Below are 144,179 nucleotides of genomic sequence, written 5' to 3' on the forward strand. Positions count from 1 at the left end.
CTCCGCAGAAGCAGTCAACTACCATGCGGAGAGACTCGTCACCAACAACTTAAAGGAGGCATCCATACATTTTTAGTAATACTACAAGAGGACTACACTTATACCGGGAAGACTGAATTCAACCATGAATTTCCCAGTTCAGTGGACTACAGATTATACAGTTATCCACCACACTTTGTGAAGGAACCAGGTGGAATTTCCTTCCACATCGTTTGCAGTTGGGGCAAAACATTTTTTCCCCATCTCCCAAGTTCTACGGGTAATTTTTTACACCTTTTACATTGCCCCAAACTAAGTTAAGAAGACAAGTAATACAAAAGAAGAAGAGAAGCATAGAGAACAGATATCCTACAAGCAGCAGTTTTGGTTACAACAATAATTACAGAGTTGTTGTTTAAATTGTGTTTCAGTGTTTCCCCACACATGCACATGCAAGCTTATACCATGTGTATTTATGTGGATGTTTCCCATGTATCGTGGAAAAGAATATTTTTCCATAGCACTTTTTCAAATGTTCAGTTCCGTACCATGCCTGCTAGCCAGTTTTAACATGCATTATATTTTACATCATAATACAAGGAGGCGACAAGCACCAGTTGTGCCAATTAACCAGCGCTAGCAACAACTAGTGTACATTTTTATTTTTTTATATAAGAAGACATTTTCATAACGAATAGCCAAACGAAAATGCAAATAATAGCAAATGTTTTATGCATATGTTCATTACAAGCAGTTATTTTTTGTTTCATCAAGATGGAACATAGGAAGCGACACATTTTTAGACAGGAAATTTCATTTCTGATGTTTACAATCAGAGCAGACAGTTTTTGACACTTGCAAGATTTTTCTTTGTGCAGTTATATATGAGTATTTACAAGGCTATACTACAGTGTACATAATAACATAGTCAAGGGAATCGAATGTTATTTTGATTATCTGGGTTTTTTGCCTGCAACAGTTTTATTATTCAGTGTAAATAATTATGTGCATCGAATACTTCCTACTCATACATAGGAATAAGCGAAATAGCCACTGACAGTTTATGTATTTGAAGAGGCTTATTTGGCTTGCAACGAAGGGAAAATTTGATATAAACAGTGCATAACAACATTTTTTCCTTTCGTTTGGTAATAAGTGAAGTGGCTATAAATGAAGCAAAACGTATTCCATTTTGTTGTACCCAGGCTTTTCTACATGCAGAAATAATGGTATGTGTATTTGTGACAAGTTTAGTGCAAACACTTGTCTACCAAGATTCAATGCAACATACTACGTCTATTTTTTATATATGTTCTACATGCTTATTTACGATTTTACTTACATATGTGAGAATCCACGCATTCGTGTACTTACTTAAAAACTTTTTTTTGTTTTCTAAACTTATTTGAAGGGTCCACATCCGGCTCAATTCTATAGAAACATTGTGAACTATGGATTTCCTTGCGAAAACACGTCGGCCATTTGCAGGCTTTGTTAACATTTGCTGGAAGTCAAGCTTTGCCATGGCGCTGGCGATGGACAAAAGACCCGTAGGAATGAGCAATCCTTCATCAAAAGGCTTACGTACGCACAATCGTGTTTCGTCGCAAGTTATATCATATAATGACATGAACTTTTGTAAATACCAATCATGTAATGATACATAATATTATTTTATATCATATCGACATGCATACTTATTATTATCGATTGTAAGGTTTTAGGTAACGGAATATTTTTTTGGGTTAGGAAAACAAGAGAAAGCTATGTTATGTAATTAATTTTATTTTTGTTGTTTTTATATTTTGTATGTTTGTTTTTTCTAAGAGAATATATGAAATTGGCGAATCTGGGTCATGTCAAGCTTTGCGATTTGACTTTTTTAAATTTTCAACATTGAAAATTTTCCCCACGGCGGTAGAACGTATCAATCCCTAAGATTATACGTTTATTTTATGAAGCCTCTCTGAATGTTTCACGTTGACCAGGGCATTTACTTGTTTTTCTCAGTTGTTTCAGCCTCTGAGGCATGTAAACAATGCACAGTGTTGTGCTATGCAAACCTCCTGAGCTATTCAGGAAACAGGTAGTTTATTCTGCCTATGGAGTCAGCGGTTTGCATAGTGGCAATTAAAAACGCGATTCGGAATGGAGGAAGAGCTCCATGGCCTAGGGATATAGAGAGGAGACAAGCTGAGAGGTGACTGACTTTGGATTGGAATTGAGAAGGGAGAAGAGGTTAGCAGAGCAGTGGCACAGAAGTGAGATGACGCTCTGGTCAACCGATAGAGAAGCCAACAGAGGACTTCGTATATTTTATTCATCGTAATTATTTCCATACATCAGATAGACAGGTAACTATCCTAACACCAAGCCATGAATCAGGTTCAAAGGTTCAGAAAACCCAACGAGTGACCATTGTCTTTTCTAGTTGATTAGTTCCTAAATCTTATTTGTACCTTTCGTATTGCCAAGAGTTAATTCGTCATGCCAATGACGAATGCTCTCATCAGAGGATGAATGATGAATAGCTTACATCACCCAGCAATTAATTGCAAAGTGACTGGTTCTGATCCCATCATTCTATAGAATGATACGATATATTGTAGACATGTGAATGAATTACTTGATCTGTAAGTATGATTGGCATCCTTCAAATCCCAAAGGAAGATTGTGGGGAAGATAAAAGCAGACATTTTTTTTTCTTTTCTAAAGTTTGCCACAAGAACTACACCGAGTTATAACAAGTCAAGAAAGTTAAAAAAAAGTAAATAAATCAACATGTAGGTCAAGAAAGTCAAGAAATTACACTTGTAGTCAAACATTTTTGCTATTTTTTTCGGTATAGTGAATTTAAGAGGGCAAGTCAAAAAAGAGCGAGAATGAATTTTTATATATATATATCACAGTGAACATGCTGCGGTGAAACAAATTTGCGCGAGAAGAACGTGTCTCGTGGAATCGGCAGAAAAAATTACAAGCGCATATGCGCAAGCATCTGGCAACACTGCGCAAACAAAACACGAATGGTCAGGAGTCGCATATGGAAAATGGAGTCGTTTCCTGAGGAGCAGTACGTGGTGTCCACCTGCGGAAATCCGCCACGAAAGCATACGAAATGTTGCAGCAGTCATACGGAAGATGTCCTACCACAATCAACCGCATTTCAGTGTTCCAAACAGTTTAAGGAGGGCCATGTTTCGACCACAAAGTAGTCCGGGCGCTCCGGCTACCGCAGTGAACGCATGGATAACACAGCTGCCGTCATTGTTCGGGAAGATCGCCGAATATGAACTGGTGGACGTGTTACACATTTCCCATGGTAGAGCGTTCATCATTCTGCACGATCGCTTGCACATGAGATGCGTATGTGCAAGATGGGTGCGGAGATTGCGAACACCTGAACAGAAATAGGTGAGAGTGGATGTGTCGGGAGCTTCAGCGTCTCGTAGCGGAGCATGGCGAGGGTTACTTGAACTCCATCATAACTGGTGACGAGAGTTGGTTTCACCACTACGATCCCGAAAGCAAACAGGCGAACACAGTCTTCAAATCATACAGTTCTCAGACACCAAACAAAGCCAAAGCTGTTCCGTCGGGAATAACGTAATGGTGATTTCCTTCTTTGGCTACCGTGGAATGGTCTACCAGCATGAAGTGCCCCTGCATAACACGGTTACTGGGCAGCATTACGTGACAGTTTTGAAGACTCTGGCTGAAGACATCCGTCGAAAACACCCTTAGCTGCATCCATCTGGTTGGCGTCTACACCAGGATACTAATGATGTATTGTCACAGGGTGGAATGAAAGCACAGATATAGCTATATAGAAATAATATATCTACCTTTCTTTCTGTCTTCTGGCGGTTAGTTATGTTTATTACTTCTGGTTTCATTTTTATGTTTTATAAATATTAAAGTCTCAAGAAAGCTAGAAGGTTAGAAAGTTAGAAAAAAATGAAAATTTTAAATATTTGGCAATTGAGGCTAACCTATTGTACTTGCAGTATCAGTTGTTCATAATGTCTTAATTTGGAACAAGCTAAATTATTCGACATGGTTTAGCAGTCAAGAGACAGATTTTGGCTGTTGCTTCATTTACGAATTTGTTTTTGCCATACGTTCATATGTATGTGTGTATACCAGGTGAATTAAGGTGTAACAGGTTTAATTCTCAATGGAGACATATTGCACAGTGGTTGATGTTCCATTTTAAAACTTTGAGTCCTTCTGAATTTAAAATGAACTTAAAACAAACTTTCACGTGTTTGTGCTTCTTATGTATGTGTATGTACAATATAATTTGCTTACAAAGAACAGACATGCTAGGCCAGGATTCCAAACTCTGTAGACCTAGGGTTGTAGTGAACCGTGCCAACCACTCCGGGACAGAGTTCAGTGTGCCAAATTTATAGCTTCCTGTGATAAAATTGGAAACTAATGTTAATATCAACTGGTTAAGGGATTTTTGGAAATTAAAAACTTTACTACTCTTACTTGTGCACCTTTTACATTAGAATGCATATGCACACTCCATTTAATAATGAAAGAAGGTATAAGATTTAATGCAGCACAAGATTTGGAAAATTTTAACTGACTAGGAGAAGGGGATGTTTAGTTGGGCCTCGGAGTCAGCTGGGGAATGCTTTGCAAGAATTTCTGCTACCTGGGGGATACCCCCCACGACTACTAGAAGGAAAGGCTGGGGCCAGACACGCCTCTTTTCGCGACCGCCGCGGGTGTGACGTCATGGGCGGACAAAACCCAGCTGAGTCTTTACCCCATACGGAAAGAAACGTGGAAAGGCTCTTTTGTTCTTTTCGCTCCTTTTTTCTTCTATTTCTGGATTGTTGGGTTCAGGGTGGGAAATCCTGGAGGGGACGAGGGGGATTTCCCCCATCAACAATCTTCGCCTCAAAAATCCCCCACCAAAAATTTCCCGGGGGAAAGAGTTTTTGTTATAATAAAGAAAAGATAAGCATTTACTTTTAATTTCAAATATAATTTACTGAGAATAATATCGAAAACACACAAATTAGTGTCGCTGTGAGTGTTGAATGCTTTCTGTTTCAAGAGATCATTAACAAATCTACATCATTACGCACAATAAAAGTAAAACAAGAATGGAAAACAATAATAACTATGAAATCTAATTGATTTATATTAACATAAACTCAAACTAAACAGAAACTTACTTACACATGATAAAACCACTTCAACTATGCCATAATTTATTAACATCTTTAACCGGTTAGTAAAGGAATTAGTACACTATCTGATAAATATGAAAGTAATAAATTGATTTCTAATTAATAATCATAATAATTATTTAAATTAAGTAATTTATTTTTACTTTTAATATTCTAATTCACACCTGCTTGTGGGGAGAGGGTTGTAGGTTAAGAGCTTTCTTCCCCTCATCAGTTTTCAATGATTTCGCACCCTGGTGGGTTGTGAGGTGTTGCAGTTTACAATGCCTTCAGTGAGGTGTTGTGACGTGTCGTGATATCCGATGAAAAAATAAAAACAGCGGGTGACAACATACGAGGGGGTATCCAAAAATTTTAATTATAGTTATAGAGATATTTACGTGAAACTTTTTGTGCATAATCAGTGTCATTGCCATGCATACTTGTGCAAATATCAAATCTTTGTCTAACGTAGTTTTCTTTCCAAAGGCTGTAGAAGACATCAACCTGCATGATAAACAAAATTGAAGCCCGAAGTGTCATAAAGTTCCTCCATTTGAAGGGCAACAACGCACGCCAAATCCACGACGAAATGAAAGCTGTGTATGGGGATGAAAGCCCATCATATGACACGGTTGTGAGGTGGAAGAGGAACTTTCAAAGTGGTCACATATCCCTGACAGACGAGCCACGAGCGGGTAGACACTCAATCAAGGATGATCTTGCCATGGTGAAGAAAGTGGAGGCCGTTATCCTCGACGACAGAAGATCGACCATGGAAAGAGTGATGGCGGAGATTGGACTAAGTTACGGAAGTGCGTGGAGGATTAAACATGAAGAACTGCACATGAATAAGGATCTTCACGCTGGGTACCTCGCTTGTTGACATCTCTTCAGAAGCAAACTCGCTACGACTTTTCCCAGCAGAATTTGACTCTGTTGGAGCGGAATGAAGACGATTGTTTTGCTTGTCTCGTCACTATGAACGAGTGCTGGGTATACCTCTACGATCCGGAGAACAAAGAAATGAGCAAGGAGTGGAAACATCCATCCTCCCCCCTCCCAAGAAGGCGAAGGTCCAGAAATTTGCCGGGAAGGTGATGCTGTCCGTTTTTTTTGGGATAGCCGCGGGGTAATCTTAACAGATTACCTTCCGAAGGGCGAGACCCTCAACAGCGATTACTACTGCAACCTTCTGGAGAAACTGCGTGATGCATTGAAACAAAAACGTCGTGGCATGATCAGCAAAGGCATCCGTCTCCTGGTCGACAATGCACCCGTCCATACGGCCCAAGCATCCGTTGTCGCCGCCCACCGGTTAGGCTATGAACTTTTGCAGCATCCACCTTATTCGCCTGATCTTGCGCCAAGCGACTTCTTCCTCTTTCCCGAGATGAAGAAACTACTTCGTGATCGGCGATTTGACGACAGAGAGGATGTCATTTTCGAAGTGGAACAGTGGTTTTCGAGAAAGCGGAGGACTTCTACAAAGAGGGCTTGAAACAGGTGAAGAAACGCTGGCAAAAATGTGTGACTCTGCAGGGAGACTACGTGGAGAAGAACTAACTTGACCACTGCAAGTGACTATTGTATGTTTTTTATTTCATGGTGATAATTAAAACATTTGGATACCCCCTCGTATAACTGAACACATCGCATCTAACGAGACTTGTTAGTGATTGCGATACCAGTAGTCTCAATACACAACATCAGGCTACCATACACTTTAATTGGGTTACAATTATTAGAAAAAATAATAATATTGTAATTTTTTAATAAAGGCTCTCAGGAGCATAGTAAGATAAAAACTGCAAGCATACCCCCCAATTTAATATCCAGTCCTCCACCAAATTTCCTATGTCAATTTTAGTTTCACTGTTGATATTGAAATACCAAATATCAATGTTCTTCCAAATAACTTAATTCTCAATCACCATAGCAAAATTCCCACAAAACAGTCTAAACGCAACAGTAATTAATACTCAAGACGTGGCTATCTCCCAGCCTAGTGCTCAATTTCCGTACTATAGAGTTGGAAACTTCCCCAACCAAGGGTAATTCCACATCCGAATTCACGATAAAAATTTAAGGTTTGATATGTAATAGCTGGATATTGTGCACCTCAGTGTGCGAGACAGTGTTGCCGAGAGATGACACTGGTATGTCTCATCGCGTGAAAATTCCATCTCTTCTCGTGTCTAGTCTCGTTAACAACACTAATAGTACATAGTAACTGTTATAATTCCCTTGGAAATACACAATTTGCTGTTCATATACGAGTGATGCTTAAATTACAACGTAGTTCAACTTCCGTCCTCCATTGTTCTATTATTTATTCAGTCAAATTTTCATCACAATCGTCCCCCAAAGTTAAGTGGACGCAACCAGCTTTCACATACCCGCCTGTGGCGACATATAAACTACCGACAAAACGTGTGCGTAAATGGCTGTGTAATCCAACTGTAAGGACATACGTTATGTCGGATCCGAAGTAAGTCTGTGTATTCAATCCCAATTAGCTTCTGGGCATAATTGCGGCTCTTTTATGTTCATAATTACTGCTTTGATTCGGCTGCGAAACCGGAGCGTAAAGCGATCAGTCCGCCCGTGACGTCACGCCTGACGTCAAGGACCACGTGATCAGATATGGTCCCAGCATTCTCCTTCTAATAGTCTTGGATCCCCCACATCTCTCTCTCACTTCAAAACTCTTTTAATGCGACCTGTTGAGACCAGAAATACTTGCATTTGCGAGTAATGTTTTTGGAAAAAGACCAGCATATTGATGAAAGTTATGTGAAGGAATGGTCCTCCCTGATGACAAAGCAATGCCTTGTGAATCCTTGTAATCAAGGTGTTCCAGATTCAATCCCCAATAAAGGCACAGTGTGGGTTCAGTTCCAGTCTTCATGTCTGGGCATAAACTGTAATTACACAATTTTTTTTTCTGAGAGAAGGCCAATTATGGACACGTTTCGAAATTTACACGAGCTTAACACGTTAAACGAGTTACGGTAACTGACTGTCCCATAAGTGTCATTATGCTGTCTCAAAAGTCGCATTTCGTGCACGAACGAGATTCACCAAGCGCAGGGGCCAGGAGGCTGGTTTGTTTAGTGAGAATCGTCTGCTGCTTGCGGACAACGTGCATGCTGATGGATTCAAAGTGCACTAGTTGGGAAAATGTATTATAATTTTAACAAATAGCGATATGAAGCCACATACACAAGATGAGTATGCCTTAACTGTTCTTGGAATGCGATTAAAATTAGTAACATTGTCCAAAATAGAGTTTATTTTTGCCATAGGGACATTCCTTCTGCTGGACGCCATGTGGAAACTTTCTCTAAAAAGTGTCCTATAAGTCTGTAAAATAACTGGTTTCACCAGATTGACGAGCCCAGTTATTATAGTTGAATGCATTAGTTTCGTTAAGACATTCGGAACACACCTAATGTTTTATAGACCACTGTGCACTAGACCAGTACTCTTAATTGCTGGGCTGTGGCTGGATACTAGGCCCTAACATAAATCATACCAGGTAATAAGAGGTCCAGTGGTTACCAATTAATTTAATTCCAATTTTACATTTGTCAACAACCCTAGACAGAACAAGCTTTTATTATTTATATTTATGCCGTTACTTATTAATATTTAAAAATCTATGGTGCAAATGAATGTATAAAGTTTAAAATATAGAAAGGGCAGGATTTCAACTTTTATAAGAAGAGGCTGTTGTCTTTCAAAGATTGAGAACCATTGCACTAGGTGGTGAAGATACATCACCACTTGCTTGGAATACTTTGAGTCACTGTGGTTCAGCCTGACAAGGAGGGAAAGTGAAGTTTCTATTTTTTTAGGGGGTTGGGGGACAAATATTAATAGTTTTGAACTTTCACAATCCACAATGCAAATTGAAGTTGGTCATAAGTGTTTGGAAGTGTGTACTAGAATTTGCAACATTATTACATATAATTTTGTAAACGGAACAACCAACCAGCAAACTATTTTTTTTATGTTTTTCTGGAAACATTCAAAGGCTGAGGGCCAAGAAGAATCTATGCCTTCTTTAAATCAAGTGATACTCTGACTGCAATTATTTTGAAGTGTCTTTATCATCAATAATGTACAAGCAACTTTTATATGTAATCATTTTTTAATAAGAGCTGTACAATAAATTTGTAATAAATTTGTCAGTGTTAATGTATGTCTTATGTTTGGAAGAAAGAATTCCTTGTGTATAGCATTTAGTTTACATTATTTTTGACAATTCTAGCCATATCATATAAAATTAACGTAAACCTCCCTCTCTTCATATATAATTTTGTGTACTTGTGCATTCGAGTAGTATAATGTAGCGTGAAAATCCATATTGGAAACTTCATGCCATTAAAGGAAGATTCGTAATGTTTTTCCATTAACTTTTCTTTCTCTGCAACGGTCATTGCATATTACGCTGCATGTTAAAAATACTATTGTAGTACATGCATGTACTATATATAGTATAGTATAGTATAGTATATAGTATGTAAATTCATAGCATTTCCAACATTGGTGGTGTCCTTTATATTCCTCTTGTCCTTGTGTTCCAAAGTCTTGGGCCTCCCCGATGGCACAGTGGTATTGTCCTCGTCTTGTAATCAAGGGGTCCCGGGTTGGATACCCTGTAGAGGCACATACTGGTTCGGATCCCACTTTAAACTGTAGGTCCAGTCCCGGTTAGCCTTGCTGTGCAAAACAACAATTCAATCAATCAATCGAAGTGTTGGACCTGGTTCAGGAACAGAATCAGTTGGCTTTGATATTCAATGCTGCTGCTGCAAACCCCATACATTCTTGATTGTGGTATATAAACTGAATATTACAATAATATATAAAATAAAACATAGAATATCAACAAGTGTAAGTTCAGGCACAAATAACCAAAACCAAACCAAACCACCCATTTTCCTGCCATTTAATAACTTCTGAACCACATGATAACTATCAGCATTCTGTCTGTGCAACAAAAGGTTGACCTGCATTTTATCTTTGCATAAGAGGACTGTGGTAAGTAATTAAATTTATTTTCCTAATTAAGATTTAGTTTAATATACTATAGCTATCGACAGTAGAGCTAATTCCCCTCCTCTATTGAAGGGTTTAATAATACTTCAAGATATTATTATTATTTATAATATCATAGTGAAGAAGTGGAGTACATCACATAGTTGTATCTATGGTGAAATATACTTCTATAAAGGTAATGCAAAAATGGGTAGTGAGATTGCGATATGTGTCTGCAACATACGAGGTGCATTCAAGTTCTAAGATCTTCTATTTTTTCTTCATTACTAGAAGCAGTTATAGACGTGAGTGTTGTTTGAGAAGAAACATCCATTCATAAATGTTGATGAGGCCAGATGACAGCACGAAACGGCCCATAGGTTGCTAGTGGCGCTATCTAACGACGGACATGTTTTTGATACTGGAAATGACATCACTTATATCGAAAGAACAGCGTGTTATCCATTTTCTTCACCTGCGTGAAGTAACACCCATCGATATTCATCTTAAATTGACTGAGATGGTGTCATGGACGTGAACAATGTGCATTAGTGGATCTGATAGTTCAAGGAATGACGAACGTCGTATGAAAACAAACCAAAGGAGCCTCGCCCACGAACCAGACGCCAGTTACTCCATTGCTGAGAAAAGGGATGTTTTGAGACTGCGAAGGCGTTATACTCACGCAATGCTATCCTAAGGGTACTACAATGATGAGTACAAGCTATGAAACTGATTTGAGGACCAAGTTGCTTCCAGCATTGCGAAAGAAACTGCCGGAAATGGCTGAAGCTGTGTTCTTTCATCAGGACAACGCATCTCCTCATTGGGAGACCATTGTTCAGCCGCTCTTCATGGAAAACAAATTTGAAGTGAATCACATGCTCCGTCCATACTCGCCTGACCTTGCACCTAGTGATTTGTCGCTTTTCCCAACGCTGAAGAACTTTCTCCTGGGCCGCACATTTTCCTCTCGTGTTGCTATTGCATCGGCAATTTTCCAGTGGGGAAGCAGACCCCTAAAGAAGCGTTCGCGGCGGCCATGCAATCATGGCGTCGACGTTGCGAAAAATGTGTACTTCTAGAGGGAGATTATGTTGAGAAGTGAATGAAGTTTTACCTTTGTTGTGTAAGTTGTTTATGAAAGAAAATATAGGAGACCTTAGAACTTGAATGCACCTCGTACACGAGACAGTGCCTCCAAATAAAGTTTCGCTTTTTGAGCTAAGTGCATAGCATTAAGTGTGGATTTTCTACATCATGGTAACAGAAAAAACCATGATGGTCAAGTCAATAGGACGTCTAACTACTATACAGGATACCTGGCTTTCATTATTAGAATATGTAATCTCGGGAGGGAATTTTCAATCTGTCCTAGTACAACAAGTAGCTGTGCCACTCCTCCAGCCAAAAATGAGTGGAGGTCTGGGGGAGAAAGGAGGCTATAGCATCCCTCTGATGACATGTCCACTTTGTAAAATGGAAAAAAAATATATTGGGTCACCTTTGTACTGTAATTAACAGGAAATTGCTGTACTCCAGGATGCGAAATCATTGAAGACTGGTGAGGGAGGAGGAAGAACTCCATTTACATGAATGTGTGTGAATTATTATGATATGTATATTATACGTATTCATATATATCCCTGTATATATTAGAAAGTAGTGTGTGAAATCCTGGAAGACAGGGGAGTATTTTCCCTCGCCAACAATTCTGTCCTACAATCCTTCTAAGATTCAGATGGTAAAGGAATTAGTTTGCTACTTTATATACTTTATAATATATATATATGTATATATATATATATATATATATATATATATATATAGTTATAGTGTGTGTAATATAAAATGAATGTATGTATATACATAGACATTAGCACTGTATATTATATATAAATATATAACAACATATACAATATTAAATATGTGTGTATCTATTTATAAATGAATTAATTCATTCTGTATTTTATATACACTATAAAGTAACAAACTCATTCCTTTATGAACCGGATTTTTGTAGGATAAAATTCTTGGGGGGGTTAAATTCTCCCCTGTCCCCCAGGATTCCATGCTTTTTAATATTTTTAATAATAATAATTCCAACAAAAGATCCTTTACTGCCAACAAATTGATTTGTTTGATTGTACCAATTATCTTGTTCAGAGAAGAGAACTACACCCAATTCGATACTCCATACAAGAGATTTGGTTGGATCAACAAAATTAAGTCAATCAAATAACTTTGTACAGGGAACCTCAACTTTTGCTCGCGTATAAAAAACAAGGGATTTGGTTGCTGTAACTAGGATTTGTTGCAGCCAACCAGACTTTTCTCTCAGTATATCCTGTAATTTATATCGTTATTCGTACTCCCAAACATGAAAAGAATATTGCACGCAAACCCCTTGAAAAGATACGAACTTCGCAGTATCAAATGGTATTTCCATACAAAATCTTCACAGGAAATCCACGCTGCAATTTTGTTTATCTCTTTTTATTTCCCGGAAACGCCATATAATGTTTCTAACCTTGCAATTTACCAACAACATATCCAAAATTAGATATCTGAATCGTCTCCATATTATTATTGAATGTCCATCATGTGCATGACAAGTGATAAAAACTTTGCCAAAATATCACATTTGAATTAGGGAAGATCTCTCGTGACAGCAATTGAAAGGACAACTGTAGGGGGGTAACGTCATGACGACATGCAACAGAGTTAATTTACGACAGTTGAGGCACAGATCTGACAGTAGAGATTTATTTGCAATGTCAGGTGTATCTGAAACATCTCCACATTGAATATAATTTGGATATCTTTGCTTACAAGGCGTAACAATCAATCGTACTATCAAGGAGGCCACGTCCGGTGTGCAAGCTATTTACTACCGATTCGCCGAATTGTCCAGAGACAAATACCTCACCTAAGCAAAAGTTTCGGCAAAATAGGTTTTCCGTTTCGCTGAACGGAAATATCCTGAAAGTGAAGTGAAATATAATTTAGTAGAAGTCAGAAACTCGATGTACACTTCTGTTCACATAAAGTGGTACACACGTTTGAGTTGATGTCAAGCTTCAGAGTGGATCTAATGTGACGATACATCCGAAGCCAATGTACGAAAAACTGGCAGCTTGCTGCTTACTATGGGTATTGTCTGTTCTGACGACGGGCGGTTCTCATGCTGGAAAGTGGGAGCGGGTTATACGTAGCAGACCAACCAGACAAAAGCGGTGGTGCCGAGAGGAAGGAAGTACTACGCGTAATTCATTCAACAGGCTCCTGTGCTTCTTATTGCGCTGGATTGGTCGCTTCCCTGCTCCCCACTTTCCTTCTCAGCATGTAGAGCGCCCGCCGTAAGACTAGACAATAGTAAAAAAATCACAACTTGTAGGGAGTGTTCTGACTTGATAAGACAATGGAAACGGTTACAGGAAAGCTTTGTGTTAACATTTGTCTGGTTCACATTTACTTTCATCCGTAATGCTCACGTGGGCATTTAAGTAAATTTTATATTTTTTCTTCTTCTTCCTCCTATTATTAATTCTCCTTATTCTCGAGACAGTGTGTTACTAATTCCTAAGCAGATATTGAATAATGTAGGTGAATAATGTCGTACTCCCTTCTCAATATCACTTCCCTCTGTCATTTATTCTCCTACTCTCTGTTTAACTCATTGTTTCATACCGTATACAAAGTGCTTATGAGTTGTCACACTTTCTCATCTGAGACAATCTTTTTACATTACCTCTGTAAGTTCCAATTCACTCTCTCAAATGCTTTCTCCAGATTCACATGTACTATGAATAGTAAGCCTACTTCCTTTCTATAGGTATATTTCGCCATATAACATTCTAATAAATTTTATGCTCGTTTACAAAAATGACAGAGGTACACTTTGGCCTCGAATAGGAATTCCCCTTTCGCCGAAAATTTTACTTAGGAAATCTGATACAATGCGTCTCTTGGCCATTCGGCGAAACGGGAAGACAAGGCGTAAGCATACAGATTGCCACTTGAGGAGTCAATCACGTTTCTACTTAAATTTTCTCTCGTAGTATTTTTCGTTCATATTTCACATGGTTAATCAAAATCATTGCCATGGTTTTGTGGATAGGTTATGAAAGATGTTATGTTTATAAGTACGACATTTGATGGAGAAACTATCATAATTTCTTTACTTACAGACGGTATGCGACAGTCATTTCATTTGTCCGCTGGAGACAGGTTTTGTAGGATGGAGACAAACGACAAGGAGGGAGTTTTCTTACTTGATAAGGAAAAGACGTTCTGTGTGCTCCAATTTCATGAAAATTGGCTAGTTTTCATTGTCCATTGACACTTCCGCACATAATTGAAAAATGATGCACATTCTGACAATCCCGTTCGCAGGTGATATGAACCTGTTTAGGAAAAATCAGTGGCAGTCGTAAGAAATCAACCTCCCTCACTCTCACCCTCACGACTCGCCTTTCACCCTCACCCTCTCACACCCTCATTCTCAAGGGTTGACTTCGCCTCACCCTCACGGATTCACCCTCCAGCCTCACAAGTCTTCAGAGGGTGAGGGTGAGGTCTACTCTCATGAGGATTGCCCTCCGAATCAGACTGATTATTGACACCTGGTTTACCACTGGTATGTCAGTTTTTTGAATGAATTTGACTATTGTGTAGATATCTATAGATTGACGAACGGTGCGCATATAGAGAATCCGGTAGCTTCAATAATATAACAAATATATTAAAATCTGCAGGTTAAAACCCGTATTTTCATTACTGGTTTTCTTCACTGGGACACTTTTTCACAAATTTTTAACAACTTTAATACAAGCAAGAATTGCAACTGTATTCACGCTTTGAAGAAAGTGCCACTAAAACCCACAAATAAGCCCACGTCATTATTGTCACATGATTGAAATGTATCCATCAGTACATAAATACATTACCTGTGAACATCATTACGGTTAAGCTATTAGCTTGTTTTCATCATAGAGAGTAGGTGAAAAATGATAAGTTTTAGGTAGAATAAGTACCTGTAATCTGAGTAATGTTCCCATTAGGTAAAAAGTAAGATCATGTAGCACATTACGCTTCGTTGGAGCGATATTTACGCAGGGCTATGTACGTCAGCAGATTTTTTTTCAGGGACAGGAAAGCAAGTTAATTTTCCCAGATGGATGGGGTGGGGTGGGAGCGGAAGTCTATTTTACACTATAATAATGCTGCCCTCTCAAAAAAACATAACTTTAGTTTGAAGTTATTATGTTCCTCCAACGCCCTTATAATATTTAACATAAGTTGTTGAGGCTTGGATATCGCTATATGTATTTTAGAATCCTGCAGGACTTTAAAAAACACTGCACATTCTTTTAAGTTAACATTTACTATCCAGAGGAGAGGACGTCCCTTGTCCTCCTTCCGGACGTCAATGCCACAGCGAGTTCCGAAACCACAGGAGAAAGTTAGTATCTTGGATGAGGAGTTCGAATTCTCAGTAATGCATGTCTTAGTTTGTTTTCCATTTCCCTCTTCTATTATACAAAATTCGTTTAATCATGACAATAACTGTGAGCCACAGTGATGAAATGGTTAGCACAAGCGCTAAGATGACAGGGTCCCAGGGTTCGAATCGCACCCTGGGTATGGAGGTTCTTTGTTATTGTCCCCCATCATTTTCATCGCTCATCCCATCGTCGCGATTAACCAAAAGTATCAGAAAAGTGATGTTTCATATAAATATATAAACATGACAGTAACTAGTTTAAATATTGGAATGTAACGGGAAGAAATCCAATTATTTTATTCATGTTACGGTTTTCACATATTCAAAGAGCTACAGTAATCAATTGAAAATTAAGCAACTAATTAATTGTTTAAAGCTAAACTGTTGAACAATCAACTTTCTTAAATTGCGAAGAAATGCAGCAAAAAAATATCGTGTTAACTCTGGATATTGCAACTAATTTCCGATAAGTACACAGTTTGAGAATGCTTTCTATGCAAGTATACGGTTAGGTCAACTTCCCACAGAACTACACATAACGGAAAAATTTGGCTGCGCTTTTCACCGATAACATTTCTTCAATTTTTTAAATCATTTTCGTATTAAATAGTGAATTAGTTCTTCTTTTTCAATTGTTTCTGTATCTTTGTGACCATTAGGATTGTCTTCTACATTTTGGTACTTTACTGGATCAAACAGTCAATTTGTTTTCAATTTATTAATGTTTTTGCTCTGTGAAAATGGGTAAACCTAAGTGGGAATGAAATAATTTGAGGTGTGCGAGCATGTGGTTTGAGCGCCTGAAGTTCTGATGTGAATGAAGAATATGATGAAACTAATCGCAGCTCTTTTTTCAAAGTATATGTTTATTACGTATCTGCATCGATAAAAAATACCCCGGAAATTGCTTCAACGGAAAGTGTTGGACTATTCCCCTGGAAATCAACAAGAAAAACGGGATGTGCTTTCGACTGCATTATACAAGCATGAACTGAATGAAAACTGACAAGAACACAATGAAAGATATTAGAATGATGTCAGTATGTATTTTCGAGAATGCTGTCATTGATATGGAACATAATTGCAATTCGGCTTTCATATTCGATCACGATGGGAGATCGATAACTCTTTCGAAAACCTTGAAATACCCTGCTCTCTCTTTTTTATATGTGCTTTGTAATATAGAAAAGCTACTCGGATAAGAAAACAAATACTACATACGCATTTATCTCCAATTGGTATTCATGAAGTGTAAACATTTCGAAACTAGCATCTATCTATAGCTCTTGTTTGGTCTTGCGGCGGCCAGCCTACATGCTGGCAAGGGAAGTGGGGCGAGGGAAAGTGACCAATGCAGAGCGATGAGAAGCACAGCAGCTTGGAGAACGAGGTGCGTGCTGCACCTCCTCCCGCGACGTCGTAACTCTCGGTTTCACCGTTGTTGTCTGGTTGATCTGCGGCGTATTCCTTGTTCCCCACTACCATTGCCAGCATGCAGGCAGTATGCAATAAGACCAGACAAGAGTTAAATTTGCATACGAACTAATTTTTTATATTGTTTTGTGCAGTCATTTAAGGTGGGTATTTTATCTTTAATGAAGAAAGAATATCTTTATCGACAAACGTTCTCTCTTTAATGAAGACAGAAGAACAATAGCCTGCCTTTAATGAAGATCGAAGAACATAATTCTATTTTTAATGAAGACCAAAGACAATTCCCTTTCTTTGACGAAAACCGAAGAGAAAATCTTCAATAAATACCGAAGGACAATACATATCTTTAACGAAGTACGATGAAAGAAAACTCTATCTTTAACGAAGACCGAAGAACAATCCCATACAGCACACCAAGTTTCAGACATATTTCAGAAATATTACAATGTTTCATTTACGTTTCTAACATTCTGGTTTTGCGTTGACGTTACAGAAAGCATCACATGAAGTCCCAGTTTTGTATCTGAAACATTGCAATGTTATAGTTTCATTGTCTTGTTTCTGCAACGTCTCATTTTCCTTACATCTCTGAGAAATGTGTCAGAGACATTTCCGCAACGTTGGATTCAGTCATCATGCATGCGTGGCGGCCATCCAGGACATTTTCTGCGGCGGCCATGTTGTTACCTTCAACGCTGACCGGGAGTCGTGCACATCTTATGAAGAATAATGTTGTTTATTGAGCGGTAAGTTGAATATTATTAATGCCAAAGTGTGTTTAATTGTGTTATACTTATACACGCTATATATATATATGTATTTAATCTGTGTTTTGTAACGTGTGTGAAAAAGTGAGTGGAAACAAAGCAGTTCAAGCCAGTGTTTAAAGAAGTATTTTGTTTTGTTTGTTTAATTAAAATATGTGGACGTAAAGAAGCACTGAACTTCTCCAACTCATGAAACTATAATCGCGAGAAATAAGTTGCCTGCGTTGTGTGTAGTGAAAAAGTGAATGGTCGAGACGCAAAGTATTTCCCTGCATGTTTTTATTGTTAAAAATAGCTATATAGTTTTCGCTTAGTCATTTGTACCGAAACGTGTGTGAATTCATCACTTAACAGTTCTGAACTTTTTGATGACCGGTACAATGTATTCAGATCCGATCGTAAATCGTTGCAAACTAAGAAAAACCTGGGAGGGGGTGTAATGATTGGAATCAAAAGGGAACTTATTGCGATTCAAGTAGAATGTTTAATAGATGACCCAAATATTGATATTATAATAGTTAAAGTTCAAACATTTCCTGGTAGTTATATATACAGGGTTAGTCAAAAGTATCGGGACAGGCCAGTAATAACGAGATGCGTGGATGGAGCAAAATCACATGTTGCAAGTGGGTATTGGTGCGGAAACTGCATTGAATAGGGGTGTGGCCATCATGGCAGCCATCTTGGATTCCGCCATATTGGATATCACACAATATTTTCAAATGGAAAGGGGTATGTATGACACATCAATTTAGGCTATAATTGTCCCACAAACGACAATCCGAACTCGTTTTTGACCTATCGCCATTCCTGGAAGAGACAGGGTGTGCTACGTTTGACTGCAAAAAATTAGATTTGTCTGAGAGAGACGTTTGGACGAAATCGTGTAGCAACGAGGCAGTTTCTTTAGATGTGTTACAATCTTTTGTGGAAAATCCGCATACATCGACAACCAGCGTTACCAACAAGCTGAACATTTCCCAGAGTTCAGTGCAACGAATTTTAGTGCGCAGTAAGTTTAAACCCTACAAAGTGAGTTTAGTGCACGAACTGACGGAAGATGATTTTGATCGCCGTATTGAATTTTGCGAAGTAATGATGCCAAATGTAGATAACGATAGTATTCACCGCAATGACATTGTATTCTCTGATGAAGCGACATTTATGTTAAACGGGCAGGTGAACCGACATAACTGTCACTATTGGATCGATGAAAACCCTCATTGGATGATGGAACATCATACGCAGTATCCACAGAAACTGAATGTTTGGGTAGGAATGATGGGAGGCATCATTCTTGGCCCTTTCTTCATTGACGGCAATCTGACAGGTGAGAAGTATTTGACAATGCTTCTTGAACAGATTGTCCCTGCCATCCAAGTGTCCATACAGGACTTTAATCGTGTTTGGTTCCAACAGGACGGAGCGCCGCCACACTATGGACGGGATGTTCGACAATACTTACATGAAACCTTTCCACAACAATGGATTGGAAGACGAGGTATGATCGAATGGCCTGCAAGATCTCCCGATCTATCACCCCTGGATTACTTTCTATGGGGGCACACGAAGGACAAAGTGTATCGCACCAAACCACACTCCCTGAATGATCTACGGAATCGCATTGTGGACGAAACAAGAGGACTTTCTCGGGATATGCTGCAACGTGCACTTTGCAGCTTTTACGATCGGTTGGCATATTGTCAGACAGTCGACGGGAAGCAGTTTGAGCCCTTGCTTTGATGCATTCTGTAACTCAATGTCATGTTTTCTTGTTCATGCTCTCTGTAACTTCCAGTGTACAGTTACCCACAGGAATACATTAAACAATAATTTCAGACCAATCTCATTTTTTTGCAGTCAAACGTATCACAACATCCCTATCTCTTCCACGAATGGCGATAGGTCCAAACTGAGTTTGGATTGTCGTTTGTGGGACGATTCTATCCTAAATTGATGTGTCATACATACCCCTTTCCATTTGAAAATATTGTGTGATATCCAATATGGCGGAATCCAAGAAGGCTGCCATGATGACCACACCCCCCATTCATTGCAGTTTCCACACCAATATTAATTTGCAACATGTGATTGTCCTCCGTCCAAACGTCTCTCTCAGACAAATCTAATTTCTTGCAGTCAAACGTAGCACACCCTGTCTCTTCCAGGAATGGCGATAAGTCAAAAATGAGTTCGGATTGTCGTTTGTGGGATAATTCTAGCCTAAATTGATGTCATACATACCCCTTTCCATTTGAAAATATTGTGTGATATCCAATATGGCGGAATCCAAGATGGCTGCCATGATGGCCACACCCCTATTCAATGCAGTTTCCGCACCAATACCCACTTGCAACATGTGATTTTGCTCCGTCCACGCATCTCGTTATTACTGGCCTGTCCCGATACTTTTGACTAACCCTGTATATATATATATATATATATATATATTTATATATATATATATTTGTGTGTGTGTGTGTGTGTGCGCGCAATTTATATACCTCCTAATTCTGATAGTGTCCTGTATGATGCTCTTTTCAACTGTATAATTATACATTGCCCGCCGGGGAGTCCGATTCTGATAATTGGTGATTTTAACATTCCGGAAATTCGCGATACAGATTGCAAAGAATTAAACAACAATAAAACCTGTCAATCATTATGTAATTTTCTCCAACTAACTGGTCTACAAAACAAAAATAATATTAGGAATGATTATGGGAAAATGCTTGACCTAGTACTAACAAATCTGAACCACATAAAACTGTCCAGAGAAGAACCTCTGTCCGTTTTTGAGGATAAGCATCACCCTACTTTATATTTGAAAGTAAGTCATGTACGTTGTAAAACAAGAAATCCGGAACCAAACGAGAAACGCTATAATTTTAGGAAAGCTGATTTTAACAGAATGTATAAAAAAATTTACTTAAATAGATTGGGAAGAATTCAAATTGTGCTCAGACGTTAATATTGCCGTTGAAAAATTTTATGAGATCGTCACGTCCGTGTTCGATGATTGCATTCCTCTTTCAACCCCCTCTTCCCGCCACTACCCTTGTTGATTCACGCGACAGATTATAAGGGATCTGGCATCCAAAGCAGAACATCATCGTAATATGAAGCATAACGTAGGAAATACTCAAATGCATGCAGCAAAATTCAAAAATATACGAACCAGACTAAAAAAGAATATTCAGGATGCGTACTCAAACTACTTGAAAAGCATTGAAGCTAGTGTTAAAACAGGGAACATGAAGCAATTCTGGTGCTTCATGAGAAATAAAAAAGGACCATCATACGCACAACTTATCTGTAATGAAAATCAAGAACTCGACAGCAAGAACTCAATTGCCGAATCATTTGCGAAACACTTTCACTCTGTTTACGTACAGGAACCATCTTGTTATGAACCACCAACCCCTCTGTCTGAAACCGACACCCTTTTATCTGCTCTAAATTTTCAAATTATATCAATCGCTGAAGTAGAAGAACCAATAAAGAACCTTAAAATTAAAAAAACGGCAGGGCCTGATCTTATCCCCCCCTATGTAATCAAGGTGTGTGCTGAAAGTCTAAAATATCCGCTACATATACTCTTCAACCTTGTAATACAAACATCGAGATTTCCAGATTAATCGAAATTGTCCCAAATTTCTCCCATACAGTAAACATCACATAAATCTCAAATTTCAAACTGCAGACCAATTGCGATACTCTCTGCGCCAGCTGAACTATTAGAACAGATTCTTCATAAACACTTTTTTTGCTCACGTAAAACCAATTCTCTCCTCTCACCAGCACGGATTCGTACCAAAGCTTTTCTGTCGTGACGAACCTCGTAGAAATTACAAACTTTATTTCCACTGAACTTGACAACAGAGGTCAGGTAGACGTTATATACACAGATTTCTGCAAAGCGTTGAACACTTTAAACCTATATATTCTCTTGAAGAAATTAGCATTTTATAACTTCTCTTCCCTCATGGATTTAATGTGCTCGTATCTCAAAAACAGAAAACAATACGTAAATTATCAAGGTTACTGCTCCGATGAATTTGTAGCTGGCTCAGGTGTACCTCAAGGTTCTAATCTTGGTCGCTTGTTGTATTTAATATTAATTAACGACCTACCAAAACAGCTTAGAAATTCCGAGAAATTCTTATTCGCTGACGATTTAAAATTCTATAGGAGCATTCACAATTAAGATGATTCCATTAAATTACAGGAGGATATCGAAAATCTCAACGCATGGTGTAAAGCAAATCAAGTTAATCTAAAGCAAAAGAAATGCAGGGCCGTAACATTTACCCGATTGAAATCCCCAATATACTATAACTACGAAATAGCACACAGACACATAGACAGAGCAAACTCAATAACAGATCTTGGTGTAGTGTTCGATGATAAATTATCGTTTCAGTTACATATCACAAAGACTGTTAATGACGCACATAGAAAATTGGTGTTCATTGTGAGAACTGCAAAGGAATTCAATGAAAATAAAGCGTTGTTATCATTATTAACCTATACGTTAGGCCCAAATTAGAGTACGCATCTTTAGTGTGGAGTCCACAAACCAGTAAACAAATAGATCTTATTGAAAAAGTTCAAAATAAATTCACTCGCTATATAGTTTTTAGGATAGATGGTGCATATCCAAAGATGACACCTTATAACGAATTACTAATTAAATTACACATTACCTCCCTTGCAAAGAGAAGAACCATACATCAGCTCCTGTTTTTTCGAACTTCTTAACGACAAATTGGATTCTTCCTCTCTGCTTTCAAAAATAGCTTTCTATGTCCCCCATCCAAAGTTACGTTCAAGAATCAACTCTTCGCAATTTCCCGCACCCGTACAAAATCCGCAGAAATGGCTTCCCTGCGAATAATGTGTAGCTTACATAATGAATGGTTACAGAGGGGCGTACACTTGGACATAGTTGCTAAATTTTCTGAGTATAAAGACTATTTAATGGACTACATTCTTAATTATTATTTTTTATTTTTTTATTATTATTATTATCATTATTTTACCTTCTTTATTTGTATATATATACACCCATACATATAGGAATGCAATTGTGTAAGATTTGATTCATTTTTTATCCGTGGTAATGTATAAGGGTGATATATATAACCTCTATATGTATTTTTTTTATATTGTATAAATAGGGGCCTCCCTGGTGGCGCAGTGGTAGCTTCGTCGGCTTGTAATCAAGGGGTCCCGGGTTCGATACCCGGTGGAGGCACATAGTGGTTCGGATCCAACTTTAAACTGTAGGTCTAGTCCCGATTAGCCTTACAGTGCATAAAGTGGACTTAAAACACCAACTCAAACCAATATTGTATAAATATTATTTTTATGTGTATAAATACTCAAATGTAAGACCTTTACTGTGAACTGTAAAAGGGCAGATGCCTGTTGTGCGCAGGATAATAAATAAATATAATATATGAATCCCCCTCCTAAATTTTGCACAAAATTTGTCCTCTTCTTTTTAAAAAATGTTGTTTCTCACTTCCCTGTGCGTAGTGAAGAGGCGTAGAATACCACGTAAGTTGTTACGTTCAGAGCCTCTATTTAATCCAAATTACGAATCAACTAATTTGTTCCGTGACATCTTTATGAAATATAAGTCTACGGCAGCACCACAGCCACGGTCATCTTGTTAGATCAGCTCTCTATTGGTTGCACAAGCTATCAAGAATAAAATTATCCTATGAAAAAAACTTTAATAATAGCTCAAATGAACATAGCAGTCATAATCAAAATTCTGTTTACAATGAAGTGCAATTATAAACAAAACAAACATGATACTGGCTTTAAAAAGAACACAGCCCTCTGAAAGTGACAGTATGCCATGACTACTAGTAGTGTCACAGTTACATGACTAGACAGTGTATATTATAAAAAAATGACTAGCTCTACCAGGCTATCAAGCTAGTGTTTATATGAGTATTTTAACCTGTCTCATTATCCACTATAATGAGAGAAATTCTTGTTATGAAATACATGGAAAATCAGAAGAGATTTTGTTGTATACTTTCATTTTTTTATGCTGTTATCAGGTTATGTAGATAATGTGCAAAGCTAGCTTTTCCTATATTTCCAGTCATCAATCACCACATGGGTAAATACTTCATTTTTTTCATTCTGCTTATCAGGTTAGGTAGATAATGTAAAAAGCTAGCTTTTCCAATATTTCCAGCCATCAATCACCACATGGGTATTTTTTTGTGTGACAAAACTTAATTGCTAATACTATATGTCTCTCGTAATCACTTGTTAGGTTACTCACTTATGTTAATCATCTCTCTCACCCTCTCATGTAGTCTTGTATAGTTTTGTTTCTAATGAGGCTTGTGATGCCCTCCATATACTATATTCATATTTTTTTCGTAATTAGGTAGGTAGATTGATATGTTGTTGTTGTTTTAAGTCCACTTTATGCACGAGTAAGGCTAATCGGGATTAGGTAAGTAGAATTATAGATTATTGACAAAAATAAAATAAAAGGTGAAAATGTAATTATGATGCTGCACGATTGCACAAGTTGCAGATTTTTTTATTTAACTACTAGACTATACTGTTTATGACTCAAACAGTTAGTTTTTATGCAGATTTAGAAGTAATTGAGTATTTTATGGCTGATTAAAGATTAGTTTCTTTCGTAAGAATGATCATTTTTGAACAAAATATGGATTTCAAGTTACAATAATTCAAAACTACGAAACAAAATAAGTTTCATATACTAGATTTAGGTCATTTGTGGTTCAATTGTTATTATTAAGTTTCAAGAGGTAAAAAATTGGTAATATTTAGTTGTTTTTATGCTAAAAATCCATTCAATCATCATTTCTTCGTAGTTAGGTAGGTAGAATTATGGATTATTGACAAGAATAAAATAAAAGGTTAAAATCAAATTATGATACTGCACGATTGCAGAAGTTGCAGATGTTGTATTTAACTTGGCATGTTAAAAGAAAGATGAAACATGAATTTTTTTCTGCGGAATGCCGAGGCATTTTCTAAAAAAGTAGATGGAAACACTGATATTAACGATTTGGATGTTACATAACATATTGAGCATTCACTAAAAATCTTTTTGCTAGTTCTGAGCAAATAATATGAAGTAAAAACAATCTTTTTGGCCAAAATTCAATCGGTTTTACGCCATTCTCCAAGGTTACTTTTATAAAAAAAAAACCGAATGGTGCTGACATGAACAATGTAAATTCTTGATGTTGCTTTGCAATTATCTTCAAGGGCAAGATGTTTATTTTACTTGTGCAAAATATTGTTTTTTGAAATGAAAATTCTCACCAAAATTGATATTATATGACATTATTTCCTTTCAGGAAAAAATAATGTTACTGCACTCAAACAAGAGGTTATAGCGTAGAACTTGCAATGAAATACTTTTTAGCAGAACAGAAGCAATTGTATTTTGACAAATTTAGACAAATAAACAATATATTTTATGAAAAAATATTACTTTTATAATAATTTTTCTTTGAAGTGATGCGTCCAAATTTTAGAGTTCAATGGTGACTGGATAGCGTCTCATCACTCGCTGATGTAAAAAAATGTATCAACGTATGCTTATTTATATTTATTTGGTTCTTTGAATTGATGTTTATGTCCTCTTTATGCACAAATAGGCTAATCCGGACTGGACCTACAATTCAAATTGGGATCCGTATCACTGCAATGTGCCTCTACCAGAGTTACGAACCAGAAATCCCTTGATTACAAGGAGCATAATTAAATCTCTCAGTGTATTCTGAAACTGACCAACCCATCCTAACCACCATAACAACGTTGAAAGTCAAACATGGGTGAAATAATAATGATTAAAAAATAATAGAAATGAGAACATATAATTATATCTTTGAAGTAATAATTCAATGGAAATTGCTCACAAGTAACATTAACAGAATTAATTTTTATAACTAGTAACCACAACCTCTGATACACACTGCACATTTAATATTATAGAGAATGTCAAAACTTTTCATTGATTTATAATTTTTTAGTTATTATTCTATTATATTATTCGTATTGTTACTGCCTAAAAATTACTAAAGTTTAGCTTGTCTCCAATTTGCACTTGTGAATTGATATTTATTTCCCAGTTCTGGTTACAGGTTCATTTACTGAATTTATTTTGTGGTCAAAGTGTATCTACATTTCTCCAATTATGTAAGTATATAGGATACTCTTAGCAAAATAATTCCAATTTGGGTTACAAGGCCGTCTGATTGATCTCCAAAAAGTTGCAAGTAAGATGTTTACAGAATAATATATTATATTTCAGAATTAATATTATTAGTGTCTAAAATGTAAAGAATTTCCAGTAGCTATGTACAAGGTTTTGCTAAATTACAAGCATTCAAGTTTGCTATTTAATTATTACATTCATTTTGAATTTTTATTTGAGATACGTAAAAGGTGAGAATGTCACATAGTAAATTTTAGTATCCGAAAGTTATATTTGAAGACATGTGCTCAATTTGTGATGTTTGAAATTAATTTGGAATATTGCTGTGTAATTCTGAAAGTTCGAACATCATATAGGTTGAAAACCATACATGTGGAACATGTATTCTGTCCAGGAAAAATGTTTTCATTCACATTAGAGTAGTATGACAGTGACTCATAGAATCATGAATGAATTTCATACAACACTAAAATGCTTCCAGCCTCTGATCTATTAGTAAAGGCGACGGGAGCATTATGTTGATCACATCACTCAAATCTCACCTTCTTTGTGACAGGGTGCAACAAACCACGGAGAGCTTATTATTGCACGTAAAACTTTACACACATTTTAAGGTAGTTTAGGATTTGGTGTCGAATACGAATATTTTTCTTTTTTTAGTTGTAACTGTTGTCTGGTGTGAATGAATGTGTATTTCGTATTTTTATGCACTTCCACCCCCTCGAGAATAATTGTAGCAATTGAGATATGTGGTCATTTGAGGAGAGGTAAAATAAATATAATTAAATATCCTTCCTAATTAGGTTTCAAACATTGTGAACTTCATTTTCAGGAAATGATTTACAAATAAATATTGAAATAAAGGGGCTTAACCCCAATAAACCCCCTTAAATATGGCACTCGTGAATACAGTACTGATTCCATTCAATTTAACCGTAATTTAAAATTATATCACTGTAACGTAGCTGAAATATCACAAAACCTTATGGAAATGTATCTGTAATGTTACCCTGACATGTTTCTGCAATGTTACATTGACACGTTTCTGTAATGTTGCTCTGACATGTTTCTGTAACATTACGAATGTTGTTAGATTCGCGCACATTTTTACATTGCTGAAACATACCTGAAACATCACAGTAATGTTTCGCAATGTTGCTGCAATGTTACAATGTTTCACGAGTTACGTATCATATCTGAAGCCATGTTGTGCTGTATGGGATACTCCATATAAAGCAACCAATACGAAAAACCTGAATTTAGCGAAGATTCGTGAAATAATGTCCAATCTATAATGAAGATCACACAAAGTTCTTCTTTCCACACACTCTACATTTTGTTAAAATCTAAAATGAATGATGCACAGGGTGATTCAAAAGTACTTTAACCATTTATGAAATATAAAGGGCTTAGGCTGGGTACAAACGGTCATGATAGAAACAGGTTAGGCCTAGGGGGAACTATATTGGTGTGTTCCAAGCAGAAGTCTGCCATATTGGTGGCCGCCATATTGAATACAGCTAAAAAAATGAAAAAGGGTGATGTGATATATCAAATTCAGGCTACAGTTTCAGGAGAAATGCAATGGTGAAGGTTTTTTCAAAGTACCTGTAATCAGGAAGAAGTTATGACCATATCTAACACTTACAAAACCTGCCCACTCACGAATAACATTCCACAACGTAGCAGGTGATAGAATTTCAAACAGAAACTATGTGTTCCCGCAGATGGTCAATATCACGGATTTACACTGCATGTACCATTGCGCTCACATGTCTCCACAGGCAAAAGTCTGATGGCGTTAGGTAGGGGAAACGTGGAGGCCATTCAACACGTACCCGATGCAATCCATCGTCAGAGAAATTGAGCATAAACAAACTCTCTGGGAATGTTTCTATAATGTGGTGGTGTTCCGTCCTGTTGAAAAATCTCCAGAAATGTACCATCCTCCGTAAGTAAGGATCCGGAACATACTTACTGAGATGATGTTGATGCTGAAGTTCATAGTGGTGCCATTTGTGCGCTTGCAAGATCGGAAAGATTGATGGTTGACTAACACCACATTCTTATGATAATCTGCGTCTGCAACGGTGTGGGTACTTTGCAAGTGAAGTTAGAACTGCAGTGGCTGTTTTTCACTCTGTAGAGTGATCAATAATTTGCGCGAGACCATTGTTAATATTCGTTGGACACTCAAGTAGTTAGTTTTGAGTAACCAATCCGCATATATACAGGGTGTACATAAAGTCTGGTAACACTTTCAAAAGTTCATCGTAAAGAAACTATTAGCATTACTAAATGACACAGAACATTAGTTGAACGAATAAAGACGTAGGCCTAAGCTTTTTTTGTATTGCAGGTGTTTCTTGCAGTTTCACTTATACTTAGCACTGGAAATATTTTTTTACATGTAATACAAATCTTCGTAGGACGCATTTTTTTGGGGGGGGGGTGTTTATTTATATATGTAGATATGATGATGTATGATTTTTTTTAGATGTCGAATCCACACGTATTGTTGTACAATTAGGTACAAAATGTTGTACAATTAGGTATAAAGTGCAGTACAATTAGGTGCTGAATGTTGCACAAATAGATACCCCAAAAAAAGCACTACAAGAAAAAATAACTACTCTTCAATCAGTTTCACAAAAACTCAACTACACTGCACTGTGTATACAATTTTTAAAAATCAAACAGAAAATATCACCATGTAAGGCAAATCTACGAGGAACACTGCGACATGTAACGCTATTCCTCGCTCGCAAAGGAACATAAATTAGATTGTGTGCAATTCGATATTCATTTGTTTCCCTTGTTCGAAGAATTAATACGTCACCAATCATGTGACTATGGAAAGGGAGGGCTCTCGCGTGGCTTGCGGAGTTCTCTCTCTCTCTCTTACTCTGGCAGCGGTAAGAGTTACCTGTCGTAGCTCTACCTTGGACTGGTGGAATCGGTTAGCTGAGATTGTCATCTGTGTAATGGTGGTATAATTAATATATATTTAAGTTTATTTTAAGAATTATAATACTTCATTTAGTTAATTAGTTTCATTTGTGCACTATTTAGTTATTCCATGTTTAATACTATCATTACGCAGATGATCATTTCAGATTGGCCGATACTTACTAGTCTTGTTCATTTGGTATCCAATTAGATCTACGATCTCTCCATCCAAAATTGCTGACTAATATATATTATATACGGAATAATAATATCGAATATTGAACACAATCTAAGTCCGGTACATCTATTTGGCCTTGTATGAAATGGGTTGGTTGGATTTGTAATTTAAATTAATGTAAATCGGATATGTATATATTATACTAAATTGGTTATTGGAAGATTTCTATTGTTGACGTTACTGCTGTTACATATGACCAATTTCTAATAGTTATTTCATCAATAAATTGTTAAATTTACCTTTTTAATTTTTGTACTTCTCACAAAGGCCTCTGAGCTGGGCGAATAGTTCAATAAGCAAGGTAGTCAAATTGTCAGCCATTAGTATATATAATTGTAGAGGGCTAAAGACATAATCCCAAATCTAAATTATATGTGAAAATACTAGGGTGGTGACAGAGAAGAGCATGGTATTGTTCAATGTGGGAAGTACGTAACATTTTGCTTCTGTTCCGGATGGATTTTGTGGAGTTATGAACGAGCTTTCGCAGGATTTTGAAGAAAAACTAGGTGAGCTTAAAAATCAATTTTCTGACGTTATTAGTGATTCTATTGGACACATTAAAGGTTTTGAATACCGTATTCAATTAACGGACAATATTCCAGTGAGAATGATGCCATATAATTTGGGTCCAAAGAAAGAAAAGGAAATGGAAGAAATTATTGATAATTTGTTAAAGCAAGGTGTTATTGAACCTACTAATGGAGCATATGCTTCTCCAGCATTTATTGTGTATGGAAAAAATGGATCTAAAAGAATGGTCATTGATTATAATAAGGTAAATGATCATATTTTATGGGATGGTTTTCCTCCAAATAACTTAGAAGACACCTTAAGTTTTTTGAGCAAAGGAAAAATTTATTCTGTTGTTGATATTAAATCTAGTTATCACCATATCTTACTTGCAGAAGAATCTCGAGACGTAACTAGTTTTGTAACAAAAACAGGCCATTTTAGGTATAAATTCCTGCCATTTGGTTTACGTGTAGGAAGTGCATGTCTAGCAAGAGCTATGGACATGGTCTTAGGAGATTTAAGAGGTACATTTCTTTCTTACTATTGTGATGATATTTTAATTGTATCAGATGATGAAGAATCTCATATAAATCATCTGAAGATAGTGTTTGAAAGATTCAGAAATTATGGAATAACAATATCACCTCAAAAAATGCAATTGGGCCAGACAAAAATAAAATTCTTAGGGTTTGAAGTGAGTAATGGAAATCTATGTATGGATCCTTCGCGGATCGAAGCAATTAGAAATTTGCCAGCTCCCAAATCCTTGAGAGGATTAAATAAATTGTTAGGGTTTATAAATTATTTTTCAAGATTTATTCCTGACTTTCAGAAAATAATTTCACCATTAAATGATGTAAAATCTGTGAAACAAAAATTTTATTGGGGTTCTTTACAGCAAAATGCGCTCGATACAGTTAAGTTAGCATTTGAAGAAAATGTAATATTGAAATTACCAGATATGGACAAGCCATTCATAGTTCAGGCAGATGGGTCTTTATCAGGCTATGGTTCTATTTTATTGCAGGAAGATGAGGATAGGAATTTAAGACCTGTCTTCTTCTATTCTAAGCGAATGAAAGAAGCTGATAAAAATAAAACCATATATCAGGTAGAATTGGAGTCTTTAATGTTAGCTTTAGATAGATTTGATCCTTATTTGAGATGCCAACCATTTCTATTGCAAATAGACAATAGGAGTGTTGCATGGATGATAAAAAGAGCATCCAAATACCCAAAATATGCTAGATATTTGGAAAAGCTATCCATGTATAAGTTTCAAATAGAGCATATACCGACCACAAGTAATAAGTTAGCAGATACCTTATCTAGAATGTTTGATGGTAAGGAGTTTAATACTGAAGAACTAGATGTAAGTGAATTAGATGGTATTAACTTGAGCATGTGGGCTCATCCCTTATTGTCAGTATCCATATCTGATGAACAACTAAAAGATAAAAAGCTAAAAGAAATCATTGATAAATTTAAAGCGAAAGAAGTAGTACAGCATTACAAATTAGTAAAGAATGTCTTGTTCTATAGAACTAAATCAAATACTATGCCATATAGAATTGTTGTTCCTGAACACTTGCGTAGATCTGTAATTACTTACTTTCATAGTAATGTTATACAAGGTGCTCACATGGGTTGGTTGAAGACACTAAAGAAAATACAAAAACATCTAACTTGGGTAAGGATGGCTAAAGATGTTAAAGATATGGTACAAGCCTGTGATGTTTGTCAACAAAGTAGAACTAGAAATGTTGCAGTGGTAAATACATTGTCATCTGAAATTATTTCTGCTCCATGCCAAAAATATCATATTGATTGTGTCGGTCCACTGGTGCCATCAAAAGGATTTAAATTTATATTAGTTGTAGTCTGTGCATTTTCAAAATTTGTTATCTACGAACCATTAAAGATGTTGTCATCAAAGGTCATTGTACAGAAATTACATAATATATTTTTAACATATGGATTTCCGAGTGAGATCACTTCCTATAATGCCTCATATTTTGTTTCGCAATTCTTTGAATCATTCTTGTTTAATTTGGGCATTAAACATACAACGATAAGTCCTTACAATAGTCAGGCAAATATGGCTGAAAAATATATATCTCACTTAAAATATAGCTTGAGAGCATTGTTTGCTAAAGATCAAACCAAATGGGTAAATGCATTAAAAGAAATACAATATTCACATAATTCCTGCATCAGTTATGCTACAAAATTTACACCTGCCCAGCTTTTTCTTGGTAGAGATTTAAGCGATATGTTATGCATTAGATGGCAACTAAAAGATGAAAATGAAGTTATTTCTGACGATGAACAAAAAGAGAGGTTGTACCAGGCATTTCAAAACTTAAAGAAAGCTTGGAAAAAGAGGGAGGAACTCTATAAGAGGAAATTTAGTCCTGTAAATTTTGCTGTAGGTGACAAAGTAATGGTGCAAAACCAAGTTATATCAAAAAAAGTTGAGAATATAACACGTAAATTATCTTATAAATATACAGGGCCATATGAAATTGTGAAATTTTTAACATGTGTGTCCGTCTTAGTAAAACATTGCTCAGATCAAAATAAGTTTAAGAGAGTGCATGTCTCGAAGATAAAGAAGTTTTACGAAATGCCTGTTACTCTTCCATCCAGTAATAATATCATAGCAATTCATTACCAGAGTAAGAGACCTAGAAAAATCAATTTGATTTTTTTTGTTTGTTTTCATGCCTGTTACAATGGGTACCCTGTGTTGTTTTTGTTACGTATATAAAAAAAAATATATATTCTAATGTTATTGAAGTTGGAATTTTAAATGTTATGTACGTACGTATGAAGGTATTGTTTCTTGGTATTTTTGTATATTACAGGTTTCGCTTGGAATGAAAAAGATCGATCAAATGTCAACTATTAATTAATAAATGAACCTGAGGACCGAAAGTACCAGGACACAAATGATTTGTGGATTTGAATGTATGGTGTTTTGTAAGTACCATGTGTTTCTTTGCGGGCGATGAAATGCTTCTTATTTATATTTAAAGGGGGAGAGGGAATTTTGTAACGCTATTCCTCGCTCGCAAAGGAACATAAATTAGATTGTGTGCAATTCGATATTCATTTGTTTCCCTTGTTCGAAGAATTAATACGTCACCAATCATGTGACTATGGAAAGGGAGGGCTCTCGCGTGGCTTGCGGAGTTCTCTCTCTCTCTCTTACTCTGGCAGCGGTAGGAGTTACCTGTCGTAGCTCTACCTTGGACTGGTGGAATCGGTTAGCTGAGATTGTCATCTGTGTAATGGTGGTATAATTAATATATATTTAAGTTTATTTTAAGAATTATAATACTTCATTTAGTTAATTAGTTTCATTTGTGCACTATTTAGTTATTCCATGTTTAATACTATCATTACGCAGATGATCATTTCAGATTGGCCGATACTTACTAGTCTTGTTCATTTGGTATCCAATTAGATCTACGATCTCTCCATCCAAAATTGCTGACTAATATATATTATATACGGAATAATAATATCGAATATTGAACACAATCTAAGTCCGGTACATCTATTTGGCCTTGTATGAAATGGGTTGGTTGGATTTGTAACACCATTAAGCCTTGTTTCCATTATTATGAAAAAATATAAATATGCTGACCAAGGCAGTAATTTATTTCATTAAAAACATAAACTAAACGTAACGTTTCAACCTTCTAGCAAGGTCTTCATCAGACTCTGTATCAAGTACAAAAGTAACAAGATACCAAAAACAGGGCATTATATACACAAAACATTACTCCCTCCAGACTAATAGAAAGTTTTGATTTGTAATTTAAATTAATGTAAATCGGATATGTATATATTATACTAAATTGGTTATTGGAAGATTTCTATTGTTGACGTTACTGCTGTTACATATGACCAATTTCTAATAGTTATTTCATCAATAAATTGTTAAATTTACCTTTTTAATTTTTGTACTTCTCACAAAGGCCTCTGAGCTGGGCGAATAGTTCAATAAGCAAGGTAGTCAAATTGTCAGCCATTAGTATATATAATTGTAGAGGGCTAAAGACATAATCCCAAATCTAAATTATATGTGAAAATACTAGGGTGGTGACAGACAGGACGTCCGTACTCTTCAAGCTGCTCTCGCTAACTGTCACTGACTGCTCTGTGTACCCCCTTATATAACCTCGGTTTATTTATGACGTATTTTTCCTCCAATCAGAAACGACCACGTTAAGTATGACGTATTTTTCCACCCATCAGAGATCACGTTAGATATGACTCATCACATTACGTCATAATTTGTTGCGCAATCAGAAGATATAAGTCATCACATTACGTAATAACTGGCTGCAGTGTTGCGCAATCAGAAGATATGAGACATCACATTACGTATTTTTTAACTAATCAGAAAACACAATATCAAAAGCATTCGCCTCTAGCGCAGGCTAATTACTGCTTATATATTTACAACTTGCAACCCCTCAGATTAATGTGTAATGATCAATATATACAAGTACATAGATTCTGTTATTATTTTGAGGGGTCCTATATTGGACACACTATGGGGTCCGATATAGGGTCATCAGCTATATATAAAAAAAACATCGCTCGTGGCAGTAACTTCGCAAAACTATAGGACTAATAACACAGTTACCATATACTTGGCTATTAGCTTCATCTATTTTTTTATTAATATATTTGTAAAAAATCCATCTAATGTCTGAAATAAAAAATGTTTAAGGAAAATTTTTGCAAAATATCCCGCCATTTTCTTTTCAGTTACTAGGACCCCAATTTCATAGGCTTGATCCTAGAAGTCACATGCGCAGCCATGTATCCTTCGTAATCGCATATGCTAGTCAGCCAGATATTATCATAGGAGAATCACATTTCACCCTATGATCCTACCCAAACTGATATTGCACAAGCTAGACGAAACAGGCGCGGGATTTTTTATGTTAATTACGGCAGCCTGTGTGCAGTTATAAGTTAATTATCAAAAGAGCGCTCTAATATATGACAATACCACTTACAATATTCCCTAACACACAATCAACATACCAGGTAAGATCCTATTTGTCCTTTTATACACACCAAAACACCTAGTTTTTTTGTTTCCTCATAGATGGTGTTGACGGCGCCACCCAACTCGAGATAGTTCCTTTGTTTGCTAACAGATGGCGCCCACTCTCCTCCTCCGAAAATTTTCAATAAAAAAACTTAAAATGCTAAATATCTCGAAAACGGTAAGAGGTAGAGCAAAAATGGCAATAGGGTATTGCTAGATGCCCCCTTGTCGATTTAGGTAATGTAGATTACGTATACCAAGTTTGGTGGTCCTAAGTCAAGGGGTGGGCCAACTTCCAAAAATTTCCATTTTTTCTAGACTTCGTAACTTGAGCGCGCTACGATTAATATGGTCCACCCCCGAAAATTCAGGGCGTAGCCCATATCTCGAGAACGGTTAGAGATAGAGCAAAGGTAAAGGTAAAGTGTTCCCCTGTGCATAGCACCACGCCATGAAGGCGTATAGGCGGTGTGGGGGTAACGCCCCACACTTTCTTGATCCGGTCGTGAGTGGGGGTGATGTGATCAGCATCACGCCCCTGACCGCCTTTACCCCCCAGGGATTCCCCCAGGTACCCATGTTATTCGACGCGAGATAGAGCAAAAACAATTAAAAAATCAAAAAGCTTAAGGAGAAGCACAAGGGAAAAGCTACCTGTGTATGATGTTTTCAATAGTTGTTGTCTGGAAACCATGTTGGCCCAACCCCAAAATTTAACATTAATGGACCATATCTCGAAAACGGTAAGAGATAGAGCAAAACAGACCGCGATTTTGACTTCAAAGAAGCATTTTATGATAGTAGAGAATACCCATACAAAGTTTGAGTGCGCTACGATTAATATGGCCCACCCCCGAAATTTCGTCAGTGGACCATATCTCGAGAACGGTTAGAGATAAATAAAAAATAGTAAAAGATATTGCTACCTTTGTCGATTTATACCAAGTTTGGTGGTCCAAAGTGGATGGCCCAACTCCCAATTTTTTTTCTTTCTAGAAACCCCCATCGTAAAAGGCTATGGCAAGAGCTCAGTAGGTTCACAACATTGCTTTATGCACTGGAACTACATAAGGCAAGCCTAAAGCAAGGTTGCCAGCTTTTTGCTTTAGGTTAAGTTAGACTAAGAAAAGTACACGAGCGCATCACTTTCGCGTTTGCCTTATGATGTTTTCCGTTAAGGTTGCAAAAAAAGCATCACTTTCTGTTGGTGAACTCTCTTTTTATCCCTACTGCTCCCTCACAACCTGGACGTAGGTTTCTTATTTACTGTACACAATCTCCTGATGTGTGAAGAAAGGAGTAAAGAAACTGTAGAGCAGTGTTGCCCATAGGCGCTGGGATTATGGCGCAGACAGCGTTATCGAAATTTGGAAGGATCCTTAAAATAATATAAAAATTGAACATTGAATATTTTTCTAAAATATATGTAAAACGTTTACACATTAGGTACACCATATTTAATCCATTAGATGAAGAAAAAAGACGTATTTAGTATTTGGACAGTTTCGTGACTACGTAAATCTATTAAACTATTGAGAATATATTGTAGAGATATGGAGATTATTAAACCGAGAAAACCTCGTCATGGTAATATTCACGCTTGTTTATTTCCTGGAATTGTCCGACCAGCGGGCGATCCCAAGAATGCGCTAACTTGTAACTCCCGTTAAACAAGGAACTGAAAGGCAAACGCGTGGATCAAAACAAGTTCTAGCGCGTTCGAAGGGTTTAACAACCTTTCGAAGCCTAAGATTATAAAAGACAGCTCACATTGCGTCCTCTTATAAGTATAAAGGAACTATTCTTCGCAAAGTTAACGAGAACTCCTATGAAGTTACTTTCATCGACGGAAGGAGTAAACAAAAGACTGACACTCTTACTGTTTCTAGACTCAAAGCCCGCTACGACTAGTGCCATAAAAACCCCACTAACATATACGCTAACATTCATTAACACTCCACTCCGTTATCACTCTCTTTAGCCTCCTCGCTACGTACTTTGCACATGCTAACATCCCATGATCCATCATTTTCTCACGCTCATCCCCCCCTCCTTTTTTTTCCACTTCCCGTGCTCGCACTGCACTTCTTCGTTCGAACGAACTCATTTTTATTTTTAACAAGACCAGAATTACAGAATGCTATCTCAATCGCGGGAACATTTATAATAAATCCCTTGCCTAATAATTAATTTCTACTGATATTTTAATGTCATTTTATAATTTGCGATTATACGCATAGTAATAGTCAGAACATATCACTTAGCTGATTTGACTTATAAGTACTTAGCACGTTTATGATTCTAACTAGCAAACATTTTTTTTCCCATTTGCTGGTACATATACGATCAAATGAAAAAAAAAGGTACAAAGAAAGAAAGAAAGAACTAAGATAGAACAAGATCAACGATTTAAATAACAAATGAACTGCGTAGAACTTGCTGAACTATTGGTTTTCTGGAAATAGCATTTTTTTTTAATTTGAGCTCAGGTGTAACGCGAACTGCTTCTTTGAAAGCTGCAATGCACTAAATATGTTAACAAAGCATATAATAAATATAGGCAAATGTTCCCACTCTCTCTTTTAATTTTATAGTTCAATTATTGATAGCATACAACATGGTATAGCTTATATCCCATGAAATTAAAACCTACTCTCTTTTTCCATGAACTTTCTATAAACATATTACTTACTCTTTTTTCACTTCTTTTTCAATTTATTTTTGGTTAGCAGCGAATCGAAGGCGCTTAATCCTTTGCCCACAATACACGTAAAATTCTTGCAATTATTTTTATATACGACATTTACACATATTACAGACGGAAATGTCTCGTAATCACTTAGTTCGTTCTATTATAGCTGAACTCCCCTTTCTTATCTCATTTCAGACTCCTACCACAAGATGTCTCCCGCTCATTATGATATTCTCACATCCATCGTGATAGCTCTTCTCGGCATACTTATTTTATTGGTATTATTAATTATATCTTGCTGTTGTTCCCCCAAATCACGTGTCACAACACCCCAAACACGATTAGAGAAACCTTCCATCAGTGCCCCGATTGTTTTACAATCAATTTCGCATGCCCCGGAGACAACAGTCATTCCCACACCACCCCCTCTTTCCCCGGCCCCTTTCACCTCTGGTACGAAACAAATAAATACTCCAACTCAATGTACCACCACTCTACCGAAAGGGCGTCGACTTCCGGCACCTCAAGTGAAGCCACCGCCGCCCCCGGTCCCTATTCCGGCTAGTCCGGTTATTCCGCCTATCCCCCCCATTTCCCCCCGGCGAACTTTCCTCATGTAAACCTGTCACTCATATACAGGTCCCCTTAAAAATTCTGCGTCATATAAACAACAACGCCCCTTCGCCGTCACTACGATCAGATATTTCCTCCCCTTCCCCCCAAAATAATTCCCAAGTTTTATCTGAAAGTGATTTTTCTGTCGACTTTATCACCCGCCATCATTTATTATAACTCTTTTTGCGCTTGTTTCATTCTCATCGCCACGAATGCTACCGGATGGATTCATCATGACGACCTCCTGCCTGTGCTTCCGAGCGAGTGATCTAGGCTCATCGCAGAGAACGACGACGATCTTGTGGACTTCCAGCACCAAAGGACCCAATCCTGTCTGGACCATTTGGCGGCTTTTCCCATCTTCCAGGCCGCGATCCAGCTGTGGAACGTTTTATTCCGGACGTATACCGACCCGAAGCGACACCATAAGCTTGAATTCCAGACTGCCCTTCCATGACGTCACGGCGACCTACATCGGCAAAGCCACTCCCAGCCAGTGCGTGTTGCCCTTGTTTACTGCTATCACGTGATACGCATTGTCGTTTTTCATCGGCTGAAAGTGTGTTCCAGTGTTCAGCTCCATCAATTAACGTCAGGCACACATATTTAGTACACAAATATGTCGTCTACAGAGCCAAACTTTGTGACCACGGATGATGATTTATATTTTAGTGGATCTACATTTTCACGCCCTGTGTGCGATAAGAGTCTTTGTTTTGTGTTTTATACTCTGCTACAGAATACACTCTGCCAATAGCGTCGTGCAGTCTACGGCGTTGCCATGGTAACAATACTTCAATGCCCCGTCCGACCGCGTGTGTGTTATTCAGTGTGTACTTTGAACTCCGCAAACAGTCAACACAACCACGTGTGTTATGCGGCGTTCCTTCACTGAGTGCTGACATGTGTTTTTCTGTTCTCGTGTTGCCATGTTTACATCAACGCTCATTGAGTTTCAAACCTATACGATTATTTTTTTTATATATATGCCTCAAGACTTAGTTATTGGTGCTCGTACTCTTTGAGTACACAAGAGGCTTTGACCTACAGTTTTAATTTTTTTCTACGTGTTTCTATTTTTTTCTCCACGGTGTTTTGATGCTATGACTCTTTTGGTGATCTCAATATTTTTTTTATGGTGATGTGAATCTTATGGTGAATGGATTGATGTATTGGTTTTCTACGGATTTTGAAATTTTTAATAAATGATAATTTTTAAATATAACCTCCTCCGGAGCTAGTCGACCATCACAAGAGTGGATCGATTAACTCAACAAGGGGAATGTAGAGATAAGGAGATTATTAAACCGAGAAAACCTCGTCATGGTAATATTCACGCTTGTTTATTTCCTGGAATTTTCCGACCAGCGGGCGATCCCAAGAATGAGCTAACTTGTAACTTCCGTTAAACAAGGAACCGAAAGGCAAACGCGTGGATCAAAACAAGATCTAGTGCCTAAGCCTAAGATTATATAAGACAGCTCACTCCCTGAGCTCATGCTCATTTGAACTACACCTATCATCGACGCTCACATGGATAATTAGTCTCTGATTACTCTACAACACATTAACACTACAGAACTACGACGACGGAACACGGAGTTACGGCTGCCTAGCATGCAACGAGTCGCACGGGATTGCTCGGTTTGGTGAGCCAAGGGTCGAAGGATAGAACCTTGGCACCTGTCACAATTCGGTCTGCAAGAAGCATCTGGACAAGAACATCACACACCTACCAGGTATGAACAAGCGTGAATAACCTTTACATCAACTTTCCATATCTCTACCCTCCTAATCGTAGCAGGTTCAGCCAACAGATACAATTAAGCTCTGCCTAAATGTATAATTGAAACTTCCCTGTGACCTCAGATCCCAGGTAAAACGGGATTACAACAATATAGACAACATGGAAGGCAAACCACACGAAGATTCATTGGAATGCTTTAGAAGGAATTCTAATCATATATAATTTATTAGAATTTGGAATATCCTTGCAGTTTCTCGAAAGTAGAGGAAAATCTAGCGTCGGACAAAAGTCCAATCGAGCTTTAACTTTTAAGTTATGATGGGCATTTTAGTTAGGGAGGGGGTTGGGCATTAAATTTGTGGGGATATCCAACTCATGTGTATTACTATCATATCTTAGACTGCTGTGAGAATTCTGGTGTAGGGACAGATTTCCTGGCGTGGCCAATGTCAATAGTAAATCTAAAATTCTCATGGAAAAATTGATGGGAGGATTGAATATTAATTTTCAGGGGGCGAGATATGAAGCTCTTGATGAAGTGTTAAATCGAAAATTGTCAAGGAATTTATGTAGGGGGGAGGGCTCGAGCATTGTATTTTGGAGACAGTATATAGGGAAATGACAACCACACATTTTCCGCGTCGAACATGCGAGAAGAGAAGGTGGAAAATTGTAAATATGGCGGGATGCTATGAAAGTAAAACCCTGTAAGGAAATGGGTGTAAACATCTTTCTCAATTCGCTCGCAATGATGCGTCAGGAAAATGCGTGTTTGGCGTTATGATAAGGTGATGGTGACGGATAACACCATAGTTACATTACAAAGACATACATAATATTTTCGATATTGATTAATAATATCATTTCTTAAAATATAATTCTTAATGTTGGTATATCGTTTAATTTGAAACAGGTGTATCACTTTGATGATGTGGTTCTATTAGCAATAGGGTAGCCTGGGGCTATATCGATCATTTCACATTGAATAGTATATAAAAAATTTGAAAAAACTTCTCCTGCCAAAACTGTTAATTTATTCTGAAACACCATTCTTTTGGCTGCAAAAGTGCACAATTTATAATTATATGGTTATATTTCTGATAGTTGTAAAAATGGAAAACCTGAAACATATTGTTAGATTTTTAAAAACTACCGGGTAATTCTGATCATTGATGGTGCTATTCTGATCACTTGCAAAATCACATGTCTACGAGAGTTACTATTTATATTTTGAGCCTTGGCAACACTGATTGAAGTTAGGAGCGATTTGACGTTTGCACGGAATCGTCTGGCATTATTGACCATAACGTACTTCAAATGTTTTGTCAATAGATTCATTTGTGTTGTTTATGTTGCCTTGGAGATTGAGCGACAACAATAAAATGGAATTAACTCGTGAACATTTTTGTGCGATGATTTTTTACGATTTTCGACGTGGAATATCAAGACACGAGTGCATCGATCAACTTACTTCCACATTTGGCGATGAAGCCTCATCCTTTGCCACTATGAAACGCTGGTATAACGAATTTAATCGTGGCCGCCATTCGCTCACCGACGAGATTCGCGAAGGTCGTCCAAAATCAGTTGTTGTTCAAGAAAACATTGATGCTGTGCAAAACCTAATACTGCAAGATCGTCATGTGACATACTGTGAGATTGAGGCAACCCTAGGCATTAGTTCCACCTGCATATATAAAATATTACATGATCATTTAGCTGTGGGAAAGGTATGTTCTCGTTGAATCCCACACAATTTGACAAAAACTCAAAAAGACGCTCGCGTCAATTGGTGCAAACAAATGCTCAATAAATACAATCGTGGTGCTTCAAAAGACGTATATAAGATTGTAACAGGTGACGAATCATGGGTATATGCATATGAACCGGAACGTAAACAGCAGTCGACTGTATGGGTGTTTCAAGATGAACCCAATCCAACAAAAGTTGTTCGCGCTCGAAGCACATCGAAACAAATGGTCGCCTGTTTTTTCGGGAAAACTGGTCATGTGGCAACTGTGCCTTTAGAGGAACGTAGAACGGTCAACTCTGAATGGTACACAACAATTAGTTTCCCAGAGGTCTTCGGTCAAATACGGAAAACAAACAAACGCCGTCGGATCATTCTTCATCAAGACAATGCCAGCTGTCACACATCTCGTCTAACAACCGACTTTATTATGACAATTGTTTTTGTCACCAGTCTTTTTTGTAGTTTATGTGATTGTATTTTAGAATTTCGTAAATACTGTAACAACTTTCTGTAGCCAGTTGTGCTTTTTTTCTTTTCGTGGATTTTCGGTTCTAGACGGCGAGGGTAGGAAAACAATACCGAGTTGTGGAATTTATGACACTAAGGGTGACTTTTACTTGTCCAGCGATAGGAAGAACGTCCAAGTTGCCGACCGAGGGGGAGTTCTTTCGCAACACGTGTGAGGACTGCTGTTTTTTTCTTCGCCTCCAACCCCCCAAGTAGACAACGAGGCTGGAAGAAGGACCACCGTCCAGCATTTTTTCTAAGCTAACAAACTGCTAGGCGGTTAATTTTTGAAGTTTCAAGTTTTCCTTAAATACCCCAGGACTCCAGAGGACCGACATAGTTTAGCGCCATAACCAGACCGAACACCATCTCCGCGTCACTTTGCGCGAGATACGGAACTTTGCTTTGTTTTAACTTTTCGACCGCGTCGTGTTAATTGTCGTGGGTGTGTGGTCACAGTGACAGTGAAAGGAATTGAAGGCGTGTTAATTACATGTTTCACGTGCTCCAGTTGTGTTTTTCCCTTTTTTGTAAGGAGGGACAGTGAATAAACATGGGCGGCTGAAAAACTATGATTTCCGATTACTGCTGCCATGAAGCCAAGAGAAGAAACCACGACGCCTGCCTCACTATGCTATGCCATGAAGCCAAGAGAAGACGCACCACGACGCTTGCGTAACGGCGTCCGAGATGAAATCCACACCGCAGCGACAACTCGCATTGCCAACCCAGGTGAGAGACAGTACGACAACGGTGAGACGGATGCTACGCCGAGAAAAGGAGAAGAGATAGAGAGAAAGAGAGAGATGAAACGACGTCAGCCCTTAGATGACCCGACGACCTGCTTATCGCCGAACGACCATTGAAGGCTCGATCGGATGAAACGTCCCGAGCAGACAGATGGAAGAGAGGAAAAGTAAGAAAAATGAATGTTACGTCGAAGTCGAAGAGAGAGTTTTCGCCCGGCAGGTTGCAGACTGGCATAGCCACGAGTGTCGTCGAGACGCCGCAACGAGGACCGTTGACATCAGCGAGGACCACGCCGCCATTGAGTCGGTATAGTATTCGCCAGTTATCTCTTTATGTGTGAGAGTGAACATTTGTCAACCTACGTCGCCACTGGTTCGTCATAAGACAAAGCGAGATGAAATCGAACAATGTTGCCTGCAATTACTAATTATTTTGGCCAATCCAATCAAAAGTACTATAAATCTTCAAAATTAAGAACCTATTTCGTTCACCCTTCGAAATTCTGTAAATGTAAAAGACCTACGATTTGTTATTGTTTTTCCTATTCTCGCGCCGAGTATTTATATGATTAATTATAGGTTTGTTTTTAACTTTGACCGTGCTCTTTGATATACAGGGTTAGTCAAAAGTATCGGGACAGGCCAGTAATAACGAGATGCGTGGATGGAGCAAAATCACATGTTGCAAGTGGGTATTGGTGCGGAAACTGCATTGAATAGGGGTGTGGCCATCATGGCAGCCATCTTGGATTCCGCCATATTGGATATCACACAATATTTTCAAATGGAAAGGGGTATGTATGACACATCAATTTAGGCTATAATTGTCCCACAAACGACAATCCGAACTCGTTTTTGACCTATCGCCATTCCTGGAAGAGACAGGGTGTGCTACGTTTGACTGCAAAAAATTAGATTTGTCTGAGAGAGACGTTTGGACGAAATCGTGTAGCAACGAGGCAGTTTCTTTAGATGTGTTACAATCTTTTGTGGAAAATCCGCATACATCGACAACCAGCGTTACCAACAAGCTGAACATTTCCCAGAGTTCAGTGCAACGAATTTTAGTGCGCAGTAAGTTTAAACCCTACAAAGTGAGTTTAGTGCACGAACTGACGGAAGATGATTTTGATCGCCGTATTGAATTTTGCGAAGTAATGATGCCAAATGTAGATAACGATAGTATTCACCGCAATGACATTGTATTCTCTGATGAAGCGACATTTATGTTAAACGGGCAGGTGAACCGACATAACTGTCACTATTGGATCGATGAAAACCCTCATTGGATGATGGAACATCATACGCAGTATCCACAGAAACTGAATGTTTGGGTAGGAATGATGGGAGGCATCATTCTTGGCCCTTTCTTCATTGACGGCAATCTGACAGGTGAGAAGTATTTGACAATGCTTCTTGAACAGATTGTCCCTGCCATCCAAGTGTCCATACAGGACTTTAATCGTGTTTGGTTCCAACAGGACGGAGCGCCGCCACACTATGGACGGGATGTTCGACAATACTTACATGAAACCTTTCCACAACAATGGATTGGAAGACGAGGTATGATCGAATGGCCTGCAAGATCTCCCGATCTATCACCCCTGGATTACTTTCTATGGGGGCACACGAAGGACAAAGTGTATCGCACCAAACCACACTCCCTGAATGATCTACGGAATCGCATTGTGGACGAAACAAGAGGACTTTCTCGGGATATGCTGCAACGTGCACTTTGCAGCTTTTACGATCGGTTGGCATATTGTCAGACAGTCGACGGGAAGCAGTTTGAGCCCTTGCTTTGATGCATTCTGTAACTCAATGTCATGTTTTCTTGTTCATGCTCTCTGTAACTTCCAGTGTACAGTTACCCACAGGAATACATTAAACAATAATTTCAGACCAATCTCATTTTTTTGCAGTCAAACGTATCACAACATCCCTATCTCTTCCACGAATGGCGATAGGTCCAAACTGAGTTTGGATTGTCGTTTGTGGGACGATTCTATCCTAAATTGATGTGTCATACATACCCCTTTCCATTTGAAAATATTGTGTGATATCCAATATGGCGGAATCCAAGATGGCTGCCATGATGGCCACACCCCTATTCAATGCAGTTTCCGCACCAATACCCACTTGCAACATGTGATTTTGCTCCGTCCACGCATCTCGTTATTACTGGCCTGTCCCGATACTTTTGACTAACCCTGTATATCGGTATCAGAAAAGCTAGGTACTAATTAGTATAGCCGACTAAATCATGTTTAATATATCCTAGTTTATATTACAGTCGTTCGTATTATGAGCACTCGTGTACTTGTAATCAAGTTAATTTCCTCTTGTCATTCATTTAGTGTATGCTTATTCTTTTTGCATAATAGTGCCTCAACAAGTGTAATGTCAATTATTATTTACTCTTGGAAATTATGATGCCTAGCTAATCGCGTCTCCTATGTGACAGAGCGCTGGCCGTGCGTATTTACATTGAAAGCAATCCTAAGGGGCTAATGAAATCTCAAATATTCGAAGGTACACGGGAGATAAACCAAAGAGGCGGTTAGATATTTTATCATGTAATGGTACCTTGTGTTCACCCCTGCAGCGTGTGTGTGTGTGGGAGCATGGTTGAATGAAAGTGAGGGGATATGTAATGTGTTATATTATCATTGTTGTGTTTATTTTTACCTAATACACGTATATATTCGTTATGCTACAGGAGTTCTTAATTCATTTATATATAGGTATACATGTATATCCTTGTATGGTCAATATTTTTGGTTTTAGTCCTGAGTTTGAAGCTGTATAGCTTGTCTCCATTGACCAGAAGGGTTATAGTTTTCTATTATTACAACATTTTTTATTATTATTATTATTATTATTGCTCTAAATGAATAACAGCACCACTTTATGCACGACGTGGCTTACCGCCGGAGGTGTAAATAACCGACCCGGTGACACGAACCTGGAATTAAACCGTTAGCTGCTGGTAGGAATCGTGTTTCCTTATCCGGAGACGCGAACAAAGGACTGACGACCGTCCAATCGGGCGGCCGCGCAACCCTGAACCAACGGACCAGCGGTAGAGATGTTTGGCACCTCGAACTGGGGACTTCGGTCTCCCGGACGAAGCGTCAAATCCTTTACATTATGAACAGTCAAAAAATCGAATTGATGGGTCATCCGCCGTACAGTCCTGATTTGGCACCCAATGACTTCTTCTTGTTCCCGAATGTCAAGAATAAATTGCGTGGACAACGATTTTCGTCGGCGGAAGACGCCGTTGATGCGTTCAAAAACCATATTATGGAGGTGTCTCAAGAAGATTGGAAAAACTGCTTCGACAAATGGTTCGAAAGAATGCAAAAGTCTATTGACCATGAAGGAGAATACTTCGAAAAACAATAAAGCAGTTTTCAATGCCAAATTCCTGTTTTTTCATTGTTAGGCTCAAAATATAAATAGTGACCCTCGTAGATTTATTTTCCACAAAATAATTATTTCTTACCAAAAGCCCCGACACATATTTCATGAAACCAAGTGTTGCATCGTTGACATCGTATCCAGTCACCTCTAACAGCACTTTCGTTGGAGTAGTACAACTGACCGTAAAAACCGCAAGGGATATTGTGTTCATCGTTACCGACATTCTTAGTTTGTTTCGTTTTTTTTTCTTACGTACATGCTTATGGTCGTTAGATGTTAAATGGCATGTTCCCACATTTCTTCTACATCGTTTTGTCTTTTCTGGCTTATTGGTGGGAGATGGAATTATTTCAGAGAATGTTAAAGTGGAAAAGGATCGTAATGATCATAAAAGCCCCAAAAGCCGATATTTCTTTCATTCGTTGGCTATACTGCGCTATACGTCTTTGGCACCACAAACGTGTATGCCTAACAACTAATATACCTACCCCGTTGTTACATATATAATAACTCACTTAACTTACTCATAATAATGTGGTTGGTACAGCTTACGTTCTAAAGCTCATCTGTTTAACTATGCGAAAATGCACATGCAGAATACACACCTTGTTTCCAAAACCAATTTCTTACAGTTTCGTGCCCATCTCAACCGTGTAGGTTCTCCTTCTCCGCTGATGCAATGCAGTTTGCCAACCCGAGCATTAACAATGCGCTAGTATCAAATATTATTTTGTCGATCGATATAGCCCCGTGATCGATATAGCCCCGGGCTACCCTATCATTATATTATCAATTCCCTGAATACTGAAATAGGTGTAATAGGTGCACATTACTCGATAATACAAAATTCTCATTTCTAACTTACTGTCGCGGGACAATTTTACATTACCAAAGTAAATTTGTACTTAAGATAAAATCAATTTAATTATTGCTGTGGATTACTAAAATAATTACATTTACCTCAAGCAGAGGGAGGCAAGTTCTTTGAAGGAGGCACCTTATACCCTGAGTTCTCCATGAATTCCGACCACCTCTCCAAGCAACAAGGAAAGGGCCAGCAGCTGTTCTGATCACATGACCACTCCGACTGGAAGTATCGTTGTGAATGTATAGGCACAATGCTACATGTTAATCGAACAGCACACGTTACAATAGGAGATGGTCAGGATTTACCGTCGTTCCAAAAGGACATGATTATGGGTGCCCGAGCATCAGGTGCGTCAATAACACAGACACAGACAGCGACACTGGTCGGATTCGCACGTTCCAGTGTAGTAAAGGTGTACAGGGAGTGGCAAGAATACGGGGCAACGACCACCAAGAGGCAGAAATGCAAGGACGTACGGAAGATAACACTGCGGGGAGAGCGTCGAGTCAAACAGCTCGTGACAGCTGAACGCACCACCAGCGTCTGGGAATTACGGGGTCAATTCAACAGTGGATGTACAACACCCATATCTCATGCAACTGTGCATCGCACACTGGCACGCGTGAAGTTCCACAGCAGGCGATCCACTCGTCACACACTCCTCACGATGCGTCACCGCCGACTTTGTCTCACTTGGGCCCAAGAGCACGCTGTTTAGACAGTTGACGATTTGAAAAGTGTGTGTTGGTCCGATGAATCGCGGTTTCTGCTACACCACTGTGACGGGCGTGTGCATGTATGGCGCCAACAGCACGAGGCTATGGACACTTCCTGCATGGTGAGTGCTGTACAGGCAGGTGGGGAAGGCTGTATGGTGTGGGGTTGCTTTGCAGAATATGATTCATTGACTGATTTATTTGCTTAATTTTACTTCCCTTTTGTGCAACTTTTAGTTAATTTGAGAAGATGAGGATGAGTGATGACATGATGAAATTGATGAATTGACACTCATAGACATCCATATATTAGTTAGAATCAGATCAAGTGTTCTATTGTTTTCATTGTTTATGTTATTAACACAATGTAAGTCATAGAGACTCAAAAAATTATCTAAAGCTCTGTATGAAGGTCCTCCTGTCTGCAGATTATAACTTGAATCTGCAATATATGGAAATTTGAAATCACCAATAATAATAATATTGTTACCTTCTAATTCTTCATTGTTCTCGAATAAGTTATAGAAATACATATAATCATCTACTGCTGAGGAAGGTGTGAAATACACATTAATTACATAGTATATCCTACTATCTAAGGTCACTTTAACACATATGTCTAAATTATTGCTTAATACAAAATTGTCAGATTTTATATTTTGTTTGATGGCAATTAATACTCCCCCACCTCTATTATTACTTTGTTTATCATGTCTAAATACCTTATAGTTCTCAGTAAACAATTGAAGACTAAAATTGGTAAACGCTGTAAGTGCCACAAGAATTCAAACACAGTATTCAACGTTAAACTGTGAAATGTGCCATGCTTCATAATGTGGCAAACGTGAAACGTGGCTGGTAGCCCTCTAAGTAGTTCAAAGGGCGTGTAAAGAGGTCACTAGTGTGCACGTTCTTACGGACTGATGTGCGGAACGATGCTATTTACCACTTTTAGTCCTGTGTTCAGTATTATGTACACCGCTATGTAGCCACGATTCTGTAATTGCATTTATGTCATAGCTACCCATGGAAATGTTTAGATAAAATTCCTGAGTTTTTGTGTTTAGGCCCCTCACATTTTCGTAAGTACTTTTGTGAAGTACTTTTGTGAAGCCATTCCAAGTTACACTAACTTATCAACATCTTCAATTGTTTTCAGAACAAAAATATCTAGATCCCCTTCACTTTTTCTTGATTGTATAGACCCTGAACCATCAACCCATAAGTTTGCGTAGTTTCTCTCTCTTTTTACTTTCCTGACATAACCATACATTTTCTTCCTGAGGGGGTGAGACTTTGATCAATAAATACAACATCGTTATTTGTGTAGCATAGATGTGCACAGTTTATATTTCTCTTAACTTTACGTCTTTCTATTATCTTATCTCTAACTACACGTCTAACAAACTTAACAATAATGCCCGCCGATTTCTGTTGCGGAAGTCTTTTCATTCTGTGGCACGTGTCAATCATTTCATTTTCTACCTTAACATCTAGTACTTGCCCTACTTTCTTTACAATGTCATAGGGATCTTCATTCAGGTTTTCTGGTACACCATATATTTCAAGTGTATTTCTCCTACCATACTGTTCCAGATCATCTACTTGTAGCTGTGTCTCTTTTAATTGCTTCTTTAATAACAGATTCTCACTTTCCAACACTTCTATCCGTCCTAAGCATACGGTTATACTCTCGGACTGTTTTTTTGTTAGTTCAGCATGTTCATCCAATTTCTCGTGAGCAAGGGTTAGTGATTTTCCTAGTTCACTTTCCGTTTCTTCTTGCCGCTGCTTCAAGTTTTTAACTTCATTTGTAAGAGCCTGTAATAGGTCATAGATGTCTGTTAGGGATGGATTCACTACCTTAGCTGGTTGCTCTGCACTTTCAAGGAGTAGACTACTTCGCCGTTCTTTCATGAATTTTGTACATCGCCATTTCCTGTTATCAGATTTTAAATATTCCACATCATTTTCCTTTAACTTCACATTTCATATGATACCAATTGGAACAACCACTGCACTGTATTTTGGATGAAATATCCTGTCATGATACAGGTTTAAAACATTCTGAGCAAGTAGTCATATTCGGGAGATCCGGCCAAAGCTCCAACCGTGCTGTATAAAAAATAGATGCACTAATCGACTCGTAGACTGTTTTTTTACATTCGTGAAGACGACAAATTAGTTAATAAAGTACGTAAAGAACTATTTCCTTCCCATATTTATATCTAGTTACAAAATTAAGTACTTACTTCATAGTTTCACAGTATTTTTTCATTTCAATAACGTGCACACACTGTAATATGTCACTAAATTTACGGAGCGACAACGGCCGTGATCCTACTCCATTTCTTCTATGTCTATATATCTCGAAAACGACACGTTTGCAGACCCATGTTTACTAAGACTTTTTTACTTCTATTATCGTGTACTTTCAACTGTGACAGTTTGCACGATTACTTATGATACACCCTGTATATGTCGTCTTATCCCAGTGCCACGTCTTGTACAGGATGTCCTTTCGAGGCGACGCACAGTGTTCAATTCTTGCAATCTAGCTGGAAAAAATCATTTTTCGAATCTTGTATTCACGGTTAACTGCTATACAAGTGTGTTAGGAAATGTCCAGGGGTAATTGTGATGATTGCTTTTCATTTGACTTTGAACCGGAAGTTATGTTTAGATGGTCATGAACCTCGTGTCCCTAGGCTCCACGCGCAGAGGCATTTAGTTCGCGCGTGGAGTAGCTCATGCTTAAACGCGTGCTGTATTGTTATTTATTGTTCACGGCTCACTGCGTTCATTGTAGTGGTAACGTGGGTATCTCTGCTGTGTTTGTGCGGGGTGTTTGTGTAGCCATATCGTAAGTACTGTTTGCAATAATGTTAAGTGAAAAATGGTGCTAGAAAAGTATTATGTCATTCCCTGTCAATACTTGACGAAGGATTACAGAAAAAGTACCATATAGTACACCCGTGCTATGTTGCACATGTTGCGTAACGAACTTCCCGCTTGCGTAAAAGGTTAACACTACGTGCGCGTAGGTGCGCGATTTACCACAGCGTATAGATTTATTGCGCAGTGCACCCTGTTCAGGCGGGAGTTGTTTGATGTATGGCTGTAGTCTTCTCCCCAAAACAGAAGCCAAGAACTGTACAGATTTGTTGTGGATAGATTGGGGATACAAGATTGTCCTCCAGAAGTCGAAGAATGCATTGTCAGTATAAAGAAACTGTATTGTGTGAAAATTAGGGCCCGATGGTTGAAGAGTAACAGGCATAAAGACAGATTTTTGTGACGTAACGCACAGTGGCTCAATGATCAAATCAGTTTTCCACCAGAGGTATACGGATGTGTTCCTGGTACGTCCAGTGGATGTGGTCCAGGTCGTCCTACGAAGTTGTTCCAAGAGAGTTGCCCAAGGACGAAGACCAAGGCAGTTGCAGATCCAGTGCGGAGCCGAAGTTAGGGAGAATTGTCACAGTTCACAAGATTTTAGTACATGGTGCAGACATTATTCGGTCTTGCATCCTGCCTATCGGGCAGCTGTCAGAGGACGTACAGGAGGTAAGACATAAGGACATTAGGAAGTTCAGGGAAGGTCATAGCAACAAATGAAGATTTGCTGCATATTCTGCTTGCGTCCTTGGATCCGGTAATATCATCGCGCCGAAAACTCCCAATCAAGAAGTCCGGAGCACTGTCACCAGCAGTTCTAGGTCTGCTTTCATCCAGTCTCCCAAGAAGGGGCAGTTCCACCATACCAGCATCTGACAGTTCTGGGAGCAGCAGCGCAAGCGGAATGGATGAGGACACTGATTAAGATATGTACATACAATTCTATCATTGCAATCTAAATTTCTTGACTCAACATTGACCTGATGTGTAATCATCTTTTTTAATTCAAATAATATTAGTAATAATAATTAATTTGAAGTGCATTTTTTTCATTTAATCATTTATTCTCTGTGCGATTAATAATATCATCTTAATAGTACGAGGCGCATCCAGAAAGTAAGTTTCCCTATTTTTTTCCCGTGAAAGTAAACATAATGAGCCGTGTAAATTGCGCATGCGCAGCAGAGCTAAGACGTATCAATCATATGCCAGGCGGACAGATCCCGCCTGGCGCCAATAGCGACGCAGCAGTGGTCCGAAGTGGAAGCTCGTATTCCTTCTCCCTCCGCATGCCAGTAGCGAGGCAGCAGTGGTCCGAAATGGAAGCTCGTATTCCTTCTCCCGCCGCATGCGAGGTTCGGTCGGTGATAAAGTTCCTGAATGCACAAAGCATTGCTCCAATTGACATTCATCGTCAGCTCTGTGAGGTCTATGGTCCGAACATTATGAGTAAGCAGATGGTGCGTCGCTGGTGTCGGCAGTTTTCGGAAGGTCGTCAAAGTGTCCATGATGAAGAGCGCAGTGGGCGTCTCCGTCCCTCATCACTGATGATCTGGTTAAGCTGGTGCGGCAGCGCATCGTAGAGAACCGTCGCTTCACGATTACGGAGTTGAGTATCCTTTTTCCGCAGATATCGCGATCCGTGTTGCATGAGATTGTCACGCAGCGCCTGCTGTTCAAAAAATTGTGTGCCAGGTGGGTGCCGAAAAACCTGACACCCGAACACAAAATGAAACGTTCAGGAGCAGCACTGACATTCCTGCAACGGTACCATGATGACGGCGATGATTTCCTGACAGGATCGTCACGGGCGATGAGACGTGGATTTCGCACTTCACCCCGGAGACCAAGCAGGAGTCAATGCATTGGCGGCATAGTGGATCTCCGATCAAGAAGAAATTCAAACAGACGCTGTCGGTACAGAAAGTGATGTGCACCGTGTTTTGGGACAGGAAGGGCATTTTGCTCATTGACTTCCTCCCCAGAGGTGAAACGGTGAACGCTGACCATTACTGTGAAACACTAAGGAAATTGCGACGTGCCATTCAAAACAAGAGGCGTGGCATGCTTACTGCAGGTGTTGTACTCCTCCATGACAATGCTCGTCCACATACGGCTCGGCGCAAAGCAGCTGTTTTGACGGAATTTGGCTGGGAGTTGTTTGATCATCCACCTTACAGTCCTGATCTGGCTCCCAGCGATTTTCACGTTTTCTTGCACCTCAAGAATCCTCCGGTGAGCGTTTTGGCAACGACAAAGAGTTGAAGACGTCTGTCACACCCTGGTTCCATTCACAGGCGGCAGAGTTCTATGACAGTGGTATCCAAAAGTTGATGCCACGATACGACAAGTGTCTCAATTCTGGTGGTTGCTATGTTGAAAAATAGCTGAACCTTTGCTGTACCTGTTGCCAATAAATGGTTTCCTGAAACTGTGTTGTTTTTTTTTAAAAAAAAATAGGGAAACTTACTTTCTGGATGCGCCTCGGATCAGCAATTAAAATATTAATTTCATATTAGTCAGTATCAATTATGTGACAGCTTTCCAGCTCATTACAACCACACAAATATTTTTTTAAAATTCTAAAGTACTTCAGTTATAAGGTCCATCCGAAATTTAGAAACTAGTCTGATTAGTATAACCTTCTACGTCACTCTCAGGGGCAAAATTAGTGCGCAGGAGTAACAGCAATACTAAGCATGGCTAAATATTATGAAACGAAGTTAATAAAATCAATAGAGGACAAGACAACTAGTCTTAGGAATTTTTTCCAGCTAGATTGTGAGAATTGAACACTGTGCGACGGTGGATCAACGAAGTATTAGGTAGATGGTCGCAATTCAGTGAGCACTAAGTGTATAATATTTTCTACCTTAAGTTGTGCAACAATTGTTGTTAAGTATTCAAATTGTGGGTTCTTAAAATATTATTCTCTACTCACAAACACAGTTTAAATGCATGTCTATGTAATTTACGTAATGAAATTTCAGATTAACTTAAGTATTTTTACCAATGTACTACCTTTCCTTTATTTCGAAAATTTGAACAATTAAAAAAATATGAATGACGAATGAAATAAATTACGCTCATTGCCCTTTACCAATATTTAATAGAATCATCACAAGAAAGGGGGAGGGGGAGATCACGCACGAGCCAGCAAGATATCTAAACACTGATAATGATAAACCCAAAGCGTCACCACTGTACCTGGTTTCCTTCGTGCTTCTTCGGCTGAGTCACGACGTGGCACTGTATCGGTCCATCGAAGGTGTCCTCAGTGGGTTCGCCCAGAACCTTTTAGACTGACCGACTTAACACTCACTCGCAACACCCTTTGCGCTTCGCTTCCTCGATCAAGACTCACCTGGCGACCTCTCCTCACCCGGGGACTGGTGGCGTTTCTGATTACACACTATTTTATTTCCGGCTCGTGACACCTGAGTCGGGTGGGCAATCGTATTTAGGGGCAAGGGCAGATCAAGTATAGTATTAATCCTAGTTTGCCCGTGCAGTACGATAAACTTAATTATCTGATGAGAGGGGGGGGGGCTCACATACTCACACTTTTTTCATCACTCAAATTCAAGGAGCCATTTTATTATTGAATCACTGCTTCCTGTGTTGATTATACGTATATGTACAGATATTTATTAATTATAATAATTACAAAAATTACCATCTTCAATAATAAAATAATAACCAATTATTTCACGAGTGGCTCACATATATTTTATCATTCACTGAAACCCACAAAACATAACATTTTCTATTAATGCTTTCATGTTTATAGAGGTGCAGTTGTTTATTAAATATAATAAATACAATAATTATCATTATTATCAACCAATTGTACACTGTCACTGGCATGAGTGTGTCGAAGGACAAGCATTCAAAGATGACACCTGATAGGCCCACCGAGTGCATTTTGTCTCCTATTTACATTACACTTATGTTTTTATGAACACATGTAATGAACAAATATCGGGAATATCCTAGGTAATAATGAAACTTATTTTAATTTTTTTATAAAAATTTTCACAGTTGAAAAATCGAAAAAATAAAGGCGGTGCTCCCTTCCCTCCTCGGGTAAACTAGGTTAGAGTGAAGCTAAAAAGATTGCTGTCAGTAAACACGCTGTCGTAATTAAATACTTTATTGGGATTTTGACGTTATTTTGTAGAGGGGACACATGTGATGGGGGGACGCGCCATTGGGCTTGTGGTGGGTGGGATGATAACCCCTGCTGAAGAGGATATTTTGCACTGAAATTACTGTACCATTCCAATCCGACAACTCCAATGCAAGTTCACCATATCCTCTCATCTTCACAAACATATTCTTCATTTCCCCCTTTTTTATCTTTCACAAGCTGCAACCTTGAACTCTTGATTTCACTTTATGTCGGACTACCAAAATAGGTTTCGTGTTTAATGCTCATTACAATGCGCCTCCTGCAATGTGTGGAATATCCATTCAAGATAGAAAAAAAAACGTTCGTGGCGCAACTGTGTCCCAGCCTACTCGCGTTGTCCCGGTATTAATTTTCGAAGTGAATGATTTCTGTCCCGCGCATAGCGGCAGAGAAAGGGAGGGGGTTCGAGTGGGCGGAGGGAAGCAGTACACGCACTGCGAAGGCTGGTAACTGCAGTCGCTTTCCTCCTCCACACAATCCCGTTCCCTCTCACGTGTTCATTGGTGGAGCCGTCCCGCATCACTACGTGCGTAGACTTGTTTTGGTTCGCTTCCTTCAGAGATACCCGAGACAGAGTATAAAGGCTGATGTTATAACGATGTGACGCGTTAGGCTATATGGTCGGAAACTCGGAAAATATTCGACACGCGTTTTCGAAGTCCCATCGTTGACGAGAATGGTAAAGAGGTAAGATATAATGTACGAGGGCTGGAGCATAAGTCATGGCAACTATATATTTTCTCAAATTTAAACGGTGGTACCACAACATGATATTATGTCCCGGAGGACATGGTACGAGTTGCTAGCAACAGCTTTAGCAATCGGGAAAAAATACTGTCAGCAGGGAAGTGTGACGTCATGATAAAACGTCACTAAATGTCAGTGTGATTAACGGTTATCGTATAGAAGGCAGTGGTACTTCAATGTTGATACAACCCCCGTACCTCGGCGTGAGCAGCGTTTGTGTATCAAAATATCTGTTCTTGCCAGGAAATGTCGCAGGGAGCTGGTAGAAACTTTGGGTAATAGTGTTCTACCATACTATGCGCTTATTATGTTCTTGTAATGCTAATGTATACTTTGAGACTTGTAAACACATGTGGGAAGATGCTACCTTTAAGGATAGTTTGTACTTTCCAATTGTATATTTTGGATTTTCGTGCAGGACTCGAATTCTCGCGATAATATATACTTCCCATAACTTATGTCCCAAACCTCATATTTGTTATTTAGGTTCCCTTTCTTACCACTTTTGGCTAAACGAAACGATCACTATGAGTCATGAATAGATGGGAATGAGGAAGGAACTTTCACAACGAACACCCATTCCCAGGCCGGGATTCCAACCCAGTAATTTCGGTGACGAGACCGAAAGTCCCTACTGAATCCTCTCGGCCACCAAGCCAGCACAGAAGTCCTTAACAACAAACACTAAATTGACCTTGAAAATTGAACTTATACAGAAATTAATATCAGAGCCCCTTATCTATAATGCAGTTAAACATATATAAAATAACTTAACATGTGAAAACACTAAGTCCAAACAAGATGGAGGAATACTGGAGATGGATGACAGGACTAACACTTCGGAGAAGAAAGGATTTATTGATTGAATTGGTGTTTTAAGTCCACTTTGTGCAGAGTAAGGCTAATCGGGACTGGGCCTACAGTTTAAAGTGGAATCCGAAACACTATGTGCCTCCACCGAGTATCGAACCCGGGACCCCTTGATTACAAGAGAAGGAGCGTTTGAAATATATAAAGTAAGAAATTTTAAACTGTGTATCACCTAATACACTTACGAACATCCTGTTGTATATCAATTTTATCCCTCACAATAATATAAATCTTACTGCCGGAAACGGGAAATGCGATTCTGTATCTATTCGACTTTTGGCATTTAATTTTTGTGCGTTCGTAATCAAACATACATAAATAAGTCTGCTTCCTGCCATACCATTACGTCATGGCCGAAGTAACATTCATTAAAAGAACGATTCTCTCCAAACATCAGGTATTCGCCGTTTCACACTGAACCTCACCTCAGCAGTGAACAAGACTCATCTATCTACATCGGACCAGCTGAAAATGCTTGCAGGAAAGATTGTGTTTATTGCTTTGGCATGCTTAGCTTATTTCCAAAGATTTGCTAATGCAGATGTTCTCGCTTTCGATGTAAGTGCGCTGCTCTTATGGAGCTAACATTCACTTTCTAAACCATGTAACAAATTGCGAATCAGTAATATTTTTTGTGTAATTTGGAAGAAAATCAGAAGTTAACTGAATTTTATCTTAAGAAAAGTCTTAAATTATTTTGAAAAATTGTGTTTACAATTGTTTCCCTGCTAGTACAGTGCTCTCTGGAACAATATAATTGTTGAAATTCACTTTAACGTAATAGCTACGTATTACACAAACATTTCCAAAAAGTATATAAATCCAAATCACATATGCAAACAATCAAAATACAAGTCTCTGTAAAACGTTTCTACATTTCTTGAAAATTATTATAAAATTCGAGAAATATGAAAAGTGAAATTAAGATGGCCTGCAAGTACTTGTTCCTTTCAAAATTTGAAATCATATTTCTACGAAAGTTTATACTTCTTCTCCTTCTGCCATTAAGTGTCGGGTTTCATTATCCACTTCCAGTACATTTTTCGGTGCAAGGCTAGTTTTCGGACTTCTGGTATTGTTTTCCTTTCTTCTTTCCTATCTTTTCCACATACTCTTCCCATTAAACTATTGATCGTCTTCTTCTCCTCTTGCCTTCTGGTCTGGTCTCCAGCACCTGTCTATGCTTGTGATTCTTCTCAATTCTTGGCACATGTCCATACCATTGCAGTGCCTTTCTCTCTATTCTTTCCAATATTGTTTTTTGGTGTAACTGGTCTCTAATGGTGGTATTTCTAATCCTATCTCTTCTAGTCTTTCCTACTACTTTTCGTAGGTGTCTTATCTCTGCTGCTTGAAATCAGTTATTCTGTTTTGGTAATAATGTCAAGCTATTTGTTCCAGTCACCAATATGGGAATGTAGATTGTCTTGTAAATCATCAACGTCGTTTGTTCACTTATTTCCTTTTTACCAATTAATGCGTTTTTGAGTTGATAGTACACTTGGTGTGCCTTTTGTACCCTATTATTAACTTCTTCATCCGTTCTTCCATCTGCCTTTATGACTGTTCCTAGATATGTGTATCTGTTTACTTGTTCCAGCTCCTTGTCTTTCATTCTATATTTCCACCTAGTGGTTGCAAGACTTCGTAGTTGGTGGTGAGTTTTGCGTGCTCTGATGATCCAATATGCTATACCGGAGGTAGCTTATTTACCAGTAGGGTCACCCATGCCGGGCAGGCAACGGGGGAAGACCACACTAAGAAGCAACCTAACAGTTATCGGCTCCAAAGGTGGAAGAAGATGGATGGTCATGTCAACTGCTGAGGAGGCAGAGGAACCTATAGAAGTAATGCCTCTTTAAAAAAAAAACCTTGGAGACTGACTCTGGATGGTAGTACCTTGTAAGGCCCCGTTGCCAGGGTTACTGTGAAGTCCTCAACGGCGGAAGTGGCGGAGGAGAAATTCTTTCAGCACGGATGGTGGAAGAGGCAACTGAATCTCACTAGAGTTTAAAAGTAAGGATCTGCTGCCTTGCAGATGGAAACAGGGATCTTCAAAGGCTTGGGGAAAAAGTGAAAGAAAATCTGGCAAGCCTAGAGGCCAAGACGAGGTGGCACCTCCATTAGGCTAGCCTCACGTAGAGCTAATATCCCACACAGATTGAAACAACATATACTCAGAGAAATCAAATGAAAGAATATGGACAGATTAATTGGAAGCAACAATGCAGGGAAAGGACGACATTTAGAAAATGGAATATTTCTTCCTTAACAGGCAAGGAAACTGAAATAGTTGGAGAAATGGGGAAATATAAAATTAAGGTACCAGGAGTTAGTGAGACTAATAAAAACTGAAATGGAGAGAAGATTCTGGATAAGAAATATGAACTTCTCTACTCAGGAGTAAGTACGAAAGACAGGGTTAGAGAAGGAGTAGGAAATATTATAGAAGCAAATTACAGAGCAAAAGTGATAGACTGGGAACCAGTGAGATCCAGAATAATGAGAGTAAATTTAGATCTATAAGAAAAAGTAACACTTATACAAGTATATGCCCCAACCCAAGATGCAGAAGAATTTGAAAAATACTAGTTTTACACAAATCTCCAAGAGACAGTGGATAAAGCCAGAGATATTACAAGGCATATCGTGATAATGGGAGATTGAAATGGTAGGGTAGGAAATGTTTATACAAGTATTTTTATTTATTTTATTCTTTACTTTCATTGTATCTTAAATGCAGGATTTAAATAATGTGTCACCTATAGCAGAACATTCCCAGAGATTCACATTTTTTGAAACCATACGTAAATATAGACAAATATTCAAGTCAACATTTCATTAATTAAAACAAAATGACAATTCCTATTCATTTTGAGAGAGAAACGATAGAGATGAAATTGTCTTACTTTGATCACTGTTACAAAATATTCTTCCATATACGTATAAACGAAAATGTCACAAATTTTTGTGACATTTTCAAACAAACTCTTTCTTAGAGTCCAAAATAAGAAAGAGTTAATAATGAGATTTGATACTTTATTTATTCTGACGGTATCTATTTATATTTGAGTTCAGATTTTACCAACCATGACAAGGCCATTATAAATGGTTTGCGAGTTTACATCTCGTCTTGTACCGATTTTTCTCAAGTTACAAACAACAGACCAGTTAGTTCTCCAAATTGTGTGTGTGTGTGTGTGTGTGTGTGTGTGTGTGTGTGTGCGTGCGTGCGTGTGAGAGTGAGTGTGTGTCGGTTAAATGCATTACCAGGTTCGTTTCCAAACTGTCCACTGATTACTTTCCGCGTACTTGTTTGCTATTCAAGCAGGCATTATTCATATTATACAATTTTATTCATTGCCTTATTGTTCAAGTTATTCGGCAATTTATTTTTATTGAACGAAGATTTAGGCTAAACATGTGTAAACAAACTTTGAAATGTTTTGACCGATTTCCCTGAAATGCAAAATGGGAAACATTTTCTAAGGTATTTAAGTAATATAATAAGTTCAGTTCAAAATCTTTAAATTTATGGTGCTTGCCTGGACACAATATCTGCGACTTTGCATCCAAACTGCTTTAAGATACTACGTGGCCCAATAAGTGTCTTAAAAAGCAGTATAAGTTTAGTGCCTCTCTTTCGTAATTCCCCTTCAAATCGCATTTCTTTTCTTGTTAGGCAACGGTACACAATCATAACATGAAAATCATATACAACATTGTTCCAAAGTAAAGCCCGGTCCACGGTTCAGTTTTTTGGTTCTAAATCGTTTTGTGGGACAGGCAAGTGAAACGTTTACATGTATTTTTACCCGGTGGAATCAACAAAATGAAATTTATAAATAAATATTGAAAAGCAGAATTGATTGACAGAAGATTGGCATGGAATGCCGCAAGGAAATTGCGAACCCTGCAAGAGTCTGTGGACTTTATTTTCCAAAGACTATTCTATTACCATGAAAGTAAAGTTTTAATTGTGCTTTATGAATAAAACTTATTTTCGAAAAGTCATTAGGCGTCTTGCCCAATGCATTCAGATAAACAATGTATTGTGTATGAAATTTATAACAGGTGCAAGTCGATAGTTGCGAAATTGAAAATAGTTTGAGAATTAATTAATGTCTGTAATCATAAAGGCCGCTGTGGCTCAGTCGCTAACGCGTCTGACTACCATGCTAAATGTCCCGGGTTCGATCCCCGGCCGGTTCAAATCCGGGAACTTTTCTAACGATGGAAGCGGCCCCGGCGCCCAACCAGCGTCGAATAACATGGGTACCTGGGGGAAACCCTGGGGGGTAAAGGCGGTCAGGGGCGTGATGCTGATCACTTCACCCCCACTCACGACCGGATCAAGAAAGTATGGGGCGTTACCCCCACACCCCTATACGCCTTCATGGCGTGGTGTTATGCACAGGGGAGCTCTTTACCTTTTTTTATCTGTAATCATAAAGGTAATCAGAAAAAGAAAATCGACATGCTAGTGTTGCTGTTTCTTCAGTACGTCCTTTTTCAGTGAAGATAGCCCCGATGAAATTGTGAATTCTATGATTTGTATCATCCTGTGTTATTATTAAACCAGCCTGCTTTTTTTGGAGGAAGAACCGCAACGATATGTTGTAAATTTTCTCCTGGTACACCCTTTCAAGTACAGGTCTATTGCTTTATTATTTTTATTTTTAAATCATTTCCGAGATCCCCAGTTACAACCTGATGTGCAGATGAAACAGCTATACATTAGTTTCGTCTGCGTTATCCGTGTTATTTTTGTTTCGTTCTCAGCGCAGTTTCACCTTCGTTATAGTTCCTGGAATTCACATCGCAATATTTAAACATATCATACCAGCCATGACAACACGCTGCTATTACGTACTACTACTGAATGTAAACAAATATTTATCCTACATGGAATGGCCATATTGAAAGCGACACTAGCGCTCAGGTGGTAATTGTAATAGCGAATAGCTCTCGCCACGAAAACAGGCAAGTCAAGGTCGGAGCTTCACCTTGCCTCCTCCACATCCCTGGCCTTCCAGGGTTGCCACACTTCTTTTAAGCTACTAGGTCGACCCTTCGCGCATTGTAGGACGTATGCGGTTGGTTTCGTATGTTGAAATTGTTGCTCATTGGCAACACTGTACGTGGGTGCCGTGACCTTGACTGGACTGTTTTCGTGGCGAGAGCTCTAGAATGATACGCTAGTAATTTACAGTAGGTTGACATGTCCTTCCTGGACGTATGAACAGACTGCTGAAGTATACCATCCCGCCTGATAGATATGAATCTTGTTGCGGGGGAATAGAAGTTACGAGATTAATGGAAGTTCATGTGATAATTTTTGTTCTGCTGTTACTATGATTTTTAGTGCATTTCGTTATGATGTAAAATGTTGTTCTTAATTGCATAATCAAGATAAATATATTCTGAACCTAGATGTTAACACGTAAGTCCTGAGTTCGTTAATTTACTGCAAATCTTAATGTTTTCCCGTGCCCTGGGAGGTATCACGTGTATACCGATATACAGTCTCATGTTAGTCAATCTCAATTTGTATTGAGATAAATCTATTCTTATGGTTATTAATATTCTTCAGTTGAACCTGGCACGACCGTGTCAAGGTGTACACATTCTTACGTAATTAATTGTGCCTAATCTCACCGCACGTGCTGAAATCATACTTATCAAAAATGTTTCTTCCATGGTGTTTATGTAGTGATTGAAGAGAAGTCTGACATGAATAGTGCAGCCGCGTGTCTTACTTCAGTCTTATCTGTCAAACTTCCATTATCATGCAAAACATTACGTATGGATCAGGCTTAAGTCTTGAAGCTTTCTTTTCCACAACTCATCTGTTCGATAGCTCGAGAGAATCTTCTCATTATTGCGTTGTTCTTTCATTAGAATCTCCGATAGTTTCATTTACAGACGCTAGTTACATTGTTGCATTATTTAAAAATGAGAAATACAAGTAAGCATACTTTTAAACAGCACATGATATGATGAAATGTTGTAAAAATCAAAGTCGAGATTATGAGCTTCACTTAAACTTTTGAGTTGAAATTTGGATAAAGTGCAGCTAATTTTCGGGCCATTACGTTAACTTGCAACGAGAGCATTTTAGAATCTATATTTGATTTTTTTCTCTTTTAGTGCGAGAAGAAGATATACCGCCTTACTAAGATAGAAGAATGTGAAGTGGACGAATGGAAAATTAAAGCAACACCTATTGACCTCACTGCTGAGGGATGCATATTCTATGCAAAAGGAGGCCTTGAAATTCTGAAAAACATAAGCGTCAATTGTGATGTAAGTACACAGTTTAATTATGTGGAAAAAGGAGCATAGTTAATGTAAGGTCGAAGCCTATAGCATGAACTAAAATGATGTTGAGTTAATCTAAGACTTCTGTAAATATATTTATTTGTAGAGTTAATAATCTCTAATGTATTACCTTGATATTATTTTAACCATCATACATGCACAAATCGCTTAAAGATCATATTTCACAACACTATTTTCGAAGTCAAGACGTCATTTTGCACGTCTTTTTTGTTGTTCGTCTTGGTCACTTCCAACAATTAGAAAAATAATATTTTCATGGCTAATTTCTAAGCATTGGCTTGTATCTGTCCAATAGGAAATCGATTATAAATCTTGATTTGTTTTGTTTTAAAAATAAATATATTCTACAATCGCCGTGTGTCCCACACAATGAAAATATCACTTTGTAGCGTTTAACCCTGTAGAACGCGGGAATCAAGCCAAGGGATGTTGCTCACCCCAATTGTAGCCCTTGATGTTAGAGACGGCCCTAAAAGAGCCCGGTGTGAATACCTAACTTAACATTTAGTAATATATGTTAAACCCATATTTTACATTTAAACACTCCTGACTGAGCAATGAGAATGGCAGATTAGGTTGAAGAACTAACTTACCCCGTTCGGTGACGAATAAGTTTATAGCTCCAGCTCTTGCTCCTCCAGATAATTTTCATCAAGAGACCTCTTGCTCCTCTCCTCACCTGCTTTTGTTCATTTGCGCCGAACTACACTTACTCTCTCTAAAGGTAAACGTCCTTGCCGATTTCTGTGTAAATCTCTTTATTCAACAACATTCTAGGAGTAAGTCCTGACAATTCCGGGCAGGATATATATTCGTTACAGGACGGGGAATGTTATGACTCAAGACTATGTGGGATTTAAGAATACTTTTAGAAATACAAGTACCATTACTAACACACTCTATACCCTCCCCCCCCCGCATCTTTTAATTGTGCGCTTCTGCTCGTCCGTTTTTTTTGTTTTTTTTTAAATCTTTCCTTTCTGAGATATTAATTCACGCCTACATGTACAGGGTGAGGCAAAAGTCTGGCAACAACCTTATAACTTGAAATTGTCTTGACGGAGGCAAATAAAATTTCGGATATGGTTAATTGGGATGGGGCACACCAGATGGGGCTAGTGTGTATCATTCGCACCATCTTGGAATTACATCCAGATGTGCGATTTTTCTGAAACAAGAATATGCAGATATTTTTCCCTTAACTTTATTTGGTGAGGATATTTTCACAGTTGAAGTTCACATTTCGCATCCTACAAGATGTGTGTGCTCTATGTGTTGCCTGTCCTGTGCTACACACAACGTAAGACGTTTCAGCCAGTCCTCATGGACACGCAATAACACTGCAGGGTCGACAGAGTCACATGCTTGCTGGATCCGGTGCTGGAGATGTCGGAGATCAGTGATTTTATCTTGATAAACTATGGCTTTAAGATGACCCAAAAGGTAAAAGTCAAGGGGCGTAATGTCCGGAGTACGGGGTGTCTACTCAGTGGACCTTATTCGACCAATCCAGTCACCTGGGAACTGTTCATCCAACACCACTGCCTAACACATGACACGTAGTGCGGAGGCGCGCCGTCCTGCTAGAAGGCTGGTAATTCTCCGTCTGGGTTCATAAGTGAGGGGAGCACATATTCCTGGAGAATATTCACATTTCCCTCCCCATTCAGGTTGCCATGGATGAAGATAGGTCCCACAATTCGGGTGTTCCACAATCCACACTTCGGGTGTTCGAAATCCTACACCACACCATTACCTTTTCCGCACCGACTTCCTTACGAGGATCTGGACCGACGTACTTACCAGGATCTGTACCGACTTCCTTACGAGGATCTGTCCACGATGGGTTTGTATATGTTTATATGTAAACAATTACATATAATTAATTATATATGAAAATACATAAGTTTCAAGAAGTGGGTCATACCTCGGTAACATGTCTATGATGTCAATTGTAGTGTTAGCCGTGCTAGCCGGAGCAAGAGATAAGTGAGGTATCCAGGTGTGGGTCGGAGGACGTACTGCCCCAGGCACTGGCATAGTGCAGCTTTGATTGCCTAGGTGGCAGCATCTTACACAACATCCCCCTTCTTTATTGAAGCTATATGTTTTGTTTGCATATGCCACATAAATCTTACATCTTATTACAAAACATTTTAAACAAAGGTCTGACTCTTAATTCAAATTGAAGAACAGTAATATTTTAACCAAAACCTGAAAATTGCACATTTAACTATTTTTTCCATAACCACCATACCCATTAACAAAAGAACAAATAATATCTTAACATACGTAATCCTTCATCCATCCTGGAGGGTTTCTTTCCCTTCGAGGATGCATATACATAGAACTCTCAGCATCTTCTAACTTATTTTCTAATATTTCGTCCTGGTGTAGTTGGAGTTACTCTGGGCTGATCCGTTTCAGGAAATGTAATATCATCCTTGATCATTACCCAAAGGAGCAGGAATGAGGAGCCATCTGTTTCGACGATAAGTACCTGTATTAGTTTGTATTAAGTATGATCTAGGATATTTCGATTTAGTTTTAACTGACTGTACCATATTGTTTAAAATCCTTAACCCAGATCATCTCACCTACCTTTAGGTCTCTTAAATGTCTAACTCTGTGCCTTTTGTTGTAATTATCAGCTTGTTTGTTGTTTAAATTCTTATTCTAGTACAAAATTTGGCTACGATTCAACACTGTAGGTAGTAATTTTACAGGTAACATCGGTAAATCTGCTCTTAATTTCCTGTTCAGAAATAATTCTGCAGGAGAATAACCATTCGCTAATGGAGTATTCCTATATGCAAGCAAGCCTTTATATATGTCATCATTCTTCATTATCAAATGTTTAGCAATGTTAACAGTAACTTCTACTTGTCCTTGAGACTGATTATGATATGGCGAACCTGTCTGGTGAATAAAGTTATACTCCTTAGCAAAACAACGAAATTTGTACTGAAACTGCGGTCCATTATCAGATCTAATTACATTACAAACACCATATCTAGCAAACATTTGTTCCATTTTTGTGATTATCACATCTTCAGTCATTTGTTTCAACAAAAATATCTCAAAAAACTTTGCATACTAATCTGTGGCAATAAGGTACCATACCCCTTTACATTTAAACAAATCTACTCCCACCTGTTACCATGGTCCATCAGGTAAACTGTAAATTAAAAATTGTTCTTTACAGTTACGTCTCATTTCAATACATTGAGAGCAGTTTTTCACTAAAGCATCAAGTTGTGAAATAAGTCCTATCCACCATGCTGACATCTGTGCTCGACGTCTAAATTTCGTTATACCCTGATGACCTTGGTGTATGAATTTTAAAACCTCCTGTTGCAGTAAATCTGGTATTACAATACGAGAACTTTTTAACTATGTATTATGTATTATTGAGAAATCTAATTTATATTGATAGTAAGGTAACAGTTCAACAGCAATTTTACTCTTCTCAGGCCAACCATTCATAGTATGGTACTTAAGTATCTTGCATATGTTATAATTTACTTGACACTGTTTAGTTTTGTCTAAGTAATAATCTTTCAGAGGACAGTGTTGAATAACAAAATTTACAAAAGCATGAACTTCTTCACCTGATTCCTCTCTCTCCCAGCTATCAATAGGGGGTGTAAGGGGTGACCTTCCACGTAGTACACCCAAATGTCAACCTCACTTCCACGTTAGTACACCCTGGACTGAAGAATAACGAGGCTCTGGCGACTGGCCCCATGGCCAGTATAATTTTGTTTGTGTTGTCATGTGTTTTGTACTTATTCATGCCTGTTGTCCTTACGTGTGCTGAGTGCCCGTTAAAGCCTCAGCTTTTAACAGAAGTCAGAACATTTTAAGATTTCTAATTATGCAACGTTAGAGTTGTTATTTGTAATGATAAGGGGCTGGTCCCCGTATAATGTGACGGGAGCAAAATAGCCTAAGTGCTGACGCTCCCACATTTTTAAAATCAAATTCAAATTCAAAGCTATCAATAGGATTTATGGACAGAAAATCTGCTAATATAAGTTCACGGCCTGGTACATAATTAACTGTATAGTCATACCTCATTAAACTTATTCTAAATCTTTGCAATCTAGGAGTTAATTCATCAATGTTCTTAGAACCTAAAATCTGAATTAATGGTTTATGATCAGTTTCCAAATTCACTTCAGATCTGAAACATATTCTGAATTTTTTTCCATAGCCCACGTTAAAGCTAAAGCTTCCTTTTCAATCTGTGCATACCTTTGTTCTGTAGGTGTTAATTTTCTAGAAACATAAGCAACGATTTCTCTTTTTGCACCTTTCATTTGAAATAACACAGCACCTATGCCATATGAAGATGAATCTGCACTTACAATGCACTGTTTACTAGGATCAAAATATGCTAATGTTGGGGTTGTAGTTAGAGCTTGCTGTCCCATTTTGTAACTACATTCTTGTTCCGCACCCCAAGTAAATTCAAGCAAACCAGTTAAAGGTGCTAAAATATCTGATTTATTTGGAATCAATTTTTCTGCATACTTAACCATACCCAAGTATGTTTGAAGCTATGATTTGCAAGAAAGACTTTCCATGTTTACAATAGATTTTACCCTCTCCAGGTCTATCAATATACCTTTCGCAGACAAGATATGACCAAAATACTTAACTTTAGTTACACCAGAAATACTTTTGCGTTTGTTAATAGTAATACCTTCTGCTTTCAGTTTATTTAAGACTCTTCTAAGAGCTTCATCATGTTCTTCTATAGTACTCCCAAAGCACAATATGTCATCTACATGAAACATTACATTTTCTTCACCTTGCAATAACATGGAAATTTGTGTTGCAAAACACTCCGGAGCACAAGAAATCTCAAATGGACAAATGAAGGTAGTTAACAGTTGACTCTTTTAATCTAATTTGACTTGATAAAAGGATGTATTTAAATCAATTTTACTGAAATACCTTGCTCCCTTTAATTGTGCAAGAGTTGATTCTACTTTTGGCATAGGGAAATGTCGCCTTAACACCCACTCATTTAACTTTGTATAATCACAACATAGCCTAACCTCATTACCTTTAGGCACACATTCAATAGGACTAACCTAGTCTGTTACTTCTTCTACTGGTTCAATTATTTTTAGTTTTTTCAAGAGGTTAATCTCTACTTCTAGTTCTTTCAACATTGGTATGGGTACTACTCTTGGTACAACCTGTACATATGGTTTTGCATTAGGTCTCATAGCAATAGAAACTGTTTTCTTAAATTCTACAATGTTTTGAAACAATTTCCAATATTCTGGTGAATTAATATCAACTTTTGTGAAAGATCGTTGGTCTTTTTGCAGATAATTTACATTTAGCATTTCCAAAGCAGTGACTGCATTTCGACCAAGCAAAAGCATAATATAAAATTCGTAGTACCTAACACCTTTAATTGTGCACAATCGGGTCCTTTAAGGCCCGATTGCTTTGCATTTAAATTACACAACATGTTTGGAAGTACTCTATCAGGTACACATACACAATCAGCACCTGTATTGATCAAAAATTTAACATTAGCTCCAAGTTCCTTAATGAACATTGAACGATACGAACTGAATTCTGAATTAGAAGTAGATCCTTAAATATTTCCTACAAAATTATCTTCCACACTCGATTTTTCGTTAGTGTTTTGTTCATTCACATTACCAAATTCAAAATTATTGATTGTTTTCGTGCATTTCTTCCTACAAACTCAAACAAAATGTCCTACTCTCTTTAAAGTACCTGCACGCTACTGTTCTAGCTGGGTAATCCTTCAATTTCGGGTGAAATGGTCCTCCACAGAAGGGACAATACTTCGGTTTCTCTAAGTTTGTGTTGTACTTACTCCGAGCTGGTGGTCGAGAATTACCTCCCCTGTTCGTTGTACTTCCGGTCCCTGTTCTACTAGCGTAGTTCTTCCCGGTCGCCTGTTCGCGTCCACTGGTCACTTGTACCTGCCCTTGGTCGGCAATTTCATGTGAATTTTTCTGTTGTTGTTCGTACAGCTTAATCCAATTAACTGCCTCCGCAAGCGTCAATTCTAGCTGCATCTGTAGTTTGTCGGACACACGTTTATCAGCTACGCCGACAACGATTCTGTCTCGAATCATGTCGTCCTTGAGATTACCAAACTCACAATGTTCAGCCAGTCTAGGCAGATCCGTGATAAACACGTCAGCTGGTTCCCCCACATTTTGCACTCTGGTATTAAACATATATCGTTCTAAACTTACGTTACAATGTGGCAGAAACACAGAATCGAACTTGTTCATCAAGTCACTCACTGAATGTGGTTCCGGGAAACGCAACAAATATTCCTCACTTTATGAACCCATTACGTATAGAAGTAGGTTGATTTTTTCGTCCTCAGTTTTGTTAATAAAGCCCGAAACACTTAGATAACGTTCAAACCTTTTTCTCATTAATGGCCACAGTTCTGGTCGAACAAAGTCGAATTGTTCAGGAGGATTCACATTCATTAGCGAATGCAAAACGTTGCTAGTTACCGACGAATCACTGTTGTTAGGCATGTTTAATGTTTAACACTCACGTTCGAATCCCATGTTCGCTATTCCACTCATTCGTTCGACCAAACGCGGATCATACCGCTGCCACCATGTAGTGTTAGCCGTGCTAGCCGGAGCAAGAGATAAGCGAGGTATACCGGTGTGGGTCGGAGGACGTACTGCCCCAGGCACTGGCATAGTGCAGCTTTGATTGCCTAGGTAGCAGCACCTTACACAACATCCATGACCCATAAGAGCCAAATTACGGGTGAATAATGTTATTATTACATCTGAGATTCTTTTAATGATTTCGCGCCACTTATCTAGACCTTGTTGCAACATTGTTTGAATATCTTTATGATTTTTCCAGACGCCATATGTCACAGATGTATTCAAGAGAATTCAGCAGATTTCGTGTTCTTTGATTCTTTTTCTTCAACCTTTCCAATCATTAATTTTCCTTTACACTATGCATCATGAAAGTGTTCATAGAAGCTATCGGCAAGCAACCAGCACGGTTCACAATGAACAGCGTCTAAAATAGATGAGTACGGAGGTTGAAATATTCAGCTAATGAATGTTTTCTTTTAATCTGGTGGTTCAGTTTCTACTTTTCTAGTGATTCACTTTTTATGTTTGCAGTTGTAGGGGCATAAAAATATGTGCTTTGTTGAAAATATATTTTATCGCCGAGAAGAAATCTTTTGTGAACTATTGGTCTTTCTCAATCTATCATTCTAAATGTGTCAAGCAGAACAAAAAGTCAAGCAACCTAACCACACTAACTGAGCATAGCAAGTGTTAGATAGGCCCACATTCTGACTAGACCGCCGCGGAAAAATCTTGAAACACTAAGGGCGCCGTGAAACAAAAAGGTTTGGGAATATCTGCACTACGAGATTTTGTGACCAGATGTGAATAGCGTACATTATAACTAAGTTAGTTTCAACAATGTTATTATGATTATGTTGTGACCTTGTAATCTACGCGTTCTGGGTAGGCGAAGTGCACAGTGGTTCACATCCCACTTTCATTTGTAAGTTTACCCTAATTAGATTATCTAAGCATAATGCACATATAAAACAAATTTCGTAGTTGGGTATGACTAGTACTGGTTGTCAGTTGTAGATATGTGAAAGAAAGGAAATGTACGTTTTAAATTCACTTTATGCTCAAATTGGCATGCATGCCATGTTAATTGGACATTTTCAATTGACCAGTACTTATATATTTAATTACTCCTGCACTGTGTTTTAAGATAGCACCTCCTACCTCGTCTTCAGATAAACATATTTTTTTTGTGGTGGTGGGAATCGAACTTACGACCTACCTGTAATTTGCTCCAATCCCGATGCACTAACAAACTACATTTGACTCATTTTAACCTGGATAATTTGAATTATTTCATTATTCAAACATATATTTATTTCCCCTGAAATTCACATTGAAACAAATGTTAATAATTCATATGTAATTCGAATTTTCGAACATTGTATTTAGATAATTCAAAAACAGATATCCAGAGACAGTCTAAGGGAAGAGAAAGTTTCTGTTTCTTGGTATGCAGCCTTCACCCACCCTCCCCTCAATAACGTTGGATTGTCAACCACTTTTGTGTGCTGGTGTTTGTCCTTGAACTCCCACTAGCCAGTGAGTAAGTTTTTCCCAATGTCGAAGCGTCGCCCATTGAACCTCAACCAAACGATAGTTATGACTTGCTCCACGCAATAAATGAAATCGAAGAATTTGTTAACCGTAAAAAAATAAACAAACAAAAATCACAAACTTCTTCAAGTGAAAAAAGTAGCTAATATTGTTACGCGTGTTGGTGATTTTGTATATTAAGACAGTGTATTTGAACGTGTTTTTTCTTTACTGGTCGCTTAATTACAATTTTGAGAATCTTGATTTTGACTTGCACTATAAGACAACCAAAAAATACGCAATTTTTACAGTAAGATCCACTTCACATATTCAATATCTTTTACACTGTAGTACAGTAGTTTTGTTTCATTAATTTACTTTAGTAATGCATGTTTCTGTTAATTCCAATTTTGGATAATTCGATTTTTCGAATTGAAAGAGTTTATGGTGTTAATTCCCTGTTGGAATCTTTTACTGTCAATTCAGATACTGTAAATGAGACTTCGTACAATACAATTTGCAGAGAATATAATTTTACATAGGGAGGTATGCCATGGCTTTCATTGAGGAAACTATCAACAGTAATTATTACCACACAGATGAGTGTAAATGACGTCATAGAAATACATATTATGGGATGGGACCGGCATGATTGTTAGCCTGCGAAGACAAACAAAACAAACGCAACCTAACATTGGAGAGGGAAGATCTAAATGCTCATTGCTCAAATAGGAGCTTCTGATTAATTTTGTTTCCCAATTCAGGGATCCAAACTTAGAAACTATGGAAATTGCAATGAAAACAGTGCCATTTCAGGAACTGGTGTACAGCAGTTGAATATTTCAGTGAAATGTCTTTGCAACACATGACGTCCTTTTCTAGGGGGAGGATGAATTTACGTTTCAAATAGTAGACATTACACACATCTGTGTAACTTCTAACCTGAGTTAATCTAACCTACAAAAAAATCTGCAATAAACTGAAAATATAAGAGTATTAGAAGAACAACGAAACTCCCACAGTTCTTCTTCTGAAAATGGAAGTACTTAGTACTTCAGGACAACGCGCAGTAAGAATAAAAACTCCCCTCGTAGTGGTAGCGTCGTCGCCTTGTAATCAAGGGGTCCGGGTTTCGATTCCGGTGGAGACACATGGTGGTTCGGATCCCACTTTAAACTGTAGGTCAAGTCCCAATTAGCCTTACTGTGCATAAAATGGACTTAAAACACAAACTCTATCACTCCATCAATCGATAAGAAGAGTTCAAAGAAACGATTCTTGCCTTTCCCCTTTATCTGCCAAAGCAGCTATTCCTGATTTGGAAACATTCCACGAAAATGTCTGTTCTTGAATTGGGAACTTTCGTCAGAGTTCCTGAATTAGAACGAGTCATCTGCATACCAATAAAAACTGGATGTGCGAGGACTCAAGAATTGTTGATAATAAGAACTATAGCTCGCAAAACAATACACGAAATCTGGAAAAATCAGGTTAGAAGCTTAGTTGTAATAATTAAATTGGAGGAAATTGCACACAATTATTTTAATCGGGCACGGGGCTCCTTAAGCTCGGGGCCTCGGCAGCCCGCTCGGACATTTTATATTATCCTAATCAAACAACCGTTTTATTGTTCTTATAAATTACAGGTGGAAGTCTCAATTGTTAACACTGAGTTCAAGAAGGAGGAGAACTTGATAAACTATTTGTGTTACGACGGAGAAGATCGAGAAGGAACTTTCTTTGCAGCAATAATCCTTATGGCAGGTTTTGAAAAGGAAGATTCTTGTGAAAGATATGAGGTAGGTGAACCAACGATGACTAATTTTATATATACAACTTGTAAATATAACCCATACCTAACAACACTACAAGCATCATCCATTGGATATCAAGAATGTTCAAATTTGATTCGATCATGGATATCATTCTTTGATATTCGTAACCATTTCTATATAATGTATTATAGATCAATTTCTTGAAAACCATTAGATATGCACTTTGGATATCGAATGTTGGATATGCAGGAGATATATTTAAGAACTTTGAAAAGAATATCTAAAACTTTTCCAATTTTTCGATACCTAGTACATGTGCACATCTTACCGAAAATAACCTTATGTTTATCCCATTTAAAAATACTACATACACATTAGAAAAATGTTTAAAATTAATTAAAACTCACATCCAGTTACTTCATTGCTCGGAATATAGGGCGGGGAGATGATATATTCCAGTTTGAAATAATTACATAAAGCATCCGCCAGCTGACTTATTGTCACCATGTTAAAATATTCACACAGAAAAGTAAATTCATGAGTTGAAACAAAACAAAACAAGCAACGAAAGGAACATAAAGTCTGTAGCTTAGGCTAAATGTTTAAGTGTCTGGTCGAACTTTATTCGCTCGTGACGTCATGGCGATCGAAGCTCTCTCAATTTCGTACGCTATCTAGCGTCGTCCTTTCGAACTATTCGCAGTACTCCAACTATATGTGTCATTCCACATCAAATCAACGCAAAAGAGAAGAACAAAAAGGAAGGGTTTTGTTCCCCACCATCTCAGATTTCGTTGAAACTTGGTGTACTTGGTTGAAAGAACTCCCCTGATTTCTTTCACTGTATCTCAAAGGGTTTTAATTTTACAGCTCTTCGAAATTTCATTACATCTGTGTTGTCTGTCACTCTTGAGACCATTGGCACAAGATAATCTTTCTTACATTTTTTTTTTCACCTTAACCAATGATCAAATCTCTGACATTTTACACAATACTCAAGCAAATAATGAGGATTTAAAAAACAATACATCAGTACTCAAAATATTTTATAAAAAAGCTTCAAAAAATAATAATATACAGGGTTTCTATAAATTAGTTATACAAAAGTAACTGTTAATTGTGAAGAAAGTGTATGTGTAACAGAAATAGTTTCTACATCAATGAATAAAGCATATCGTCAAGTTTCTTCTCGCACGTTCGTGGAAAGAAACCGTGGGCACCACGTGCCATGGATTTCTCTATCTGGGGCCAAAGAAAGTGTGTTCGTTCCTCCTCTTCCCAGCAACGTCGGCGAGATGGCCACGGAATCTTTCCACCACGACCAATCCAAGTCGGTACTTGTGTAAGATAAACGAACGCTCATGCCTCAGTGGTGGCGTCTCAAACTAACAAGGTGCGACAAGAAACTTGAATATATGCTGTATTCATTATTGTATAAACCATATCTGTTACACATACACTTTCTTCAAAATTGACGGTTGCTTTTGTATAACTAATTTATAGAAAGCTTGTACGTGTAACCTAATTCTTGTCATGAAAAAACTAGGTTACCAAAACCTGAATTTTCAGCATGTGGGGATGATGGAACCAAAAGATGTTAAAAATTATTTCAAAGACATGCTTTTTCTCTAAAAAGAATGAAAGTTTTATTTTTTTTAATCCTTGTAACAAAAACTTTTACGTTTCTTGAACGTTGCGGAAAAAAAAACTCCTGGGTAGCCATTTTGTACAATACTCTTGCAGAGAAAATATTTTTTAAATTTTCATTTTTGTTATTGTAACTTGTATGCAAGGGTAGTTCAAAACAGGTATTATTTTTGTTAAACTTGACCATTTAAAAATGGCGGTAATTTTCTTTGTAGACTTGCAGAATTTTTGGCCTTTGCAAACAGTTGCCATAATTATTACAAATCAGCTAGAATAAATTATACAAAGCTGAGGTAAAAACATTGTTTTCACAACATTTCAAGCTAAATTTTTTGTTTTTACCTTTATTCAAATTTAAAATTGAATGTCTGTTTTGAATGTCAGCCATTTGCATTAGAAATGTTGAAAAAAGGCACAGAACATAAAATTTAACTTGAAATGTTGTGAAAACAATGTTTTTACCCCAGATTTCTATCATTTATCGTAGCTGAGTTATCGCAACTGTTTGTAAGGGCAAAAAATGCTGCAAGCCTTGACACAAGAATGGCCGCCATTTGAAACGAAGCCAAGTTTACTTAAATTAATACTTGTTACCTTTGCATACGGGTTACAACAACAAAGCAAATTAATTTTTTTAGAATATTTTCTCTACAGAAGTATTGTACAACATGGCTATTTTTTCGGCAATGTACAAGAAACGTAAACTTTTTGTTACAAGGAGTAAAAAATACAAAACTTTCATCCTTTGTAGAGCAAGAGCATGTCTTTGCAATAATTTTCGACATCGGAAACATTTGGATCCATCATGCCCATATGATGAAAATTCAGGTTTTCGTAACGTAGTTTATCCACGACAAAAATTAGGCTACACTTGTATTAATTTTTTTGAAGCTTGTATAAAATATGTTGAGTACTGATGTATTTTTTGTGAAATCTGCATTACTTCGTTGAGTATTACGTAAAATTTTAAAGATATCTGATCAGTGGTTAAGGACAAAAAAAAAAATATTTATGCAAGGGTATCTTGTGCAGAGGGTCTCAAGCGTGACAGGCAGCAGAGATTTAATTAAATTTCGAAGAGCTAATTAACTGACTAACTAACTCTCTAGCCTTCTTAAACCCGAAGGTTCATGTCTGCAGCAACACTGGCCTTCCATCTCTCCCTATCTTGAGCAAAATCTATATATTCTTTTCCATCCCTACAGATTTCCTTTAAGTCCATCTCAACGTTGTCCCTCCATCTTCGTCTCGGCCTTCCTAAGGCCTCTTACCATCAGGTTTCCCAACAAGAATCCTGTAAACCCCTCTTTCCTCTTCCATTCGTGCTACATGGCCTGCCCACCTAAGTCTTCTTGATTTATTCATTCAAATAATATCTGGACATGAATACAAATTATGTAGTTCTAAATCATGTAACCTTCTCCACTCATCTGACTCCTCATCCCTTTTAGGTTCAAATATTTTCCTAAGGTTCTTATTTTCAAATACTATATATTTAGGTTCATCTTTCAATGTAAGGGACCACGTTTCACACGCATATAATACTACAGGCAAAATTACTGTTTTGTACATTTTAACTTTTAGTTTCTTAGATATTAAACGAAAAGACAAAAGTTTATGAAGAGAGAAGTAACATGCATTTCCTGAATTAAGCCTACTTTTTACTTCCTCTTTAATATCATTTTCATTTGTTAATATTACTCCTAAGTATTTGAATTTGGAAACTGGTTCAAACGAGTTGTTATCAATAATTAGATTTTGATTATTACCTAACACTTGGTTTCGGCCTGTAAGCATATATTTAGTTTTCTCTTTGATAACTTCCAAACCTATCTCTTTAGCAATTTTGAAAAATATTTTAGCATTATTCTTAATTGTATTTAAATCATCCCCTAATAAGTCTACATCATTTGCATATTCTAACAACTGAGTCATACCATTTAATTTTAGTCCTTCGTTAGTTTCTTTTACCTTCCTAACAGCATATTCTAAGGCAAAATTAAAGAGCAATGGATAAAATGCATCTCCTTGTTTTAACCCATCATGAATTGCAAATTTGTCAGACACATTAATACCCACACGAATTTTACTTTCTGTTTCACTGGTGCATACTTTTATCATATTAACAAGCTCCTTAGGTATTCCAAACTCGACTAATATATTATATAATTTATCTCTTTTGACCGAATCATATGCTTTTTTAAAATCAATGAATAGCTGATGGATATTTTGATGAAATTCCCACTTTTTTCAAGTGTCTGTCTGATGTCTAAAATTTGATCTGTAGTTCATCTGTTACGTTTAAATCCACATTGATAATCACCTATAATTTCATTAGCATATGGGGTTAGTCTTGTTAAAAGAATGTTAGATAATATGTTATATGTTGTTGAGAGTAGAGAAATTCCACGGTAATTATTCCAGTTCATTTTATCACATTTTTAAAACACAGGAACAATTATGGATTCTTTCCACTGTTGAGGGATTTCTTCCTTATTCCATATTAAACAAATTAATTTATGAATTTGACATATTAACGAATTTCCACGATAATTAATTAAGTCAGCTGGTATTAAATCAATGCCAGGTGCTTTGTTATTCTTTAGCCTTTTAATAGCATCTTTAACTTCAGTCAAGTTAGGTTCTGGAACTAAAGGTTCTGCTGTGTGTACTTTATTTACTCCTGATTTATCTCCTACATGAACATTTAAAAGGTCATTAAAGTAATTTTTCCATCTATTAATTTCGAAGAGCTATAGAAGTAAAATATATGCCTACCTTGCTCCAATTGATGTATATTTTTGATCACAATAACATTTTTACGTATTCATCCAAAGTCCTCAAGAATGGATGAAACGATACCATGTATGGACATGACAGTGCAAAAGAAATATGTTCTCTATTTTCCTACTCTGAGAGATTCATTGAGCATTTAGATCTTATATGTGCTACCTCCGGTTAGACTTACTATCTCAGTGCTAGTAAATTCGCATGAAGTGTAGAAATAATCAGCTAATACTTCAGTCGATAGTTGAGAATGAATTTACAATATATATAGCCTACACTAAAACTGATCAGGGAACTAGATATTTTTTGCGTGGAACGATTCTGTGTAGATTTCAAACTATCTCATGCACATCTCATTTACAATGGGTTCCGTACATGTGTATTCGAGTGCTGCAGGAAGAGGATTTCTCACGAGCGCCAAATAGTTCCCACGGACGACGCTAGATAGCGTACCGACTCGAGAGCTTATTCGTTCAAGCGAATAACGCTCGAACAGGCAAAACGAGCGGTATAAGCTCGAAGCACAGTAGACGTACAATCGTAATTTGTCTGTCGTAGTGGGTCCTCAAATATGGATGATGAGGTGAAAGACGCAGTGAAATTCAAAGTTTAGTGAACGTGGTCATCACCACGATGTGATAATGTAGTTTAGTCTCTCTTACCAACGCACAGTAATAAACAGATGAGCCGGTCAGAATGACAGTGGTGTAAGTCAGCGGAGATAATGAAGCCTTTGTGCAAACAGTGATAAAAAAATCAATGTCGCAGATGTAGTAGTGTAAATGCTCAAAAATTCTTGAAAATATTACCAGATTGTATATGATGCCAGTGGATGATGTAAAAATTCACGATGAGTTGTTTAACTCTTTGAAGGGTGGTGGTTTCCTGTGGTAACCACGTTTTTTTTTACCCCTTTGAGGGGCACAAATAGAAATTGCACTTCAATTTTGAAAATAATGCTAATGGTAATTCTTATACTAATTGTAATATCATTTCTATAAATGACATCAAACCGTGATCATTGTTTGTCTAGATATGACGTCATCAAATGTGGTTACTGAGGTTAACCACTGCACACACACAATTGCATATACAGAGATGCACAAAATGCAAGCAAAACAGAGAGAGACAAGAAAATGTATTTTATTTGTAGCATTTAGTTAGTACTCAAACAAATTATGGTAATTACTTCACAGGTGGAGATTAAAGTCTGAATTTTAATATTGTTTACTTAGTTCGAAGGTAATTTGCATGACAATTATGCACAAAATTGTATAGCAAAAATGTAAGAACAATAAACTCTTGCATGAGAAATGAAATTTTGACATAAATTTTCTTATGATGAAATATGCTGATATTTGCTGATGAACTGACAAAAATCTCTTACTTGGAATGAAAATCTTGAAAGTAGGTCTTTCGGTTCATACATAAGGGTACTTGACATGTACTATATGACCAGATGGTTTGCACAGGGTTTTCTCTTGTGCTGCAGTAAGCACATCTTGATGTTGACTTCTTTGGCTGATGAGCATTTTCCGTCAATCGGATTGCCGCATCCACCGATGGTTTGTGTTTTTTGACGGCTACAATTCCTGTGTTCTGCGATCGTGAACTGTCAGATTTCCTTGATAACACTATCTGTTTACTCAGAAGTCCCTGATAAACTGCTCTTCGAAGTCTTTGTGACTGTACTGTTCCATTTCCAACTCCCTATGAATGATAAAAACGTTCACAACACAGCAATCAACAAAGTGAAAAAACAGCCGGTGCCACCATTTTCTGCTCTTTCTGTCAGTCTCGTAGTCTCCTTTGAGACCAAGTTCCTTTTCAGGACTATTGCCTACTTTTCCAGTATACACTTGGAAATGCAAATTATAATATGACTCATCGCACAGCATCCAAATTTTATAACCTCTTTTTGTGGGTTTATTACACATGTACTGTTTTATTACATTCATCCCTTTGAATTTCACCATTGACTTATCTACATCAACTTTTTGATGAGGTTTGTATGACCTTGCAAATGATTCTTCTATCGAATTCAGCAAAGGTCTTACATTGTACAGTTTATCAAAATTGTGTTCCCCCTTTTTGGGCATCAAATTGTTGTTATTTGCATGTAAATGGCTCAATAAAAAACTGAAGCGTTTGACTGTCATTAGGGATGAATTGTAGGAATCATGCAAATCCGGAGAAGACGACCAATATTCTCAATAGCTGGGAAGAACCTTTCTACTCTAATTTCTTGTCCACTCGTTGGAACAAAAGGTTTTCCTTGTTGGGTTGCATAAAGGTTTGTGTGAAAGCAATGTGATCTACCAAATCGTCCGTAAAGAGTTCCTAGAACAAAGAATATGGTGTAGGATTCTGCAGATCGTGTATATGTTGCGAAACTCCTCCATCTCCGATGAACAGAGGCCAGCATAGTCTGCCTTTTACCTACCCGCTGCCCGCTTGCACGCGAGGACAGGTATACCTGCTTGCCTGCCCACGGCAACGAGTCGACTTGCGTCTTTACCAGGGTTCTTGCTCTTCAAGGCGCTCTGCGCTTACAAGGTACCTGGGCATTCAACAAGACCCGGGCGCCTGCAAAACCTGCTGGAAGGAAACAGCCCTCCGTCAGCGTGTCGCTCCAGGTGTTTCATCACCACGTGGACAGCTTCAGCCAGTGTTGCCTACTTACGTAGCTTATAAATCCTACGAAGTCCAAGGAGGAGCTCTCTCCTCCAAGGAGAATTTATGTATTTAGCGATTTCAGTTCAGCGTAAGCAGTTTTTATCTTATTGCTAGGAAATGCACGCAATATTACAGCTTCATTTATCTAAATGAATGATCGAGCAAACAAAAATCTCCTCACTGAAAACTAATTGTTTTTCATTGCATGGTGCCTTAACCAGGCACGTAGTGGCGCAACCAGAGGGGGGCAGGGGGCATTGCTCACAACCTTAGACGGAAATTTAGTCTAGCCGAGGGGCCAGGGTGTGGGTCAAACATTAAAGTACAAGAAAAAACAGGCTAGCAGAATTTAAGAATAGCAGGGCTAAAGGGTACTCAAGATGGAATGAATTTTCATATTTTTCTTGCATTTTCTTTCCAGACGGCCAAGCGCACCTGCAGAGGGGGAATGGAGGGGTAATTGCAACCCCTTGATTTCAAATTTTATGAAAGTAGAAATATATTATAAAATATTATACAGTCTCGTCAAGTTCAATGCCGTAGCAAGGGGGTAGCGGGAGTCGGCCCTGGGCGCCGAACGATCTAAGTGAGAAAAGTTTTAAAACAGAGAATGCCATGGCGGCCCGTGATATTATTTGCTATTAATATTGGTTTGTTACGAGTTGGATGAATTGATTATGTAATGTATTTATATATGCTTTAATGAAATTTTGAATAAGTACACAATTTAGTGTTAGCATATGTATTTCTTATTTTACGTCGCTCCATGTGAAAAGAAAATATTGTAGATGGAAATTTTACATGCTATATGTATGTACATTTGGAATGCATTTATCATGCACTTTCTTTCTTTCAAAAACAGTTTGTGTGCTTGTTTTCCATTATTAGCTAATGTGAAATTGACGTGCTGAGAAAAATATTTCTAATCCTCTGTTTCAACACAAATGCGTGAGAACCGACTTCCACCCCTTTTTTGCATGATTTATGAGGATAATAATGCCTTTCATGCTACTTTTATTACTATTATTGTGATTGTTGTTGTTGGCACGTTTATCCAAGTACTTGAAACCCCCCCCCCCAAACGAGGGTACGGGCAATGCCCCTGGCTGGCTACGGCCCTGGTGTTCGCAGTAGAACAGTGTGTTGTTCGACTCGCGACCTCAGCGTCGAACGTTACATGTTTCAGTCCTGCCCTATATCACTATATATCTATACGTATATTGGTTGTTTACGACATGTACTTATGGATCCTGTGTCACGGAAAACCTATTTCAATCTGTGTGTATAGGGGGGGGGAGTAGCAACATTCGTAAATCTCATTTCATTGGTGATGTGGCTTACGAAGCTTTGAGTTCCCTTTTCTAAGTAGTGAAAATATATTGCAGTTGGCAACACTGCAGGCAGGTGTGCCTCCGGTGCAGTTTCTAGTCGAAGCAACTACGTCATGCAGAGGGAGGGGCGTGCAGTTGATTGAATGAACGCACTGAGACCTACTAGGTATCTTACGACTGCGGGTACCCGGCGGGTTTTCGATACCTGCCAAGAACGATCTGGGCAGATGGTCATTCAAGGTGCTCAAGCGAGGGTGTTGCGCAGGTTGCATGGCATTTCAGGAGCGATGTCTCGCGAACGGGTCTGCTCCAGGTCTTGTGCAGGCCTCTACCGATGAAGTTAGGAACATCAGACACGGAAGCAGTCTGAGTCCATGTCGGAGTTTGTGGCACAACTACCGGCACTGAAATGTGGGACGAAGGAACGGGAACACTTTGATTCCCAACAGGCCCGGACTCCTCACTCACACTATCACTGTCACTTTCTCCTGCTGTCATGCACTTAGTGCTATTTGGTTTATAGGTAGGTTCGTCATCTGAATCGGTACAATCATCCAGGTCACTTTCAGGGTCCGAAGAAATGTCTTCAAATAGAATCTGTTCTATCGTAGTTTTATAAATATTATTGGACGCCATTTCTGCCTAACACAAAGAAATGTACCTTGTATGTGCCGTGGTTATCACTGTTAACTAACACAAAATATAGCATTTCAACAAACAACACGAAAAAAAGCATTATATACTTATTACCAGCAACAATAGTGCGTGCAGAAAGACGAAACTGACACTAAATGTACAACAAAACTTTCTTTTCCACTGATACATTCATCAAAGTTAATAAATGGCACAAACACGCGAAAACAGCCAACAACGCCAACCACAAGACCCCTGTCTATTCACGGTAATCTATTCAGAATGCAATAACTTTCTTGTGCTACGATCTACCGGCAAGTATACGAAGTAAATCTGTGGCCAGCAGAACTAACCATATCTGCAAGTAGCCCCACAAAAATCCAATATATGTGGTTACTGCAACTAACCACTGCCCCTCAACCAGTGTAGTCGCGAGCAAATCCTTGCCCCTGAAAGAGTTAAAATAGCCGTTAATTGACTTACACCAGTGTCATCCGAAACTGTGATCGGGTATGATGAAAGGTGTTACGTTTGCGCACAACGGACGTGCCTGCGACAACGGGTAACAACCAGGGGATTGTTGAGAAAAAGTGTGTATGAGTCAGCAAGAACCAACATTTCCATAGTAACAAAGAAATTTATGTTTTCTTCTTCAAGTGCATGTTGACAATGTAAAGAACATAGGAACGGAATATAACACAAACGTGAGTCAATGTTAATTTGTCCCTGACGAAACACTACTCATCGTCCATTTCCCCCTCGTTTGGCATTTCTTCGATGTATGGTAAGGGTCCCAAGTTGTCTTCCACAGTCGTAGTATTTAAATTGTTGAAAAATGCATGATGGATGGGTGGGATGAACGGCAAGAGATCCATCATATCCTGTTTCTTTTTCAAGGAAATTGGCCTTCTGTCCGGGTACAACATTGTCTTCGGTATGTTTTGCAACAACACAGGGCATCCTTTCCGTCCAGTTGGAGTGATGTAAAGAAATCCACAATGTCTTGAAGTGATTCCTTGTAGTTAAGACTATGTGGGCGCTCTTTTTCAACCCTGACCACTGCATTTCCAGCCAGTTTGCCGGATGTTTATCAGTGTTTTTCTTTCTCTTGCTGATATTCCGTTCTAAATTAGCAGTAGAATGAAACTCGTCACGGTTCATTCTACATACCGTGAACTTCTTACTGCGACGGCATGTCAACATGATGTTCTGCCATTGGTCTCGCAGATACACAACTTTGCCTTTGCCGGCTAATTCTACACATCCAAAGTCCGAGTCATTCGGCAGAAAAGAGTGTCCTGATACCATAAACTTTTGGTCAATAACCTCAATGTTCGTCTCCCCACTTAGAATGAATCGCATTAGGGCGGGTGTCATGTTAATATTTCTATTTTGGCCTGTACAGGTATCACTATAAACTATGACCTTTTTTATCAAATGCCCACCGTGCACAGGCCGTAACGTAAAACCATCCGCTGCCCACTGACTTACACAAATGTCATTCTCACCCACTCACCAGTTCTGTTCCGTGCGATACGTTCGCGCTGCCCTAGCGGCCAGTAAAAGTACTCATGATTTCCATTGCTATCAAACTGAATTGCCGAACCGCTCAGGAACACAAACCTGTGCGTAAGTCAGTTTCTCGTATTTTTTTTACTTACACCACTGTCTTTCTGACCGACTCAGATGATTGTAGGCTGAAACTGCGAGGACGTATATTTTACATTTATGCGTCTACGAATATTCAAGGTTATTAGAATTATATAAGGTTGGGTCGTAAGCTTGTTTACTCAAAATGCATGGGATCTGATGAAGAATCGTGGGATCCAGTGAATCCAACCCCCGAAAGTACACGTAGAAGTGTTGCATTATCCACATATCAAAAAAGAGCACAAAGTGAAAACTTGAAATGGAGCACAGAAATGCTTATATCTTGATGTCACAGTTCATATATGGTTCGTAATTACTAAAAATCGTTAGAAGTTTTCACTTTAAGGGGGTTGAAATTGCTTATTTTCAGATATATATGCAAGCTATCTAATGTGAAATCCGAGGCCACGCTTCAGCGTTATAAATGTTCTGAATTAATGTTTTGAGCAATAGTTTTACACAATTAGTATCACACATTAAACAGAATGACGTGCAAAGAAACTCTTATAAAGAAGTGCTACGAACTTTATTTTGGGTGTAAAGTTGGGGACCAAGACAAAACATTGCCCCCTACATATGCTGTTTGACCTGTGTTACACTTCTGACAAGCTGGTTAAAAGGATCACGTCACATGTCGTTTGCTGTTCCCATGGTTTGGAAGGAACCATCAGATCACACAACATACTCTTATTTCTGCCTGACCAAAATAGCTGGAATCACGTCGAAAACAAGGAACACTGTGCAGTGCCCAAATTTACTATCAGCCATGAGACCTGTATGTCAGAATGAAGAATTGCCGGTACCCAAGCCTCCTGAGAATGTGACTGTGAGCGAAGATGATTGTCGTGACCAACACGGGGAAGAAAGTGCAAGAGGTGAAGGAAGAAACTGCCGACCCAACATTTAAAGTGTCCGGTTCATCAATAGAGCCACACTTATTGTCCAAAGGGGATCTGAACGATCTTGCGCGGGATTTACATTTGTCTAAACAACAGTCTGAACCTTTAGCATCGTGACTGAAATGTTGGAATCTCCTCGCTTGCGATACGAAAGTCTGTTTTTTTCGTGACCGCCATACGAATTTCTCAGAATATTTCTCCCACGAAGGAGACATGGTTTTTGTAATGACATCTCATCCGTTATGGATTGTCTTGGCCATGAATACAGTTCACACGATTGGCGTCTTTCCATCGATTCCAGCAAAGTTAGTATGAAAGCTGTACTTCTCCATAATGGAAACAAATTGCCATCAGTACCAATTGCTCATGCTGTTAACATGAAGGAGACGTATGAGAACTTGAAACAGCTTCTGACAAATATCCAATATGAGAAATACAAATGGAATATATGCGGAGATCTGAAGGTAATTACAATTCTGCTTGGCATGCAGCTTGGGTACACAAAGCATTTCTGCTTCTTATGCGAGTGGGACAGCAGAGACAGAAAATATGGCCTCTTCGCAGTGAATTAGTGCCTGGACAGAAGAATGTGGCGAACACTCCTCTTGTTGACGCCAAAAATGTGTATCTCCCTCCTCTGCACATAAAATTGGGACTAATTATGAACTTTGTGAAAGCCATGGACAGAACTTCACAAGGATTCATGTACTTGCAACAGAAATTCCCAAGAATCAGCGATGCCAAAATTAAAGAAGGAATATTTGTAGAGCCTCAAATAAGGGAATTGATGAATGACGAGAATTTCATTCAACATTTAACAGTTGTTGAAAAAATGGCATGGTTGTCTTTTACAAGTGTATGTAAAAACTTTTTAGGCAACCATAAACAGAGAAGTATCGCGATATTGTACATGGACTAATTAGATCATATCAACGTATGGGATGCAACATGTCTCTCAAATTACATTTCTTGAATGATCATCTGGACTTCTTCCCAACTAATTTTGGTGCCGTTAGTGACGAACATGGTGAATGGTTTCACCAAGACATTGCTCTAATGGAAAATCGGTATCAAGGCAAATGGAGTGTCGCAATGTTGTCCGACTACTGCTGGACCTTACGAAGAGATGTTCCAGAGGCAAAGTTTCGTAGGAAATATGGAAGGAAACATTTTTAGATATGTTTATACACTTTCATATTACTCATTTACTTCATTCCCTTCTATACTGACACAGATTTATTACCTTTTACGTTTATATCACTTTTGTGAAAGCGAGTCCTTTCGACCAATACATATAGAACATAGGCTGAGGAAGGAAAATACAAAAAAAAACATTTTTACACGAAATCTGAGCCCGGTGGAGAAATTCTGAAATTAGATCTGCATTCAGGGGCTCAGCAACTTCTAGAAACCGCTTCTTTTGTTCTTGTAACATTCACAAATATTTTTTTTTGTAGACCAGTGTAATTGGTTCACTTCGTCAAACAGAATGTTAAATAAGAGATATTTTCTGAAGTGACGCAAACACAGCATTCGTTATTTCCCTAATAAGAGATCAAATGGTGTGTGCGTTCTTTCTGTTAAATAAGCACAAGAATTCGTTGAAAATATGAACACTAAATTGTTGCATGCAACTAATACTACCCTCGCCATTAGCTAGGAACCGTCTTAACTTAATTGTTCTACAATTACGGACAAGTAATTAACAAAAATACGTAACTTTTATTCGTGAGTTTAATAACAGTTACAATTGCTCATTCACAATTCAATCGTGTTTCAATAGTAGATTGATAATAACAGTCTTTCAAAACAAGCACGCAAACTAACAGTACTTCGTACATCATTACATAACACTGGGGAACAGTGAAATTGCGGCACAGTGTTTGAGAGCTAATTTAGGGCAATTTCATGCTGCTGAATAATGATATAATAATATATTTCCTGAATTGGCTCTAATTTATGAAATAAATGCACTAAACCAAAATGGCGGAAACATAAGACATACATATAAATGAACTTCCAGCAACAATTTAATATTTCTTTTTGTGATTACAATCATTATTATAAAAATAAATTTATATAGGCCTATGATCATAATAATTAAGAAAATATGTACACAATGAAGTAACAAACTATGTGAAACGTTTTCTATATGATTTCCTGCTGTATTGCTTTTTAAGACAATCCCTCTGTAAGCTCCAACAGTAGTCGGCCATCATGTGGCAATCCCACCGTCCTTGGTACCTTTCTTCCATTATCCTTATATCCTGATGGAACCTTTCTCCCTGTTCTTCACTAAAATCACCAACGTTCTCAGGGAATCTGTCAATGTGGCTATGTAGAAAATGTATCTTCACACTCATATTAGCTCCCAATTTCTCAAAATTTTTCAACATATTTCCAACTATATCGGGGTACTTTTCTGCTCTGTGATTCCCCAAAAAGTTTTTGACGACGGACACAAAGCTCAGCCAGGCCTCAGATTCGATGTAAGACATGTAAGTTGTAAAATTGGCATCATTTCTAAGTGTACGAATTTGTGGTCTCTCAAAGATTCCTGCCTTCAATATTTCTATACTTAGTCCTGGAAAAGTGTGGCATATATATTTGAAACAATCAACACTTGTATCTAAGGCCTTGACAAACTGTTTTATCAACCCAAGTTTAATATGCAGTGGCGGAAGGATGATTTTGTCCCTATCTATCAGCGGTTCATGAATGATATTAGCTTTTCCCACTAATATTTTCCCTTGGGGGCCAAACTTTTATCGTCCAATGCTTTTCTCTAGCACGACTATCCCACAAACATAGGAAACAGGGATACTTTGTGTACCCACTTTGCTGTCCTAGTAAAAAAAAACACCATCTTCAAATCCACACACACGAGTCACTTATGCTCAGCATATTCAATTTTTTTCTAAAACCATTTTTATGTTTTGGTATTCTTCCTTAAGCTTTGTTGAGTGTCCGATATATTGCTTAGCAATGCTTCATAAGTTACCTAGCAACAATTTACAAATAAATAAATAAGTTTCTTAATAGGAATTTCAGACCATTATCAAATTTTGATATTACCGAGAAAAGCGTAGAGTAATTTTACCTCCTACATTTTCCATGGTGTGTTTATTTTTATAACTGGAGTCAATTCAACTGAACCAATCATACAATTGGCAATCACAGCTGTTTTGTGTGCTGAAACTGTTATTAAACTTTATGCCGCAAAATAAAATCTTTATTTTGTTCCCCAGTGTAATTCATTAAACGCATGCCCGTTTATTGCGTACGCATTCATATAGCTTTGGTATCTTTACACAACAAATAAACAACGGATAATTTATGTACAACTCCGTAATTTCAATTTCAAAAATATTACTGCCTCTTATACTAAAAATGCATTGTACTATAATGGAATTTGAGCTCATGCATATTTCTCGTTTAAATTACTGTACATCGTAAAAACATAGCTTGGCTCGTATAAGATATTAGAAAAGGTTGACTGCATGATTTGGTGGAATTTTGTCATCGGATCTTGTGCAGCCTAAATATGAAATATGTTTATAGTCTAAGAGATTGCATATAACTAATTACATTTGAAGAAATATTATAATGTAAATTAATTTTGGGAGTTGGCCAAAATTGGTTCCTCATATAAGGATTAGTGACCAAATTGGTCCTAGCGCCTATGACCCTACTTGGGTTCATCCCCCAAGCCATCTGCTTCGAGTCTCCGATGCCTTGGTGGAGCCCATTCAGGTTCTACCGCTCACAGGTGCGTTCCTTCGCCGATCATGCGAAGGTAAGAATTATGGAGAGCGACACTCTATATATAACCTCAGCTCACTGTTGGTCACTCCCTTGACCTAGTTATTTTCATGCAATCACCTACGTTTAGTGGATTTTGCCTTTTTTCTGTTTGATCTGTTAAATAATCCAGTCAATATAAATATACTTACATAGAAAAATCTGGTATTGTATAAGTTTAAAATATAATCCTAATATAGTTGGATTCTCAGAAATATAGACAATCATAGTTCTTGCTACATTTATATAAATCGAAGTCTAGTTAGCGTTGGTCCGTAAATGTTGGATATGTAAAAGGCAAACTGAATTTTAGTTATGATCCAGGAATTGTCGATAATTTCCGTTCCTTTTGTACATAGAACTAGTTGCATATTTTTTTTAAAAAAAATTATTGATACAAAACAAAAACACTGTAAGCTTAAAAGTATAATAAAAGAAAAATTAATAACTTGAGAAGTAATTGAGATATTTATTGGCGGTTTGCTTCTACAAGTATGTTAACTCAAAATGTTTTTTTACGTATGCTTGCGGCAGTTGGTACCTCGTGCGCATGCGCGTAACTGCACGTGTACTGCACGTAACTGCTTTGTTCACGTAAACGCGCGCGTCAGTAGCCATGTGGACTCTACAGTAGAAGGTGTTCTGTGTGCTTTCTCTCGCGGAACTAAAGTCTGTTACACTGGTAGAACGTCGTTTTCGGCGTGAATATGGACTGCGACCAACCGACGATGTTCCCAGTTACATTTCAATCAAGAAGTGGGACAAGCAGCTTCGGGAAACTGGAAGTTTGCTTTCGATGTCGGGCCGCCATGCCAAGCACGCAGTTCCAGAGGCTACTGTTCAATTAATCCGAGCGTCCTTCCAGCAGAGCCCTCGTAAGTCAATCCGACAAGCAAGTAGGCAGTTACAGTTACCTCGGTCGACAGATCTGTTTCTTGGAAGATGCTATATTTCACACTTTCGGCAAGGTAAACACGCAAAATTTCCGCATATGGGGAAGTGAACCCCCCCCCCCCCCCCCACGTAGTGATGGAGTGGGAACGTGCCTCTCCGACGCTTTTTCTAATTGGTTAATATATTCTTAACTTTAGTTCATCCAAAAACCTACTTGTTATCATCCAAATGTATTATCAAATACATCCTGAAAATACTTTGAAATATTATACACACCTTAAAACTTTGTAATGTCGTAATATAGAAATACAGAACCAAAAATTCCATAGCGGAAATCTGAAAACAGAAAACTATAAAATAACTTTTAATTAAAAATACTTTTCTCTTTAGTTTTTAGAATAAAAATCTCTAAGTTAAAAAATAGTGAATGTGTGATACAAAAGGCAATAAATACAAAATTTATTACAAAAATTTAAAAAATATCTTTGTGAATCCAAAGTGCAATAAAAAATGTTGCGTATATAGATGAAATTGTGTTATTAGAATAAAAAATTACATAAACTTTTAAAATAATAAATTAAAAGTTGAAAAATGTCTTTGTAAGTCTAAAATATAATAAAAGGTGTTGCCTGAATATATGAAATTGTGTTATTTTGGTAAAAATAAGCATAAACTTGTAAAATAATAAGTTAAAAGTTGACAAAATGTCTCTGTTAATCTAAAATATAATAAAAAATGTTGCCTAAATAGATAAAATTGTGTTATTTGAGTAAAAATACATAAAAACGTGTGAAATATATGACATAAAGTCAAAGTTTGATAAAAAATAAACTCAATATTATGTTAAAAACACGCAGTAACATAAATTTACTAACTAAATTAATAATCAAAGGGTCCAAGGTTCGAGACCCCCTTGATAAAAAAAATAGTGAAAACTTTAGGTCCAGTCCCAGATAGCTTTGCCTTCTTCCTAATTCGGATAAAACCCTTACGCTTCGTTCTCCTTGATCAGGGTAAAATTCTCTCTCCAAACTAATTGGGTATCAAAAAATCCTTTCTTGTTGTGTTCTGAGTAACCTTGGGTTAATTTAAGAGAAACCTGTTCTGACATGCAAATGTTCTACCCTAAAACCCGCGCTACAGCGTCCTGTGCCTTGGAGCAACGCTGAGCGGAATATTAATTTGCGGCGGAAACCGGTTCTACAAGTGACGCATAGCTTCAGGGATTTGACCTTGAGCGTGCAGTCCCAAACATCCTTTGGTGTCTGGTTGAATCCCTCCCCTGCCACTACGGCGTTGCATACCTTTCTCCTATTCTTGCGTTCTAGTTGACCTTGGAAAAATCGGTTCTGATTGGTCAATCGGGTTCTTTCTTTGTTCTGGCGTTCTGACGTCATTTGACCTTGACCGCAAAATCCTCAAATTCCTGTCGCGTCTCCCTGCGCGGAGTTCATCGTCTCCTGTCTAGCGTGTCGGATCAACTTCTTTCATACCATAATAACATTATTGCATAGTACACTATAATTATTATCATTAAATGCAGTGGGTTCGAGTATCGGGACCGACCTAAACCGTAATCGGACCTTTACCACCCTTCATAACGTTTCATAAACCATAGAAATTTATTTTCAATATTATAAACATTAATTATTATCGTTTTAGACATTACATACTTTACAGTAATGAATATAAAATCATATGCATAGCGTTTTGTACCACTATTCATAAAATTTATAAATATGCAAATACATAAATGTAAAGTATTCTAATGATATGCAAATGTATTCTAAATACATTCAAATAAATTCTAAGTACATGCAAACAAATTATGAATATTAAATACCAACAGACGTTGGCGCGGTCAACCTCTACTGATATTTAATTAAAGAACCTCATTAATTTTTGAAACACATCTTATTGCATGTATTTCGTCTTTCTTTAATGGTACTGTATTTATGGAAGGTTACGAGGGTTAAAGTGGGCACGTTGCGAAATTATGGTTGCCTTTTTGTTTCTGGTTGTAAAACATTTGTTATTTTTACAAATTTGCTAACCAACTGTTCCGTTAACAAAGGTGGTACGAACAAGGTCTCGCTTCTCAACGTTACTTTCAACGGATGATAATTCGTTTCTGCCTTATTAAATTGATTTTTTTGCGACAAATCGTTCTTTGTAAGTGCTGCACTAAAAATTGCGTTGCGTAAATATTAATTGAATGCAATGTAACTCACGCTGCCGATATCTCAAGAAAACATAATTAAGTCGAAGGAGAGAGATGATTCACTGTTCGATACTGTCACTAAAGTTTGCATTAACGTACTTTCACAAATAGAAAAAAAAGATTCTAAATGTGGCCGCGTAATTTTAAAGATCACTGTTCTGAGATTAACCTGGATTTTGATTGTAGGCCTACTGTTCACCAAAAATATAGAAGTCCTAACATACTTGTCTATCCGGCGTGTCGTTCTGGAACCTCTCCTCAATAATTTGAAAGAAAGTACACAAATATTGGATGTTATTGCTTATGCTGATGACCTTCTAATGCTAATCGCGGCCGACAGCCGTAGGGAGATCGAGTCCAAGGCTAACAGTGCAATGAAGATTCTCACCGACTGGACATTGGAATCTAAGCTTGAAATTGCGAAAGAAAAGACATATCAGATCCTACTCAAAAGGAAATTACAAAGTGCTCCAACTGTCAGGCTGTTATAACACTCAATAAGGTTTGTCAAGGAAATTAAATACCTGGGAGTTACAATGGAAGCACAGCTAAGTCTAAGAACTCACATAACTAAGGCTCTGTCCAAGGCAAAGACTGCCATGCATACCATATTGAGTATGGGAAATTCCGCATATAAAATCCCATTTGCAACTGCGATGAATTGTTACAAATCAGTATTCGTACCTACTGTAAGGTATGCCGCGTCGGCATGGGCAATGCTCACTATCAACAAGCAAATAAGACGACAACTTCGGGCAGCTCAACGGAATGTACTTTTTCGTATTTTGGGAGCTTTCAGAACAACAGCCACCTTAGCAGTCATAGCTGGAGTTTTACCCCTTGAAATGGAAATCCAAAGAATTGCAGCCAGGTATTGGTGGAGGAAAAGGGAATATCGAAAGATACAGCAAATTCTAGGAATCAACATATATTCCCTGCAAGACATTGATCAACACCTCCAAAGTGCCTGGTATGCGGAGTGGAGAGAACATCAGGGATCTCAACGCACCAAGGAATACATACCAGAGGCCAAAGTCCGATCATCCAAATCTTATATAAAACCCACAAAGGGACTAACACACTACATTACGGGACACGGTCCTTACAGAACTTATTTAAAGAGGTTTGGCCTTGGCACGGACGACCAGTGTCTAACTTGAAAAACATTAGATACACCTGAACATGCCTTGATTCATTGCACAAAATTCCAGGATACCCGGATCAGGAAATTGAGGGCTAATCTTCGACAAGATGTATTGCATCTAACAATGACTGATAGAACAATATTTTGTATAGTAAATAAGTTGGCTGAAATAATTTCAAGCAATGAAGAGCTTGAATACAGAACCTCAAGAAGGGTGCCCGGAAATGGCCAACCAAATCCTGGGAAACCAGTGACAGAAAGAAGAGTCACAGCTGAACTAAGAAGATCTACAAGAAGACATGAGAGGACTCACCCTGAATCTTTGGACTCAGAAGAGGAGGATCCTGATGGTAATATCAAGTTCTATGAGGATGGACCTACTTCCATAAATAGAAGAAGATACTACATAACTACACTTAGAAAGAGACCGACTGGAATGGAATGAATTCAAATTGTCAGAGATTCCCACCGACACCTCCAGGCTGAAGAAAGAACGAAATACCAAATATGGAACACCTAATTATACTGGATAGTTCGTCATCCCAGTACCCAAATAACCTATTATTATATTCCTACATAAATGTATAATGTATACATATATATATTTGCTTATGTTTATCATCTAATTGTATTTTATATATACTCTTTCTTTTATTATATTATATATACTCAACAAACTTATAAAGAACCAACATGATAGTTCATACGTCTTGGTTTTCATAAAGGTACCAAGACTCAAGTTTCACTTATACTCATATTATTCTATTCTCAATCATATTCCAAGAGGAGACAACAGTGGAATCCTTCTAACCGACTCCCAAAGTAATATCCCTTCTTACCAGGACACGAACGTCATAACCGCACTCAGTTTTTTGAAGAAAGAAGATCTAAGCAAAGAAGAAAGAAGACATTGAGTGAGAGGGTGAATAAAGAGTGAGTGGTGAGTGGAGGCGGAGGATCCCACCTTCGTGTCCCTTCCTGTCTATCCGGCGTATTTTGGTATAAACTCAGGACAAGCAAACCTGCCATTTTGCGATTGTAATCCACTTATTGTTCCTGCAATACATGTGCTTTTGTAAAGAGCAAAATGGTCTCCTTCTTCCTTGTCTTACATTTCGACCAAACAGGTCACGTACGCCAAGCAACTCAATACTGCCAGAAGCCGCAGCAAATATGCTGCGGTTGTTCTCTCTCGTCGGCCAGTGAAGAAGCAACGACTTCGGGGTTTTAGATTGGGTAGTACAAAACGACGCACGAATTTTAGTTACAGAAAGCTCCGTCTGAGTCGGTAACTGTCAAAATAGAAGACAGTGAGAACAGATCCATCTTATGACAAACAAATGAACTAGATGTGTCGAGAAGCATCACTAGAAGTAGCGGATTTTTGGTAATACGTAGAAGGGCGAGAAAATACGCTACAAATTATAAAGGTGTGATTTTGGGGAACAGGGTTTCGTTTTAAGAGTTATTCAAAGACAAGAATGGTTACCTGGTGTCATTTAAGAGGAGTTTGCATTTATCACTTTGGTTTAATCGAATTATTTACTGCTTTCACGTAACAATTTTGATTTTCTCAAAATTTCTCCTCTGCGTACACCAATGGCGGAATCTATAGGTTCTAGCGCTTAAGATGATTTTAAAATGTAATGCAGGGTCAATAAACACCTTCTTTAAATAAGACTTGTATACCTAACGCTTTCTCTTCCCTTATGTCCGTAAACGTGTGTTTACAGGAAATGTGTACAGCATTGACTTCCCGTAGCTACGAATTAGGGATATTAATTATTTGAATTATTAACCATTAGATGTTCTTAGAGAGAGAAAGAGAGAGTGGCTCTCGTCGATCTCATCTCAAAAAGTGTCTTAATGTTTGGACTCATTGTAGTCTCAAGTTTTAAAAGACGCAACTCGTCTCAAAATATGAGACGGGACTGAGTTAAAGTAGAGATTACTCTCATCTCCTCACAATCTCCAATTCCAACAAAATCTCTATAGGCCTATATAGGTGTAAGTATAGGTTGTTCTTTCGGACACCTTTCGGTAAACTTCATAACTAAGTTATGGGAAAAATTGGTGATAATTTAGACAAGTACTTAAGACTAATCTGTACCATATGCCGACGTCAACAAAGCCGTTTTCGAAGTTTCCTTTACTTTTATAAAGCGCTATGATATCCGAAAATCTGGGAAATTATATTTGCTTGGAATTCCTTCCAGAGCATTCACGTGAGTCCTCGTGTGGTTAACTTTTGTTGTTGTCTAGATATTTGTGCAATAGTTTAGTGGCTATGTAAGCCTCTAGACACCAGGGAAATCAAACCACACGAAGATTCGCCTGAATGTTCTAGAAGGAATTCTAAGCAGATTTATCTCTTTCCCGAATTTTTTAGGTCTTCGAAAGTAAAGAAATTTCAAAGACTGCTTTGTTGGCGGGGGACAAAGGCGCAGCCAAATATTAATGCCACATGTCGTTCATGTCGAAATTCACAATTGGCCTTTTCTTTATTCCAAGTCAGAAATAATGTCTTCTGTGTAGGATCATAGAAATATCTGGAAAGAAAAAAATATCAGTAATTGAAGTGTTTTCTTTGTGTTATGAATGATGAGTTTATTCGCATATTATTAGCAAGATCATAGAGTATGAAATAAATTTTAGAAAAACCTATTCTCTTCCCAGTTGTTCGTAATTTTGAATAACCTTCTTCCCGTGGGCCTCCCCCATGGCGCAGTGGTAGCGTCATTGCCTTGTAATCGAGGGGTCCCGGGTTCGATACCCGGTGGAGGCACAAGTGGTTCGGATCCCACTTTAAACTGTAGGTCCAGTCCCGATTACCCTTACTGTGCATAAAGTGGACTTAAAACAGCAACTCAAACCAAACCTTCTTCCCGTTTTCAGTTCGTCTTTTTATTCGATATTCGACCAACAGTTTAAATTAGGATATGAACCTGCGAATCGAATACGGAACACCTTGATTCAAAGTAATAACATATCTAAGCCACCGGAACTTTTTCTTCGAATACAATTGACACGCACCTTCTGCCTTTAGGGCTTTATGTTAGTCCGGTTATAACCCTTTTATCGGACTTCTCAAAGGCTTCTAAGGGGTTAGTAGGACCGAGCCCTTGCGAGGTCTGTGGTGTAGGATTTAATTTTAATTATCACCTATGCAGGTTGAAATGAAAGATCCTTAAGATCTTTTACTCGAAGATTTATTTAAACTTTCGATGTTATACAAACACTTTTCCAAACAGACAATTCACCCGGTATAACTTGTAGGCCTAAACCTATTAGATATACCGAAGTTTATAACCCTGGTCTTTTGATGATGCAGGAGAACACCTTATTCAGAGTTGGGTTTGTGAATATCCGCCAAAATGGAGTACAAGTACTCCAGCCAATCCGAAGATTGAAGCAAGATATTCCCCAACGTCCCCTGAACCATCAACCTTTCGGCAACCAGGAGAATGTCCCGCAGACTCACAAAAGTCTAGCTCTTTTATATCATATTGTTGTTTACAATTTACCATGGTTATTACATAGTTGTTTAATATTTCTATAGTTTCAACATTTAAGTTAAACAATTCATTACCCATTGTAACATTAACAATAACACATTTTTAAAGAAAAGATTCCAACATCGATTAATATAATACAGATTGAATAGTATTTTGCTTGAAAAATCATGTGTTGACAGGGGCGACACATAGCGTTCCCCCACAAGAAAATAAAATTAAATATAAGTGAACGTTATTTAATTTTGTTTTATATTTTTTTTCTCCTTTTTTGTATATTTTCATTTTTCTTTCACTTCTTCTTCTTCATGATGTGAGGCGATGTTTCATTTGGGATCGTCTTCTTGGACTTCATTCTTCATCTGCTCGTTGCTTCTGGAGAAAACAGGAAATGGTTTTACATCTTGTTTAACACACTCCTTTGTAAAACTTCTTGACGTCAATTAGCCAGGTCTTCCATCCATTTAGATCTTCTTCTAGATTCTTCTCTTTTGGAATGGGAGATGGATTTTGTAAAGGAAATACAGGTAGTTCTGCACTTATCTTGCAGATTGAAGTATTTACAAGTCCCTGTTTGTCAGAAAATAATGGGCAGTGTAGTTTCTCCTCATCTTCTTGATTCAGCAACCCTGGAGCGAAAGCCTTCTTTCTTATATCTTCCTCGGCAGCGGACCTATTGTCTGAACACGATTCCCTTTCAGCCATCGATAGTTTAACACACGAAGTCTTATCATTAATTGCTTCAAAACTATCTTCCTGGTCATCTGGAATCAAACTTTCTTCAACGACTTGTCCCTTCACCGTTAAATATAATTTGTTGGCACCTGCATCCAAATTGACTCTATATCTCTTGAAGAAGGGATATCCAAATAACAAATCTGCCTCTAAATTCTTCACTACGTAGACTTGATCTTCAAAAGTGTGTCCTGCAATTTCAAAAATAATGGTTCGACCTCCTACGATACGGGACCTCTCATGTCCAACAAAATCCTTTACCTTATTCCTGGACATCTTTGCAGTTTTAAGCCTGGTAATCTCTCTCGGAGCTTCACCCAAACATTATAATTCATGACAGTGCACTCGCTTCGTGTATCCAAAGTACATCTTATTTTTAATCCCAAAACTTCTATTAGAATCTCTGGCTTCTTGCTGCAATTCCCAGTTACTTCGAAAACATTAAACAATTTCTCTTCTCCCGAATTTGGATAAGAATTTATATCTAAATATAAAACATCTAAATTTTCATTAGTAATTAGTTTGTCTTCTTCGCTCTCACAAACATCAAGATTGTGTCGCGTTGTAGAAGGGAGAGCTTCATCTACAACGACCTCTGGTTTAAATTTGCTCGACTGGTAGAGGGAATATCCCAAGAAGGAGCTTTAATAGCGGAGGGAATTTCCCACACAGGTGCTCTAGGGTTCAAAGCACAGTCTTCTGGAATTTCGTCAGTCTGTATTCCACACTCTTTCTTACGAGACTGGTTCCAGTTTTTTTGATTCTGGTTCTTATTCCAGAATGTCCTTCTATAGGAATCCTTCCTTTGGAATCTTAGATTTCCATTAAACCTTTGGTTGATCGGTGTGGGCCTCTTATCTTCTTCTCCTCCATTCCTCCGGGATAGCTCTAGATTCCTTATTCGAGGTTGAGGATTTCTTCGTTCATCACTTCGTTGGTGATCGGCTTTCCATCCTTCCATTTGTTCAGACGCTTCGAACTTTCCCAGGAAATTCGTGAGTTGGTCTATGTTGGCGGGATCTCGAGTTAGTACCAGTTGTCGCACTCGTGAAGGTAATTGGCCAATGATTAAGTTTAACACTTCTGATTGGTTGATGGTTTCCGTCAGATTGCAGTATGCTGCATATACCTCCCAGCAATATTCTTCCAATGATAACCCTGCACCTTTGCTATAATGTTTATTCCTCAGGGTATTCATTTCCCTTTGTTTTGCTTCAGGTGATGCGTATTGCTTCCTAAAAGCAGAGCGGAAATGTTCAAAAGTTTTCCATCTTTTTTCGTTTGCCATAAACCAAGCCTTGGCTTTACCCACCATTAGCGAAGGAAGGACTTTTAGTCGATACATCATGGGCATTTTCATTAAATCCATATAAGTATTTATCTCCTCCAAGTACCTTTCAGCAGATACTGAATTGATTTCTCCATTAAACTTGGTGAGGGAATTGACGTCAGACATTCGGAGAATCCGATTGGATGAATGGTTTAAGTAGGAAATATCTTCTACAATTTTTTCCGTAGCGTAGTCTCTAGTTCGTCTCATTCCGCCACTCCGTTTTCGTTTCTTTCTTTGGCATGGCTCAGAATGTTCGGGAGATTCGGAACTGGAAGAATTAGAGGAGCAAGAGGTTCGTACACATATTTTCTTCGGCAGAGTTTCCATCTCTTCATTCCTATTCTCCCTGCCTAGCTGCAAGGTCTCCAACTTTGAGTTTAACGTTTTTATAATTTCCACTTGTTGTGTTTGGACCTCATTCGTTTTTCTTATTTCACCTTCCAAATTTACGGATATTTCCTTCTGACTTTCCTTCAGCTCAGTCATTTCTTGGTTCAAACTCTCTTGTAGCTGTTTATATCGGTCATCATCTATCTGCCGATCTTCTCTCCTTCTTTCCACTATTTCTTCATATTTTTCGTCTCTCTCTTTTCTGATTTCAGCTATCGCTTCGGATATTTCTTTTCCTAAATTTATTTTAAAATCTTCAAACATTTTCTTACTCGTTTCTCGTTCCCTTTCTCTTTCTGCTTTCTGTTCAGCCTCTCTTTCACCCAAGGTTTCAATCAAACGTGCGAACTTTTGGTCACTCATTTCTCGTTCTCTTTCTCTTTCTGCTTTCTGTTCAGCATCTCTTTCACCCAAGGTTTCAACCAAACGTGCGAACTTTTGGTCACTCATTTCTCTTTCTGCTTTCTGTTCAGCATCTCTTTCACCCAAGGTTTCAACCAAACGTGCGAACTTTTGGTCACTCATTTCTCTTTCTGCATTCTGTTCAGCATCTCTTTCACCCAAGGTTTCAACAAAACGTGCGAACTTTTGGTCATTTTCTTTCTTGTCCTTTAATCTTTGCTCTTTTTCTTCTTCTTTTTCTTTTAATCTTTGCTCATTTTCTGCTTCTTTTTCTTTTAATCTTTGCTCTTTTTCTTCTTCTTTTTCTTTTAATCTCTGCTCCTTTTCTGCTTCTTTCTCTTTCTTAAAATCAGTCATAATGGAGATCATCATTTCCCTCCAACTATCATCTTTTGGGGTTGGGGTAACTTGTTTTTCCACGCACTGTCCACATTTAACGTCTACCTCCGATGCTACGTCAGATCCTGGGGTTTTATGTGCGCAGCTTTCATGAACGTATATGTTGCAGCCGGAGCATGGTAATAAGGTTTCCTCCTTCTTTTCTTCGTTCGTACAGCAAACGAGCCTCTCCTTTTGCTGCCTGATCAAAGGTCTCTGGGAACCTATCATCTTTGCTTCTTCTGTTTCTGGAATAGGCTTCTGCTTCCGTTTCTGGAAAAGGCTTCTTCTTCTGTTTCTGGAACAGGCTTCTTCTTCTGCTGCTGGGCAACGAAGATCCACAGGTGGTTGCTTCGATGATCCTGGTCACGGTCGCCAAAAATCACTGACACGCACCTTCTGCCTTTAGGGCTTTATGTTAGTCCGGTTATAACCCTTTTATCGGACTTCTCAAAGGCTTCTAAGGGGTTAGTAGGACCGAGCCCTTGCGAGGTCTGTGGTGTAGGATTTAATTTTAATTATCACCTATGCAGGTTGAAATGAAAGATCCTTAAGATCTTTTACTCGAAGATTTATTTAAACTTTCGATGTTATACAAACACTTTTCCAAACAGACAATTCACCCGGTATAACTTGTAGGCCTAAACCTATTAGATATACCGAAGTTTATAACCCTGGTCTTTTGATGATGCAGGAGAACACCTTATTCAGAGTTGGGTTTGTGAATATCCGCCAAAATGGAGTACAAGTACTCCAGCCAATCCGAAGATTGAAGCAAGATATTCCCCAACGTCCCCTGAACCATCAACCTTTCGGCAACCAGGAGAATGTCCCGCAGACTCACAAAAGTCTAGCTCTTTTATATCATATTGTTGTTTACAATTTACCATGGTTATTACATAGTTGTTTAATATTTCTATAGTTTCAACATTTAAGTTAAACAATTCATTACCCATTGTAACATTAACAATAACACAATTTTTAAAGAAAAGATTCCAACATAGATTAATATAATACAGATTGAATAGTATTTTGCTTGAAAAATCATGTGTTGACAGGGGCGACACACAATACATCCATTTGGATTAACGTCTTAAAAGCAACTACTGTATATTAGCTCCCGGTCAAGTCACGCCTAATGATAAATGCCAGGATAGTTTTAATACCACTTGAATGCACAACTGCTTCAATGTAATAGATGAACAAATAATATTATACTTAAATAAGAATTTTCGTTTTGTACAAGCCCTAAATTATTTTATTAACCAACATTTCCATCTTCAAGAGCTAAGAATACATTGAAATCTAATGTTACAAAATATAAATCGTCAAAGATTTGAGTAACAGATCAGACAGGGAATAACACAATCTTCCGACCCAAAAGAGGAACACTTTTATTTTTCAAATGACTTTGAATGTCTGTCATTCACGCTATAATAATCCTTTTTTCAGTATATTTACAGCACAGCAACATAAATTCCATTCTCAATGTGTAAAAATGTAGCAGGTCTGGTAAAAAAAATACTACTTTATATTAGCATTAGGTATGTGCATAAACTCTTTTCTATTTGTCTGTTCCTCGCAGTTGTTTCGAGTATTTGTGTTCTTTGTTCTTTATATATGCATATTGCAACACTGTAATTTCACATCTTGTTGATAGGTTCACATACATGTAGAAATACATGCTTCAATGCAAAAGCGTGGTCCTACATTTCGTAACAGATAATTGTCTGGTGATAGAAACAACAAAGGTGTGGAATTTTTACGAAGTAGAGTACACGACAGATCAGGCATTGTGCATTTTCCTTCTGTCTGTGGTTGATTAACACATACCTGCTGTGAAATACGACACGTTCCCACAAAATGCATCACTACAAATATTCACAATTTTCAGTCCTATCAAGCAAATTAATCATGCGAAGGAAAATTTGTCATATTTCAACTTCGATTACAATGTTCGTTACGAACAATGAACACAGAACGAACTTTTTCATAATGAGTAGTGTAAAATACTATAATACTGGCGCGATAAATGATGAGCCCCTCTCAGGCAGATTTGCTTACACTTAAAACTAGCTCAAGATGTCCATATGAGCTTATTGCTCAAGTGTGTTACTCTGTCTAACCCAAGAATTTTGTAAAAAAGCCCTCGGGAATTTTCCGTGAAATGATGAGCCCCCTCAGATTGATTTGGCTACACTTACAAAAGCTACATCTGTGAGATTGTTGCCCATAAGCTTGTCAAAAATATACCCCTGTTGATATTGTTTTGGCTACACTTAGAACTAAGCCAAAGAGCTATCCACACACACCCACACCCACACATAATTACTTCCGGTCCACTTCCGGTCCACTTCCGGTTTACTTCCGGTCCACTTCCGGTCCACTTCCGGTTTACTTCCGGTCCACTTCCGGTCCACTTCCGGTTTAAGTTCAGATAATTAATATGTTAACCTGAATATTTTAATTGGACACCAGGCCCAACTTGCATATCTAGTACTAAGACAATGTAATATGCAGAGGCTTTCTAGAATTGCTCTGTGACTCTCTCATTTCTTACATCATAAACATATGATTTTTCACCTATAAGAATAACACTACATATGGTGTCATCAGGGAGTGTATCTTGGAATTCACAGATAATTTTAATGTTTGTCCTGTCATTAACCACAACTTGTTTTCTTTTCGAGGTGTTGATGACAAACATGGGTCTCTGTGTTTTGAATTCATCTGGTGAGTAATACATGTCGGTATTCCCGGTTGTAACCCTTTTGTATGCAGTATATGCCTCGTATAATTTGAGAAAATCATCCTTGGGCATGTTTAAATTATAATTTTCTCTAGGAAACACCTCATTTCTGCCATTTTTAAGATACATGTTCTTGATGTTGCAGCTATAAAACTTACTTGAATTTTTTTCTTGGTTATTGTTTCTTCCAGTTTGAAACAGTACTACTACAAAATCTGGCATGTCATATTGTATACTAGAGAATGAGTTTGCAGCATCAAATTCATAATAGCTTCCAGTGGCAAACTTCTGCACACATTGATATGAATAAAATTGTAAAGGCACCCGTGGATTTTTTTAGTATATCTGCTATGTATTTAAGAGCATAACTAGCTTCATATTCAACTACTGGAATTCTTAGCTCCATAGTCTGAATAAGGCACTTGCCTTCATCAGGTAGAGTATTAGGCAGAGCTGCCTCAGTAGAATTTAATGTACTGTACCTCATCAAAGCATTATTATCATTGGCAGCTCTTCTAAATGTAATTCTTAAACCACCCTTCCACATAATATCTTTGTAATCTGAGAAGAATCCTGGCAACAGGCGCATAGGAAACAATACTGTGTGGCTCTTGGATATTATTTTATCACCAGCCTCAAATCCACCTATTTTGTAGTATGATGCCTCGGTTTTGGATAATTTTAGTGTGGCCAAAGCTGTAGAGGTAATACCAGGGTAATCTACTCTGTTTATAACAACACCATGTTTTTTGATCTCAATTTCAGGGAACAGATGTGGCACAAAATTGTCTACCAAACTTATGTTTGAGTTAGCCGGATAATCTGTACCATCGAGCTTGACAACATCAAATTTGAAGTATAGGTCTGCTCTGTGAGGGTGTATAAAGCCATGTCCTACATCAAGATCAACCTCAATCTCTGTGTTGGCTTGATTTAAATTTGCAAAGGTTCTCCGGTTTGGGGGGAATGATTGTAGCTCATAACTCTCAATATTTTCCATTTTTTTGTATGTATTTTTATATAAATATTAATTTCTATGATAGCAGTTGTTGTGGCTCCAGCAAAATCAACTAATTCTTCTTTTTCATTAGTGACCATAACTCAATATAATCTATTCTATTATGGCACACAGGAAAATATAATGTTGGTGATGGAGTGTAGATGATCGGTTCCTTAAATTCAGAGTTAGGTTTGAATGTTGCAATGATGCCGGTTTGTTTGTGAGTGCCTATGCCATCTGATTTGGTGATCATACCCTCGGCCACATTACAGTAAATATTCAGAGTCTCTATGGCTAAGAATTTAGGTATATTAATAGCAGTGTGTTTAATGTTTGGTTCAAGTTTTGTGTTATTCTGGAAGCCCAAAAGCTCTTCTATAGTACCTAGATCTACTGTCTCTGTAGCAGACACAATTTATACTCTGTGAGTGACAGAATTTTGAGTTAACACTATACCTCTAGGTAACTGAGCATTTAAAGTAGACAGATTATACTGCCCTGGAGTGATGACAATTTTTTGATCCCCTACTGCAATTGTGTTGTTGTGGTGTGTAATATTAGGGATCAAGTACATGCCATAAAATGCTCTGAGAGCTATTGTTTTGGGATATACTATATCATCATGTAATCTAAGTTTCAATATTGAATTTTGGCTGGTGAGATGGAATACTCCCATGATGCTTCAGATACCACAGGGCCTTTTGAAAATCTTCAATTGATGGTTTATTTATTTGAGCCAGATATCTAAGAACAGATAAACACAGATGTCCACAATTAACATCTTTGAAATTTTGAACACGGGCATTATTGTAATAAAGATTAGTTGATTTTAGATATTTTACTAAATTCTCAGGTGGAATACCTCCAAATGAATCAAACACAAATGCCTCATTGTTTAAATATTTAAGATAACAGATCCAGTGAGTGCCCTGATTTTTGTACTTATCCAAATTAACTATGCCACACTCTCTGTTGAGTAGTTGTTCTGGTAAATAATCAGACATGTACACACCTCTAAAATGTTTGATGCCCAGCGGCTTAATTAAAGCTTCAATATCTTGGTTTGTAAGTGGATCTTGTTTTTTTAAACTTATTCATGGCTCTCTTAACACCTTTGCCTTGTTTCTCTATGGCCAGATTATGGCGTTTCAATTCATCTAATTCTGACTTCTTTTTTTGGCATCTATTACTGTTTTTGCTATAGCAGCTGATCCCCCAGCCAAGCTCCCAACAGCACCAAGTGCTGCTAAAATAGCTGGGATACTAAATATGAAGCCATCTGTATGCAATTTTTTTCTAGATTGCTGTAATTTTTTTAATTGAGGGGTACTAAGTAATAATTTCATACCATGGCCCTTGGCAAGACAAGAGCTTTTTTTCTTGCGCTGCTTTTTGGTTAGAAGACTATCAATAGTTTTAAGAGATTTAAAACCTGCATAAGGTATCTGATACATAACACCCTTGGCCTTCATTCTTGGTTTATTATATACATATTATGGGATTTACTATCTCAATTAAATTGCAGCTAATTTATTTAATCTAATACAACCCCCGCCCCAGTTTTTGTTTGGTGTTCATAGCTATGGTGGTCCCCAATGCTGCTATTCTTTCACTTAAAGAAGCATCTTTGCTTACAAATCTACCAAATGCAGCATCTTCTAATTTTTTGTCTGCCACATGTCGCCTATCAAGATCAGTATGTGTGTTGTATGCTATATCATGGTCTCTACAAGCAGCATCTAGAGGATTAACACCAGGGTCACCTCTGTTTAATCTATGGTCCAATTTTGTACCGGGACCACAATACCGATAGCCTGGTATGTGTAGTTCAAATGGCAGCTTGTTTATGATGTCATTAACCAGCCCCCGACCCTCAGAGATATTCCAAAATTTGGGGGGTAGAGTATTAATACTTTTTATAAGATATCCAATCCCCTTAGTGTCATTCACTATAAAATTAGACAATTTGGTGCTTATCATGTCCATAATTCCAACCTTTTCATTGTAAAAATTGTGGTTACCAGCATTTTCTTCCCCAGCTATGATCAACAACCTATCTACAAGTTTCCTGACATCATCAACCCACACAAATTCTTTAGGCAGGGTGTGGTTAATGTTTGATTCTACTACCAGTCTTGATCTGTGACCATATGGGTTTGATTAAGTTGTTGTATTTTGCTCCACTGCTAGACTTGACTCTTTTTTGTGTGGGATCATTGTTCTGGTATAGAGCATCTGATTTTATTAATATTTCTTTGTAATGCTCATAATCTTGATCTGTATAGCTGCCAGGTCTCTTCCTAGTCATCAGTTCCCACAATCCAGGTGTGCCAGGATACTTAACAAAACCACCTCTTTCTCCAAGATGAGATTCTGAATATACAATTAGATCATCTCCGATAAATGTTACTCTAAAATTGCCAATTCTATGTATGATGCTACCATCACGCTCTGTGTCAGTATATAAACCAAAAACCTCATCTTTGTTGTCTTTAGGTGTGCTTAAATATTTTTGAGCAAGAAGACCCAATTCAATAGGATCCTGAGTAGATTCAATTCTTCGAGGAGCAACAGGGCTAGGTGTATGAATACTAGAAAGTGGGGTGATTGGATAATCTAATATGTTCCTAGCAGCTACAGGTACAAGCTCTGTGATCAAATTTTGATTTTGCTCTGTAACAGTTTTGATATTTTTACCTAATTCACTAATAGCATCAATAATAGGTTGTTCTGTTTGCTTGTGTTGTTCATAGATTCCTCGGTTCTCTGATTTCCATCCCTTAAATCTTTTTACAAGATAATCTCTTAATTTAAGATCATCAATAATTGGCCTTTTCATGGTTATTTATATATGTTTCAATGTCTAGAAAATTGTTGATTTTATTTCTATATTTACCACTATTGGGTTTCCTTATCATATCAATTGTGACAAACCCATAGCTGTCCTGGTTCCAGCACCTACTGCAAAACTTGGAAAAATCATTGTAGCTCAAGTCCCCACCTACATATTCATCATGTATGTGTTTGAGGTTGGTATGATCTTGATGAAACACACATATAAAATTGCTGTTGTCTCGGATCAGCTGCTTCGGTATTTTAGGAAAAGTCTGTGCCAGGTAGAAGCAATCTATGTTTTTGTGTCGGCCCTGTGTAAAGAAATTTCTAACCTTGTTTTGATTATCCAGTATAATGTCATCAAACACAACAACAGAGTTATCAAGACATTCATGGAGTGGCTTAACATCTGATTCAAAAGTGGCAATATCCAGTCCATCATATAGCTTCATCAGCTGTTGATATTTTAATTGTTCTAAGCTCTTAGAGAAGACATACAAGTGCCTGTTTTTCCAGTCTAACCAGTTGGGTGCCAATAAGAAATTATCAATCATTAGTGTAGTTTTACCACAAGCCGATGGCCCAACAATAAGACATCTAATATTATCAGGCAGCAGCTTTCCATTTCTCTTATTCTGATGTTCAGGATCTGGTAGTCTCTTTATAACATCCCAGGTGTTCATAGTATCATTTTGTCTGCCTCGATCCAGCTGTGTTCTGGGAGTCCTAGCCATTTGACCAGTATCTTGTTGCCTTTTATGCGGATGATTTTTTCTATGAGGTATGTGTCAGGCTGTTTAGTTTTTGTGAGTTCTTCTTCATAGAACCTGCCTTTGAGAATTTCTCCTTGGTGATCTTTTATTATATATGTGTTACGGGCCCCAGGTTTAACTTGAACCACTGTAAATAATTCAGTGCTCCAGTTTCTGAAAAGCCTCTTTTGAATATGTGCTTATATTTGATGATTCTTACTTGATTACCTACCTTGTATTTGGCTTTTCTTGTTGTTGGCTGGTATCTAGGATAATAAACAGTACTCATTAATTTTTGCTCATCATATGAAGTTACCTCAGAGGGTTTCATGTTGATTGTGGTGAGAACTGAGTTGTTATATCTATCTAAAAGTTCTGGTAGGATACTGAGCCATTTATAATTACCTTGAAGGGTAAATTGTTTATACATATGATTTTTTAGGGTTGTGTTGAATCTTTCTACAATAGAGGCCTTGAGATCACTGTAACTCGAGTAATGTTGTATTGACTGGCTTTTAATAAATTGTTGGAACACCAAATTATAGAATTCTTTGCCATTATCTGTTTGTAGATAGCGCGGTGATCTTCCACTCTGATTGATGATTGTCCTGAAGGCTTCTGTAACACATGCTCCAGTCTTGGGTTTGAGTGGCACAGCCCAGGCATATTTTGAAAATGTGTCTATGACAGTGAGTAGATACTTATAGCCTTTGTTGATCTTGTCTACGTTTTTCAGCTGTCCACTTGCCATCTCAACCAAGTCACACTGCCATAAATCATCTATGCCTTTTGTAACCACTGGCAGTCTCTTATAATTATGTCTGGCTTGTCTGTGTAATTCATCAACAATAATTTGTCTAGACATAGTATGTAAACAAGAATATTGCAACTATAGGGTGTTCAGCAGCTGATAATACAGGATTTTCTAAATATAATTTGTCTCCTATTTGTATATTAAATTCAAGAGAACCATCATCTTCAGCATAAGATGTTTCTAATGTATTGGGGTCTGTAAAATCCTCTAACTCTACACTGGTGACCTTTGGTTTTGTTGTCAGCATTTGTTATTGATAAAGTAGGGTAGTGGTGTGCCTGTGGTTGTAGCCAATATTTGATCTTGATTGCTCTAAGTGTGCCCCCAACAAAAAACTGGTAATAAAATTGTGCAGGGGACAGCATATATATTTTGCCACCTGGTGTAAATGGTGAATCATATTCTTTGTTGGGGATACTGTACAATTCAAGAATTACTGTATGTTTAGGATTCTTGATTAGGCCAGTTATTTCTTTTTCTGCTGTAAGCAATCTACACATTACAGATTCAAGGTGCTCATTGATAGTCCTAACAACATCATCGTGGCCTGGCTTGATTTTTATGTCCACAACAAGTTTTTTTGTATTGTTGCACAATCTCTTGTAGCTGGGTGGCAAAAACAGACAGAGCATTTGCTTGGTTGGATTCCATGGTCCCTATCTGTTGCTTGATATTAGCTACAATTTGCTGTAAATTTTCAACAACTGCCAATTTTGAATTTTGAGCAGTAAGATCATGGACTTGTCTTCTGATATCCTCAAACAGGGCATGCAGTTCATTAATATGTTGATTAGTTGGTAGAGTGGCCACTGTCTGAGTAAGTTGTTTGATCAATGTCTGGATATTCTTGATATCTTCTGATTTCAATATGCGATTCACAGCTCTCTTAATATTTTTAAGTTCCTGTGATGTAGGCAGATTTGCTACAGTATTCTGCAAAGATTCAAGTGCCAATTTCACATCATTTATTTCAGAAGCATCAGCCACAGTACGCATAGCATCTTGAAGCAGAGCTATGTCTGCCTGAGTAGGTGTTGATTGTTGTAAAGTTTCAAGCATGGTTTGGATATCATCGATCAAGTGATGAAAATGAGATAGCTCAGATCCAGTGTTGAGGTTTTCAAGTTTGGTGATCTGTTGCTGGACACTGACAAGGGTGTCTACAATACCAGGCAGGCGAGATTCTAGAGTTTCTTGTACATTTGTTAGATCACTTTGTACTGCTGCTATGATACCTTCAAGGTGGGTTATGGTACTCTGAATTTTTCCAAAATCTTCATATGTCTCAAGTTGCAGCTTGATGTTGGCAACACTACGAGTGATAGCACTCAGAGCATCAGAAGATGGTAAGTTGTCCATAAAATTCTCAAGTGTCTCAATTTTTTCTTTAACCTCAACTATGGCATTGTTCAAGGGGTTCAGATTAGGAATCTGTAGTGACTGAATCTGTTCTTTTAGAGTAGAAATCGCTAGATCAAAATCTTCTTGTGAGTTTATGCTTTTGACAATTGTTTGGAGCTGTGTCTGGACATTATTAATCTGCTCTTCTAATTGTTGTTTCAATTGCTCAGAGTTGGTAGCCTGGTTCTTAAATTTGGCTTGAGGAGCTGCTACAGCTTCCTCTAAACTTTGAAAATTATCTAATGTGGCCAAGTCAGTATATTTTTGAAGCAGCAATTTGAGTTCTGAATGAATTTTAAGAAGAATGTCCATGCATTGTGATTGTAAATTTGTAATTTCTAGTTGAAGACTGGCATTCAGTGTGGTTTGTAAAGCTTGTAAATCACTTCTTAATTTTTTGACTCTGACATCAAGCATCAGAATCTCATCACTGTGATCTTCATGTCTTGTATGGCCAAATATATAATTAGGCATTTTTGTTTTAGTGGTTATTTATTATAACATATCTATTTCTTAATTCTATAAAAAAAGGTATAAGCTTGTCATAAGACCCCGGGACCTCAATATATAAGCAGTCACCAGCAGAAACAGTATATACTGTGCCAGAAACCATGTTTGAGTGCTTTATCCTGTAAATATTTTTGCCTACTGAAACCTTGACATTACCCTCGGGGGTTGTAATAAATTGTAATTGACCACCTACAGGTAATTGGTAATAATTTAAATTATTGTTAAATATGTACAATGTTTTACCTGTTTTATCATCAACATCTGGAAGTATGCTGTTCAGATGAATAATTAACAAAGCACTTAGTTTAGATATTATAGATTGTATATCAGAAGAGGGTGCTGGTGTTGGCAGGTCCATAATAGCCTGTTTTTTAACACAAATAAGTTCATTGGCATGTTTATTTATTTCAAATCATGCTCTGTAATTGGGCATTGATTACCACTTTTCAAATCACAATGACCCCATGGTAAAGTATGTATGCCACATGATAAAATGCATCTCTTATCATCATGTGGGTCCAGAGCCACTTTTCTTACAACATTTGTAGTCAACAAGTGATCCACACTCTGAATTCTGCATTCTGATGTTCTCATTAAACTCTGTGATTTGAGACAATTCTTGTAATCTTCAAATTGGAGCTCTTTGTCCACAGTTACTCTACCAATGCCCTTGGTCTTTTTGGCAACAGCACCACTACATGTTTCAAAACTGTACATCTTGGCCCTTAACCCAGCAAATGCCACAAAAACATCACCAAGTGTCTCATCTTTTAACTTGCCAGGCACCTTTTTGTTGTGGGGTTGAATCTTTGTATGTTCACTAGTATCAAAATATTTAAGCAATGCAGGCTGTGATATATCTTGATAAACATCTTCTGTCTGAATATCAAGAATAAAGCTATCTGTGTCCATGTATATCAGTTTTACACAATCACCATAAAAAGGCTTCAGTACATCATAATAGAGCTCTAGCATGTGTAATTTGGCCAATTCTAATATCACAGCCCCTACATAAATAGGCTTATCAAACTTAATCTTTGTTTTTTTCATATTAAAAAGTGCCATATTGTCATCATAAATTCTTCCATAATTGAAATTAGGCTTTGCTATCAATTTTTTGCTCCGGCTGGGGTTAGTAACCAAGTTGACATCACTACGCTTTCTGACATTTTCTATAGTTTTGCCATACACTGAATTGACCATCAATTTAAACAAAGTCTTATCAAATTTGCTTACTGCAGATGTTCGAAGCTCGGTGTTTGTATCAATGTATGGCTTCAACCATCTTGAGTGCCTGAACCTTAAGACTTTGCCAACTTTGGTCACTTGAACACCATGATGCATCAGGAACTGGAGGTTTTTGTAATATATGACATAACCCTGTTTTGGCTCCAGAGTCATCATCAATTTCTTTGTTTAGAGCCAACCTCAGGAATTGGGGGCAGATCAGAAAATTTGTTGTGTAAATCATCAGGAATTGTCAGATCAATCTCTAAGAATAGACCATAGTGACTGTCATCAAAATCCTGAAGATCTCCAATATTGAAATCTTCAACCCACTCAAGCCCTGCATATGGCAATTTATCCATCACAGCATAACCATACAAGCTGTTTGCATCCACATAAAGTATATAATTTGATGGCAGTGCTGGATCATAATTGGGAATATACTTGTTATTTGCTCTGGCATATCTCTGAGAACATTGCACCATGCCTCCTCTTATACATTATTCCATAAACAGATACATATCTTGATCTTGAATCAGATCCAATTGCATTTTATTGTTTAAAAACATTGCAGACCATGCTAGGCCTGGTGCACTGTAAAAATACATTGGATCCAGTTTATAATTTTCCATGGAAGATTTTCTAAAAGCCTGAAGTATATCAGCTAAGAGAGTCACATCAAGTTTTAAATATGCCTTATGATAATCACCAAATGTCTGGCATTTTAAGTTGCTCCACATCAACTGGGCATGGTGATAATCTTCATCAGTAATTCCAGATGCCCTGAGTTTACTGTAGAACTCTTGTTGTGGTGGCAGAGAACACTTATCAAATTTAGAAAAATCTGTAACATAGTCATATGGATATACACCCTTCCGCCTAATTAATTTCAGGTCCTGATTTGGAAACATAGCAAATGTGATTTTAAATTGGTCATCAAATAATTGACTGGCCAGTGTAGCCAGGCTAGCTGACAGAATTCTGTAAAAATCAAGAAATCTTAAGTGAATAGGAACACCATTAACTTTAATTATCTTGCTAATAGCTATATATTTCTCATCATTTTCTGCTAAAATATTTAAATTCTGCTTGTCAAACCCCTCGTACCTGATCAGATGATGAAAATCATAATTGGATGCACCATGGCAAAATATAGGGACAAATTTTGGTCTCTTGATCTTAATATTACAGCTATTACACAGGGCCATTCTGAATTTACCATCTTTATGAGAATGGTGATGCACCTTGATATTTGTATCTGAAAATTCAGAATCACATACCGGGCATTTTTCTGCATTGTTGAAATCTTCAATCTGATCCTCTGTTAAAGGCATCATGGGTTTTGATTTTAATAAGACATTAGATGCTATATAATGGCACTCATTTTCTATTCTATGTGCATCTATCTATTCTTTGATGGCATCTGGTCCCATATTTAAATATTCTTCACTAACAACACCATCCTGTACAACCACATAATAAAAACTAGAAGGTTCATGTAGCTGGTATGACGTACTTGAAGATTCATCAGGATCTGGGCTGCATAATGCAAGGGGTTTGAGGTTTGATTCAAAATCACAGACTATATATGCTGGATGTTCCAACAAGGCTTCAAATTTTTTGAATTTGGCATTTTCATTTAACTTAGGCATAACCATATGAACAGGTTTATCGTTGCCACAGTATTTTAAATGTTCAATTAACTTGTTTTTAGCAATTTCCGCATTTTGTTCCCGAACCCCATTTATTATTTTTTGACCATCAAATACAGTCAAACATCTTCTACACAACTTGAATATTGTCTTAGATTTGTCTAGTTGTTTTCTGACTAAAGCTTCAAGACTATGTATCAGAGTGTAATGGTATGTGTCATCCCATTCAATTAAGAGCAGATCAATCGGAACAGCAGAATCATCATCAAGTGTACTGATTCTGAGAGGTTCTATCAAGCAATTGCCACGGCCAGTAGAACAAATAAATACATTAATATATAATTGTTTGCCATTGATATCTCTGTCCTTTTTTTCAAATTTATCAATATTCTGAACTGACATTGGATATTTTAAGCCCTCCATTGCTTCATCAAAATCATTTTCATGTTGTTTATAATAACTTATTCTTTCTGGATCCCTTAAGACTGGATACAAAGCAGCTAAAATACACCACAGAAAACATTTCTCATCATTATTTTCTATGTTAACCACGGCTTTTTTGTTTTTGATATTGGCAGGTAATGGCAGATATGTAGAACCTTGTAGTGGGCTGAATTCAGAAATATTAATATATAACTTGTGTGGAGTTCTACATAAACTCCATCCTGATTCTTTTGCAGCAAATTCAGAATGTTTAATATTCAATTGATCTATAAAACTGCTTATTATATTGTCTAAATTTGTATTTGAATATATAGCTACAGTTTCTGTTATGTGGGGCTGTGTAAATTTTGTGCCATTTGATTTCTTATATTGTGTAAACAATTTGAGGGACAGCTTATAAGAGCCATTTTGTGCATTTAGAATAGCCTGCACATCAGAATTTATACTGTTCAAAAAATTCTTAATATCACATCTTGGCTCTGATACAAAACTGTAATCCCTTAGTTGGCCAGCAAAACTGCTATGGATAGGTGCATTGCGTGGCTGCTTTGCTGCTCTATGATTATTGGGTATTTCAAGCTTCCTTTTTAGACCAGATGAAGATGTAGATGGCTGTGATGAAGTAGAAGGCTGTACATAACAAGTACCTTTATGTTTATATGTGAAATATTCCATGCTATATTTTCTATGGCATTTTGGGCATATTTTTGTTGGTGTTATGCATTTTTCTGGATCACAATTCTTTTGGTGCCTAGCCCAATTGGGGCTGAATATATTCTTATTGCATTGATTACAATATTTTTGATTTGGCATTTTTGTTGTTGGTTTATTATATAAGATTTCTTGGGGTTCAAATCAAAACTCTATACTTAATAAAAAATATCAGTTGGGTTCAGCAGTGTGCTTTGTATACTTAGTGTCTATACTAAGTGTCTTAATATTTTTGGCTTTGTTGTTGGTTTATGATATAAGATTTCTTGGGGTTCAAATCAAAACTCTATACTTAATAAAACTATGACAGGTTGTAAAGTTAATAGCCTACATGCTCAAAGGTAGAATAAGTACAGAAGCACTACCCTAGCACAAATGCCTTTGCAGACATGCATCTCGTGGTATGCATAGAAAGGCAATGACCTAATACTGTGTGTCATGTATTGATCTTGTATAACAAACTGGGACAGATATAAGCCTGACTCTAAATATGAGTGGATTACAACAAACAAGCAAGATGTGTCAAATATCAGACCTGTATGAGGAGCACTGCAACAACACATCTGTACTCTTCAACCACTCTCACAATACTAACTGATATGTAATGCAAAAGCTCTTGCCTTATAATTTGTTGCATAATATTCTGTAATAATTTGTTGCACAACATGATGCAAAAGCTCTTGCCTTATAATTTGTTGCATAATATTGGGTAATAATTTGTTCCACAACATGATGCAATAGAAGTAGACCAGAAGTAAACATGTGTGTGTGTGTGTGTGTGTGAACTTAAACCGGAAGTAAACCGGAAGTGGACCGGAAGTGGACCGGAAGTGGACCGGAAGTAAACCGGAAATGGACCGGAAGTAAATATGTGTGGGTGTGGGTAGGTGTGGGTGTGGGTTTTATGAGCATTTTTGGCTTAGTTTTAAGTGTAGCCATAACAATATCAAAAGAGGCATATTTTTAACAAGCTGATGGACAACAATTTTGCAGATGCAACTTTTGTAAGTGTAGGCAAATCAATCTGAGGGGGCTCATCATTTCACGGGAACTTCCCGAGGGCATTTTTACAAAAGTCTTGGGTTAGACAGAGTAGCACACTTGAGCAATAAGCTCATATGGACATCTTGAGCTAGTTTTAAGTGTAAGCAAATCTGCCTGAGAGGGGCTCATCATTTCTCGTCCTAGTAATACCACAAACCCCACTACTTTCATGAATCTTCGTTTAAGCAAAGCATTACACATTTCAATGTGGTGTGTATGGGAGAAGGATTATGTATATGTATATTTATATTTATATGTATGGTTATATGTATGTATGTATGTATGTATATATATATATATATATATATATATTGCTTTTACTTTCAGGGAATTATGGACCCTGGATATATGCGTGAGTTCGATATCACAGATTATGCAAAGCAGTTCAAACGCTTTAATGGTGAATATATTATTAAGATACGTCTCACTGAAACAGACGGAACGGTAATCTTATGTTACGACTTGAATTTTTTTTTCGAGCAGCCATGTATTGCGTGTTGAAGTAGAGATTTTACAATAATGAACACAGGTAAAATATTTTAAGTTTGTTCGAAATATTATTAGTAATGCTGAATAAATAAAGTACTTCATCATTCATCTGTTTGTTTCTTCCCTTTTTTCTGACTAATTCCGCGGTGGCTCAGTCAGTAACGCATCTGACTACTATGCTAAACTTCCCGGGTTCGATCCCCGGCTTGTTCAAATCCGGGAACGTTTCTAACGTTGGAAGCGGCTCCGGCGCCCACCCAGCGTCGAATAACATGGGTACCTGGTGGAAACCCTGGGGGGTAAAGGCGGTGAGGGGCGTGATGCTGATCACATCACCCTCACTCACGACCGGATAAAGAAAGTGTTGGGCGTTACCCCTATACGCCTTCATGGCGTAGTGCTTTGCACATAGGAGGACTTTACCTTTTAATTCCTTACTTGCATCTACAGGAAATAAGCTATTCGCAAATTGAGGTCGGTTCAATACACTGCCAAGTGACAAATTACAATTTTTATAATTGAGATGAATACAAAAAAAAGTGAAACCAGCATTTTGTACTCACTATTATTCGTTGAAGTTTAAATGTTTATATTCGTGCATTTACAAATAGTGTTGGTTTTCTCAACTCCGTGGCGGTGGGACAACAGGAGTCCCGGGTTCGAATCCTGGTCTGGGCCTGGGTGTTCATTGTCAGTATTTATTCATCAGTTTCATCATCTCATCACTCACCGTCTTCGCGATTATCCAAAAGTTGGAGAAAAGGGAAATGAAATAAACTAAATCCATCAACCAATGAAGAGAGATGGTGTTGGTAGGATCGCGTTCCATTTCGCCTAATCTCGTTTCCTAACACAGTATTGGATTATAGTCTTTCGCATTCCACTTTAAACTTTAGGTCCACAGATTTATATTTCCGTGCATGAAGTGAGCAAACGGATCGACCTATATTCAGTAAAAGTCTTCACGTTACTCGTTTATTCACAAACTATTTGTTTGTTATGTTCTATCAAATAAAAACAAACATTAAACTAAAATTCAGTGATAGTTAAACTGTTCATTTCTATTGAGACTTCAGATAATTATAATGACGTAATTTGGATGACGTTATCAGGAACCGATTCATTAGATTCGCTGCTTTATTCGTTTAGTACATACTTTAGATTGATTAATTTATATCTTATTATTATTGTGGGAATTCCTCAAGGAGAATTCTCAGATAATAGACCGCTGTAGTGGGATTGAAAAAGAGCTTTACTTTGTGGGTTGGCCATGTGGAGACTGGTAGATGGAATTAATTAATTAGGACTTCGATTGTAATTTTGCGCTTGATGATTTTATGCAGGAATTTCATGTCTTCTAGATCGCGACGCATGTATGGCGACTGTATATTCAAAATAGACATAATATCTGCTTTATGGAGGTGTGTGAGAAGGTATTTTGTGGCAAGGGAAAAAGTTCAGGACAGAATCAATCCTCAAAAGATTAGTTTTAGAAGACTTGGTACAGAATAGGGAGAGTTAAAGTATTTGAAAAATATGTTAAAGATGGACTGAACATGTAATTTACATGTATGTTGATTAGATGCAAATAGAATTCACAGTTAGTAGCTAACTGTACTTTTTTTTCTAAATCCTGTAGCCCCTACGACATTTCGACTTTTATACCTTAGAGTTAGCACCCATAGACAAAGATTTGCCTCACTCCTTATTGTAGTGTCTAGCATAAGCTGTAATCCGCAGACGATGTACAATGTAAATTCACAGGTATAGCAGTTCAACAACGTACGTAGACTAATCTTGAATGAAATTATAACAATTAATTATGCGCTTTTTTTGAAAATATATAAAAAACAAAACTGATACGATTCTTTTTCCACCCTGTCCCAGTCCCTTTAATCCCAGATTAAATTCAAACCGGACACCTTGACAGTGTTGAATCTACAAATTCCAAAGGTCTCCTCCTCCTGCCCGAAAAACGTAAGAATGCCAACCTCCGTTACTCAATCGATTCCGTTATATAGGCGATTCGGAAGAAAAAAAACAGTAAACGTAACTCTTTCCAACACCCTTCAGGTTGAAAGGACAAGATTTTAAAACTACCCGCCTTCTGCCAGCTGGCTTTCACCGTCACGTAGGCCAGCTCCAGTAAGACGTTACATTGTAAACTGCATAAAAAGGAAGCATAGCTGTCACTAAAAAGAAATAACATTGAACATACATAAAAACTAATAATAAAATAAATCTTGTAGTGATTCTATCATACATTATAGAGTTGGAATATTTGGGATATTCCGCGAACAGTGATCCTACTCCATGTAAATAACGAAATGAATTAACATGGAAATCATTATTGTTTTATTTGCATTGAGGTTTAGATGTTTGTCAATGCATATAATTTGAAAATTTCACAAAATAGTTACTAGCATCTGAAGCTTATCTGTTTCACAGACAAAATAAGCCAAATTAGCTACATTTTTAAAGCGTTACACACGTAACGGACTTTTCTTAATGCTTTTCATGCATTCAGCTTAATATACCATCATGCTAATTTATTTTCCTTGTTAGCATACACCATAAAGTATTCATAACTCTATGAAATCAGTTCATTATGAATATCTCAATCCAATCTCATGTATAGAACCTTAAATTTTGTGTGCAAAATGACTCACGCGTAACGCTGGATTGCTCCATTTGCTTTTTTCATGTTTCAAAATAGTATTAGCATAATTACAATGCAAGTTGTAACATAGTGCTAGGTATTGTGGTATGTTTTACAAGCAAGACTGATTTTAGTTACATTGCAAATATAAAATGGTTATAGTAAGTTACAAGAATTCTCAAAATGTAATAATTAAAATAATGATAATACGTCTCAACAGTTTGATAAAAATGGTGATTATTATCAAACATGCTCCATTCACCAAAAACTACAGTGGCAAGCATCCACACTACCTGTCTATTAAGTGAAACTTCTGCTGATGTTCATTCCGTACAGTCTACAATCACCAAGAAACTCAGGTTTAGGAAAAAGAGTATATGTTTCGAAAACTTTTCTACAATTACACTATAAAAATCATACATTATATCAGCTTACATCTTAAGTTACCTTGTACACCATTCACTCTAATCAACAACTAACTTCTCCCAGCAATGCGAAGAGAAACTTTAAGGTCAGTGAATAACAAAATTGCCTAAAAAAATACGTCACAACATGAAAATAGTATTATTTTATATTTAAAATGTTAAGCATCGCATTGTTGAATCAAATAAGAGAGTAACAACAGCACTAACTTGCGCAGTGTAGAAAACTAGAATCATTTCTTTTTCGTGCATAAAATATTTGTGAAATGTGTCGAATGCGCTACTTTACTTAACATTTTGTTTTCCAAGGTTTACAATGTAATATTCATTAAAAATTTGTAAACTGGCCTCTAAAAAATTATGTTGTTTGAGGTATGTTAATTTTTCACAACTAAATCGAGGGTTACCATATATTGTGAAGTGAAAAGAAGAGTATATCTTTTTTCAAAAAAAAAAAAAATATTTTCAGCAACAAATTAAGTGAATTAACACACACATTGCATTTCTACATCAACATGTTTGTTTATGATTTACTACAACTTCTACAATTTCGAAATTGTTTATCTTTACATTTATTGTATATCCTGACAGTTTAATAAAACGTCGCACAAAAAAGATCACAAAGACAGCTTTCACTCAGTTTTTTGCTCTTGTCATATATATTAGATAGCCTATTTCATTCAGCAGCTTTGGCATTTCTTCGGCTTTCCATCGACCTAAGATTGGAACTGACAAAAGACATATATTTCATATGTTTTTTTTTAACAAAATATGGAGTCAACCGATTTCTTTTGTGGTCCATCGAGTCTGCATAAGATAAAAAGAACATATCAAGATTAGTAATTTTGGGGAGAATAGGGTTTTAAACCTACTGATTGAAAACATTGTTACCTGTACTGAAAGAGTGGACCCACATTTCATGTACCAGCAGGGAACAGAATTCACCATTGCTTTCACTTTCTTTCTCAAATAGATGAAGATGGTAAAGCTAATCACAACACGTTGTACCATCAATATTGACATCCTTTGAAACAACATACTGAAGAGCAAGTTAATTTTTTCCCAAAAACTTTGGATCATTCGCATTCAGATATCTAAGAGGAGAGTCAACTAAACTGTTCAACCAATCAAACAATCCACACATACCTAACACAAGTTGTGAGATTTGATGACACATCTTCATAACTATTTTACACCACTTGTAATAAATATACAATATTTGAAGCTAATGCATTCTATTCCTTTTGTTAGGAATTTGTAGATAACCGGTCGCTTTACTCTGAAATGAAATATGCTCTGACACCTTGCTTATGACCAGAGGCGTGGCGTGCATGTAACCGGTGTTACCGCAGATAACAGCAAAATGTAAAGAAATTAAAAATATTTTTTTCTAAATAAAATAACAACATTGTTAAATAAGTTAACCGACAGCGTTGCAGTTGGTGTATATTGCAGAGGACATTTTTTCTGCAGTCGACAAAACCGAAGAGAGAGGCCGTTCCGCTAACCTCAAGAGGCAACAAGAGGAAAGGGCTCCCGCCAATGCAAGGGAACAGCGGGGACAGACTTGGAGGCAAGTGTGCTAGGGGGTTATTCATATGTCTGTTTAGGGGCCTTGTTGCCGCTGCGGCATACCGGATCAGCAAGTGTTGTCACATTGGATTTCTAGAGAGGAGCTAAATCCCGCCTAAAACGGGGATACTATTTCTCTGAAGCAACAAGAGCTAGACTGCAAAGTCAAAGCTGGATTTAACTGCAACTGAAACCGTTTAGTAATAGACGAAAATATAAGTACTTGATGCGATTCCTGATTTGGAGAAACCTTGCTCCAAAAAACTAAGTTGGCAACAGTATTACGTACATCTGGACTTCCTCCGACCGCTGGAGGAAGGGAATTCTGTCGTCTGCTCAACGTATTTGGAGTAACGTTGTAAAGAGATTTACTGCTTATTTTCCCCAGCTCCCATGAATGTGGAATATGGGAGGTTTATTATTATTATTATTATTATTATTATTATTATTACTCCCTCTGTCCCATAATTATTGTCCGGTACACTTTTGTTTGTTGTCCGATAATAATGGTACGATATTCAAACTGTGACATTGGTGTAGACAGAAGAAGTAAATGAAACACGGGGATGTGTCATACAACGTTATTACTCAAGGATCAGTACAAATTGGCCGATCAAGTATCCAAAAGAACATAAATAAAAAGTTACCATTTTGGCATACCGGACAATAATTATGGGACAGAGGGGGTATTATTAGTATTATTATTATAGTAGGGTTACAATTAAGCTTACAATTTTCTTTACATTGATTCTGAACTACATAAACAGCTTTTTGCCCTACATGAATTAATATATAATTCTCATGAACCTAAAAAATTTCTAGATCTTGAAAGATTCACAAGTGTTTAAAAATCGACTACGTGAACCTCAAGCTTTTGAATTGTTATGTGTCCAAAGGAGCGATAAAAGGGAAATGTTTGACTTAGAAACTAACAGATGGCAGCACCACTGACAATGAATAAAACTAACTAACAAAGTGGAAAGGTGTATAAGATGATTAAAACAAAGATGGAAAGTTTTAGTAAATTAAAATGAGTGATTGAATCAAGTCGAATGCGCAACAATGAATTATAAGAAAGGAAGAAAATGTGAAAGATAGTTGACATGTACACCTATGATATGTATAAAAAATTAAAGAAGGTTGAGAACCGATTTCGATATTTGTCTTTCGTACCTGTTAACGAGAAAGGTCTTCTTAAGAATTTTGTTGGTTCCCCACCGGTTGCGCCAGTTCTTTGGAAGCTCCCAAGCACTACGGTTTGCGCATTTAATAAGTAGCACCAGGTTCGGCAGATGACTTGATGCGATCCCGAGCTGTCCCCACATTGGTTATAGTTAGTGGAGGCGCAATTCTTCAAACAGCGGCATGGAAGGGAGGAGTCAGATAGATCTATCTCCAATGCCTAAGAAAAGAGGTAAAGAGCGGAAAGGAAGGCATGAGAAGCTCTCCAAGAGATACAGCGGCGTGAAGGAGGAGAAGATATTGTACCTCCTATTATGATCAAAGATCCACTTGAATTAATGAACGACTTAAATAAAGAACGACGGGAATACAAATTGATCCTGGTTGATGAATCTGACGTATCAACAGGCATATATCAGGAAGTAGCAGATCAGAACTCACAAGAACAAAGAGGTAGTCTTTCGTATTATAGTTAATGTTCCTGTAAATGTAAGAAATCCAATTATACCTGCGGGGAAGCACAAATTCATGTTCCTGTAGAAGCATATGTTATTATTGTATACCTGCGGAGAAGCAGAAGTCTATATTTTTGTGGAAGCAGAAGTCCATGTTCCGGTGGAAGCAGAAGTCCATGTTCCTATAGCATATTCTTGTAGAGGCAGAAATCTGTATTCCTGTAAATAGAAGACATCCAATTATACCGGCGGCGAAGCGGAAGTCCATGTTCCTGTAGAAGCATATGCTACTATTGTATACCTGCGGAGAAGCAGAAGTCTATATTCTTGTAGAAGTAGAAGTCCATGTTCTGGTGGAAGCAGAAGTACATGTTCCTGTATCATTTTCTTGTAGAGGCAGAAGTATGTGTTTCTGTAAATGGAAGAAATCAAATTATACCTGCGGAGAAGCAGAAGTCTATATTCTTGTAGAAGTAGTAGTCTATGTTCCGGTTGAAGCAGAAGTTCGTGTATATGTAGCATGTTCTTGTAGAGGCAGAACCCTATATACAGGGTGTTTATAAAGTCTCCCCCCACCCTGGGTATTGTGAGAACAGCTCTAAACAGGAAGACTACTATAGGGGATACTTGAGGACACTTTTCAAAATATGTTTTATATAGGATAAAAATCATCAAAAATATAAAGAGAAATATGTAAAATCAATGTAAAAATATTAAAAAAACAAAATAAAAATTCTGCTATATTTTTGTCACTTTCTAGAGCAGGCGCCAATAACCGCAAGGTAAAAAACCCAAAATCAGGGCAAAAAGTATTAAAAAAAACAAGGTAAAAATTCTGCTATATTTTTGTCACTTTCTAGAGAATTATTATTTTTGGAGGAAACCGATGGCGTTGTTTATTATTCTATATTATCTGATTCCGCTAACCAACTAATAAGAGCAGGAAGAAATAATCTGCAATTATTTAATATCAATTGTCCCAAACATTCTCATTCATTTGTAGAAATATTAAACAAGCTAAAATCGGCAATAAATGAACTTGAATTAAATTCTTTTTACGACCACTAAAAAACCTCTTATGAGGAAACCTCACCAGATACTAACTCCCTTAATTAGGTTTTTTTTGAAAGCTGATTAACTTACGAGACTTTACGCCCACGCCAGAGGTTTCAGCTGTGCCCACACAGGTTTAGGGAGAACTTAATCTCTCGCCAGTGACCTTCATTTACTCATTACTTGATTAACTTACGGGACTTTACGTCCACGCCAGAGGTTCCATTTCTCTATGGTATGATTATGTGGTGAAGTTTAGTTGAGATATGGAGTTATGCAATGATTTATCTATGATTATGTGGTGAATTTTAGTTGAGATATGGAGTTATGCAATGAATTTTTACCAGGGCTGTTATTTACGGAAGCAAAACTCCGTGTTTGGAGAAACCTGGATGTCCATCTGAGAGGACCAGCGCTGGTTTTTATTATTTTTCCCCCCAGATGGACACCCAGGATTTTTCTCATTATCTTTTGAGGTCTGTAAGTGTACCTATAGCTTTCCACCCAGCATTTTTATCTGAATACGAGCTATAGCATCCACCCACACAGCTCTCACCTTTTAGGGGCCCCTCACTCACCCACCAATAACTCAGTAACATTAAACAGTCACGTGGAAGTAAATTTATACCCGGCCGGGTGTATAAATTTGTTCTTCCTCAGCCGGGTTCGAACCTACATTATCGGTTGAACCAAGCTTACTAGACTGTTGCCTTAACTCTCTGAGCCACACAGTCAGGCAAGAATAATATGTTATAAATCGGTCTTTATAGTTCCAAGTGTGTGTACATCTAACAAGTTCCACAATTCTCTACTAGATGTCACTATAAGGTAAAATATTCTCACTTTGCCGTCACGGCGGCGAAGATTTGCTACGATACATATATTGCGCAATATGTCGAGCAGGCGGTCTAATTCTAAGGGGCATGGCGCCAAATTCAAAAAATGTTGTGTATATATAATGCACAGCGGTCAGAAATAAGAAATTTATTATCTTGGTTCCTATTAGATATTTTGACAATCTGACTTCAGATTTGGGTAGCCCACCAATGTATTGCGGGTTGCATAACTTACAGGTGCAATACGGGTTGCATAACTTTCAGGGGCAAAACCCTATTTTTATTATTTTCTCGCTTGCTAATTAAGATATTTGAAGAATTCAAAATCCTATTTTTAATAAAATTTTCCGTAGAATTGAATGGGAGTATCAGTTTTTTTAAAATCTCAAATGTGTGACCCGATTTTAAAACAATTTATCTTTAATTTTCTCAACAAGATTTTTAATATATTCATAATTCATATCCCCATTAAGAGTTAATAGGATTTCTAACTCATTTTTAACATTTTTGATTAGCAGAATTATATTTATATAATCCGTTTTCTTTTTATTCAAATTAAATTTAGTGCTTAATCCGGTAATAATTGCTGAAATGGTTGTAAAACTAGTACTGATAATTGTATATGATGTTAGTGGTATTAAAACATTTACAAATCCTGTTGCAGCTGATAAAGCTATGGATAGAGTGATTAAACAATAATAGAAATATTTTAGTACCTTATATCTCCTTTTTTTCTTTTTTAACATCATCTCATATTGGTATATTAATGATTCTAATAATTGAATCAATTTTTCTCTTGGGATATTATCTGGTATTTCCATTTATCTATTTAATATTCCTCCCCATCAGAATATAAATTGTCTGATTTGGGACCACCTATATCTAAATCTTTTCAGTTATTCGTTGATTTTTGATATCATACGATAAAACGTTGTAGCTCAACATTATGATATAACACATAGTTTTAGCAGGCACATCCTCTTCGAAATCAAGAACGAGATGTAAACTAGCCTTTTGTTTATCTACAACTTTCATTCGTTTAGTTGAGTCTATAACATACATGGGTCTTTTTTCGATGAATTCTTCAAATGTGTAATATGTGTCATTATTTACACCATCAAGTCTTCTAATCTCTGTGTACGCATGATACATTTTTAAAAATTTTCCTTTTGAAATGTCTAAATTCTTTAGAGATGAAGAAAATATTTCGTCTCTTCCGTTTTCTAGGTAAGCAGATTTTAATTTACAGTGATCGAAATATGCTGAATAATTTTTCTGATTAGTATTATTTCTATCTGTTTGAAATACGATTATAACCCACTCTGGAGTGTCAGATATACCAGCTGTAAAAGAATTTGTTAAATCTATATCTGAAAACTTTCCACTTATAGACTTTCTAATTGTTTTACTTTTCATAAAACTAATGGGAAAATCTTGCTTGATTAGATCACTCTTTAACTTTATATCAACTAATGGGTCGTATTTTACTACAGGCATTCTGATAACCATACTTTGAATCACTATCTTTCCAGGTTTTCCATCTTCCCAGACATGGACAGCCATATCATCATTGTTATTTCTTTTAAACGTAATTTTCAACCCTCCTTTATATAATACATCCTGAAATCCACTAAAGAACCCACCAAGAAGCCTTAGTTTGAATAATACCTCTTTTGTTCTGTTTGCATTTTTAAGTTGCCCATCTGTTTCAAATCCAGACATTTTATATGTTCTTGCTTCTGCTTGAGAAAGAAAGCAAGTTCCTAAAGCTGTAGAAGTAATACCTGGATAATCAATTCTGTCAACAAGATACTCACATTTTTCAATTAATATTTGAGACCAAAGATGACAGAAGAAATTGTCAACTATTCTCACCTTATCGTTATCACTGTATTCTGTGCCATCATCTCTAACAAATGATTTGTATTGCATGTATACATCAGCGTTCCAAGGATGTATAAACCCATCACCTGAGTCTATTTCATAAGTAACGTCTTTATTCGGTGAATTTAAGTCACCTTTAGTCTCTTGTGTTGGTGGATATTCTTGAAAACTATACTTGATGATATTATTTTCCATTTATAATATAAAAATTTAGTGCTATTCGCAAACCTTTAAAATTATAGTAACAAGACTATCTCCAAAATGAATTGCATCATCATTTTCATCTAAAATAAACACTTCTATATAATCAAATTCCATATGTTGAAGTGGAAAAAATAGTGGATATGTTGGTTCGTAAATAATAGATTCTTTAAACTCTGCGTTAGTTTTAAATGATGCAATGATATCTGATTTTTTATGTCTGTAATCATCATGTTTTAGCATCATCCCCTTTGCTAAATTACAGTGAATATTGATTGTATCGAATGGATGAAATTTAGGAATCTTACTTCCTATATAATCTTTATTAGGTTCCAGTTCTATATCGAATCCAAGTACTTCACCGATAGCATTGTTAAGATTCAATTTGAATGGTGATTTTATCTCAACTCGGTTAGTAACATCATTGCCTTTTATTGATATATTTTGTGAACTGAATGGCGATTGTGAGTTGATGTATTCTTCAAGTGCGGTTATACTATATTGACCAGGTGGAATAACCAATTCGTTTGTAACATTGTTTTCTTCATAGAATAATGTATTATTGTGTTTTGTTATATTAGGAGTGAGATATGTAGTATAAAAACCTATTAGTGCAACTTTTAAATTGTCATTAGTGATAGGATGGGTCAAGGTTTTTTGTAAGATGGAGTTTCGTTCAGACAATTTGAATACGTATGCCATTTAGTAAGATTATTTTTTCTTAAATTTAAGGTTTGTAATAGTTTTTCCAAATATGTCTATCGGCATTTAATAATGATAAAATATTTTTAATCTTGTAACCTCCATCATACATTTTTAAAAATGTAACACACAAATGACCACACGTAACTTCATCAAAACCTTGTATTCTATCGTTATTATATTTGATATTTTTAGGAGGAACGCCCCCAAATGAGTCAAATACAAAACTTTCATCACGAACTTTAATATAACATATCCAGTGAGTACCTATATTTTTAGACACATCAAGATTAACAACACCACATTCATAATTGTTAGGTTTACTCGGTAATTCATCTATCATGTAAACGCCTCTGAAGCCTTTAATACCACTACACAATTTTATGATATCATAGTTACTTAGAGGCGTAATCCTATCAAGTTTTTTGTTATAGTTGTCTTACGTTTATATTTGCGCTTACGTACACCTGTACCCGATTTTGTTTCCATTGCTAAATTATGTTTTTTTGTTTCCTCTAACTCTGCATCATTTTTCTGTTTATTATGAACAGCACTTGTAATAGCAGCAGCTCCTCCTGCCAATGAACCAGCAGCAGCAAGTGCGGCAAACAATGTGGCAAGAGTAAATATGAAGCCGCCTTTGTGAATTTTTATTCCGCTACCAACTTTTAGTTTTTTAAGGTTATTAACTGCTTTCATGTATGATGCTAATGTAATACCACTCCTTTTGGGAGGTGCTAACGTAACACCACTCCCTATTTTGGTTAGACCTAAAAGTTTTCGTAATTCTGAAACACTATATAGTAGTAGAGGCAATGTGAAAATAGTACCACCTTTTCGTATTGTAATACCACTGCCATTTTTTATATTTTTAAGAAAATGTTCTGTGATCAGTAAATCTGTCGCCATTTATAATAATAAAAATTACTACATTACATTGGCATTCCCCACCCCCAAGCAACTTTCCTATTCATTACAACAGCGGTTCCTAAAGAGGTCAATTTTTCACCAATTGAGGCATCTTTGCTAAATAATCTACCATAAGCCTTATGTTCTAACTCTTTGTCTGCTTTATGTCGACTTTCTAAATCTTGGTTATCTCTATAAGCAATATCGTGTTCTTTAGCTGCTTCGTCTAATGGATTTATTCCTTTGTCACCCCGAGCCAATCTTTCATCCAGCTTCGTATACGGCCCCAAGAAATTGTATCCGGGTAAATGTAGCTCAGGCATTCCTTTCATACTAAGTAGATTGTTAACAAATCCTGCTCCTTGTTTCTCCCAAAATCGAGGAGGTAGTATGCTAATTATTTTTATTAAGTGACCTATATTTTTAGGATTCTCTAAAATGAAATTAGTTAGCGTGTCGCAAAACATTTTCATAATGCTAGCTTTCTCGTTATAAAAGTTATCGTTACCTGCCTCTTCCTCACCCATTATAACAAGCAGTCTGTCTACTAGTTTTCTAACATCATTCATCCAAACATATTCTTTAGGTAAGCCTGTGTATTTGCGCAATCCACTTCCACTACTGCTTTTTTTCATTCTCATATCCCATATGGGTTTAATAAATGTAATATATTTTTTTGATCTACTTGATTTACTATGTTTAGTATTAGGATCGTTATTCTGATAAATTACATCTGATTCAAATAATATGTTTTCGTAATTTCTTGCGTCTTCTTGTGTTACAAGATCATTTGGAATATCATTTATTGTTAACAAAGCCATTAGTCCTTCAGTTGCTTTATATTTTGTACCTTTAATAATAAGATTATCGTTGTCAAAAGTGACTTCTGCATTACCAATGTAATTCTTACCATCATTGCCACCAACTATCCCAAATGACTTATCGTTTCTAGTGTTTAGGTATTTGGAAACAATCGGGCCTAATGACATTGTAGTATAATTAGTTAACGCCTTAATGCGTGTTTGTGTTGGTGTGTGTGTTTGTGTTGGTGTTTGTGTTTGTGCAAGCTTTGCATCTGCAAGATTCGCTTCTGCATGCTTCGCATCTGCATGCTTCGCATCTGTTACTGGAACAAGTGATGTGTTGTCAACAACTTTTTCAATTTTAACTCCAAGGTGATTAATAGCATCAATAATGGGTTGATCTTGTTTTTTGTATTTGTTATATATTCTTGTTTTGGATCTTTTGATACTTTTAAATTCTTCAATTAATTGATCTCGTAATTGTAATAGTTTATTCGCTTCTGCTACATTCGCTTCTCCAAGCTTCGTTTCGGAAACAGATGGTTTCATTTATTATGAATAATTTTCAGTTCGATATAAAATATTTTGTGCTATTAAATGACGGACTGGGATATCAAAACCATTATACCTAGATCATCATTGAATCGAAAAAATGGTGAATATTTACCAAATGATGATTATATGAGATGTATTATAGTTGGTCCATCGAAATGTGGCAAGACGACTCTAATGCTAGATAACTTTTTGTTGTCCCCAGGGTGGTTGGATAAAAAGAACAGACATGTGTACATATACTCAAAAGGTTTAAATCAACCAGAGTACGTGTATTTACAGAATCTGTTTAAAAAAGTTGAACAAGTATTAGGCGAAGATATATGTACATTCCGCAATAGCAATGAAAACGTAGTATCACTTGATGACTGTAAAAGCAATTCTATAGTTATTTTTGATGATTTTATACAGGAGAACCAAGATAATGTGAGAGACTATTACACGCGTGGCAGACATAAACAGAATGATGTGTTTTATCTAGGGCAGACGTATAGTAAGATACCAAAACAGTTAATTAGGGACAATGCTAATTTTCTTTGCATATTTAGGCAGGATGAAACCAATTTAAAACATATACACAAAGACTTTGTTGGAGGTGACATTGGCTTTGAGAAATTTAGCTCTCTGTGTAGTGATTGTTGGAATCAGGATTATGGTTTTATTACCATAGATCCCACATGTAAACGAGATGATGGGAAATACAGAAATAAAATAAAAGATTTTATCAGAATGTAGAAAAATCAAAGATGATTTTATCAGAATGTAGAAAAATCAAAGGTGATTTTATCCCTTATATAAATGGGAGTTGATATTTATGGAAACACATCAAAGAATGTTGCTATCAATAGACTTAAGAAAGATTTTGACAGATTTAAGGATAAAATATTAAACGATCATGTGTTAAACGATCAGGTGTTTACTGATCAGGTGTTGACTGATGTTGTGAATACAGTGGTAACTGATCTTGTGAATACAGTGGTAACTGATCTTGTGAATACAGTGGTAACTGATCTTGTAGATACAAAAATTACAAATGCAATTAATGAAATAATGAATTCAATTTATCGAAAAATTGATTATTCTGAGTACATAAATTCAATTAATAAAACGAATACAAAAATTTCAGATGTAAATTTCCAACTCCATAATTTAATAATGCGACATACAAAAATTAATAAAATAAATTTAATTGGTAAGTTAAAAGGTGATAAACCGGGTATATTTAAATTTACTCACGGGACTACCCAATTTAAGTTTCCATACAAGGGATCATTATTACACTTTGAATCTGATCATGATGCTTATATTCATACTTTTATAAATTCAAATATAATTGAAAATTTTCCATATTAATTTGAAAAGGGGGATATTTTACATTTTGAACCACATAGGCTAGCAGAAATGGAAGAGCATATCGTTGTTTATATTGTTCTTCATACAATGATTGAATAATTTCAATACGCAATTTCTTTGCATAATTGAATAATTTCAATACGCAATTTCTTTGCATAATTGAATAATTTCAATACGCAATTTCTTTGCATAATTGAATAATTTCAATACGCAATTTTTTGCATAATAAATGATCACATCATATTGCGTTAAATGCAAAGACAAAACTAACAGCATTAATTCTGTTACTAAAAAATCTAAAAATGGAAAGTCTTATACTCTATCAAAGTGTACTGTATGTGGATCCAAAAAATCTACTTTTAAAAAAACTTAGATGAAAGGGAACAGATCATTGATGAGCTACATAAGCCAGCTAGAAAAAATTATCCTACAAGAAAAGTTTTAACTTATGGAATAGACGATGTTTGGCAAGCTGATTTGGTTGAAATGGACTCTGGCAATCTTAAAGGAATTTCTAGAATCAACAAAGGGTACAAGTACATGATAATCATTATAGACGTCTTTTCTAAATATGCTTGGGCTATTCCTTTAAAAAATAAAACTGGAAAGCACGTCACCAACGCGTTCGAACACATATTGAATGAGCGAAAACCAAATAATCTTCAAACCGATAAAGGTAAAGAGTTCTATAACAAGGACTTTAAGGAGCTTATGAATAAATATAACATCAATCATTATTCTACTTATACAAACATCAAAGCATCTGTTGTTGAAAGATTCAATAAAACGCTTAAAGAAAAAATGTGGAAACAGTTCTCCATACAAGGCAATTATAAATGGATAGACATATTATCAAAATTATTGCACAACTACAATCATACAGTACATAGCACTATCAAACTGAAACCTGTTGAGGTCAACTTAAAGAACCAAGTGATGATCTACAACAGTGTTTATCGAAGTGAGGCCCTAACGAAGAGTCATCCAAAATTTAATATTGGTAATCATGTACGTGTTAGTAAAATAAAAGGCATATTCGAGAAAGGATACACAGCCAACTGGTCTACTGAGATATTTACGATTGAAAAAGTATTTAAAAGCTATCCACCATATTATCATCTCAAGGACTCTAAGGGCGAACAAATCATCGGCACATTTTATGAACAAGAACTACAGAAAACAAAACACCCCGATATATACTTGGTTGAGAAAGTATTACGTAAAAAAGGAAATATGGTCTATGTTAAATGGCTTGGTTTTGATAGTTCACACAACAGTTGGGTTCCTAAAAAAGATGTTATTGTTTACATTTGGTTGTCTACACATTGAAGTAAGAGTACAGTATTAATATAAGATAAAATTTTACCCTATTAAATGGAGGTACCAAAAGATATTTCCAGAAAGTGTTCTTACTGTAAAACTGTTAAATCTATTAATGAGTTTGTCAAAAATAAGAAAATGAAATATGGTCATGGATATGCATGTTATGTCTGTCAAAAATTAGTTAATATGAAAAAGCTTGAAAAAGTATATTGTGAACCATGTAATAGATATATTACTAAAATGCATTTCAAAAATCACACTAAAACAAAAATACATGAATTATTAGTAAATAATAATTATATCAAATTTAATACATCTCGTGTAGTTACGGTATGTTAAAAATGTATTGCTAAATTTTTTTTAGTAATAAATGAGTACTGAAAATGATATAGTGCAACACAATACTTCTAATATAAATAATACAATGGAACTAGATAATGTAAAAACCAAGCGTGCTCTAATAAACATTGCTAAGCAGCATGGTATCAAAGGGTATAACAGATGCACAACAATAAACGGATTAAGAAAGTACATAAGAAGACAACTAACACAAGAGGCTTCCACTCATGCTGTTGATAATATAAAAGGTAGACGTAATTTAGTTAAGTTTGCTAAAGAGCATAATATAACTGGATGCAACAAATATAAAACAATCGAGGAACTAAGGGATTATATAAAACATATGCTGGATTTACAACAATTTCCAAGACGTAATATTGAATTTCCACAACCAGTTGACATGTTAGATATTACCAAGGGTATAAATAATTTAAAACAATTTGCTAGAGATAATGGAATTACTGGATATAGCAAATATAAAAAAGAAAGTGACCTTCTGTTCTACATAAGAACTCAACTAGAAAAATTGCCATTTACAGATATTGCCAACAGTGATGATCTATATACACCAAGTTCTCAAACTGATAATGAGTATAACAACATATTTAACATATCACGTCCATTAGATGATACTTTGGTGGCAAACCAATCCACTGTTGATGTTGAGGATATATTTAATATCTCTCCAATTGATATTGATGCATCCAATGATAACTTTGTAGCTATTGAAGAATCTGTTAGACACCTTACAGTTTTTTCGGATGCTCGCTATAGAGTGGAATTTATAGTTGACAACAATAATATAGATTTCTTTGCATTACATGATATTATTAATCAAATTATTGAAAAAAGAAAACCAGCTGTTGGGTTTAGAGAAGGCGTAGATAGAATAAACTTTGTTATCGAAAATCCAAGGCTTCATAGTAAAGCTTTCTCTACAGGTTTTAGTACAACAATCAACCATGGTGCTCTGGTAAACCATTTTAACGAAATAATGGAACAATATGATGAGATTGCTTTAGAAGATACAAGATTCTATATTCAAATAGTTAAAATGCCAACTGGAGGAAGACTTAGAAAAATAATAAACTTAGCTGAAGATGTTAGAACAAAACAGAGCATACTGCAAATAAAAAATCCAAACGACAACCTGTGTGGGCCAAGAGCTGTTATTGCAGCATTAACATATAAGACAAACATTATACTTGACAGAGAACTAAGTAATAATGATATCTCTTATATACGAAAGGGGCGAACTCTACAAAAGAATTTAGCAATAGAGCTATGCAACAAAATTAGACACGATCCTGGTGCACCGTTTGATCTAAGTTCTTTCAGAAAAGTTGAACGCTATCTTAAAAACGTGTGTATAAAAATTGTCTGTGCCGAAAACTTTAACACCATTATATACAAAGGAATAGGTGAACGAGATATAACTATATATTTATACAAAGTTAAAAATCATTTTCTTGTAATTACTCAAATGAGTGCGTTTTTAGGAATGTCGAATTTCTGTGATCGATGTGAAACACCTTATAAGCATAAAAATCATAAATGCAAAGCATTATGTGTTACATGTTGTGGCCCAATTCATCTTGGAAACAAATCTGCAAAGTATTGTAAAGATTGTAATAGATATTGCTACAACGTAGAATGTTTTGAACAACATAAAAAAGAAGTATGTGTAACTGTTTACAAATGTTTACAATGCAAAAAAATATGTAAGAGAAACGAGGAGCATAAATGTGGATACGAAATATGTGTAAATTGTAAAAAAGAAGTAGAAACAAAAACTCATCTGTGTTACATGCAATGGCAAAAAGGTAAGGGTGGAATATATACAAGAAAACTGTTTTCCTGATTTTGATTACGATGAAGAAGTTGTGGATCGTTATGTTGAATCTTTAAAGAAAAAGAAAGTAGATGGATATATGTACAAATGTAAAGAATGTAAAAACTACACAACCTTAAAAAAACCACTTTCAAAATTAAAAACATGTGATGTTTGTGAAGCGGATACATTACAAAAACCTACATGCACATATACAAGAAAATATATTATAATTGATTTTGAGGCTAACCAAGAAACTGGAGAACACAAACCCAATTATGTGGTTGCTGAGTATGCTTTTGGAGATGGAACAAAATTTCATTTTAAAAATAGTGACATATTTTGTGAATGGCTAATATCTAAGGAGCATCGGGGATATACAGTTATAGCGCACAACGCTAGATCGTATGATTGGTATTTCGTTATGAACTACTGTATGCGAAATGGATATAAACCGTTCACAATTTATAAAGGTTGCCAAATCATGTCCATGATACTTAGGAATGCAAATATGCGATTCATAGATAGCTACAACTTTATCTCACAACCATTGAGTACATTCCCAGAAACATTTGAATTAGCCGAGTTAAAAAAAGGATACTTTCCTCACTTCTTCAACACAACAGAAAACCAGACATATGTGGGACCAATACCGAATATTGAATATTATGGAGAAAGCACTATGAAAAAATGTAGTAAATGCAAACCTGATGCGACTTGTAAACATTGGCACACAAGAAATCACTTTTTACAGTGGCATCGTGAACGAGTAGAAGAGAATTACAAATTTGACTTTCAAAAAGAAATAAGTGAGTATTGTGAGTCAGATGTAGACATACTTACTCAAGCAGTTAGAAAACTTAGACAAACATTTCTAGATACGTGTAACATCGATCCATTTCAATATATAACAATCTCAAGTGTGGCAATGGCTGAGTTTAGATACCATCATATAAAATCCGATACCATAGCTGTATTAAAAGATAGCAACCATGAAACGTATAGTAAAAAGTCTATATCATGGTTAAAAACATTAGGTGATAATGTAAAACACGCTTTAAACGGTGGGGAAGAAGCTATACTAGGACGGAAGGTTGATGGCTTTGATAAAACAACCAACACAGTTTATCAGTTCCATGGGTGCTTCTGGCATGGTTGTCCCAACTGTTACAAAGATGATATAATTAACAACAAAAAGAAAGAAAGCATTGGTGACCTTCATGAAAAAACAAAACGGTTTACTCAGCAATTAAAAGATAAAAAGTACAATGTTATAGAAATGTGGGAGTGTGATTGGGAACCTACATACAAAAAACGTAAACATGAAATAAAAGATAAAGTAACACCAATCACCCCTAGGGATGCTTATTTCGGTGGACGAACAAAAAAGTTAAAATATATAGATATTTGTAGTTTGTATCCAACAGTTATGTTCTATGACAAGTTTCCTGTTGGTCATCCAGTAAAAATATTACATCCTCAAAATTACTATTCTAACTGGTTTGGATTAATTAAATGCAAGGTACAACCACCAAGAAAATTATATCATCCAGTACTACCTATTAAAGAAGAAAAATTGATATTTCCATTATGTGGTAAATGCGTTTATTCTAAAAGTCGTAAGTGTAATCACACAGACATTGAACGTGGATTTACTGGTACATGGAGCACACCGGAAATTAATAAAGCACTTGAAATGGGGTACAAGATAACAAAGATATATGAAGTTTGGCATTTTGAAGAAACTAGCACCAACATGTTTAAAAGCTATATTTCTAAATTTTTAAAAATAAAATTAGAAACAAGTGAATGGGAAAATGATTACAACACTAAAGAATTGTATGTTGAAGATGTAAAAAATAGATTAGGTATCGAATTGGATATTAATAACATTAAACCTAACCCAGTGTTACGCGCCATGGCTAAACTACTTTTGAACGCATTTTACGGTAAATTTGGTCAAAGACGAAAAATGGAAACAACAGATTATATCGACTCAGCAAAATATCTGTATGATATATTATTGAATTCAAAACTGGAATGTATTAACCTTTCATTAATCAACGATGCCATGATTGAGGTTAGGTATCAAACAAAAGATGAGTGGTTGGAAGATCCTACTAAAACAAACATATTGATTGCATTATTTACAACTTCATATTCTAGATTGAGATTATATAATATGCTTGACAAACTAGGTGACAAAGTAGTTTATTACGATACTGACTCTATTATATACATTGATGATGGTACAAACACTGTAAAAACAGGTTGCATGCTTGGAGAATGGACAGACGAATTAAGCGGTGATTACATAATAGAATTCATATCTACAGGGCCGAAGAGCTATGCATATAAAACATCAAAAGATAAAGTTGTGTGCAAAATTAAAGGATTCACATTAAACTACATAAACTCTCAGAAATTAAATATGGCTGAAATGATAAAGATTTTAAATAAAGAAATTGATAAAATTATTTTAGAATATAACCAAATTACAAAAAGCAGAAAAACCCATACTTTGGTTAACAAAACAATTCAGAAGAAATTTAAATTGGAATACGATAAACGGGTGATCTTACCGGAAAAAGATGGTGTTATTGACACGATTCCTTATGGATATTAAATAAAATAAACTTGTACGTTTATTATTTATATATTTTTTATCTTATAAACGAATCAGTCATCACACAAATACCTAGGCGCTAAATCATTAGAAGAAATGTTAAATTCGTCGCTCGAGTATATCAAGATGCAAGATTTAGAAATAGGTAAACCGTATGAAATCACCAATGGTGAAATTGTAAATACAATGCATGGTCTAAAAGCACGCGTTACATTAGATAAAAAAAAGAATTTGTTTTTACCAGATCGATATGGCAAAACCTTAACTAATGAATTGATGCAAGAACTTGTTGACGATAAATATAAAATTATATATAAAGGTAAAAAAGAACTCTTTGATAAGCAAACAAAGCATGACATTGAATTTGTTAAACCATGATGATTATTGTATCAAAGCGGAATCAGATAATATAGAATAATAAACAACGCCATCGGTTTCCTCCAAAAATAATAATTCTCTAGAAAATAACAAAAATATAACAGAATTTTTATTTTGTTTTTTTAACATTTTTACATTGATTTTACATATTTCTCTTTATATTTTTGATGATTTTTATCCTATATAAAACATATTTTGAAAAGTGTCCTCAAGTATCCCCTATAGTAGTAGGAAGATATGCCGAAACACGTATTCCATGATGTTCAAGGGAAAACGTTTTGAGACTAACCATTCCCTACCCGGGCCCCCCACAATGGGGTAGGCTGGGGTCGACTCCATTTTTTCAAATAGCAAGGGGGGTAGAAGAATATGTCGTTTGAAAGGTCTTATCATATCAACAATAATACAGTAAATCCGGGGTGTCTACGTAGCTCGAATTGACAATGGCGTGAAATCAATTGTGGAACATTACCAGTATTGGACAGGACTCCAAGTCCTTCAGTAGTAAACCTAGACAACAGTGGTAGCTGGAAAAATGTTCCTATACTGTAGCATGATTCGGAGATATCCTAGCAGTGTCTACAAACACGTACCCCCCCCCCCCAAGAGATGGCAAGCGTCCGTACACAAAACCGCATATCATCGCGCCCCCTGAGATTGCTACCAGGAGGACACGGACCGACATGCACAATCACAACTCAAGGCAAATGGTGAAGGAGGCACGTAGTTACATGTACAATGCCAACTGAAGGCAAATGGGAGGGGGGTACAAGATGTTACAACACGTACACCACTAAAACTCAAATTGAGCTTACCTACTATTTACAGAAGATGTTTGAAATGAGCTCCATTCACTTGTTTGAAGAAGAATGCGGACAGAGTATCGAACCAGATCAAGCAATCGTTGTTATTACTGCGATGAAGATTCAACAGTACCATTCTGCTTGTGTTCTCGTAAGCAAACAGACCGGACCGCAAAAGTTCGAAGTGACTTTCAAATACTGGACGTAGAAGAGTTGTAGTGTCGTACACACTGTTCTCTACTTACGTGTTTCCTGTATATTCCGTTACCGTGGTTCTCTTTGTGTGTGTGTCTTGGTGACTAAAGTGTTTGCAGCGACGAGATAAATGAATGGTGCCGGAAGGGCGCGTTCTGGCGCAGACAAAGTGGAAATTATCTTTCTTTTCAGTGAATGTGGCAGAAGCTACCGTTCCACTGCTAGACGATTTAACGAATTGTATCCCCAACGCCCTAGTATTGACCATAATTATATTTCAGCCCTTGTGAAAGAAACGCAAAGCCTTAATGACAGACGACGTCCAGGATGATCTCACATCGATGAGGCAACAGTTTTGGATGTTATAGGACGCGTGACTGTAAACCCTGAAACGTCTCACAGACAAATAGAAGAAGCAAGTAACATTCCACGGAGTTCTATCAGTAAGGTGTTAGAATTACACAAATATCATCCTTACAAAATGCATATAAAGCAAGAACTAGGAGATGATGATTTCGATAGACGAATTTAATTTTTTCGAAATTATGTGCGACAGGATTGCTAACAACGAGAACATCTTACACAACATCCGTTTCAGTGACAAAAGTTATTTTTTCCTAAATGGCTGTGTTAATAAACACAATGTTCGAGTATGGGCAGATGTTAATCCCCATGTTGTGAGGGAAGGCCATACGCAAGGACCTGAGAAGGTTAATGTGTGGGCAGGTATTTTAGAAAAAAACACATAATTAGACCCCTATTTCTTAATGGCCCCCACCTAGTGTTTGCAGGACCTTGTAGTTGGTGGTGGGGCTTGCGTGCTCTGATTAGCCCCTAGGCTATACCGGCGGTAGCATAGCTACTGGCAAGGTCTCCCATGCCGGCAGGCTAGAAGTAAAGAGCCAGACTAAGAAGCAACCTGACAGTCAACGGCTCCAAAGGCGGAAGAAAGGATGAGGAGGCGGAGGAACCTAGAGGAGTAAAACCTCTTTAAAAGTCCTTGGTCCATCTTGCTCCGGATTGTAACACCTTGTAAGGGCCCCTTGCCACGGTTATGGTGAAGACCTCAACGACAGCTGTGGCGGAGAAGTAGACCTTCAGAACGGAAGAGATGCCGGAAGAGGCAACCCACCCTCTTGGGAGAAGAGGGAAACCACTGCCTTGTGGAGAAGGGGAACTTCAAAGGCTAAGGGAGTAAACCCCGAAAGAAAATCCTGGTCCCCCAGGTTGGGGGTTGGAGTGAGAGACTTTAACTCTACCCGTAAAACGTAGAGCAGAACAGCTAAGCTATGCTCACTGCAAGCCCAGAGGCAGAAAGGAGGCAGCCCCTTCACTGGGCTAAAATGCTGTATTCCAATCCCCTGCACATTTGAACCTACAATGATTTAAAGAAGAACAAGAGAGCAAGCCGGACAGATCACGATGACGAAGAATTTGCGAGGATATGGCTCAGTGAATGTTGGAGCATGGAATGTAAGGGGTCTAAATGGAAAAGAATGTGAATTAGTGAGAGAGATAAAGGAAAGAAAAGTGAAATACCTTGCAGTTACAGAAACAAAGAAGAAAGGTAATGGAATTGAAGAAATTGATGGAAACTTTCTTCTATTCTACAGTAGAGTACCAAAACATGAAAGAGCAAGATCAGGAGTGGTATGTATGATACATAAAGATAAAAAATAAAATATCAAGGGATGGAAATTTATAAATGAGAGAATAATGACAGTAGACATTTTAGAGCAGAACGAATTAACTCTAGTGATTGTATATGCCCCTAACGAGAATGAAACTTCAAGCAACAAAGATCAGTTTTATGAAATACTACAAAGACCTATTGAAGACATAGATAAAGAAGTTATTATCCTAGGAGATATAAATGCCAGAGTGGGAAATAAAACTGATCGATGTGGAAAAGTAATAGGAAAGTATGGAGAAGTTATAAATAACAATTGGAACTCTACATAATAAATGATCTGATTATCACCAACACAATGTATATACATAAAGACATACACAAATATACTAGAGAAGAACCAAGTAGAAATAAAAGATCTATAATAGATTACATCATTGTGCGGAGAGAGATGAAAAAGTTCATAAGAGATGCAAGAGTTAAAAGAGGGCCAGAAGTAAACACTGATCACAAACTTCTCATATTAGATATGACCATAGGGGTTAAAAGTAAGACATCAAGGATTAATAGAAGGAAGAAAAAGATAAATTACAACATAAGAGATAAGATAAAGGTATACAAGTTGAAAGATAAAAATGTTCAAGAAGAATATAGAAAGAAAGTGATAGAAGAACTAGCAAATGAGCAAGTAGAAGAGGAAGAAGAAGAAAGAGAAGATAACTTAGAAAAACTCTGGAGTAAATGGAAAGGGGCAATAATGTCTGAAACTGAACAAGTGCGTGGAACATCTAGAGTAGGAAGCAAGAAGAAGATAACAAATTGGTGGAATCCAGAAATAGAGAAAAGAAAGGAAAAATGGTAGAAATACCTGTCAGTGGGTACTCTGGAGGCATTTGAAGAATATAGAAAGCAGAGAGATAAAGTTAAGAAAGTGGTTCAAGAGGCAAAGAAAGAAATGTGGGAGCAATTTGGAAGACATATGGAGCAAAATCGTAAAGAAAATAAAAACTAGTTTAAAACGTTTTGAAGAACATGAGAAAACAAAAAGATTGCCTTTTAAAATTTATATATCATGTAGAAAAAAATATTAACAAATTCTGAAGAAATAATAAAAAGAGGGAAAAACTACGTCCAAAAATTATTAAATGAAAATGAAAGAAGAAAGTTACCAAATGAAGAGGAGGAGGAGAGAATGCCTGAAGAACCAGATATCCTGGATGTAGAACAAGAAGTAATTACACGGGAAGAGTTAAAGAAAGCTATTAGTAGAATGAAACTTGGAAAGGCAGCTGGTCATGATAGCATTGCACCAGAAATGATCAAGTATATGGGAAAGGAAGGTGAAGATGTGTTGCTCAGGATAATAAATGTGGCATTGATGGAAAAGAATATAGTGAAGGATTGGGAAATATCAATACTAATACCAATATATAAGAAAGGAGATAACAGGGAATGCGGAAATCACAGAGGTATTTCACTACTCAATGTGCCTGGCAAAGTCTATTCAAGAATTTTCGAAACTAGACTAACACAAGAAATAGAGGATAAATTAGAGGAGACACAAAGTGGATTCAGGCCAGGTAGAAGTGTCCAAGATCACATATTTACAGTAAAGCAAATAATAGAGAAAGTTATAGAAAACAATAGAGAATTATACCTATGCTTCGTAGACTTAGAAAAGGCTTTCGATAGGGTACCATGGTAAGAGCTATGGAAAACCCTAAAGAAAAACAATATAAACAAAAAATTAGTAGAAGCAATACAAATTTTCTACAAAACAAATAGATACAGTAGAGCGTCGATTATCCGAACGTCGGTCAACCGAACGACCGCTTAACCGAACTGTGTACTCGCTCGCACCTGTTACTCTCCCACCCTACCGTCCATCATCCATGCGTATGTAATATGTACATATTTTTGTTTAATAAACTGTACCACATACTATATATTCCTACTAAAGTTGCCTTTGTACGTTACTTTGTAATACTTAAAGAGATGTCTGTTTTTTATGAATAAATTTACTGTACAGTACTTCCTTTTGGCAAATAAACATGTACAGTTCGATTATCCGAACAAACCAGTTTTCCGAACACCCATGTCCCCCAATTACTTCGGATAATCGACGCTCTACGTCAGAACTTGCAATAACAGATTAGAGGAATTCATAACAACAACAGGAGTAAGACATACTTGTTTATCATTCTGATGATGTTCTCAAAGAAATAAAACCAAAGATGAGAAAATGTAAAGTAGGAAATTGGAAACTGAAAACTGTAACTGTATCTGAACTTTTATATGCAGATGATATTGTATTGTTTGCAAATTCACAAGCAAACCTACAAAGAAATTTGGAAATAATAAATGGTAATATTTCAAAGAAATATATGAAAATAAAGAAAGATAAAACAACTGCGTTAAGGATAGGGAGAATAGAAAAACCGTGCATAATAAGCACTGAAGATTCAGAGCTAAAACAAGTACAAAGTTGTAAGTATCTAGGTGTTACAATCAATAGTAATGGAAAAATATATGAAGAATTATACACTGGAATAAAGAATACAAACAGATTATATTATGCCGTAAACAAAGGATTTTTAGGGAAAAAAGAAATAAGCCAAGAAAACAAAAATGATAGCGTACAAATCAACTTATGTACCAACATTGATATATGGAAGTGAATCCTGGATAATTAATGAAAAACAAAAACAAACCTAACAAACAGTAGAAATGAAATATTTGAGGAGAACAGTGGAAAAGACCAGAAGGGACAAAATCAGATATAAAACAATCAGAATAACATTAAACACAAAACCAATATATCAGGATGTTGAGCAAGAACAACTCAGATGGTTTGGACACCTCAGCAGTGGAGGATTGGATGAAAAGAGACCGAAAGGAAGACCACGTAGGACATAAAATGAGGGAATGAAGGATATCCTGAGCAGGAGGAACATCTCGTGGAGTGAAGGATGGAAGTTGGCAGAAGATCGTGACAGATGGCAAGCTCTCTGCAATACCTCGACAACCAATCGGTAGAAGAGGATCGGAATAAGTAAGTAAGTATTTCTTAATGACAATTTAAACGATAATCTGTACCTGCAAATTCTACGTGACACAGTGGATCCCTTTGGTAACGGACCTTGTAGAAAACTCAGTCCATTACAACGGTGTGCCTGAATTTGATGGGGACAATATAGTTTTTAAGCAAGATGGATGTCCTACACACTATGTGAGTACTTGAACGAACATAATCCCAGTAGGTGGATAGGCCGTCGTGGTACCATCGAATGGCCTGCGAGATCGCCTGATTAGTCTCCGAACGATTTTTTTCCTTTGGGGACACCTTAAATCTGTTGTGTACAAAACAGAACCTCGTAGTCTTGCTGATCTGCAACAAAGAATAAATAGCAACCTGTAAAGACATTTCAGCAGACATGTTCAGCAAAGTTCGACGTGCATTTCATACTCGTCTGTTCTACTGCCAAGACGTGAATGGGGCGCATTTCGATCATCTTCTGTAAATAGTAAGTAAGCTCAATTTGACTTTTAGTGGTGTACGTGTTGTAACATCTTGTACCCCACCCCCATTTGCCTTCAGTTGACATTGTACATGTAACTACGTGCCTCCCTTACCATTTGCCTTGAGTTGCGATTGTGCATGTCGGACCGTGTCCTCCTGGTAGAAATCTCAGGGGGCGCGATGATATGCTGTTTAGTATACAGACGATGCCATCTCTTGGGGGGTTCGTATTTGTAGACATTGCTAGGATATCTCCGAATCATGCCAGAGTATAGGAACATTTTCCAGCTACCACTGTTGTCTAGGATTACTACTGTAGAAGTTGAGGTCCTGTCCAATGTTGGTCATGTTCCACATTTGATTTCACGCCATTGTCAATTGGAGCTACGTAGAGACCCCGGATTTGCTGTATTATTGTTGATATGATAAGACCTTTCAAACGACATATTCTTCTACCACCCTTGCTATTTGAAAAAATGGAGTCGACCCCAGCCTACCCCCTTGTGGGGGACCTGGGTAGGTAGGAAATGGTTGGCCTCAAAACGTTTCCCCTGAACACCATGGAATTACGTGTTTCGCCATCTTCCTATTTACAGCCTTTCTCATAATACCCAGTGTGGTGTGAGACTTTATGAACACCCTGTATATAATTTTCAGTACCAGTTGATAACGCCTGGTAATAAATTGAACAGGGAAGGCTGCATGATAGATTACTAGCTCTGCTACGACGGTGAATACCGAGAGGGTAAATTAGGCCAGGGATTCTCCGAAATACTTGGATTTAATAAGGAAGATGCGTGTCAAAGATCTAAGGTAAGTCAAATATTATGCACCCAGAAAAATATTCAGAAGCATTTTCTAATGTTTAAGTTAATACTTGTATCATCTCATTCACTAGTAACCAGCAATAAAATATTGCCGTTGTTCTCTTTCATGGAAGTAGCCACAAAAGGTAGCAACCCACAGTTGCTGATCAACACAATGCATTGCTCATTTCGGGATAGTAGTAGTTAATTACAGTAATTTTTCCACACAAAACAAACCATCTGCTATTTTCCAAATACAGGGTGGTCCATATTGATAGGACAGATTTCATTTTGTATTTTCAGACCGTAGGAATATTCTAATATTTTTCGAATGTATTGTTTCTGGAAGCCTGAGATTGGGAGTTTAAATTAATACAATTTTCATTTTATTGTTGCAATGCATTATGGTGCTGTAGACTTGTTTACGAAGTGGAAGCGTTCCTAACTACTGAAGCTTCATTACATCACAAAGGCTATTCAGAAAACATTTCAAGAAAGGTGAAGCACCATCTCAGACTATAATCCTGCGTTCCGTGAAAAACATCAGTGAGACAGCTATACTGAACGCGCAACTCCAACTGGTGGCTGGGAAACAGCAAATCGGCGATCAGTTGAATTTTTTTCGACGAAATCGGGAATTTTCGGGTCACAAGGTACCGAACGTTGTTCGCGGGACCAAAGAAATGAGCGTTGAGTAAACCACATGTTCGCAACTGAGTTTGTTGACGCCCATCGAGCCACACCCCCCCGAAGACGATTGGAGGACAGAAAGGGCCAGACATAGCCGTCAAGGTTAGCCGCCACTTGGAGTTGCGTTCAGTATAATGCCGACAAGAAACCTTCACCTAGGGGACCTCAAACGTTTAGTAGTTGATTGATTGATTGATTTGCTTTATTTTACTTCGCTTCTTGTGCCGCTTTTGGCTAATTTGCGAAGATGGGGTGAGTGATGACATGATAAATGGACACTCACAAACATCCATGCCTAGGCCGTGATTCAAACCTGGGACCCCTGGCGTTGTAGCGCGATGTGCTAACCACTCCGGCACGAGGGCCGGACAAGGAAACGTCTCGTAGTGTAGAGA

At 37.1% G+C, this 144,179-nt stretch overlaps 2 protein-coding genes across 2 annotated transcripts; both read left to right on the forward strand.

Moving 5' to 3' along the window:
* The first annotated feature begins 5,679 nt into the window (after positions 1-5,679).
* On the forward strand, positions 5,680-6,054 carry LOC146000582 (protein GVQW3-like). Its single transcript, XM_083138333.1, has one exon. It carries the CDS (start codon positions 5,680-5,682, stop codon positions 6,052-6,054), a length of 375 nt encoding a protein of 124 aa, XP_082994459.1.
* Positions 6,055-51,318: 45,264 nt separating this feature from the next.
* On the forward strand, positions 51,319-115,158 carry LOC146000583 (uncharacterized). The gene is made up of 5 exons (XM_083138335.1): positions 51,319-51,568; positions 57,106-57,266; positions 62,859-63,014; positions 72,871-73,023; positions 114,899-115,158. Exons 1-5 carry the CDS (start codon positions 51,319-51,321, stop codon positions 115,070-115,072), a joined length of 894 nt encoding a protein of 297 aa, XP_082994461.1. The 3' UTR covers positions 115,073-115,158.
* Positions 115,159-144,179: the final 29,021 nt, after the last annotated feature.

The sequence above is a fragment of the Lepisma saccharinum genome, chromosome 16 (genome assembly GCF_977018435.1).
Source record: "Lepisma saccharinum chromosome 16, izLepSacc3.1, whole genome shotgun sequence".
Taxonomy (NCBI): domain Eukaryota; kingdom Metazoa; phylum Arthropoda; class Insecta; order Zygentoma; family Lepismatidae; genus Lepisma; species Lepisma saccharinum.

Excerpts from the sequence above, each read along its gene's own strand:
- LOC146000582 (XM_083138333.1), top strand. The coding sequence starts at position 5,680 with ATGATAAACAAAATTGAAGCCCGAAGTGTCATAAAGTTCCTCCATTTG.
- LOC146000583 (XM_083138335.1), top strand. The coding sequence starts at position 51,319 with ATGATCAAATCAGTTTTCCACCAGAGGTATACGGATGTGTTCCTGGTA. Across the intron at positions 51,569-57,105 it reads TGTCAGAGGACGTACAGGAG|GTATTCGCCGTTTCACACTG; the intron begins GTAAGACATAAG and ends TCCAAACATCAG. Across the intron at positions 57,267-62,858 it reads CAGATGTTCTCGCTTTCGAT|TGCGAGAAGAAGATATACCG; the intron begins GTAAGTGCGCTG and ends TTTCTCTTTTAG.